Raw genomic sequence first — 144,179 nt, 5'->3', positions numbered from 1 at the left:
TATCTTAAAACATTTTAACACCACTGTTATATTTTTAAGAGCTTTTAAACTCAAGCTATAGGAGTTAAAAATGGCACCTCGTGTATGTTCATGACATCAGTGAGCACGAACAGCCAATGAGCTGCTCCGCTCACCAATCAGTCATCATGCTCTAGCAGTAATGCTTCTGCTGCCCAAAACCTGTTTGCTGTAGAAAAAGGTGAAAATATAGGAGAGTTTTTTTTTTTTTGTTTTTTTAGTGAAATACATCCTTCTACTTTCTAAAATTAAAGAAACGTTCTGGGTAAGTGATTAGAAACTATTTTAACTTTTTGTTTTTAGCCGTTGAGCTCCATTCACTCCCGTTCATTGAAGACTCACTTGTGGGCGCCCTCTGCTGTTTAGCAGTCCTGTTTTTGATATAACGGGGGAATAGGAAGTGGCCAGGCTCCTCATAAACCGGCTCTGACCAAAACCACACTGTGTGTGTGTGTGTGTATGTTTTAATCTTTGATCATGATCTTTTTTGAGTTTGTACAGTTACACAGTTTACCCCTGCAGACTTAAAGGACCCGTATCTTATGCTATTCTAAGTTTTATTTTTGTCCCTGAGTTCCATGTTTGTATGTTTTTGTACTGAAAACAGTGAAAATTCATTTTAACTTGATTTCATTTCAGCCTCTTTTTATTTCTTAGAAATAAAGAGACTGTTTTGTGTGTGATATATATTATATATATATATATATATATATATATATTATATATATATATATGTAAATGACCCCTGTTATGACTGGCTGCTTTGTATTTTGAAGGGCCGAATCACTACTTGTATTCATTCACCTGAAGTTACATATAAATGTTGAATTACATTTGTATAATTATGTAATTAAGTATATATAGCACCATAAGCATAATAACTTAATTCGAAAGGGTTAAGTAACAAGTAAAAAGAGAGACACAGCGTAAAAGAAAGGTAAATAAAGAGATTTAAGGAAGATGGGGGGGGGTAATAAGCTGTTTGACGTCTAATGCTCTGTGTTGTATGGTGCCTTACAGAGAACCTTACTGACTTGGTTTTCTTTACAGTGGTGGTGAAAGGAACCAGGTCACAATGTGTACAACACAAATATACTGTAGCTGTTTTATTTCCCATCCAAAACCACCAGTGAACCTACACGTGGACTTTATATACAGTACTGTGCAAAAATACTGTGCATTATTTAAAACCATATAATATCTTGGCAGTATGTGCGGTTTTGCTCACATTAGAATGAATGCAAATAAACAAAAACACAGTAGAAAGTAACAGGAATGTTTTGTTTTCAGAGAAATAGCTGATTTCTCATCAGCTAGTTTGTAGAACAGAGTTTTTGACTTTATAACCTCAGTGTGAGTGGGAGGGGCTAAACTGCTGTAGACCGAATAGGTGGATGTTTGAAAATGACAAGAACAATGAATTTAGAAACAGCAATTATTGCAGTTTCCATATATGGACTGAGGAGTGAAACTTCTAAATGCTATGGATAAACATTAATAGTCATTTGTGTGTGTGCGTGTGCGTGTGCGTGTGCGTGTGCGTGTGCGTGTGCGTGTGCGTGTGTGTGTGTGAACAGGTAAAGGTGTGATCGGTCAGTAGCATCATGGCAAGTCTGGAGGAGAAAACAGAGAAGCAGTGGTTTCACTCTGAGGAGTGCGACACCTGTCTGAATGAAGAACAACTCGACTCCATCAGAAACAACAGCGGTGAGAAAAACACACACGCAGGAATTTCTTCACTGACGACAAAACTGTTAAGAAAATGTCATAAATCAGGATTGAAGTGAAGGAGGGAGAAAAGTGTGTGCTAGAGAGTGAGAGAGCTTTCAGGTACTTTATGGAAATCTGTAAAAACGAAGACATTTCTAATGTCAACAATGATGAACAGAGTTAGGGATTACTGTATAATTACTGTATCACACATGTCACAAACAATTTTCTCGAAAGAACCATCCAGGGAAAGATTCTTATATAACATCATTAATGAAGTCGTAATAAAATTAAGTTGTAATAAAGTTAGTAGCCGGAATGAAGGAGTAGCAATATCCAAGAAGCTTCATACTCCAAAAGTGCTGATAAAATCTTACAGATTACTTGGCAGGAATGACTGAATACAAACTGAGTGTCTTCTGAGTGTTTATATGAAATATTGAAAATGAAAAATATTGGTAAATCCAAAAACACAAGATTTCTTTCGGCACTATTTTATCTTTCTTTGACTTTGTCTTATTTTACATGTATCTTTCCACCTTGATTTGTTTTTTCAAAGTAGCTTTTAGGCCAAAATCTTTGTCATAAATCAATGTGTCAGGCATCAGACAGTGTATTTGCTACCATTCGTTTAATAGCTTTCTGTGAAGGAGCGTTTCAAGGCATTAAACTTGTCAGACATCTGGTTCCCATCACCAGCACTGTTTTTCTGAAACTAGTTTGCTGGAACATGAGACCGTTCATCTATTAAAAAAAAAACAACAACAAAAAGAACCAAACAAATGAATATAGTACATTAATTGAATTGGAATTAATTGAAATGGATAATTATAGGATATTAATTATCTGTAATAACATCTAAAAATAAGTTATTATAGGTTTTTAATATTTAAGCCCACATGGTTTGTTATTATTAACCAACAACTATTACTGTGACAAGTCAAACTTTTGAACACTTTCAGAAATAAAGGTAGCAAACTGTCACTGGGGCAGGACCCCTCTTGTCACTGGGGTGGTACTTCAAGGGTTCATCTCAGTACCTTTAGTCAGGGACCGTAATTGTACCATAATCCATTGAAATTACATTTTCCAAGTTGTATTGACTCCACACACCCCGTCTCGTCTCCAGGCTTTTTATTTTATTCCACGTTTTAAAACATTAGGTTATAAAAGATACAGATACATACTTTTCACCTGGAAAAACCTATTTAAGGCGCACAGTTGGACCTTAAATCCACTGTTGTACCTTTGAGCGAACATTTACAGTGTTTGTACCTTGATGAACAATAAATGTACCTGCACAGAACCTTTATTTCTAACAGGGAAGAGTAGAATTCTCTGTAGCTCCACCTTGCTGGTGTATAATTAGAGACTGCAGCCCGTATGTTTAGTGTGTGTTTTCCATCCTCTGACCCCTCATCAGTGGTTGGTCTTTGAGCACAGAGCGTTGTGAAAGTTCTGTGGTCTGACAAAACAAAAATGAACTCTTTGGGTACCATCACCAAAGTTAGGTTTGGAGAAACAAAGGAGCAGCGTTTAATTAAAAATAACACCTGGCCGACAGTTAAGCATGAGGGTGGGTCTGTTAGGCTTTGAGGTTGGGTGGCAGCCAAAGACATTTTGCAGGGACAGAGGAAGGAAAGGCTTCTTTTAAATAGGAACAAAACCTTGAAGCTGATGTGCCACAGTGAGGAAACTGGAAAAAAGAGGTTGTATATCACAAAACATGAAACATGAAAACATGAAATTCAGCAAAAAAATAATAACTGTGCATTAAAAGGTGCAGAAATAGATCATATTTAAGTTTGTTCCATGTTTGTTCCATGTAAAAAAAAAAAAAAACAAAACAAAAAAAAGCATATTTTCACTTAGGAAATCAACAAAATGTGTAATTTGACCAGGGGCTCAAACTTCCTCACACAACTATACCAGTATGTAATAAATCAAGCTAAATGAGTTAGTACTAAATAACTGTCGTAGCCTTGACAACTGCTTCAACAAACAAGAAACAGTTTTGCATCTATCCACATATCTATTGAGTTTGATTCACTTGTATTAATGTAGAGCTTTTTGCAAATTAACACTCTTTTCAGGAGAGGGGAACCATCAATGCTTTCATCACACTTTTTAAACTCTGCCTTTATTGCAGTAATACTCTTGTTTTCAATCAAAATGTAATAAGAAATAAATGGTTGATTTCTTGAAACACCCATGTTACTAAAGGTCACTAAATGTAGGCAATGTTTTTCTTTTCTGGACTTGGAAAAATCTGTCAGTTTAAGTTCTGGAAAGCCAAACATGACATTACATGTGAGTATTATGAAAGATCTCTGCTATAAATAGGCTGTTAGTTTTCTTGTTATTGAAGCTTGTAAGTTTTGGAATTTCATTTTCTATAATAAAATATGGAACAGCAGCAGATTCTAGTGGCTAAAATGCTGTAAAATGTAACTTTAAATGAAATGAATGTGTGCTGTGTGTTAAAAAGAAGGAGTCGAGCGGTGGGTAAGATAACAGAAGTGATTTATTAACAAAAGGCTCTGATGTATGCCGTGATAGAAAACACTGGACAGAACAACCCAACAAGAAAAAAACAGGAAAAAATATGATTAGTGTAATAAGACCAAGAATTTAAAATTAAAATTTTCTTCTTTATTTAGCTGTATTTTATTTGCTTTATTTTATTTTGCAAAGCAGTCCTAATGATTTCTGCAGATTTCTTTTGCAAGAAGAAAGACAAATCAAGAGAAGACCAGATTATACAAAAGGATTAATACACATTTAAAAACACATACAGAAAAGTGAACTGAAAACTAGAAAACTAGAACAGAGAAAAATATTAATTTATAAGTAACTATAGACAGACAGAAAGAAAGAAAGAAAGAAAGAAAGAACTTTATTAGTCCTGAAGGGAAATTGCAGGTAACAATATAGCAGTACAATGTGTGTGTGTGTGTGTGTGTGTGTATATATATATATATATATATATATGTATATATATATATATATATATATATATATATATATATATATACACAAACAAAACAGAAACATGATGTTGATGTATGAAAAATGTACCTGCACAGCCCCTTTATTTCTAGCAGTGCAGTGGACTTGCTCTTCATCTACTTCCGGCAATTTCTCTCCCGGTGGCCACGAATCCCACACCTGAAGCATTCGTTTGGACCAGCCTCAGCGCCCCCTCCTGGCCTCCTGCACCGTGCTTTAGTGTGGCCACTCTTGCCACAGTTGACACACTCGTTCCTTCTCTGAGCGTCAAGCTTATAGCTCTCTAAAGCAGCAGCCCGGTTCATCATGTCCTCATAACTTGTGGGATACTGAAACTTATTGAACTCTTGATATTCTTTGGTTGCATCATTTAAGGCATTGAAGAGGAATAGCTGGTCATTGACGTCCGGGTCCTTGTTGTCCACATCATGTCCGTATGAGCAATATAGCCTGAACTTATCCTTGATGTAGTCCTCAAAGGATTCATCCTCTTTCTGGAGTCTGCAGCTGTACAAACTGTAGAGTTTTATCCCTGACCCCAGAGCTTCTGACATGCTCTTACGTAACTTGCACAACAGTCTCTCCACTTGCGCAGAGTTGTAGAAGTCGATTTCCTGGAAGTCGTTTTCATTGATGTCCTTCACTACTACCTTCCAAATTTCTGAAGGGCATTTTGCCTTGATCAAGCTAAAGACTTGTTGAGGAGGCACTCCAACGGCAATCCACTCTTTTATCTTCTTCCAGAACTCATGGTTGGAGTTGTGCATCTCTAAGTCAGGGAGGGCCTCAAGGAGCTTAATGGGATGAAGTAGTTGTGTCTGGTCTGGACTGACGAGCACCACTGGTTGTCCAGAGCGTGCCACATCTCTAGAGTTATGGGGAGAGGTTTGATTCCGTACAACTATATCTTGTGATGTTCCTGGATACTTGAGTTGCCTCAACGACTCAACCTCTTCATTGACAGACCTGAGCTGCAGCCTCAATGACTGGATCTCTTCATCATCAGACTTGACTCTTTGCCTCAACAAGTTGGTCTCCTCATTTTTCAAACGTTGGCTAGCTTGAGCTTCGGCTATCGCATCTCTCAGCTGCTTGTTTTCCTCTTCCTGTTTTCGGAGTTTTATTTTCAGCGAGTCAATCTCTTCTTCTTGAGATTTCATCTTAGTCTCAAGCCCTAACAGTTTCCTTTCGCACCTGTCCAGCCTCTTTATTGCTGGGTCGTACTCTGAAGCCATGATGGCCATGGCCTGTTTGGCTTTCTTTTCACCCTCTTTGAGGTTATTCCACCATTCGCTGCGTTCAGCGGGGCTCCCGTTGCTGGGGAACGTCCCCTTCTTTGTTTTATTCAAACGCTTTTCTGCAACTTTGGCTCCTTGTGTCCTCAAATTGACACAAAGGACCTTGTCGTCTGCTACATTTTGTGGCCTGTAGGGTGTGATCTGACCGGGCATTTTGGTGCACTTCATCAACCTGAAGATCAAAAACAAGAAGTTTCAAAGAGGAAGTGGTTGCTTTAAAGACAGATGTTGCAAAATGATAATAAAGCTAACACTTGACCCTCTTTAGCCAGCTTCTGTAGTGAGGATTTTTCTTAGATCAAAACATTAGAGTTTCAAATGTTTCACAATTTTTAAGCAAAAAAGTCAGTAAAAGAAAATATGAATAAGTAGCTACTGTTTTGCACAAATTCCTGAAGATGCTGTGGCTCACTTGTGCCATACAGCTGTATGCATGGTGTATATAATGGAGGCATTTGAGCCTGTATTAGCTCACAGTAGAGAGCTAATTAATCTTCTTTGAGCTGCACATGGCTGTAGCCCTAACAGCTAAGGGATGGTCAGTGGCCGTTAAATACCACTGGAGCAAATGCTACTGAAAGGACGTAGTGCCAAACACAGCAGGTCTACACTTCATCAAAAAATCTATTTCTGTCGTCTCGTTGCACATTTCTCTTTTATAGATGAACCAACTTTTCAACCTCGTCTTAGCTTTCTAGACTTTAGTCTTCCGAGTAGGAGACTGCAAACGGTCCTTTTAAAGCTTTTGAACACTTTCACATTGTAAAAACACTCATCACTTTTTTCATCAGCGCTAAATTGAACTGTATTGCTATAACATATGCAATGTAATATAATGTGCTATAACACATACATTTTCATAAACGCAAGGAACAACACCGTAATTGTCCAGATACATGGTATAAACAATTTGCTTTTTCAGCGTAGAAACCACAGCACAACCTCCCAGAGACAAAAACAACGAACATCCGAAACTTCAGACTCTGAGTACTCACTAGCTTACGCACAAGCTGTCTGCAGGTGTTGTTTCCTTCCAAGTAATAAAACTGCACAATTAAGATGGTCTCCAACAGGCTGAATCGCTTTCAGAGAGAGAGAGAGGAAGAGAAAGCAAGAGAGAGCTTTTCCTTTTGTTTTGAGGGTGGAGTCAGGCATAGCTCGCCCTTATACGTATATAAATAGCCAATCACTGATAGGACAAGGATGCTTGGTGGGACGTCTCAGGGGAACATATGCAGGTTATGTGACACACGCATACAGATTTGCTGACTGCTCTTGGCCCACAAGTTTCCTGTAAGTGCTGCAGTTGGTTACTGCAACCATTGTGTTTAAAGGGGACTTTTCCCTTACAAGCCAAGACATGTTTTCTTCATTAGTTTTGCACTGGAGCTGAAAGGCTAATGTGGCCAACAAGTAAAAGAAGCTTATAAACCACTGAGAGAGGTTTCGATGGGAATAGGGGTTTGTCATGTAGTGTCATCTGCACCAGATTGCATTGCTTTGTAGTAATACCCATGTTCTCATATGGGCTACAAGTCAAACATGAGTGAAGATGTTGAAGGCAACACTAAATCTTATTCAGTTTAATTCTTGTGTGGGGGAGAAGATTCTGTGGGAGTTTTGTTGATGATTCAGAAATAAAGGAGCTGAGGAGATTGCATTCTGTGTAACGGGACTTTATTGGCGGATGCGAAGCAGAGGTCTGCTACCCGAGGCGAGCCCGATGGGGGCCCAACAAAATTTCGGGTTTTGGGCTGATTTTTCGTTGGGCTTCATTGGTTTTCTTTTCTAATGACTGATTTTTAAGAAGTTGTAGATTTGTATGTTTGATGGAATATGGCTACATACATGATCTCTCTCTCTCTCTCTCTCTCTGTCTCTGGTAAGGTCCAGAGAAGAGCTCCAGAGTTTTTAATTTGCTGTTTCATTTGTTTAAACAAATATAAACATAAACACCACAATGAAATAAAGGAAATACACTTTTAATATTGATAAAATCTGCTTGCAGTAGCATGAAATTCAGCTGACTAAAGAAAAATATGAACAGTTTGCATAAAATAAACATACTAAACATATTATTTTGTAATACAGCATGTGTCGTGAAATCCAACGTCCTCGATAAAAGAGAACATTTGGTCATTCAGCGCCGTGAGTTCCATTATTTTTAGTTGTACTTTGTACTTTGGCTGTTGTTTGTGAAATTTTTCCCGTCATTATTAAAACTGAAGCTGCAGATGCCATCAGCAGAGTAGCAGGGACTTTCCTTTCTGCTTCTGTTTTGCTGTATTCTACATATTTAGCGTGATGTCAGTGTGATCAAACCTGTAGTGGAGACGTTCTTGAGGGTCATAATCCTCTCTTTATGCTCAAAATGAACAGTGATGACAAATCGCTTGTCTAAATGTCCTTCTGAGAAACCACAAAATAGGTTTAGGCTGACTGTTTGTCTGCTGCTCAGATTGTTTGAACGTGGCTGCACAGGAGAACGAAAGACACAAACAGCGTTTTTAGTTGCTTTTTCTCATTTTTTATTATAATTCAAATGATTTGTAGTTCAGATTATGTGTGAAGTGTTACATTTGGGCACTTTGTTGTAGCCTTATTTAAAGGACCCATGTCCTACATTGTATTTTTTTTTCTTAACACCCCTAAAGTTTGTTTATAACATTTGTGTTGTTTTATATACCAAAAATTGTCATCATTTATTTTTACCTCACCATTTTCCAGCCTCTCTTTGTCCCTTAGAATTAAACAGGCGGTGCCTTTTAATGAGCTTGTATTATGAGCATAAACGTATTATGATTGACTATAGAATATACTATTTATGTCTGAAATGACAATTTCTGTAACCATATGCCTGATTCACTCAGGGCTGAAATACGCCTTAGAATGCCAACATGAGTGGGTGGGGCTACATATTTGTCAGCTGAATATGTGGATAGGTGTAAATGGTCTGGTTCTTTTGAAATCACAGAAGCAGTGAATTCAAAATGGGCTGTTTCTGCAGCATTGATTTTGTATATGAGCTATACTGGCTGAACGGTATTATTTCAAATAACTGAGTGATTTTTGTATTTTTCATTTTTTTCGTCCTTTTTTCTTATGTCCACTTTTGACCATTTTTGGCGAAATGGTTCTATAGACTAAATTTTGGTGCATCTCTTCTTAAGCATTTTTGAAGTAGCGGGACGTTAGCAAAGCGGAGCTAACAGGTGATCAAAGGGGAGTGGATGCTGTTCTCTGTGAGGTACTATCAGCCATTCCACAAAAACGTACTGATAATAAATACTGTTGGTGCATTATAGATTTGTAAAAATCTTCTGTCCATCAACTCAAGCGAGAAAGCAGAGCTCTGTAAAACATGTCTGTGATAATGAAAGTGTGTTTGGATCAGGTTTGGGTTTTAAATTTAGCAGCATACTACCGTCCGGGCCTGGTCGGGTCTTAAAATCTCGTGCAGGTTGGGTTTGGGCTTCAGTTTCATATCTGTGCAGGCATCTAATATGAAAGTGTATAGGACAAATTAGCGTTACGTCACAACAGCAAAGAACTTATTTCTGAAAAGCGTACATTTTAATATTCAGCTTATTATTCGTCTGTCCTTCCTTGGATACCCATTGATCTGCTGTGATTAGCTTTACTACTTAAGGTGTAATCATTTATAACCGAGTGTGATGTTTTTAAACTTATCTGTAGAACAGCACGTTATCTTTGACTTATGTCCAAATCTGTACAGTTTATGCACTTGAAAGGCTTAAAGAAACTTTTGAAATAGATTGGGCAAAAGCTTTCAAATGATGTGAAAAGAGAAGCTTAAAAACGGTTAACCAGAGTCATTGGTCAGTCAAGCCAGCCAGCCAGCTAGCCTGTGAGAGGTTGGATTCATTGTGAGGTCAGCAGCAGCAGGCCATTATCTATTTGTTTATGGCAACTTTGAGAGACAGCTGAATGCTGCAACCAGTCGTGTTTCAGTCTCTTTGATTTTGCATTCATTTATTGCCTTGTTTCTTTTATTTTAACCAATTCAAACGTTTAGTTAATCTTCTTTTTGCATGATCACTTTTCTTCAGCATTATGAAGCTTGTTTTTGTCTGATGAATTCTTCGACTAAATCTGGCAGAGACTTCGCTGACTGTGCTGCGACTTCATTTTTCCCCAAATATAACAAAAACCTTACACTTCTGGGTGGATAACTCAGTTAGCGCTGCCTTGATACAACAGGATTATGTACTAAATCTAAACATACTTAGCCTAGAAAAACTAGGAAAAATAGGAAAACTAGAAAAAAAATAATCTTCCCAGGTCAATGATTTTGCGACTTTGTGTCATTAATATGTCACATGATCATATGATATGATTTCATTGCAGGGTTTAGTAAAAAAAGTATTTACTGTTTAAATATTTGAGGTGTTTTCCTGCTGCACATTCAAAAACAAGAACTGAACCAAACATGAACTAAATGAGCTTACGATTTTCATTCATTTACAGCTGTAACCATTTACAATAACTATGATTCACAATTTAATGGTATTTTTGGTCATTTTATTTCACTAGAAGTGTCTAGTTTGGCTAATTATCTGCCTAGCTTGCTAGTTAGCTTACCTTATGGCTAACATGAAAAACTTGTGTTTTGCGCACACAAATGTCTACATTTACACAAAATCGTGTAGAGTCAAACAAAGCGTCAGTGTTTCTGTGTCGAGTATGGAATATTAGCACAAACGCTTTTGTGGCCTTTAGCGTAAATGCTAATAGTGCTAGCTGCTTATAGCTATTGTCAACTTATGTAAGTAATATGTTATGTTGAGTAATAATTCTAAAAATAGAAATAAAAACCGCGACATACCGTACATTCTGGTGCTCTTATTGTTTGTGTAATGGTGCTTGGTATCTTTATCGGGAAGAGAAAAGGATTCAATAAATTGTCATTAGCTTCAGCTGTTACTAGCGTTACTGATCCCTCAGTAGGTTTAATACCACTTATAGCATCTCTACTTACTTTTGAACACTAGAAAATGGGAAAAATGTAAGTAAAATCCACCACATTCTTGGGTACATTTGACATGACAGCTTCAAACATAACAAAATTTTACCCTTATTGCCAATGTTTTTCAGTTATGCTTGAATATATTGTAAATTATGCTGTAATTAACTGGGTGCAAGTTATCCACCCAGAAGTATAGCCAATATTTATGTTTACAAACATTGTGGTTTGATATATATAATGCTAAAATGCTGTTTTAGGCCTACAGGTTTGAGCCAGTGATATGCCAGTAATGTACCAAGTTTTGAGTGTGAAAACACCATTAAAGAGGCTCGCCTGCAAATTCCTTAACTATAGGTCCTCATGCTAATGTTTAGTGGTTGCTCTAGATGGGAGATGGCAGCAGGATGCACTCTGATTCCTACAATCATAAATTACAAGAGAATGAGGCCTTGCTTTTTCACAAGCATGCATATGCTGGCTAATAGAGCATTATCTGATCAAGCACACTGGAGCTTTTCTTCAGTGCATGTAAAAGCAGAGAGTAAAAATGTGGATTGGACTGAAATGACGTTTGATGGTTTATTTGGAAAATAAAGGAAACCTCTGACCTAAATAGTTTTAAAATGTTTCTAGATGTTTATACAGAGATTCACTGCCTGTCAAACATTTACGGAAACCTGGCCTTCTTTTTGAAATGTTTTGATTTTCGCAGCTCTACGCTAATACTTTGTGTACATTAAACTTCAACACTCATCTAGATAGTTTGAGTGTCGTTCTTGTAATGAAGAGCAGGTTTTGCCTAAATAATGATTTGATAAACCATGACTTAGATGTAGACCTTTAATTCCAGCCCCAGGCCATAAATGTCAAAACTTGGTCAAAACATGAAGAAAAACCCACCTCGACTATAATGCTAATTTCTGCTAGCATCCCTATGGGACTGTAGTAGTATGTTAGCACTAAGATAACAGCTATTTGCATAAACATTTTTGACAATTCTAGATTGAGCACAGACATTTGAAGATCTGTATAGATGATTTGTTTTTTGCTTGAAGCTTGTGACAAACATATTAACATATTTTACCTTGTTTCAGTTTCACAGTGACTCTTCCAGTAGTGAACTCTGGTATCAAGCTGCTGCCGCTGTTTTCCATTTTTATCAATCCATTGATTAGGCTATCAGTTGTATTCAGTCAGAGAAGTGTCTAGGACTTCCAGAAGGCCTAAAGTGACATTTTTTTTCATCACATAATTGGTTGTGCCTATTAGAAATCAAAACGTGATTGGTCGATTATTACATCACTTCCTAATTACGCTGATGGTTAATCTAACTTCAGGCTTCAGGCCTTCTCTTCAGCTCTTGAAGTCCTAACCAGTAGGAGCTCACTTAGCTGTATCTACCTAGATACCTCATAGAAAAACAGTACCTGACTGACCAATTTTCCATTTGGTGTTTGAAGAATTGAACCTTTTTTTCCATAAAAAGCTTAACAGTAAAACAATAGTAGCGCTGTAATACTTGCCGAGTTTAAATACAAGCATGATTTTATGATTGTATGAATAAAAAATAAATTAGGATTACACATGCACATTCTTTAGGTTCCAGAAATCAATCAGGCTTCTTAGAAGGGTGTAAAGGTTCCCTCTGGATTTAACACTTTTGAACGCTGCTGTAGATGATTGTAAAATGACTGAGAAAGATGTTCAGTATTGAAAGTGAAGTTTTGAGTAGATCAGTATCCAGAATGCCTCGTATCCCAAAAGAGGTGATCAAATCTCAAGGCAGACATCTTTAAATAAAAACTAACCTGAATGAACTGGAGGCTATATATATCGCTGTACTTTATATTTTGATGAGAATATTGTGGTTTTGATTTTGATGACCAAAGTTTCACCTTTGAGAGATGTGCGTGTGTGAAACCCATTTAAGTGGATTTTAGTATAACCAGTTGTTTCACTTCTATAACCATGATTTATATATGCTTACAGGAGGTATATAGGAATTTATTTTAGTGTTCTTAGCTGTCGAAGGAGTTTGTTACTCTAAACATTTGGGTGGACTCTCACCATTCTTCTGAGTGCAAGAGTTAGATAACGGGTCCTTACAGTTTCCCAGGCTCTATGCTTCTGTTGTCTGTCCTGAGGCTTAGCTAGCTGACAGGGGCTACTGTGATTCATTGTTTAGTGGCCTTGAGGATTTAGACACTAAAGTGTCTAGAAGAGACTGGGTGGGTGAAGACTTTTCTGACCATATAAGCTTCCTTCCTTTTCATTTATTATGCATATATGTTGACACTCATGTTTATGTATATCACCATTAGTTGTAACCAATGGATTGTATCTTCTTTGTTCTCTCTTAACCAATGACACAAAAACCACACCCATCCTAGGGGATACATAATCTTTGTAACTTTGGTCTGTCTTTGGAGATCTCTGGGTATTTCCAGGAGCTTTTCCCCAGCCTAGTTTTTATAAACCTATTACATTCGAGCATTAATTGTGACTCTGAGACTGTTTTCCGATTTATTTAGTTATTTTCCACGGCAATATCTACTGCTGCCTGAAGCTGACTGAGAATAAACTACACTGTCATGAGAAGAAGATTGGATTTGTTACAGCTGTTGCCTTACAGAGAGATGCTGTAGCTCTGAGCAGGAAGAACAAAGAGATGATAAGAGAACATTATCACCCTGGACTGGCCCAAACTCCCCAAATTATAAATCCAGTCAAGGGTACATACCAGTGATGGGGAGGCACAGAATTCTGATCTGAGAGAAACACTCTAAAACACAAAGAGGCTCTTCTCATATAAAGAACAAGCATTTAGAAAGTTTTGACCACTTTCTAAAAATCCCTTCCTGTGATGATAAACCAAAATACAATGATCACTTTAAAAATAAATTTCAATGTAAATAATAAATGGATTAATAGTAGAATGACTATAAAAATAAATACGAACAGAATTCTACTGTGCCAAATTGACTAGATTAAATTTCACCATCTTCTGTTTTAACAACTTCAGAAGGCACTTTTGTAATGGGCAGTTGTAGTTACAACATAATTAAAACTGTGCTATGTATTGAAAGAGTAGCGTTGCTGAGTCAGGAGTGACAAAAGACACTAAAATGTGGGGTCCATGTGCTGCTGTTAGTCACCCTGACAAGCCTGAAATAATTATTTAAAAGGCAGAGGTGTTGGGTCAAGTTTTTCAGACCATGTCATGTCAATTAATGAATGATTATAAGTTATAATAAATATATATTATATATCCATATATCTATCTGTCTATCTATCTGTCTATCTATCTATCTATCTATCTATATATATGCACAAATAAATAAGTATGAGGAAAACTAATATAGAAATGATTACTGATCTACAAAAAAGTATTTGGACATTTGTTCTGGTCATGTCCACAATAGTCCCACAGTGGGCAAATCGGCTCAGGGGATCAAATCAACGACCTTCTGGTCATGAGGCTGGTTCCCTAACCTTCAGCCCACAACTACCCTACAGCCCACAGCTGGACCATTATGTCCCTCACAGTTTTAGGACTATGGAGTTTAGATGTGAACAACCATAGTTGACGTTTAATAATATATGATTATCATATTATTATAGTTATGATTACCAGAACCATGAAGATGAGACTCAAAACACCAACCATAATATTCTGCAAAATTAATTTTTCTGTCTCTTGTAAACCAGAAAGTAACTAGTCAAGGAACGCACATGCACACAGCTCAGGGTCACTGGTAGGTCATCCTTCACTAGAGGAAGTGAAATTTTCTGTTGTACACACACACACCACACACACACACACACAGAGGAAACTGTGTGGTCAATGTGACAACAGACCAAAACAAGATTGTGACCACAGAAAAGAAAGAGAAAACATGCAAGATTCAGTTTTACTTTTAGTATTAAACTGTTTTGCACTAAATGTGTGGCTGAACAGCAAAACCAGTTGAATTTTTAACCAAGATGTGTTTGCTGCCTGGAAATGAGCTCCTTTAGTTTTGCCCTGGAGCTACAAGACTACTGTAGCTAAACACTTATAGAAGCTATCGTACACTAGTCCTCACTGTACAAGCTATATGCCTAAATGTTAACATGCTCGCCTGAAACGTCGTTGAGTTGTTCAGTATTCTTAAATAGACTTGATTATGTGGTTTCACATACTGTTAATTATAAAAATGGACCAACATATGAACAAAACTCGAGTTTCAGGATGGCTACTAGTACTGTATTTAGCTATGTGATGTACTTTTATCTATTTTTAAAGATAGCAGTGTGTCATATAGTGTCAGAAACCACAGAAGCAAGACTATTTGAGATTGCTGAACAACTGGACACATGTTCAGGAGAGTGTGTAATAATTTAGTTTTGCTGTTTGCGCAAAACTAATTCCTGGCTGTAATCTAACATTGCTTAGCTATGTTAGCCTTGTAGCTTCAGTGTCAAACTAAAGCCAGACAGAGTCTTGTCAGACAGAAAACATGTCTTTGCTGGTTGAGTACATTTGTTGTAAGGGAAAAATAGTGTATGTGATTTCTGGCTGAATTCTATGCTGAAAAAAACAGCACAGACCAGCATGGTCTGCTAATCTAACCTGGTTTATGCTGGTTTATGCTGATGGTTAGGCTGATTGACCATCATACCACCATCCAAAACACAACACTTTCTGGTGTTGCTGGTGACCAGCATGTTAACTTCCGTTACTGCTGGCCATCATACCACCATCCAAAACACAGCACATGCTGGTTTTACTGGTGAACAGCAATGCTGGCCTGTGCTGTTTTTTCTAGCAGGGCCATCGCTTTAAATGCTAATTATCGGATGCTGAGTTCTGTTGTTGTTTATGTGTGTGTGTGTATGTGTTTCTGTTTCAGATTTGCGAAAGTTTTTCGTGGTGCATCATCTAGCTGACCTCAAGGAGGAAGGAATATCTCCATTTCTCCATAACACACCCATCACCTGCAAAGTGGAAAACACTGAGAGATACACAACTCGTTCCAAGGTGTGTGCAACTTATTAAAAAAGCAACTGGTAAATAGTCTGTAGGTCCTTCCAGCTCCAACTAATCCTGACTCGGAAGGTCAGAGCTTTTCAAGAGCTTTAACTTCTTGTGATGTCACTTAGTCATGGTGACCCCCATAGAACTTCATTAAACGTGTGTTTTAAGCTTTTTCGAGCTTTTAAAAAGGTTTTGTGTATCATGTGCTGTGTGTGCAGGTGCGTGTGTGCACTCTGTATACGGTGCGTCTGACCCATGGTGAGTTCACCTGGACAGTGAAGAGGAAATATAAGCATTTTCAGGAGCTGCAGAGGGATTTGTACAAACACAAGATGATGCTGCAGTTTCTTCCCCTTGGGAGGTGAGTGCACATTGATACATATGTACACATGCACAAATTATGCAGTGTTACCTTCTTTCCACTCTGGTGCTAAATTCATTATTTGTCAGCAGATGTTTAAAAAAAAAAAACAAGCAAAAATTCTGCTTGCATAAGTATTTAAACTCTTCAGATTAGTGCTTGGTAGAGCCACCTTTTATTGCTGTAGGCCACTGAACTTGTTAAGGTGTTTTGGTAGTAGTAACGTAAGAGTATTATGAGTAGCTGGTGTTATTATATAATTGTGGTTGAAGATTAATGCAATGTAATTTCCATGTGAAGGAGTGATGGCTCACTATGACCATGAATGTAGCAACGTTCATATTTTGGCTCCTTGACAACCTTGTAATTCAGAGGATCCAGCGACACTCTGTGTAAGAAATATGTACACAGGACAAAATGTAGCAGGTTTGGAACATTTTTGGGTAGCATGATGGCAGCAATTTTCAAAAGTCCCACTCATTTTTGCCGTAGAGAAATGCATCTTGGACCCAGAGTTTCTAATATGGGCATAACTCATGGCTTCAGAGGTAACTCTCTTGGATTAAGTAGCTACTAGCTTTGCACTCTGTTTGGGAGTGAATTTTGTCTGTTCTTCTAAGCAGATTTGTTGAGTTGATCAGGTTGTTTGAATGACTGTAATTTTTAAACAGTGCCACAGATTCTTGATTAGATTGCCTGGAATCACTGTCCTGCTGAAAGATCAAGTTACTCCCAGACTTTAATTGTTAACAGACTGAAGCAGGTTGTCTTGTAGTATCTCCCTACACCATCTTCAATTTAAACAAGATTCCCAGTCCCTGCTGAGGAGAAGAATCCCCATGACATGATGCTGCCACCACCATACTTCACTGTTGGGATAGTGTCTGTTAAGGAATGAGCAGTGTTAGGTTTACACTACAAACAGCATTTTGAATTTTGTCCAGAGAGCTTTTTTTTTGTCTCATCTGACTACAAAAATCTCACATTTTATCAAAGTCACTCTTTCTGAGAAGCTCAGGTGGTATGATGCAACTTCTTTTCTCACAGGTGATCCAACACTGGGGTATCCAAACACTAGGATATTATTTTGTAGCCTTTTCCAATTGTGTGCACACCAGTTGTGTCCTCATTAGGGCAGTAACTTTAATCAGCTTGGTGCTTTCATACTACAGAGGTTTTTGTTAAGTAATTTTTGTCAGAATATTTTCTTACATACAAATAATATCACTTTAAATTCATTCATTTTGAAGGCCAGGCTTTTAAAATAATATGACACAGCACAAAATATCAGAGTGTTATTTGTAAACCAGATTAATCTGATGGCTTTTAAGGGGTTAGATACTTTTGGAACGCACTGTATCTCGCAGCAGTCCAATTGAAAAAAAAAACAATGAGAAATGGAAAAAGTTTTATGAGACACTCCAGCTTTAAGATTCAAAACACTGCTGTGTGTGGGTGTGTTTGTGTCAGGTTTGCCATTCAGAGGCAGCAGTTGGAGAGCATGAGTGAGGAGATGCCCACTCTACACGGCACAGAGAGGATGAGGAGGACGTCCAGCAAACCGGTACACAGTAATATTTACGTGCACTATCATTTAAACATTTGGAATTAGAAGTCAGAATTTTTTATTTTTTTATATTTTATTTTATTTTATTTTATACTTGTACAATGTACATTTAAATATTATATGTATGCTTAATATTGCAGATTTAAATATTACAAACCAAACACTAAACAATATTTTTCAGTGTTCTGGGAACAGCAAGACATTATTAAATGAGATTTTAAAATAGAAACATTTTTAAAATAGATCTATTATGCATGTTCACTCAAATTTACACAGCTTTTTTAATTATCTCAATCTTTTACAGCTTTTTCTGTTATTTTACAATCTACTACATGTGTCAGGCTCCAGTCCTGCAAGGCCAAAACACTGCAGACTTGAACACGCTACCTCATTAAACACACCTGATTCAGCTCATCAACAAATTAGCAAGGTCTTCATGAACTGAATTCAGAGCATTAGATGAGGGTAAACCCTAATCTCTGCAGGATTTTGGCGCAGAAGCTCCCCAGTTTGACAAGCCTGTTTTGTACAGTTCTTTTTTGTTTTTTTATTTATTTATTTATTTATTTGTTTTTTTTTACAGCTTTCTAGTAATTATTTGAAACCTGTTATTTTAGAATAGTTATATATTAATCTGTAACAAAATTAGCTTTATTGAAAAACACTGATTACAAACTTTTTAATGGTACAGTTTTACTGTAATTCTGTGGTCTTATGTTGACTCATATTGTATTATACAATATTTCTATGTTGCAGAAATATCTGGAGGAGTATCTGAACAGCCTGCTGGAGAACACGTTCTGCAGGAACTACAGTGGCATGGTGAACACACTTATAGTTCAGACAGACACAGTTCCTTCCTCGAGTTATGTTTTCCAGTAAAATTGATATATTTACGATTATAATTCAGTGTCTTTTTAATTTTAATTTTTCAATCTATCACTTTTAATTTTCCTGTGAATCAGATATAACAAATAGAATTGTCATACATAACATAAAAGAAACCTGATACAACTACTTCTACTGTTAGTACAAATACTACTACTGCTACTACTACTAGTAATAATAATAATAAGAATAATAATAATAATAACGTTTTTTGGGCTTCTTTTTATGTGGCAGTTTTTTGCTTTACAGGAAGATAATAATAGTGCCTTGATAATTAAGCACTGTACATGCACACATAATACAAAATATTATCATAAAATGTTTATCTCCTTGTTCTCTCAGCTGGAATTCCTTGCAGTCAGTCCTCTCTCCTTTATCAAAGACCTCGGACCCAAAGGCCTGTAAGTACAGCAGTTCGAGTGTGTCTCTGTGAGCGTGTTTGCAGGTGTCTGTTCATGTTAGATCAGTAGATTTTCACTTGGTTCAGCTTTAGGTTTACCAGAGGAAGCTTCACTTACAGCTGTATCTCTGTTGTTTCCCAACAAAGCAATCGATGAAATTAAGAGACATCCTACTTACTAAATAAGGCCAAAAGTTCTGATTGGTGTAATTCCATGAGTATTATTTCATAGTTTTGATGTCTTCACTATTGTTCTATCTGGGTGGTAAGCATTTAAGGGTTCAGGGACATTAGAAAAAACACAAATAAATAAATAAACGATACACTGTGATTTGATATGTGTGAGTGTGTTAGTTTATAGAATTGGCTCCAGCAGTGGCTGAAGTGCAGCCTGTGTTCTTCTCACTAATATATAAAAAACTTTTTATGTACCAAAAAAAGTTTTCAGTGTTTATCTGTATTTATTCTAGTGTTATATTGTGTTTTTACTGGCAAAATCAAACTGCCTGCCATGATAAATAACTTTAAACAGTTTTTTACATTGATTGCTTTGAGAAGCATTGGTTTACATATGTTTCTGAATAAAGATCTTTGCTAATGAGTGTGTTTCTGCTCACCTGAATCAAATAAGCGTGCATAATTAGATTCACCCATAGGCTGCATTTAAAAATAATAACAATAATAATAATAAATAAATAATAAAAAGTTTTTAATAAATAAATACAGTGGGCAGTGTTTCAAGCAGTGTTGCAGCACTACTAGGCTTGTCTCTACATGTGTTTGGTTTGGATAAATTAAATAGTTGATGCCTGCTTTTCGTTCTGGTCACTTGTGTCTGTTGCTTTGTTCTTTTTGTGTCTCAGTGAAGGTTTTATTTCGAAGAGGTCAGGAGGACACCGCATTCAGGGCCTCAACTGCTTCGGCCATCATCAATTCTGCTTCCGCTGGTCACACCGCTGGCTGGTGGTCAAAGACTCCTTCCTGCTCTACATGTCCAGGTCTGACACAAGCACACTCATGCAGGACAGTTCCAAAGTATCAATTCATCTGTTCAGTACTCACATAAAAATATTAATGCAGAGAGTTTTCCTTTATTAAAAACATTATTATTCATTTTCTATAAAATGAAATTAATGTATACTTATATATATATATATATATTAGGGCTGTCATATGTGTTGACAGGATAGATTAGGAATGCCGCTTATAATTTTTTTGCCATAATTAGAGCGTTTTCCTGATTTGACCCTTGTGTCTGTTTGTGTTCAACAAATCAACAAGTCATAAACTCTTGCACCCACACACCCTTCACCTCCTTTCCTGTTCTTCAGCTCCACCAACCTCAAGCCTCCCCGTCCTAACTTCGTCTTCCTGTCTGAGGCGAGGATGCAATTCATCTTGTTTTAACAACTTCTCCATGCTTAGAGAGGTTATAGGGAAAAGGTCAAGAACAGTTTGTTCTTGCGCACATAAGTCCCCTTCCTCTTTTTCTCCTTGGAAACCTTCTCCTGCTGACAAATTTAGACTCAGACTAGACATGTTTTCATCAAATTTCAAATGTCAGACAGTTATGCAAAATGATTCTAATGTTAGACATAGAAATGTTCACTCTTTGGTTGGAACATGCAGCCACTGCTGCTCTCACTGGATGAACAGTGATGAAAGTTGCGAAGTGTTCACAGCTGTAACAAAATCTGTCTTTAAATGGAAAAAAAATGTTTAGGATAAAACAAATAATATCAAATTAGTCAAACAAGATTAATCACAATTAATTATTTGAATCATTTGGCAGCCCTAATATACTTTAATATGTTAATATCTTGCAGCAAAGGTCACAAATGTTCATGTTTTATGAAGAAGATTTAAATCTTTGAGTACTGGTGTTGGTGTTGGGATTGGATCTAATCATTTGTTTATTGGTTATGTGATCAGAGATCCTGGGCTGGTGTCGTTTGTGCTGCTCTTTGATCCTGAGCTGAAGGTTCTGGTGGGCCGCTGCTACACCGACACCAAACATGGAGTGTGCATCGAAAACTTCAGCAGGTACACAAAAAACAATGTAACATTGAAAATTCACATTGAATAGAAACTATTTGTACAAATATACAAATATAACAATATACAAACATTTGAACTTAAAGGGTCCATATCCTACATTTTTTTCTTTGATTTTACTTATAACATGCGTTTGGGGGTTATGTACCTAAACAGTCCTAATTCATTTCTATGTGACTGTTTCCACCTCTGTTTATCCCTTAAACAGGCTGCTTTGGTTGCTGTACCTTTAAGACAGATATACTACTTATACTACTTTGTATTCTACTTTGATATTCCAAAGTATTCTTGGTTTGAGTGTCAAAATTAAATCATGGGTAGTGGACTGTTGTGTCTCACATATGGCACCGATTTTACTGTAACATCCTGGGTTATTCAGAATAAGGATACGTTTTTGATAAATTAAGGAGAGTGTTTTAATGTGAAGAAGCGTTTATAAACTGTAATGTATATTCGTGTACAGGAAGTTGATCATTAAGTGCAACAGCTACAGGCAAGCTCAGTGGTGGAGTCATGAGATTCGTCGTCTGTCTGAACGCTGCGATTTCCTCCAGATGCATCGCTTCGAGGGCTTCGCCCCGCCCAGACCTCACACCTTCACTAAATGGTGAGTGTCCATGTCCACAGTGCACAAAACAAATTGACATCCTGTTAGTTAGAACATGAAAAGTAGTTCCACATTTAAATAGTACAATTCAGTGGTTGAATCAGTAACGGATTGACAAAAAGCACTTCTGAAGTTAAAACGTCTTCACTGATTGACTGATTGATTGACTGGCAGGTATGTGAACGGCAGTGGCTATTTTTCGGACCTGGCAGATGCACTGGAGAAGGCGAAGGAAGAGATCTTCATCACTGACTGGTGGTCAGTATCATTACACACGCTTCGTTTAGCTACTCAGTCCCCTTGAGTTTTTTTCAGAACTGTGTAAACAGTAGTGTGATGGATTCATATCAGACAGAAGTGAAACGTCAAGGCAGAAATATCAGATTTGAGAAAAATGTCACAGTAAGGCTTGTAATTTGATGTAGCCAACATCACGGTGCAGTGTTTCTTCCAGTACCAGGCTGTCCTGAACCTAGTGCTCCTACATCATAGTTAATGCATCTTCTATGGCGAGTTATCCTTCATTCCTCATCTTCAAAGCTTGGTTTCATCTCTCTTGTCCAGCTTTTAATAAGTTCACATTGCTGAGCGGTGAGGTCAGTCTCCTCATTGCGAATAAATGGATGCATGAGTTCAGTCCTGATAGCTCCTGTCTCTCTGTCTCAGGCTGAGCCCTGAAGTCTTCCTCAAACGTCCCGCCAGAGGAACGTACTGGCGTCTGGACCAGATCCTCAAACGCAAAGCAGTAAGGAGAACCTTGCACTACATTTCCCATAACTCCTTGCCTTCCCCACTTTCTTCATCCTCCCCCTCTTCTGTGGGGCACAATTGTTGAACTGTTTTATTAGCAGTAATTTCACTATTAAAAAGACAAGTTGGCCAAAATCTTTTCTCTCACCTCAAACATGATCAACTGAACATGACATGCTTGGTGTCTTTGCTTCTTTAGGTTTGCACTGGATCTACAGTGCTGCTGTTATTGACTACTAATGGAAGTTTAAGTAATTAGCATCATACATACTGCAGCTTAATCATCACAGAGTTGACTCCAACTGTGTTCAATTGTTCACTAATCTGAAATAGACTTATGTGGTTTTTTTAACACTGGATGCTAACTGTCATCTAAAATGGACAGAAATTTGTCACATAGCTAAAAACAGTGATAGTAGCCATTTTGAAGCTTGTGTTTTGTCCACACTTGTGCTTAGTTACACTGGCCTCATAGCTCCAGGTCAAAAGTAAAGAAGCAAACTTTGGAGCGTTTTCACACTTGGGCGTTTTCACGCTTGGACATTTTCACGCTTGAGCCATTTTCACATCTGGGCCGTTTTTGTATTGTTTGTTTGTGTTTCTTTTGTGGTCCACTTAATTTGTGCAGAAGAAAACAGCCCCAGTCTGGTTAAAGAACCGGGAGGCTTACCACACATACACAGCCTTAATCTTCCAGTGCTTATGAAATACTAAGCTTGCACGATATGGGCATGAAATGTTTTCTTTGATAAAACTGTTGGCGATCACAAAGACAATATAAGAAGTGCTGAAGTTTAAAATAGTGTGACATTGACGGAATTTGGCTCAAGTACAGACTTTTTTTAATAAACAGACATCTAACTAACCTCTGCTTTAAGCAAATAGCAAACAATGCAAAATTACGAAAGCGACATTCAATGTTGTAGAACATAAAAATAAAATACTACCTATATGTAATAGCTACTTATATCAGTGGTGGGAGGACATTTTTTTGCTCTGTAAGGCTGGAAAACAATCAGCATTACATTTGTTTTTGTTTTTATTGGGAAATAAATAGAAATGGTGTCCTAAATTTTTTTAAAAAAGTGCCATGTTTGTATGTTAACAAATTTTAAATTAGAAAATCAACAAAAACATTACATCATTCTTGCCCTGCACGTGTAAAGTTATTTGATCTGTTGTATTATCACAGGCCTTAACGTTGTATTTATCACAATAATGATTAAGATACAATTCATTGTGCGTTCCCAGTAAATGGTTGCCCCTGGTTTTGTGCCATCTTGTGAAGAGGCAGCAGCGCTGACGCATTATAGCATTAACAGACATGACACAACGTGCAGTGACACCCCCTACCTGTGAATTCACTGTAATGCATGGCTTCTAGTGATACATCTAGTGATATGATTCCATGGGTGGTAGCTTGGTGCAATTGCAATATTTCTATGGCTTTGAACATGGCACAGCCAATCAAATGTGCTGTTAAATTGCAATACATATCACACAACCTATAAATTGTCACTGGGTCTGAGTTCTAAAGGTGTTGAGTTGAGAACAACAAGTGGTCTGAGATCTCATTAATGCTAAAGAGGATCAGAAAGAGAACTGAGACCCCTTTAAAGTTTGCTTACATCGTAGCACTTTCAGAACTGAGTTTGAGTCATTTAAAAAGAACTAAATGGGAAAACACCCTCAGACACCAAACATTTTTGTGTCTCTCTTTTCTCTCTCTCTCTCTCTCAGGAGCAGGGTGTAAAGGTGTGCGTACTCTTGTATAAGGAGGTGGAGTTGGCTCTGGGCATTAACAGTGACTACAGTAAGAGAGCCCTGATGAATCTGCACCCAAACATCAAGGTCTGTACACTACATCTCACTACACTACACTACATTATAAGATTTTACCTTGTTCTTCTGCTCAGATCCACAGCATTGTAGCGTCGTGCCTATTCTATCATCATTACTGTGGCCTTTAATGGCCATATTTGTAGGGCTGCCTAGGTTACAGCTGGTACATCACTGACTAACGATGAACAATCCTAGTGTTTTATGGATTTTTTTTAAGTGAAAATAAGTTAACACATCCTCTACACACTTAAACATGACACTTTTCTGCAAATATTGGTGCACAATTTCGATTTATTTGCTGAGTTTAATATATTGGGAAAAATGAGCTATAACTTTCGTACAGGTCACATTTTGTTTTATTTTTTTTCCAATATGTTAAACAATAATTGTGCATTAAAATGTGCAGAAGTGTGTTAACTTTTCACCTATGAAATCAACAAACATGTACTTTGACCAGGGATGCCCAAACTTTTGCATATGACTGTATTTGATAAAACCTCTCAACATCATAATACCTTGTGCCTCTATTGCTTTTTTTTGCTATTCTTTTATATCATGCCACACAATGCTCTCTCTTTATATCACCCTCTATCTACTGTTGGAAGGAAGCCTGTATGTTGAGCGTTAGCCCTGCAGGATTTCCATGGAAGTGATGCTGTTGTAACAAGTATTGAACGAGGCTTGTATCTGTGTCCCAGCAAGTGCTTGTACATTCCTATTACAGTCACTATTGATCTACATTTAACATAATTAGAAATCCATTAGTGCACTGCAGTGGTATATGAGTTGGACTAGCTCTGCTTCCATGTTTGCCTTTAGGATGTTTATCCCGCTTAAGGTTTGTTTAGATAAGAAAGCATTACCGATCTTTGACTAACATTCCCTGTGTGTTTGTTTTTTGTGTTGCTTAGGTGATGCGTCACCCTGATCACGTGGCCTCTGTGGTGTTCTTGTGGGCTCATCATGAGAAGATGGTAGTCATCGACCAAACCGTGGCATTTGTAGGCGGGCTGGACCTTGCCTTTGGGAGATGGGATGACAGTAGCTACAAGCTGATTGATGTGGCTCCTTCCAAAACAGCTAATCACAGTCCAAGACCAGTGCCAGAGGTCAGGATGTAATAAATGTTTTATATGTAGTATTGTTGCATATGCATGTATTGCTGTTTATGCTATTATTTCCATTCTAGATCTCTTTCTGTATGTTCTTTGTTATCGCTCACACACATTCTTACAGATCTCTCATCTTTTCTCTCTCAGACGGAAGGGGAAGATGGGTCTGCCATTCCTCTTTCTGATGGGGATCCTGGGGAAGCTCATGATGAGGTGGATTTGAGCTGTAGTTCTCTCTTATGGCTGGGCAAGGATTACAGCAACTTTATCAAGAAAGACTGGACACAGCTGGACCAGCCTTTCCAAGGTACTCAGGTCCAGTTCAGATCTCTCACCACCACCACAGAGGAATCTAGGACTGAGCTAATACTCTGTGGTGGTAACTTGATTTCCAGTTAAGCTACTCTAGTGGATACTCTACAGTCGTCCCAGTGCGCTTTGTGCAATCATGCCAGTGGTCACTGTGCAGTTGCACCATTGGTCATTGTACAATGATGCCAGTTGACACTGTAGTCGTGCCGTTGGTTAATATGTGGTGATACCAGTCAACACTGTGCGGTCACTCCATTGAATGCTCTGAACTTGTACTAGTATACATTGTCAAGTTGTGCCAGTGAACACTTAGTAGTTGCACTAGTGTAACTGTGCAGTGTAGGGATGAAACAATACACAGTATGTTATCGAACTGTTTGGTACATCTCCTACGGTTCAATACACACCTGTGAACCACAATATTCTGATATACCTGTCATTTTCCTGTAATTTCCAAAACTTTTTATTCCGCTGCAGACTAGAATATCTCTTGAGCCTATCCAAATTTGCAGATGTGCTCGTGACTCTGGCAGCCAGTCTTTTAGGTAAACAGCTACTGAGAAGTTACCTCGGCTAACATTACTAGCCCATTAACAGCTATTTTGTGAAGAGGTAGTAAGTAAGAGGATGCCCAGTATGTAAGTGATGCTTTTTTCTTTAAATTCGTATGGGTATGAAATATCACAGAGTGGAATTGAAAACAAACTACACAGATACCATATTTAGCTCTCTTTAATTATTTAAAATAGGGAAGACAAAGCACCTACAGATTGTCAAAGCTAAGAAGCACTTTTAATTTTTATGTATTAAAGTACAGACAGAAACCAGGCCTAGTCATTCGTGTTGCTATTTTTCTGAGTGGAAAGTTGTATTTGTCTATAGGCAAAATTAAGAGTTCATTGTTTAAAGAGTGATGTGTTTTTATTTTTTCTTAACTATAAAGATTCTGATACAGTATCATTACTGTGGCCCAAAAACCGTGATACATACCAAACCGTGGGCTCACTGTACCATTGCATTCCTATGGACAAGCTGTACTTGTACCAGTTTCACTAGTCTACACTGCGCAGATGCACCACTGAACAGCCTCTAGTAATGCCAGTGGATACCAATGGACAATACGTAGCTGCATCAATGCACATGTTTGGTGTTCACTTAACACTGACCAAAAGAGATGAATGTAATGCGCCAGTGAGAATATTGAAAATCCAATGAAAGAACTTTTGAAATCATGATAGCAAACTATCTGTCCAAAGATAAACACGTGTTTTCTTCCTCAGATAATGTGGACCGGACCCAGGTGCCGCGTATCCCATGGCGTGACCTTGGAGCAGTTGTTCATGGGAAAGCTGCCAGGGACCTGGCACGGCATTTCATCCAGCGCTGGAACTTTACCAAGGTCAGAGGTCAAGAAGAATGTAAACTTCATTTTACAAACTCGCTGGGCGCTGCTGTTGACTGATCTGTGTGGTGCTGTTTTTCAGATTTTCAAGATAAAGTACAAAGATAAGTTTTACCCATGTCTGCTGCCCAAGAGCCACTTCACTGCCAGTGACCTTCCCTTTACTGTGCCTGGAGCAGCAAAAGCATCTGTACAGGTACGCTTAGCACACATGCTGACGTACACAAATACACAAATATTTCACATATTGCGTAAGTAACTAGACATAGACACAGCTTTTTTTTGCTTTGGCTTTGTGCTCCAGCACCTTGGATTTGAAATCAAACTAGGTTATAGTGCAAAATTATTTAAGGGTATTTACATCTATAGTGTGTGAACTATTTACAAAATTATAACTTGTTTTATAATAACAAATATGCATTTGTGTATGTGCAGGAAAATGTGTAGCTTACAAAATAGAACAAGCAAAAATGAAAGAAAAACAAAAAGGCAAAAAAACTACTGAATAATAAAATACATATTGATACTAAAGATACATAAAGGTGGAAGATAATCTTCGTAATGAGATACAGTTTGCATGAACTTTCATGAAATATGTTGCTGGCTTTACACATACATATATATACTGAACAATATATATATTGTTATATGAACAAAAGTATTGGGACACCCCTCCTAATTACTGAGTTCAGGTGTTACCCATTGCTAACAGGTGGATAAAATTAAGCACATAGTCTTGCAGTCTCGATAGACAAACACTGGCAGTAGAATGGGTCGCACTGATGAGCTCAGGGACTGTAAACACGGCACTGTCATAGGATGCCACCTCTGACACAAGCCTGGATGAGTCTGGGTTTGACGAATGCCAGGAGACCATGACCAGCCTGACTGCATTGTGCCAACTATAAAGTTTGGTGGAGAAGGGATAATGTTATGGGGTTGTTTTTCAGGGGTTGGTCTAGGCCCCTTAGTCCCAGTGAAGGGAAATCGTAATGCTTCAGCAGACCAAGAGATTTTGGACAATTCTATACTTCTAATTTTGTGGGAACAGTTTGGAGAAGGAGGTCCTTTTCTATTCCAGCATGACTGAGCCCCAGTTCATAAAGCAAGGTCCATAAAGGCATGACTGGGTGAGTTTGATGTGGAAGAGCTTGACTGGCCCACACAGAGCACTGACCTCAACCCCATAGAACACCTTTAGGATGAACTAGAACGGACATTGTGAGTCAGACCCTCTCGTCCAACATTGGTGTCCGACCTCACAAGTGCTCTTCTGGATGAATGGGCAAAAATCCCACAGACACACTTCAAAATCTTGTAGAATTTTATAGCTGCAAAGGGGGGACGAACTCCATATTGATGCCTATGGATTTAGAATGGGATGTCATACAAGCTCCTGTAGGTGTCCCAATATTTTTGTCCATATAGCGTAGATATATAGTGAATATAGCTGCTTTTTGAGTGCATTAGACATCAAAATAATATGTAACATTTACAAATGAATACACACCATCTTGGAATAAAGATATACACATACACTGTGCTCCACAAATATTGGCACCCCGGTAAACATGAGCAAAATAGGCTGTAAAAACATCCTGACTTGAACGTTTAATATTTCATGATAAGAATTTGTTTTTTTTCTTTTTCTTTCTATCATTATACTCCATATTACGGTTATATTTTTGTTAATATTTTGATGGAAAGATCAAAAGTATGAGCAATAAAGAATAATTTTACAGCCTGTTCTGCTAATGTTTACCAGGGGTGCCAATAATTGTGAAGGACAGTTTATACAATGCAGTTTAGAAGCACGCAGGTTTTCTATCTGACTCCTGGAGGCAGTGCAAGTATTTGTTGAGTGACGAAGGCCTGATTACATTTAATGATGGATTGATTAGATAAACTAGATGTTGGATGTAAATTTGTTTATTTATAATTATTGTAATGTTAGCAATTTCTTTCAAAGAAATAAACATTGTCACTATTAATAGCTTTACACAATTTTCTCGTGTGTGTGTGTGTGTGTCTGTGTGTGTCTGTGTGTCTGTGTGTGTCTGTGTGTGTCTGTGTCTGTGTGTGTCTGTCTGTGTGTGTGTGTGTGTGTGTGTGTGTGTGTGTGTGTGTGTGTGTGTGTGTATAGAGAATTAAAGTGTTTCTGATTCTAACATGCAGTACACCTCCCCTCCCCAGAGAGTGCGGTGTCTCATGTTGCATACAGACAATGGCACATTATGCTACCTCCTGTCCTCCCACTCTTTCTGCTTTTCTCTCATGTCTTTCTTTTCTCTTTCTCTCTCTTTTAAAAGGTTCTGCGCTCAGTGGATCGCTGGTCAGCGGGAACGTGCGAGTGCTCCATCCTCAAAGCCTACATACACACCATTGAGAACAGCCAGCATTACATCTACATAGAGGTACAACACACACCCACAACAGTCAAATACACAAAAGAAATCAAAAGCATTTTCAGCTGATTAGCGTGATTAGCATGATAATAACACTTGGGGAGATACACACTGACAGGCCTTCCTGTGTGTGTCCTCACTCAGCCATACGCAAACAGTTTGCTACTGTTAGAGTGTTGTATGCTGCTCTCTGTTTCTGGGTCATCATGTGACTGCATTCAGCTGCCAACATAATGATCATGTGCCGCCCGCCCATTCTGACCATGCTCCAGGGTCCTAAGCGAATAGTTCTGTCAGAAATACTGATGTTGCCAAAGGCCCAGTTATGCTGGTTTTTGCCTGTGAATTTACTTTCATTTCAGAGGAATTTGCTGCAATGAGTGATTTTGTGTCACAGACCTCCACTAACGTCAAATTCTGCCTGAAAAATGTTTGTCACAGCTCAATAATGCCTTCTGGGTTTGTCAGATGCCAGAGGGCCCACCTGATCGAGTCCAAAATGAATGTAAAGCTTGTGGGCAACACTGTAACACTGTAAATATTACACTGATGTTATATTTTTGAGCACTTTGAGCCCCAGTTATAGGGGTTTCTAACAGTGCCATATGTTCATTCATGACATCACCGAGCATGATCCGCTTCACTCAACCAAGGAGCTGATTGACTCAGTAGAACACTGAGCAGTGAGTATTGAGTGTTGCGCAAAACTTGTTTGCTGTATACAAACAGAAAGATACTGGTAGGTTTTCTTTGATTTTTTTAAAATGGAAAACATCATTCTACTTTCCAAAATTAAAGGGGAATTCGAACATTTTTTTCAAAATTTCTAAATAATTCAATCACTGAGATGTAAACAAAGTCATTCAGAGTGGTTTGAAGTAAAATGCTTTATTGTAGAGAAACTTACAGACTCAGATTTCTTTACAGTGGTGCTGATAGGAACCAGGGGTCACAACGTCTACAGCATGAATATAGCCATTTTATTTACTATCCAAAACCACCAGTGAACTGACACGTCTTCTGAGGTTTTTATATGGTCTGTTGATGATAAATGATAAGATATTGGTACCTGAATAGTGAATAGTGGTACCTAGTGGCATCTGAACAAATACATTTTGTTTGGGAGCTATTTTGCCATATAACACCCTCTCTTCATGCACCCCTGCATAAATAGATTAAAAAGTACATTGCAGGCAAAAACTTTATCTCAAAACTATCATGAAACAGAGTTTCAGGTACCAAGCAGCAAATTTTTGACCATTTTGTGTAATAACTTTCTGTGAGGGAGCTTTTAGAAGTAGATGTCTGGTTCCTGTCACCGCTACTGTGAACAATTCTGACTCTAAGTTTGTCTAGAATTGAGCTTTTCATATCAAACCACTCTGAATGGCTTTGGTTACATCTTACAGATTGAATTATGCAAACATTTTGAAAAATTAGTGAAATTCCCCTTTAAAGGAATGTCCTTCAGAAACAGCTGTTGCTATCTACACACAGTTAGTTGGGACATGGTATTGTTATCTTTATAGTGGTTTTATATTTTTTTAGTTTTATGTCGTGACTGTCATATGCAAAAGTCAAATGGTATATTTTCTTGATTTTTTTGAAATTTGAAAATAAGTTAACACATCCTTTACAGAGCACATGCTTAAATATGACATTTTTCTGCTACTTTTAGTGCACAATTTCTATGTATTTGCTGAGTTTTGGAAAAAGATAACACATAAATAAAAATAAATAATAATGTGGCATAACCTTTTCACTGTTAGCTTTTCATTTTCCCCAGTATGTTAAATTTAGCAAATAAACTGCAATTATTCATTAAAATGTGCACAAGTGTGTTCCCTGTAGAGAATGTGCTTGACCTATTTCAACTTATAATATATAATATAAAATATATAATATAATAAATTATATATATATATATATATATATATATATATATATATATATATATAAACGTAGTTTGACCAGGGGCCGTATTTTCATATTTGAGCGACCAAACCTTTACATATGAAGGTATGCCCAAAAATATACAGTACTGTGCACAACTTTCTGCATAGAAAGAGTGTCTCTCTGTGATGTTTTTTAATATTAGAATAAATATAAATAAACATAAATACAGTAACACATGACGTCTTATTTTCAAAATATTTTTGAATATATTGGTTACAAGAATATTTTTAGAAGAACACAGATTTGGTTCCTAACTTCTCACTGCAGTCCAGGCACTGTATGGATTGATTAAATCCACCATAGTTAATTTAGTGAAGAACCGATTAGGTAAACGAGGTATTTGATGGTAAATACTGGACTTCCTGGAGGAGAGATTCTCTGATTACCCTTTTTAAACCCTTACAGGTCTCTAACAGTGTGTTATATATTTCTATTTTCCTCAGAATCAGTTCTTCATCAGTTGCGCCGATGAGAAGAATGTTCACAACACCATCGGAGATGCCATCGTTAAGAGGATCCTGCGTGCCCACAGGTGTGTGTTGTGTGTTTGTGTGTGTGTGTGTGTGTGTGTGTGTGTGTGTGTTTGTGTGTGAGGACATACTGGTTTCACTCTGTTTTTCTTCTCTCATCCTTTTTTTTTCTGTGCACTGGGGAAGCAAACTAAGCACTCTGTGTTCCTGTGTGTAGTGAGAAGAAGAAGTACCGCGTGTTTGTTGTGGTCCCTCTCTTACCTGGCTTTGAAGGAGACATTGCTGAAGGAGGAGGCAGAGCCATACAGGCGATACTGCACTTTACCTACAGGTACATCTAACCTCATGGTCCTTTTAATATAGATGTGAGAAAAACTGTGCACTTTAGAGTGCAAGTTATAGTGTATTGCATTTCACAGGATTCACAGAGGCTGATTTTACAGTTTCTTGTCTTCATTTTTTTTATACATGATGTTTTGAGAACCTTTCATCACACTTTACATGTTTTTTCTTTTTTAAATTGAAAATAGTGTTACATATATTGCTGGTATCCTGGCCTATAGTGCACAGCTGTATGCAAAAGGTTTAACACCTCTGGTCAAATATCATTTTTTGTTGATTTTCAAAGTGAAAATAAACACATTTACCACACATTTATAAACACATTTATAACACTCACAAACATGCCATTTTCTGCACATTTTAGTGCACTATTTCTATCTATTTGCTGAGGTTAACATATTGAAAAAAAACATAAAATATGCTTTTTTTTTTACCAATATGTGAAATTCAGCAAATAAATAGAATTGTTGCACCAAAAAGTGCAGAAAATGTCATGTTTAACTTTTTCACTTAGGAAATGAACAAAACGTTACTTGACCAGGGCACCCAAACTTTTGCATCTGACTGTATCTATAACTTAATTAAAAGGGAGACTAAGCCTGACAGGCTACACTTTCGTTTTTTACATGGTATATAATATTCAGACCTTTTTTGCCATAAAGAATAAATAAAGCATTCTTCATTTAAAATAAACCATTTACAAAATGTATTCATTTCTACAGGAATGCATTGTGGTGATGAGAAATGAAACTGTTTTTCTTCTTCAGGACGATGAATCGTGGCGAGTTATCCGTTCTGTCAAGACTGAAGGAACAGAGTAAGTGTCATATTTGTCAGTCAGCCAGGCAGCCAATCAGCATGGCTCTTTCAGTGATCGTCATAGCGACTGTGCCCTCTCTCTCCCCTTCCAGTGCAGGATGAATGGACACAGTATATCTCCCTGTGTGGCGTGCGCACACACTCGGAGCTCGGCCAGACGCCCATTACTGAACTCATTTACGTCCACAGCAAAGCCCTGATCGCTGATGACCGCTGCTACATCATCGGTGAGAACACACATCAGATCAAGCTTTTTAATCATGTTCTGACCAGTGAATCAATTCAGAGAAAGTAATTCAGATACTGATGAAACAGACTCAACCGTATATACTACAAAAACATGTATTTTTGATTATACCTGTTATTAATGCCCTTTTCTCTCTGGAAAATGAAATAAGGTGCAGCCCTGCCACCTGCAGACTTACTGAAAAGCTTCTCTTTAACGCCATCTTCTGGTGGAAAGTAGAAATACAGCTCAGAATGTTCATCTGAAAGTCTGTATCTGTGTTTCACTTTGAGCACTGTGCACTACACCTTAAAATCCAGGCAGCCCCTGAGTATCACAGTCAGAGTTTGGGTTTGTGTTGTGCTCGGGTGAGATTCATATTTCATGCTTATGTTAACGGAGTTTAACCTGCTTCAGTCTTTCTGCCTGTGTTATTTGTCTTTTACCTTAAGGCCCCAGGACACCTAAATCTGTCTTTTCTTCCTAATTAGGTTAATCTTGCTCTTGTGGTCAACACACATGTACAAAGAGTGCCCTGTGAATAATTTTCCAGTTTAGCTCTGCTTCAGTGACGTAACAGACTGAAAGTGTTGGACTGAGGGCTTTCAATAACGTGGTTATTAGAATATTAGGAAGATGCCCATAAAATCCCAGATCAAATTACATGTTTAATTGCTTTTGAAAATAAGTACTCATCACCGTACTGTTACTGTACAATCACTATTCATTTATTGAACATACTGGGAAGAAATAAAATGTAAAGTCCTAATAAACAAAATCAGAAATGGCTCCTAGTAAAGCATGTCCAGATGTATTTCCAAGTATGATCACACTAATTACACTAAAAGTAGAGAGTAAACTGCAGAGGTACGTAATTTGAGCTGCAGCCCCTTCACTGGACGTTCCAGAACAAAGGTTATTCTTCTTGATTCCTGATTGGTCTCTGTCTCTCCTGCCATAATTTCTTTTCAGGTTCGGCTAACATTAATGACCGCAGCATGCTGGGCTCTCGGGACAGCGAGCTGGCCGTGCTGGTGGAGGACGAAGAGAGGGTCCCGTCACGCATGAACGGAGAAGAGTACGAAGCAGGACCACTCGCACTTGCCCTGCGCAAAGAATGCTTCAGGTGGGTGTGCTTTTCTGATAGGACAAGCCTAATTTACAGGGCCAACTGAATCATCTTGACCTCTTTACGAAAGCTCTGTGTTTCATATATTAAACCTGAAAGAGCAAAAAACATTCGTTTTTGGTTGGTGAGGTTAAGCTTAGGGTTAAGTTTAAAATTCTTTACATATAGGTACTTACATAATACATATATATGCTTACACAATATAAAATACTTATTACATATAAATACTTATTCAAAACATATGGAGCAAAATGTAAAGAGGCCACAAAATGTAAAGAGGCCACACCCTGACAAGGTATTAAAAAAATAGTGCATGAAAGTGCCTGTGTGTGTGAGGGAGCTTGTGTGTAAGAAAGTGTGTGTGTGTGTGTGTGTGTCTTTGTGGCACAGTTACTGTAGTTTTGAACATTTCGCAAGTTTTTTATTTTAGTTTTTGATTTCAGTTTAGTTTTAATTTTAGTTTTTAGCATTTATTAATAGTTTTAGTTTTGTTTTCATTTTCTGAAAAGTACCACTTCCTTTTTTTATTTAGTTTGTTTTAGTTTTAGTTTTTAGCATTATGATGAATGCAGTGATAATAGGTATTTGAAAATAGTAGAATAAACTCTCATTCGCTGAAAACATAAAACTGCAGGGTTTTTCTCAATAATTCTGCTTTGTTTTAGTTAGTTTTATAGTGGACAGTCTTTGAAGACTTTTTTTTTTCACTGCTAGTTTTCATGTTAGTGATATGTTCAGTTAATTATGGCACACCTGGCTGTGATGTTTGTGTATGTGTGTCTGTGTCTGCCTTCCTTTTTTGAGACCATCTGTAAGGCAGCATTATTCTCTTGTATTGGCTTGACACATGGAGTAGAGAAAGCTTATAGGGATACATACATAAACATAAACACATGCAGATCCACACGGAGGGATGTTGTGAATCTCCTGGATTTGAGGGATAAGATCCAAACAGCTCCTGGGTGAGTGAGTTAGTATGTGTTTAGCTTAAAAGAGGCTGTAGAACTGCAGCTTTAAGCCAGCACAAAGCTAACAATGCACTAAATGCACAGGAGATTGTGCAGGCTGACCCAGTGAGTGGGCAGTGAGTGGGTGTAGGATTATCACAGTGAGAGAGCAAGAGAACAACACTGTACCTGCTTATTATCCACATTCTTACACTTATGATTTTAGTTCGGTACGCTGCACTAATACAACACAAGCTCCGTTTCCTTTGTTTTACAAAGGCGGATATATGATTTTATATTATCACTGTCAGAATTAAATCTCGTATCTCTAAAATGATGACTGTACAGGGGAGTATAAGCTTACGGGTCCAAAAATTATTCACATGCCTTTATTTCTTCTGTAATACTTGGTTAAGTGTCCCATTGTCTTAAAAGCATCGGTCCTGTTGGGTAAGTAACCAGTCCCTGTCCACTCTAGTTCACTCTACCACAAGCTGGGTGCACATGGTCAGAGTTTGTATGTGCCTGTTTCAGCATATCACTTGATGTTAAAAAGTGACAAATACAGTCAAATACAGACACCCTACAGTTGTTAACTGGAATGTGGGAGTGTCAATGTTGTGTCCTGCTCGGACATGAAGCACACTCAGTGGAAGGGCTAAAATGGACAGTATCTCAAGACACTGGTGTAATACTTCCCTGACAGGATTGACACTGTCATTAAGACAACTCAGCTTAACCAGGTATTAGAGAAGAACTGAAGCATGTGACTAATTATTTGTCATGGGAGCTTTTAAACTAACTGGCCACTTTATTATATATATTTTTTTGTCCATTTTATCAGCTCCATTGACCACATAGATGCATTTTGTGATTAGAGTCTCTGCATAATTTGTCAGCCTTCCTTTGTCCTGTTCTTCAATAGTCAGGACCCTCACTGGACCACCACAGAGGAGGTATTAGTTGGCTGGTGGATCATTCTCTGCACTGCAGTGATACTGATGTGGTGGTGACGTGTGAGTCTGTGTTTGTATTGGTGTGAGTGGATCAGTTGTGATCCACTAGTCCTGCTGGAGTTTTTAAACACAGTGTCCACTTAATGTTCAGTGTATAAGAGATGCCTACTTTAATGGTCTGTCTTGTAGATGTACATCTGTTTGTGTTAGTCATTTTCTAGTCCTTCTTCAGAGGTCAGTTTTTGGCCACAGGGTGCAAGACAGGGTGCTTGGCTGGACATTTTTGGTTGGCGGACTGTTCTCAGTGCAGCAATGACACTAACTGTTTAGAAACTCCCACAGCACTGCTGTGTACCAGTGTAATGCACACTGCGATGTCACTAGCAGTGTCACTGCAGTGCTCAGAATGACCCAGTTGCATTTGCCAGTAAACTTGTCTTGTGCAAAATTACATTCATTTCAGTAGAAACTAAATCAGTTGACTGTATTATTATCTTAACTTTTGTGGTTTTACTGCGATGTTAGCTGCAGCTGCATAATTTGGCCCACTGTCACCAACAACACCAGTAAACTTTTTTGCTACAGATCAGTGTGTAGCACTATGGTGTAGTAAGTATATAATAAACTAATACAATTTTGTTTTCTTTTATGTTGTTATTGTTTATGGTTACTGAGTTAGCCACCTTGTTAACTGTTGTGTTAGCTTCCTGGCTAACTAGAGTGCACTGCAGCATTTTTCTGGTATGAATCAGTGTGCAGCAGTGTAACATGCCTAAGGAAGCAGCTTTACATATAGTGCTTAACAATAATAGAAACGTATAATAAAACAAACTCAAAACAGTAGAGAACCATATCGATATGACCTGCTCAGGAATCAGGTGTCTCCGTAAAGGCCTGCTGTTTGTGTGTGCCGGTTCTGTACCTCATTCCTCATTTTTCCTCCTTCTAACTTCCCCTCCTGTGTGTGCAGTAGTGTGTGTTTGGCACGCTATGTTCCTTCCTGCCAGCGAGCAGCACATCTCTGGGTTGCTATGGGAAACGGTAAGAGGCTGGCAGTGGAGTGCATGTCTACAGCACCTTCCTCTGCATGAGGAGAAATCAGCTGGGTTTGGGAGGTCACCTTGTGTTTGTGTATGTGCATACAGTTCTGTGCAAATGTCTGAGACCCCCAGCTCTTTATTTAATTTCCAGTCAAAAAGGCTATTAAGTATAAGTTATTCATTTTTTATGATATATTTTTGAGGAAATTTGATAGATAATCCACAAGGAAAGGGAAAATCTGAGGAAAATAGGTGAAAAAACAGGAGTTTCCACAACTGGAGCTCAGAAAAGGATTTGAAAGGTAGACAGAATGGGCCTCATTCACCAGTATCTTGGAGTTTGTTCTTAAGTTTGTTCTTGAGAAAGGTCCTAAGAAAATGTCTACGTCAGATTCATGACGTGTTCTTAAACTGCAGATTTGTTTGCACCTTTGTGTTCTTAGGTGTGTGGTGAATGTCAGGGGTTTTAAGAAGAAATTTCTTCTTAAGAATGATTGGTGAATGAGGCCCAGTGATTTATTTGTGTGCAAAAACCACAAGTGTTTACAAGTAAACACACATTTTTGTGTGATTTTGTGACCATATATTTTTTAACATGTGAAGAGTACAAAAACCACCTATGTTTTTTTTCACATGTGAAATTTATTTGACGTTTTTTTTAAGTGATGACACAGTTTTGTCCATATTTATAGGCAGCGGTACGACAGAAAGTGTCAGAAACCACATAAGCAAGTCTATTTGAGGTTACTTAACAACTTTATTTGGTTTGACGTGAGTGTAAGATGATTTAGGCAAGAAGTTTATACACTTTCTGTACTTGTTAGCTACATAGTCCTATTCGGGCCGCGAAATTATTTTAATTTTCTATTCTTATTATCCCGTTTCACCCTGAGATGCACTACAGTCCCCAGCATTCACTGCAACATAGTGTGTGTTCTGACCCCCTTCCCCCAACAACAATCTGTGGGCCAGCGGTTACACAAAAAGAAAAGATGCCTGGTGTCTAGTTCAGGAAAATAGGCGGTTTAAAAAAAAAAAAGAAACCTAAAACAATTCATTTTTATTTAGAATTATTTTTGAATAAGTGTTCAATGCCTGATGATCATTTGGGTCAAGGCAAAATTAAGTAAAAATGAAATAAAAACACAGCTGGCCCACGGATTTGCTGAGATTTTTTAATATGGCCCTTTTAGTGGTTGAGTTTGACACCCCTGAACTAAAGAATCAAAATGTCAGACACCAAACATGTTTTGGCTGATCGACTGTGGTTGGTTTAAGTGTAAATTAGATTTTTCGCCAAACTATTCATTATTTTTCTCTTTCTCAGGGTCCTGTTGGGGGCGGAATCTGACCCACCTATTGATATTGATGATCCAGTCAGCGATCAATTCTTCAATGATGTCTGGAATAAAATCGCCCAATCAAATGCTTCCATCTATGAAACGGTAAGAGAACTGTGTTTAGCCACAGTTACAAAATATACACGAAAATATGATACATGCTGACACAACTTCAAAAATATACACACCAGATGTGGGCAGAATGTCTTCATGTGACAAAAATAACTTCCTTTTCTCCCCACAAAACGGGCACATAGAGACATTAGCATGCTATTTTCCATTTTGAAAAAGGAGAACCAAGAGTTTCACCACCTAATTCAGGAGCTTTCGGTGGTTTCGTATATAGCTCAGATGTGGTGACCCAGTTTAAGTCATTTTTGGAGTTGCTAGCATCGCACATGACGAAACAGAAGGCAAACTAATAATAATGTACAAAAGTATGTCTTGCTGGGATACAGCTGATCGGTCATCTTGTTTGTCGCCATGCCAACACCAGAGACAACCGTGATTGGTTGAGTGAGTGATGTCTAAGATATCATCGGTTATACACGTGTTTTGAATTCCTTTATTCATGTCTGTTTACATCACAGAAATAAGTTGTTCTTAGTAGGTATGTTTTGCTAGTGTGAGCAGACCATTCTCTCCACTACTCTGCCTTATAAGACTCTGTATTTGCGGACAAATACACTGTAATATCTGTTTTTGTGAAGTTCACTGAAATAGTTTATAGACAGTAATTACCTTGGTAATTGCTTATGAGTGGGAGTTGGGTGGCTGAATTAGGAAATGGCTATTCCGGTCTGTGAAGGCGGCCAGTTTGATTGAACCATTTGAGGAAACTCAGCAGGCTGTGTAGCAAGCCAGTGGACCACGCTTTACTGCTTTCATTCTTTTATTCGTTGCAACACAGCCTTTCATATGCCTTCATCACTTCAGAAAAGGTTGAGGGGCAACATGTACACTTTTAGTAAAAGGGTTCTAAATAGTACCAAAAAAGTTCTAGGATTTGTAACAATAGCAGAGCAGAGCCCCTTATTAAAAGGTCCTTAAAAGTACGATATACAACAGACATCAGAAAAACAAAGATTTTAACCATTGAGACAACTATTTACCATTCAAATGGATCTCTATATATAACCATTTCCTTTACTAAAGTAACTTTGAAGTGTTTTGGGAGTACAGGATAAAAATGATTACTAATTTGTACCAAATTGTAATTGAGGGTCATTGGCTGGGTTCTGGCTTCGAAGTTCTAGCTTGTGTAACAATCCAAGAAATGATTGCTGTTAATAGCAAAGGACTCATTCATAGATTTGTGTATAGTTCACCTTTAAAGGAATGTCTTGTCCAAAAATCGAATTGACAGTGCCCCCCCCCCTTACCCCAAATGTTTATCAGCCAAGACGTGTTTGAAGTTTGCTTATTTAGTTTTGCAATGGAGCTACAAAGCTAATATAGCTAACATGCAGTAGCTACAATAGGCCTCCACTATAGCCAAAACACCAGTTAGCATTGTGTAAACTGCATGCCTACATCATCACAAACTGTGCCAGGTTGTTAGGTAATGTCAAATAATCATTACTTATATAGTGCATTTGAAAGCTCAAGATTTCCTTATGTGGTTTCTGGGCTATAACATGCATTGAGTCATTACTCTGTGGGAGCGGCAGACGCCATGGGACAACCACAAAGAGGAAAAGTGTCATTCTGCAGATTCACCGCACTGGTGCTCTTATGTGACAGATTTGCAGCTAGAAAGATCAAAGTATATCGCAAAATACAAAACAGTCGCAGAAACTATGTAGAGGTTTGTTTTGTCCCTTGTTTAGAGAACAGTATGTCATACAGTCTTAGAAACCACATAAGCAAGTCTATTGTTGATCACTGGACTCCACACTGTTTGAGGGAAATGTGTAATGATTTAGTCATGCAGTTTGTAATGTTAGCCTCCATTTACTCGTTAGGTACATTAGGCTCGTAGCTCCAGTGCAAAACTTAAGCAAACTTCTGACACCAAATATATCTTGGCTGATCAACTACATTCATAAAAAGACTGTATTTACGATGTGTGACAGTAGAAGAAACGCAGAGAAAAAACATTTAACTAGTCATTGTCATTTATGTTGGATGTGTGACCACTGGCTTTACTAAAGAACCCTTGAAGAACCACTTCTAAAGGTATAGAGCACTGTTTCTCAATCCTAGTCCTGGAGGCCCACCGCCCTGCTCTTTCTTGTGTTTTCCCTGCTCCCTTCACACCTGGTCCATCTAATGAGCTCATTAACAGCCCATTATTGAGTTATAGTGGCTGTGTTAAGGCAGGGAAAGCAGTAAAATGTGCAGGACAGTAGCTCTTCAGGACCAGCATTGAAAAACACTGGTATAGGATATGTATTACAAAAATTATTTAAAAATTTTCCACGTAGTGTTTGACGGCTGCTTTTAAAGTGGCTTTTTAGTAGTTTTAGCCACGACGATCCAAGAAATGTTTTGATTGCTGTCAAATAGCAAAGGACTCATGCAGAGACTCATGCAGAGTGTGCTTTTAAAAGCAGAATGGTTTTAAAAAAAATGTAATTCACACAGTTTTCCCCTTTACTGCAAATGTAGTCAATCAGACTTGTTTGGTGTCTGAAGTTTGCTTTTTTTAGTTTTTTAGAGCTGTGTGGCTAATCTAGCTCTGAAGAACACCAAGTGACTACATTAACGAAAAGAGGAACTTTTCTTGTGCAATCGATTTTCCGCTGAACTATCACTTTAACCACATTTGGACCATCCTGTTCTCCTTTCTGCAGGTTTTCCGGTGTCTTCCGTTGGACTCGATCCGTAACATGCGCGAGCTGCAGGAACACGTGAGCACACGGAACCTTGCCCAGACAGACCCAGAGCAAGCCAGCCGCGAGCTTCAGGCTATCAGGGGCATCCTCGTTCACTTCCCCCTGCACTTCCTGTGTGAGGAAAACCTGCTCCCACCACCCGGCACAAAAGAGAGAATGGTCCCTCTGGAGGTGTGGACGTAGTATGGGCTGGACAGTGGAGTTGGTGTGATAAGCAGACACGGACCAAAAGAAAATAATCTGAACCTGTAAACACTCATTATCTACCCTATACTGACTGAACTGGAAGTCGTGGGTTTAGCATGATAACGGACCAAACCACCTGCACTAATGTGATAGAGAATATGGGTTGGTGGTTGGAGAGAGATTTGTCTAACCACATTGAAGTGTGCTATAGCTTCTATTGTCTCATTTTCTTTCTCTGTGGGAGCGACGGGGGTAGGGGTGTAAATCTCTGTCCTCACAATTTGATTTGATTATGATTCTTTAGGAAATGATTCACTGCAGTCATGAAATGTCACCTTAATTCAGTTTGATTGAAATTTTTTAGGAAATGATTAAATGATTCAGTGCATCTTCAGCCTTCACCACCAATTGGATTGGATTCTGACTCTGTAGAGAAAGATTCAGTGAATCATTTAGCGCATCACAAGATCATATTTCAACATGATTCACTACAAGTCAGTTTTGATTCTTTAGGAAACGGTTTGGGATATCATCAAATCTCAAATTTTGCTGTGATTCGATTAGATTTGTTTCTTATTCTTTAGGGAATGGCTCACTGTGGATTCACCGTGATTTGATTCAGTTATGTCTCTTTAGGAAATGATTATAGGCATCTTCAGTTTTCACAATTCGAATCCGTTACGCCTCTTTAGGAAACAATTCAGTGCATCACAAGATCATATTGCACACTTATTTGACACAAGCTGAATTTTGATTCTTTCAGATTTGACCATGATTTGATTTGATTTCATGGTATGATTCAGAATCTTTTGCAAATATACACAGTGTGCACAAATGTGACTGGATTCTTACATTTGAAAAAGCATGAGAATGTTATTTCGAGCCAAAAAATGAGTGCACACGTTACTGAATATTCGTATAATCGATGCTAACATTCCAAAATTGATATATACAATTTATGAAACTTCAGATAGATGGGGTGCAGTTTTACCCCCTAGACAGAATCCGTGTGGCAATCTCACAGAGGAAAGTGTGAGTTATCCTGCAGATAATCAGCATCACCACCACAGTGGTGCTTTCACAGGATGGATTTGCAGCAATAAGGATCATTCAAAATGGCTCAGTGGAAGCTAGCATGCTAATCTGCACTAGTCTGAGTTTGCTGTTTTGTAAAATGGTGGATGGTGTGAAGTGGTGTGTGTGTGTTGTGTGTGTGTGTGTGTGTGTTTGAGAGGAGTGAGGTGAGCACAGTGGAGTGTCTCGGATGAAATGAACAGAACAGAACGTACGTTTATTATTGCAAAGGCGCGTAGGTGGATAGCATCGCTTTCTCTGCCTTCTTCCCTATATCTCTTTTACTTCTCTCCCTCTCTCCCTCTCTCCCTCTCTCTCTCTCTCTCTCTCTAGTGCCGCACCTCTCTGTGCAGTGCCAGCAAATCTGTCAGAACATTTGTGGTTGTTATGGTGACGGGTATAAAGAGCTGACGGGGTCGCGGCTGCCGTGAGAGTGAGTGAGGAAGAGAGTGAAAGAGAGAGAGAGAGAGAGAGAGAGAGGAAACTGGGGAGAGGAAGTCTAGATAAACAGCGGCTCAGGAGGGGGAAAAAAGAAATTGGAAGAGTGTAATAAAAGGCTATCGACGAGGAGAGAGATGAGCTGGAGGAAGAGAGTGGCAAAGTTTTGGGTGGGGCATGCATTTTGAGAAACATGACATGAAAAAAAAACAAGGGCTGGGGGCCGAGGAAGTGAGGCTTTTAGGATGTTTATTCCGAGGGGGTTTGAGGTGTGCATTAACCATTGCCCCCCCCCAGACGTTTCCATGGCAACCAAGTATTTATGGTTATGTAATACTGTTGTCAGTGGCCCAGAAGGTTCCACTTTCTTTTTTTAGCGAGGGGGGTTGCAGGGGTGCTGATAGGAAAACATGGAGTGCGTTTATATGCACACTAATAATACCATCATTATCTGATTTTGGCATCTACACGATTATTGAGGTGGTCGTGCAGACAGCATGCAGCAATTTTTATATTGGATTAAAGCCTTTATTGGATTTCTAGTCTGGTGAATGTAATCGGATTGTTCAGTGCTAGAAGTGCACGATTATGAATATGTATATCTGTCTGTATGGTTAGAGTCAAACTGGCCAGTGGATGATTGTTTTGGGTGATTTTATTAACCTTTTTTGATGCCGGGGGCTACGTCATCACTTTTTTATCCAATGTTGCAACATAAATGATATATTTTTAATATTCTTGGCTCTCTAGTGAGCCAAACTGGCATTTTAAATTTGTAAAGAAAATATTAGTTGCCTACTTCAATAACATGAAATGTAAAAAAAAGTAAAATAATGGTGATGTGACATTTTGGCATTGCTATAGCATCGGCATTCAAATACAGCACCAGTGCGCTTACCTACCTTATGTTATTTACGTCGCCGAGTTGCAGCACAGATCGGCCCAAATCTAGATAATTAATTGCTCGATTACTGAAATATTGTTTGAGGCAAAAATCGATTCCAACCCTGGCTGATTCTGATCATGCGTTCCTATTTTAGTGCACATATACCGCTAATGTTTATATGGCTAGACAAACATAACCGGACAGAGAACAGCTGCCTCTGAAGCAGTTAATGCAGACTTAATTCATTATCACAACCACCATTTTAACATGAAGGATATGACTCAATTTTAAAAAGAAAACTGTTTGAAAACTCACAGTTTGAATTTTACATCATGTGCTTCTTCTGTGTTTTTACACAGAGAGAAGGTGCAGACATCTGCTGGCTGCATTTAAAATGTTTTAAATCGCCATTCATTTCACCATGTGAAAACTTTAGATGACTGTATAAAGATCACTTAAAGCTGGACATTTTGTGAAACAGTCATTTTGACACCATACAATCAGAGTAGCTACAAATGCAGCATAATGTAAGGACATGCTGCTGATTCATAGTACTGTAAAGATCACAATACTAGAAAACTCCCAAATCTCAGTGCTGGCTTTGTGTAATGTGTGATAGTGACGTCATTTGTAGTCCCTTTTGGAGAAATCCCTTATAAAACTGTACATTTGTCTTTTATTGTCAGTTCCTTATTCCCAGAGTGTCAAACTTAACTGACAATATGGCTAACATGGCACGTTACATTGTACAGTCTGTAATGTGCAGCTCCTCTAATTCAGTGTTAACCTACATTTTGAATGCAAACAGCAGGAAGCGATCTGATGACTCTCTTTCCCTACTGGCAGGTTGTGTATTTCATCAGAAATCTGATTATTAACTGACTCGTTCAGACCCAGAGTTTACCCGTTATCTGATTTATTCAGTGCTGGAACAAGTTTTGCCAAAACCTAATTTATTATTGTGCACATGCAGACATACTGACTGACGGAAATAAAAGCAACAGAGCCAGTGTCTCGGTTAACAACAGCAACCCCTGTGTTTAAGGACTTCAAACTGTTATATAATGCTGCACTGTTGTTTTGGGCCTTTAAGGGTGAAAGCCACTTTGCAGCAGTTTTGTTCTCCTTTTTCTGTTTTTTTTTCTTCTTTTTTCACCTGCTACACCTGTCCTTAGCTAGCAGCCAACCAGCACTCACATATCTGTATCAAACCCTGCTGCATTCCAGCTACATTACACAATCAGTTTGTTTTATCCCTTTTTTAATAACCACTTATTATGCACAGCCATGAAGTTTATCTGTAGTTTTTGTACAATGTATTGTTTACCAGTTTGAGTAGAAATAGTTTTTCTTCCAGTTTGAATAGAAATACTTGTATAATACTTGTATAATGTAAAATATATATTAAAATCAGATATAAAAATGATCTGATTATAGTTATATCTGATTTTTAACTGTATATTTATCTGAATCATTTCCTAAACACTCTCTCTCTTCTTACATTGTATGTAAATGTCATGATGAACGGCCCAAAATGACTATATATATATATATATGTGTGTGTGTGTGTGTGTGTGTGTGTGTGTGTGTGTGTGTGTGTGTGTGTGTTTCTGTAACTACAGCTCTCCAATTTTTTTAAAACATGGATCTCACCGAAACATAATTAACAGCATCACAGTCTATAATGCAAATAATGAGCTATACAATGTTATTTTTTCTATTTAGCTGAAATGAGTTTGGCTTGAATTGATTACAATGACTCAGCAACAGTATTTAAGTTTTGATTTAACATTTCTACAAAGCAGTTTCAGTGAAAAAGATTTAATAATGGTGCAGTTGAGTACTTTTAAAAACCTCTTTATGCATTTGAAAACAATGCTTGAATTAAAGTGGCATTTTGTTTCAACATATGTGCTTCATAAATGGCATTGGTTCAATACATGTAGCAACAAGTATGTATGTGGAAATGTGCAGTTTCTATACATTACGCTAACAATGTGATCATATTCAAAAATCCACTGCCAGGACCTAACAGTGCCTGTAGTTGCAGAAACGCCCATAGAAATATATGAAGTACCACTTTTTCGTTATTTTTTGTATATTGTACTCCTTTTTTCTGAGTTTTCTGAGTTTTTCCCCTCTATTTGTGTAAAACACTACAGTGACGATTACTATATTAATGAGTCATCCACATTTACAGCCTCTAATTTACCTCCACATCAGTGTCGAAAATAAAGGCTGAGGAACTTAAAGCACGTGTTTGTGTCTGTAATAAAAGTGCTGGTTGAAAACGATCCCTTCACCCACCTGTGTCTGTTACAGCCAGATACTATGGCATAGCAGGTAGTTTGGCCCTGTTATGGTACCGTAGCACTTTCCCTGCTCAAGCAGAGGGAGAGAGAAGGAGGGAGAGGAATAAAAGGAAAGGGTAAAAAAAAAGAGAAAGACGGAGAGAAAGAGTGTTGTGTGCTCTTGCAGAGGAGAGACGTCATAGCGCTGGAAAAACAGGACCGTACCAAAACAAGACGGAGAGAGAGAGAAGTTGTTCCTGTGAAAGGCGCCACAGCAGCGCATTACCTTCCTTCGCCACCTTACAGAGATTTAAAGTTGGGCGAAGAGGGGGCTACTGTGGGAATACTTAAATCAGCTTAAATGATCAGTTCTGTACAAGACCAGCCAGTTTTTGTGAAAAAAGGAAGGGTTCGAGTTGGAAACGCGGTTTGACGTTTTCAACTCGGCTGGACGGAACGAACGAAAGTTTCTGTGAGGCGACGTGAACGTTTTCTTCATTTTTGTTGCATTTGTGGCCACAGCAGACTGAACCTCCAGACTTAAATCGACTCCGGAGAGCCACAGGACAATGTTGTGGCCGAAACCGTGTGTTTAGGTGTGTGTATGTGTGTGTGTTTTGCGTGGGCAGCACAGACACGAAACGGTTATGGCAGAGAGGTTCGGCTGATGATGCAGCGCCGTTTTGTTTATTAGCTCGGTTCGTCAGCTTTGCTAACGCTAGCTTAGCCTGCGCGTCAACTTCGGCGCTCAGAAAAATAGGACATTACTGAGGATTTTTTTGACAACGAGACGACTGCGGTGGCACAAACTGACATTTTTTCTCGTCTGTCTTTTTTTCCGTGAAGTGCAGCAGCGCAGTGCTTGCCAAAATGAGCGGTGAAGAGGAGCGCAGTATAGGAGAAATGATCGGATCTCCAGCAAGGAGTGACCGTTGGAGCTAATGTAATGTAATGTAATGCAATGCAATGTAATGTAATGTAGTGCAGTGCAGCCGGAGGATTAACAACGTTGGCTAACATTAGCTACTTATCGCCTAACGCGCAGACCAGGAGCTGTCGGCCTTCAGACCTCGAAACAAATCCCGAACTAACGTTATTAACTGTTGTTCGACATTATAAACCTGTTCAAGTCGTTAGGCAGAAATATCTCGCCTCATCTGTCTGAGCCCTGTTGTCATTCAGTAACGTCAAGCTGCCGAGCCGAGCCAGATGGGTCGTCTCAAGTTTTTCTGAGCGGTCTCCTGTTGTGTTTTTGTTTTCTGACGCTGAATTAAAGGACGGAGATCTGTTTGGGGGAATATACGTTGTGTTTTTTTCGCCACGGACTTCACAAACTTGGCTTGAACCATGTCTGAAAACGCACCCACACGGAGTTTGGACGAAATCGACCTGGCCGCGCTGAGGGTAAGTGTTGTAACAGCCAGGTAACTTTACCTGCGCAACACACCTGTACAAAACACCGGAGTGACTTTATCTCAACGCCCACACGGCCAGAAAAGCAGTCACAGAACTTGTGTGTAACGTTACTGACGAAGCGGGAGTTCTTCTTATTCGAGTTCTCGGGTCCACCTTAAATGGTCTAGCCGTGACATGGAACTGCTGCACTGTTTAAGGTGGAGCGCAGAATTCGAATAGGAAGCCCACAACAAACACCTGGGTGACTTCATCTCTCAAACCGAGCTACATAACCAGACAGGCAGCAATATAACACTACTGTATATTGCAGAAGCGCGACATTTTGGTGTCGTACTATAAACAGGTTTCAGCTTGCTTGTGTACCCCCATAGTAAAACCTGTTGGTTGGCCACAGAGCTTGTTTATAAGTTATTTGAGTTTTAGTCAGTAGGCCTCTGTATTCGTGAATTGGGCCTAAGCCTGGGCCTGTAGGGATCTATCTTTGTGATTATCAGGGCTGCAGCCTATGCTTTCTCTCAGATTAAAGTGCCCCCTATACTACATTTGTCTTGTTTTCTTGTTTGTATACCAGAAAAGTCATTGTTTGTGTCCAAACCATGGCTTTTCATGGTTTGCGTCCACATGACCATTTTCCCAGACCATTTTCCACTGCTTAACTGTAAATGAGTTGAGCTAAACTGCTGTAGGCTGAATAGGTGAATATATCCTTCTTACATTGTATGTAAATGTCATGATGAATGGCCCAAAATGACACTCTCTCTCTCTCTCTCTCTCTCTCTCTCTATATATATATATATATGTATATATATATATGTATATGTATGTATATATGTATATGTATATGTATATATGTATGTATATATGTAGTATATATATGTATATATGTATATGTGTATATGATATATATATATATATATGTATATGTGTATATATATATATATATATATATATATGTATATATGTATATATATATGTATATATGTGTATATATATATATGTGTGTATATATGATATATATATGTGTGTATATATATATATATGTGTGTGTATATATATATATATATATATGTATGTATATATATATATGTATGTGATATATGTGTGTGTGTGTACATAAATGTTGGTTTTCATGATATCACAAAAGTGGTGAAATAAAAATGGACTGTCTTTGCTGCTGATTTTCCATATATGGACTGTATAACTGGGGAGTGAAGGTTACATTTTAAAACATTATTTACATAGTGCATGAATTTTTGTAAAGGAAAAAAAGTGAAGGACAATCAGTTTTCAATATTATAAGCCCTTTAATGTCTCTACGTTTTGGCTTTCGATAAGGATGAGGGCCACTGTCTATCCATACATCCATCCATCCATCCATCCGTCTCTGTCCACGTCCTTCTTTCTGTTTCGCTCCCCAGTCCCTTCATTTCTTCTTTAATTTAGAGCTGGACAGTCATACAACAGTGCAGAGTTTACATATATCGTTTGCTCTGTTCTTATCGATGTTTTGAAAGAACCATTCCAAATACAAAAACACTAAACCAGTTCTGGAGATGTGTTTTCTGTGTGGTTAACATTTATAGTGCTTTATAAGGTTCCCTTTGGGGTCATTTCAGGAAAAGAAAAAGGAGCAAAACAGTCAAATCAAAACTGTTTCAGATTTTTAAGGCACCCTTTTAACATACTACATTTTGAGTGGTATGCAAACACTAGTACTCTAATCTGTACAGTCCAAATATGGAAACTTGCTCACAAAAACCAACTTAGCCTACAGCAGTTTGGCTCCACCCATTCAGGTTGAGATTATAAGGAGTGTTTCAGCCTGGCCTGCTTTTTGGGATGAGGCACTATACAAGGCAACCAATCAAAACACAGGTTATGTACATATATCAGTCTTAAAGGCTCAGTAACAAAAACAGCCTGTTTTAATTTGAAGGGATGAAGAGATGTAGGAAAATGATCTTGTATGAAATGAATTGACTTGACAAAGTGAATTGCTTCAGGGGAATAAAATAAAGTGCAAGAAGAATGCAGGTTATGTCCGCTTCAAGGCAAACATAAATATCACTTTTGTACAGTTACATATTTGAAATGTATATCAGTGCTGCTCAGCACTGCCTCAGCTCCCTCCTCCGTATAACACGACACTCAGAGCTCTGGTCTGAATGAGGGATAGGCCTGCAGACAAGGGAGTGGTGACACTGAATAAACGCATTTAGTGTAATCATATCATGGTGGACTCTGTTATATGTGGGGAATTCCCTGCAAAATGGGATACTATTCAGTGGATTCTGAGGCAGAGAGGACACTGCAGGGAAGGCCTGGTCTATATGTGTGATATACCTGTACATGTTTATGTACAAATATAGTGTAATCTAATGCAGAAGTAATGTAGTTGGGCTTAAGATTAGTTGTACAGTTCTTACAATAAAGAATCCCCAATACAAACTGTATTTTGAATTTGGCTCTAATAGAAACTTGTATTTCTGTTTTATCCCCTTTTGGCCCTTATGTTAGCATATCACTATTGTTGGAAGAAAAACTCTTGTCTCCTAAATCACAACTTCACAGGTAAAGGGAAAAAAACTACTTTACTTTTAATGTAAGTCAATGGAACCAGGCTTTTATCCAAGTCATTTTAGGCCATTTATTTGGTCGATTCTTCATGAAATGTACACACAATGTAAAGGGTTAAAGGCATTTTCAAATTATGTCAAAAACTGAAAAATGACAACAATGGAGATACAAGGTTTTGTTCTGACAGCAGCCATATGTCTCATAACTGTGTAACTTGCATATTAAGTTTATAGTATTTCCTGGAAATATTAACGATTAACCAGTTAACCAATAACTGAGAAATACATAAACGTTTGACCGAAGTTTACCACTAAAAAGCTCATTTAATTTCTGTTAAACAGTTGATTTTTTTTTATACAACCAGAGGACTATTTTGAATGTTAGGCATGAGAGCTAAAGATTGCAACTTGTTCTGGTAGCCCTGCTTAGTGAAGCACAGCTTTTCTAGAGTCGACTCTCGACTTCTTGACTTTACTTAGTTTTAACTTGTAGTGCCAGAGCCATTGATAAAGGGATAAAGCAGAGATTAAAACATCCTAAAATGTAGTTTACAGCAGTGTCACAGCTGTGATATTTAGCCACATGACACAATGCTGGGGTTAGCATTGGCTTTAGTTAAATTTAGGGCATCATATGTTTTCAAAGAAGGGGGATGCGATAGTTATTATCGCCCACTGCTAATTCCTCAGTAGTATGAAGCTGAAGCCAGTTATTAGCCAGCTTTTGTTCACATTTTCCTGTTCCACCTTAAATAGAGCAGCAGTTACATTCTGGCGCGTCAGGCTTCAGTACTGCTGAACTATTTAAGGTGGAACAGGAAATTTAGCTAGCTAGCTACCGAGTCATTAGCATACTATTAGTGATTATGAAAGAAAAGGACCATTATAAATTGAAATGACATTAAACTAAGATAATACAATGAATATCTTAATTTTTAATGGAGAAAATTCTCACATTTGTGGGTTTCTTTGGTTGCTTGCGCATTCATTTTGCCAGTTTTTCCTTTTTCTTATAACACTCCTCTGAAAAACCTCCGTTTGGAGGGTCATGTAGCCCTAACACTTGGCTCTACCTCTCTATCCTAACTAAAATTGGGACACCCTACCCGTAGGAGTCAACGCGCAAAACAGAGGGCTAAGGGCGGAGGGAAAGGGGCGAGCGGTGAAATGGGATTGGGCCACATCGTTACTGTCATGTCTGTTATGTTAGGCTGTGTTTTTTATTCAGTAAAGCCTAAAGCCTTGTTGATCTAAAACACAATGCTGTGTTTGATGTTTTTCATGGGTCGTGTCTGGTTTGCTGTTAACGATTAATCACAGTCTAATAAGCGCATCGCTAGTATTTACTGAAAAAAAAACCAAAAAAAACATGGTAGTTCCTGAGTAATAAGTCAAACATTCAGTGGGTTAATCTGCAGCAGTGAAAAGGCCACAACCTCTGATCTGTCCAACTGCATAAACATTAATTAGATGCTGTGAAAGTGAAAGTGCGACTGACTGGTAGATCCCTGGCATCATAGTTAACCATTTATGGCCATTCCAGACATTCATTCAGTAGTGATTACTACTCAAAGCAAAGTGCTTCCTCCTGTTAATATACTCAAAGGTTAACTCATTCCTTTCATCCTTAGAGGTTGAGAGAGTTTACTTTTGTTGTGCGGTTTAGTGCAATAACATAACCACATATTTAATCAAGTAGTAAGTTATGGAATAAAAGCAATAACTTTTCATTAATGTCAAACCTTAATAAAATGTCTCCTCTTCCACTTACAGGGTTCAGAAGCTGTGCTTTCCACAGAATTTCTTCACTTGTTTTGAGGAGATATGAGTGAGAATTACAACATGCTTTTGTTATCAGAAGTGGAAACTGCAGTTTCTAGGAGTTAATAAAACAGTTGCCTCAATGCAGAGTAAGAGAGATGATAAAGAGTCAGCTCCCCTGTGTGCTCACGTTCGTCTGGATATGAAAGTCACCCTCTGAACCCAGATCAGCTGTCAGAAATGTGATCCGGCGTGCAAATCCCAGCTAAGCTAGCGAGCTAATCGTCAGTGTGTGCTGACTGTGGGCTTCCCTGTAACACAGCTGAGCCAGTGGGTTGGGTTTAGAGGAAGCAGAAGGACCTGTTTGAGTGAGACATATCTGATCTGGAACGAAAGAGCATGAATGAAACTCACACCTTTTCTTTCTCTTTTGTCCCTTTAACCCCTTAGGTTTAACATCTGCAGGTGTGTGGTTCAGTTGTTAAGACTTAATACTCAGTGACTAACACTGCAACTATCTAATATTTTCATTTTCAAATATTCTTTCAAAAATTACCTTGAATATTCAAATCTTCTCTAACAATAAGATGTTTCATTTTAATAACTGAATAAAAAAATAATTAATTTGTTCAATAAAATGTACTTGAAATATTAAAAGGTAAAGAAAAAACACCACTGATAAATAATTATAGCATGATGCATTTAAATACTGATCTTACCCAATCTGGCAACCTTGATCTGGGTCTAAACATTAGTGAGTGGTGGGGAAGAGCAGAAACAGTGTTTTTTTTTTAAACTATCTTCTTAAAAATGAAAACAACATTTTGGAGATCTCAGCAAATGGAGCAGAGATAAATGCTATTAAGCTGCTTAAAACTGCTGTGTGGCAGAGCATTCGCTAAACTCAGCTGTGCCGTCTTTAAGAGCTGGAGCAGTCTGAATAATTGTCCGACAGGTCTGGTCAGTCAGCCGCCGGCACACTCTCATTTTTCCTCAGTAATAAACACAACTGAGAACCTGATTTCTAGCTAGCGAGTGAGCGATACTGTTGCCTGAAATTGTGAGAGTGGATTCATTTTGGCTTCTACTGAGAAGCTAATATTTGGCTTCATTTGCGTTTGTTTGAGTTCATAAAAATGGTAAATGTGATGGTTATTTAATAGTTATTTAAATGGCTTTTGGTTTTGAAAAATGTATTGCTGAATTCATCCCAAATTATTGATCATTTGTTGCAGCCATACTAAAATGTTAGTTGTGTAGTTATGCTTAGGATTTCCCACTACCAGAATTTTGACTTTGAAACCCATACTAAGACTGTTTTTCCACTGCAGTGCCAGCACAAGAAAACTGGAACTGTGTTTCTTCCATTGGTCATTGGTCCAGTACTGAAGATTCCAGTGTTATGGTTTTTGGTACCTGTTCAAGATCTATACCAGCAGGACCTAATTACACTTAAACCTTATATAAGTGCTATACACTTAAAACTGCTTAAAGCTGAAGCTAATGAAATTTTAGCGAATTCTTTACTCTTCCAGGTGAAGATAAAGTCAGCAAGCAGTATTACATCACTAATAAGTGCACCAGAATATTAATCATATATTAAACTGATATGTTAAAGTGTTGATTGTTATTTTTAGAAACATGACTTTGCAAAGAGTTCATCTGGTGCCATAAGCGTATGTAGGAAGCCGGTGTTAGCATTTACGATGTTCTCTGCAGAAGAAGTGGTCTTGCTTATTTTTTCACGCTCTGCAGAGAAAACGTATAACCTTTGTTTGATTCTACATATGATTTTGTGCAGTTGTAGACATTTTTGTAAGTATGTGAGCCCAGAATGCACTTTAGCATTTTATGTCAGCATCACTAACGTTAAGGTAAAATTAATAGTATGCAAGTTTGCTACACATAAAATGACCAAAAGGACAATTAAAGCATTAAATGTGTTTATTAGGACTGTCTTGCAAGCCGATGGAATATGAACTAGAACCAGAACCGTATGTTCCTAAGTGTATCACTATTCACATCACTAAAATAATACTGTAGCAATAAAATAAAAGCCCTTGTCTTTTTTTTGTTTTTGTTTTTTAGACTTAGCACAGAAAAATACTCACATAATAACCTCTGACATTCAGAATCAGTGCAGCTGTCTATAAATGATAAACAACCCAAATAAGAATCTAAATAATTCTAACATGTTTTGGAGGCCTGATTACAAATGAGATGAGGAAAATATTTTACATTGTGTTTAACATTCATCTATCTCACTGTGTTTCAAACAAATTAATAATTACAAATCAATAAAAACAAAATATTTTTTTTCTATCTTGGATTGGTTATTACTAGAAGTTACTTGAATATTTGTGATTAAAACCATTCATGTGTTTGGCTTAGATATGCTATGAGCTTTAGGAGTTAAGCAGAATACAACATAAATGAAAGTTTAGTTCTTTCAAATACAGAGTTGAAAGTCATTCATTTTTTACAGATCCGTTTCTTTAAAGAGACGCTTAAAAGCCTTAAGTGAAATGTTTTTTCTAGAGTTTTGGGCCAAAATAAGGAAACTGAGTTCTCTCGTTTGGAAATCTTCAGTTAACTGAAGTCTGACATGCCGTTGTGAATCCCTGATTGTGCCTTTGAGGAATTTTGGAGTTCTCTTCGATTATAATGAAGAAAGGAAGTTGCGGCTCTAGTGGGAGAGAGCTAAGGGAATACAAGGAACATGGCATTCTGTTTGTTTCATTCTTTCTTTCTCTCTCTCTCCTTCTCCCCCCTTTTCTGTGTCTCTCTGGTGAGTTGGTACAGTGTGTTACACGCCACAGCTCTGCAGGCCGAGCTGTGTAATTCATCACAGAGAGAGAAAGAGAGAGAGAGAGAAGGATGATTCACTTTGGGCTCTTTGTTTGATAGATCGTTCTACATAGGACTCGCTCTCTGATATACACACAAACGTTATGAGATACATAAACACACACACAGGCATGTATACTGTCTGAAGTAGAGCTGGACGATATGGCAAAATTATAATATCACGATACACAATGTGTCACAGTATGTATTTCATCTGACATGAGGTTGAAACAAACAAAGCAGTGCCACATTTAAAGTGTGAATCCGGTGTTTTGTTTTCAGCATTTCACATTTTATACTGCACGAAATCCAGTTATACAAGACTAACTTTGCTTTCTATGTAATCAGACATGACTTTGGGAGGTCTTTTTAAGTACTGAAGATCCAGGATATGCCCAGAAAAGCATAATGTGACATAATGTGACAATTTATCACAATAACAGAAACTGTTGTCATATTGCCCAGCCCTAGTCTGAAGCATCTCAGCCTTAACTGGGTCCTACTGGGATCTGAGAGCTTCAGTAAAAGTGGACATCTTGCGTATACCTCTGGCACAAACAAAAAAACCGTGAGTAATCAACTTTGTGTCACCAGGGATCGGCTATGATTTAAGACTGCAATTAACGATGATTTCCTTGCTTGATTAATCGGGTCATTATGGCTTTGATTAAAAGAAAAAGTGCGGCCAGTAGCCTGTCTAAATATTTCACCTCATACACAATGTTTCAACAAATCAGAAATGCACCGATTGTTGCTTCTTTTGCACGATGCTCTTTCAAACATAAAACACCTACCTTATCTTCTGAGTCATGCTCTTATCAGGATCAGCAGTGCCACAAGATGCCTTCTGCATTGCCCTCAAAAATGCTATTTGGCTCTGTGTGAAACTAAAAAGGGATGACGCATAAGCAAATCTTACATGCATTGTTAAGCTCAGGTACTATTCTGGAGGTAGTTTGATTCTACAAGACCTTCACATTGCTGTTCAGATTTGAGATGTCTCATCTATGATAAAGCAAAGATGAATTCATTAGTTTGTGTGGTCAGTAACATCATGCAATCAAACTCGATGTTTTATAGACCTCAGTGGGGCCTCGAGCCGCTGCCCTTTTGCCCTCAGACTGTGCCCTTTTGGTAGCCGTATATAAAGATTGTGTTTTATATGGCCATTCTTCGAGATCTGTTTCAGCCGTGCCCCGGAAATAGAACTCGTGGGTCGGCTTGGGTTCTACGAGCTTTACCGTTCTTGGATGCCCCCTCTAGTGCAGTACCAGCTGATATGGCAAAATCTGGTAGATGTAGCTTCTGTCTCCCTGTCACACACAACCACAGTGCTGGAAATCCCATTAATAAAACATGAATAACCTCTTTAAGAAAGCCGCACATTTTATAATGTGGTCATTCTGAACAACAACGAAATATAATGTTGGGTTGAGTTTTAATAACTCAGTAAACCAAGTTTGTGTATATATATATATATAAACAGATTTACACTAGATTTTGTGGAGCTCTTGGTGTTAGATTTAAGCACAACATAATGATTAAAATGTGGTGAGTAATTCCATGGATTTGTGACTGGTGTTCAAATCCCTGCATAGCTAGTAACTTAAGTAAGAAAGTAAGTTATTGCTTTTGTCTTCCTTTGGAAAAAACTACATTTACAATGCATTTGCTCTCATCTCAAACGTGAGTAGACTGTCTTTACAACAGTTGTTGGAATATACTGTAAATTAAATTAAGTATAAATCACATTGCCCTTTTTCCTCAAAGCTCTTGCCCCCCCTCTAAAATAGGGGGCAATAGCTGATTGAATGTCATTATCTGTCTTAATTCCATTTTTCCAATTGTTTATTTTTTTTCTCTTCTTGCTTCTTGAAATAGTTTCTTTGCAATCATTTAATTAAGAGAATGTACTCATAGCTTTCATAGCCTTTTTCAATTGTGGCCCTACAGTTTTGCCTTTTGTCTTTTCTAAATCTCAGATAAACTAAATATTGACCCTGTTTACATGTGGCATTAACATCTGATCACCATGATCCGGTTGTAGTAATTGAATCATCATCTGCTCAGGACACTTGACAGCAAAGTTCCCTTTTTCAGATGTAGCTTCTGCATCCAGATCGTATTTTATCAAACAAAACTATCCGTTTTTGAATGAGGCTGGTATGGCTCTGGTAGAGTAGACGCAGACTGTGCTGGGTTTACTTTATAAAACGTTTTTCATTTGTGGTGCAAAGCGCTCCAGGCACATGGAGTTATGGAGTAAGAAAAGGCAGTGAGTTGTGTAGCAGTCGTTTGCTTAGCAGCCACAATTGAAACACAGTCGATAGAAAAACGAGGAAGACGAGTTTAAAAATCACAGCTAGCTCTGTTAGGAGAGTTAGGTACCCTTAATGCTTCAAGCCTAATGCAAATATGTGGCTTTATCTGGTGTTTAATCCACTCTTCGTTCTTAAGAATGAGAGTTCGCAGTGCTGCTGTTGCATTTATTTGATATGTAACAAAGCTGGAAATTCAAAAATAGATTTTTATTTAGTTGTGTTTAGTAAACTCATGAACAGAAATATGTGCCGTGCTTTATCGTTACTCTGTTTAAACAAACCAGTAATAAATGCGCACTGGTATGAATTGCGCTCTGAATGTACATGTGCCCTCACAAAACAATCACAGTGCAGACAGCAATAAAGATTCACTCTGGCTGGTGTGGACATGCAGGCCGAGTCCAAAGGTACCTTGACCAAATTCTCAGAATAGATTGGTGTTAATTGGAGATGAGAACTTATTATCTTTTGTGTTTGTATGGTTATGTTTGAAAACACATGCAGAAGGCTAAAATAACAAGATAATAAGATAATCGTTTTTCACTTAGAAGAAATGATACTGAAAGACATGGTGTCACACCATGAACGTTACAAAGCTGGCCGCATTGCCTTTATAGGCGTGACGTTGAGACAGTTAAAACAACACAGAAAAGCTCAGCTTGTTGCGGATGCTCATAACAACCAAAAGCTTGCAGAAGTGTTTAAATGGCCTTTTTATTTTAATGAAGATCTGAGCGCAGAGATTAATAAATGATCATCGTCGTTTATGCTGTGATGCTGTGATTATCTAAGCTCTCTTTCACTAAGAAGCAAAACCTTCTTTTCTTTATGACGCATTATGGAAACACTGTCTTGTGCTTATCAGTCTGGTTGAGTGCAGGAAAAAGGCTTTGTGTTTTGTGCGCACCGTGAGCACTGGGATACCTGCGGCAGTGTGAGGTTTTGAAGGACATATACAGATTTCACTTAAAGAAACAGTTCATCATTTTTTTTTCTTACTGAAAAGAATTTCAGTTTTTTGAAGCAGTGTGATTTTGGTGAAATGCATGCTTAATAAGATAAATATTATCTCCAGTAGGCTTCCACAAGGTGAAGTGCTTAATCCAGATTTGGGTGTAAACTGATCTTGTTGTTCAGCTGCTTTTATGCTTGCAGTTTTACATCACAGCCCTGGGTTATTTTGTCAGTTTTGAGGTTTTTCAGCAGTTTTAATGCTGTGTTTTTGCATAAAATCATTTACCTGTTCAGATAAGCGTGTATATTTCTGGAAGGACTACTTAAGGTTGCAGGTGTTCCTGAAGGGTAGGAAAGCACAAAGTGATACTGTACAGAAATTAGACATAGAACTGAAACACTTTCTGAGTATCTACGTTATGCCAGGTTGAATGCTGGATTGAGTATCGGAGGAAAAAAAGAATGAATCCCATTTTGTCACTTAAATAGCTCGAAATAGCACTAACTTGCTTTTAGAGCGACAAAATGTAATGTTATAAAATCAGTGACCACATAATAACGTCACGTGATCACAGCAAGGGTGGGGTAGCAGAGTGAATACGGCAGAGGGTTCAGTGTTGCTATCAGTGTCTGAAAAGGAAAAGTGGCATTATGCCACCTCTTAAGATGTTTACTGAAACGTTTCTGAGCCACAGAAACAAGCTCGGAGCAGTAAAACAGTCCCAGGAGAGGCTGCATGGTTTCTGTTCTTCATCAGCCTTATATAAAATGGTAACAGTAACACAACTGTTAGAGAATAGTGTTTCTAAAACCTTTTTTTTTTTTCTTTCTTTTTCCTCTGCTCCCTCCTCACTCATCCTCAGTGCTGTTCTGCACTTTCCAGGTGGCCCCTAAAATATTACACTGATATCTGCAGCTAACAAAAGCAGCTCACTATTACACATTTTGCTTACCTGTCTGTAGAGTTGGGCGATATGGCAAAATGTAGCATCATGATACTTGAGGACGTTTTCTACGATGCACGATGTGTCACAGTATTTATTTTTTCTGACATCTGATAAGCTTGAACAGATAAAGTAGTGCCACAGTTTAAAAGTACTCTCGAAAACAATTTCTTGTATTCATCATTTCATGCTGTACGAAATCTAATTAAACAGGGCTAATTATGCAGTTGGACACTGATTTCTAAGATGATATCTATGGTGTGCTCAGAAAAGCATATTTTGACATAATGTCACATAATTTATCATGATAATTAGAGATGGGACCGATCCGATCCTATATCGGCATCGGGTCCGCTATTGATGTCGCTCCACTTATCGGATATCGGACGGATAGGGATGATCCACCTACCGATCCATTTTCCGGTCCACAGGTCGCACTGGACCATGATCTCACCGTAACGTAACCATTACGTTATGGTGAGATCATGGTAAGATGTGGAACGGATTCCGTTCCACATCTTACCATGAACCCATTGCAACTTCAGTCTGTAACTGAGTGAGCAAATAACATTAGCTGTTAATTTCACTAAAATGTCATTTGTTTGGAGAGATTTTAGTCTGGAAACGCTGAAAAGCAAAACAGCTACTCGTAATGTGTGTAAAGCCAGCATGCCGAGGAGTGGAAGTGCGGCAACGTTGTACAATGCAACCAATCAAGCACTTAGAGCCCAGCTATAATCTCCCATCCGGAGAATACTTCTCCGAAATTCAGAGACGGCTGTACCCGAACTCTACAATAGAGTGTCATCACGGTTAGCAGCGCAGTTAGCTAGATGTTAAAGCCATGAGCCTCACAACTGATATTTGGACCACAGGTTGTGAGCCCAGTGTCCCTCCTAAGCCTCACTGTACGCTGGGTCATGCGTCAGGTGAAAAAGTGCAGGGGGTCACACACCAGCAGTTCAGGCGCAGCCTTCATCACAGATTTACTTAGATACAGATATGCTTAGTGATTGTAGGATTAAACACCTTAAACACAATACCAACAATAATAGTGTTAATATTAAAGTAAAAAAAAGAGTTCTTGTATCGGAATCTGTATCGGTATCAGCAGTTGTGTATCGGAATCGGATCAGGACTGAAAAAATGTGGATCGGCCCATCGCTAATGATTACGATGAATATTGTCATGTTGTTCAGCTGTACCTCTCTACCGTTTCCCCCATCAATAGGATGGGTTTTATGAGCTGATGTGTCCTTCCTTAGTAACATTATATCTGTTTTGTCCAATAGAGCGCAACAAAAGATTGAAAAAGTAAGGAAAGGGTCTTAAGGAAAGAGAGGACAGCTGTGTTTAGATGAGCCTGCCAGGTAGAGCATTGTTCTTTTGCACACGCGGGTCAGTTCAGGAGCGTGGTCTGTTCAGAGTGGTGTCAGACATACGCCACATTTAACAGATAAAATAAACAAACAAACAAAAACCGGATTTGGGCAGTAAATTGGATTTGGGGCACTTTTTCCTGCAGTCTGAATGTAGCCTTAGACAAACATTTAAAATCCGCTATTTGTTGTCCTGCGTGATCAGAGCCTGGGGAGGTTAGTAGTCCTTAAATTTGATACTTCTGAGACATGCTAATCAATAAATACTAATGCCACTATGTACTAACAAAGTAGATAAATATGTGAAGGGATCACAGCAGTTGTACATGCATTTTTGTTTTTGCTTCTCCTTTTGGAGATCATTAATGGTGTACTACTCACATAAAGCTATTTTTTTTATATACAAGCTTTATTTATTTATCAGACATTATGGAGTGCTAATTTAAAAATGTGTTTGTGGAGCAGAAAAGTATTTCATATGCATTATATCCTTTTTAGCCTCTCTTAAATGAATAAGCCTATTCCACTCAAAAAGATTCAAACATTACGAGCAATTAATGAAAGCGGTATGAGATATTAATGAAAGCAGTACGAGACCTGCTATTATTCTTGTGCACTGATGCTAAATTGCTCCTGCAGGGTCTGCTCCAGTATTGACACAGGGACAAACGCAGGCTGCCCAATAATCCCACTAATAATCTCGTTTTCGGTGCTTCTGTTCTTATTTCGACTGTTACATTACTTTGATTGTCAGAATTAGCTTAAAGTTTATTTAAAGTGCATTTTAGACCACAAATAGCACAGAATTGCTGCTGCACTGCTTGCAGTATGGTCCTGTATTAGTCGGTTAAGCCTTTTATAGTTTTATAGCCACTTGCAGCAAGAGAGCTTTAGTGTTTTCTAGCTAGAAACATTGCGAAATACATTGATATTTTAATCTATTCATGCATTCATTTATTTATTTATATTATTTAGTCAAAGCAGCAAATGGCATATATTTTATTTCATATAGGCTGGCTCAGTGATAGTCTTAGCCTAAGACCCTCTGCCCAGACATACATGGAGAGTCTCATATCTGTAGAAAGCTGAACTGGCCACTGTGTCGGAATATTGCTAGTTGCATTCCGATTGGCTTTGTCAGTAAAATATCTTCAGAACGGGACGCTGTATGTCGGCTCTAAAGTGTCCAACATAGCGCAAAAGCCTTGGTTCTCAGTGACTGAGTACGGATGCAGATCCCTGGCAGTAAAAGTTACGATAGAGTTTGTAATTTGCTTCGCTCTTTCTGAGTTGGGTAGAAGCTTCGGCATCGCTTGCTCGATGGTCCTCTGGTTGGCAGCAACTACAACGGGGTGGAAAACGCGTGGAAACGTGTATTATGGTTTTTAATGTTTGTCGTTTCCACAATATTTTTTTTGCGTGACACAACCTTCCTGTAGTGCGGCTCCTGTCCAGATCCTTTTTCCCTCCAACTTCATAGAAGCCAAAGTGCTTCCATACGCTAGCTCAGGGCTCGGCAACATACGGCTCTTTTACAGCCCTGTTCACAGCAGCTCCACAGCAGAATTCGATTTTTAGGTAAAAATAAAATAATCCTACTGTGCTGTAAAATAAAGCTCTACCGATAATTCTAACGCAGTTTTAACAATAAATGGTCTTAAACGCTGCTGATCCACCACCTTTAACCCTGAAGGTTGGCGTGTAAACTGCAGGTCACATAGCAATTCAGACAATCCTGCCTAGCTAGTAGCTAACGAAAAAACAGAGATTTGAGACAACATTTGGAGACAAGTGGACTTATTTGCATTTATAAGCTCTCCAGCTGGTTTCCTGGTACCTGGTATAAATTAAAACTTAGAAAATCGATTTTTGACATTTGCGAATCGATTCAGAATCATCCATGTCCGCATCGCGATGCATCTAAGAATTAATCACCCCTAACGTGCAGCATGTTTTATGAGTCCGATGGGAAACAAAACTTTTGCAACAGTGACCTGCTCTGTGCGCTGAATCTATAGTTGTTGGATTGAAATAAAATGATTGTGAAGTTCATGGCAATGTGTCTTTTAAAGTAATTAAAGCAGTTTATTTGATGCATTTAGTAGCTTTTAAGTGAGATATATTCTTGTTTATTTGCTGACTCACATCCGTTTGATGCGCAGGTTTGTTTTGGTTATAGTCTTATTTAAACAGTGGTTTCCAGTTGGTTAGTTTGCATGTCAAACGGCTCTATTCTGTCAAAATGGATGTTTTTTGGCCATTTTGAGGGAAGAAGCACATCAGACTTTCTGCCGATATGTGAGATTACTAACGTGTTCATATATTGCGTTGTTAATATGTTGCAATTTACAACAAATTACATCGGAATCACAATGTGTGATTTTCTCTACCGTGTGCCGCTTTAGCAGACCAGCATGAATGACAGAGCTCGACTTTTTTTTCCCCTCTCTTCCCTCCTCTCCATCTCTTCAGCCATCATTGAAGGTCTCGAGCCTTCTGATGTCACGTTTCCCCACACTCATCTAGTTCTCCACACCTCCAGCCTTTCTCTTTCTCCCTCTCTCTCTCCTCCTCTGCCCACTCACAGAGTAGGAGGTGGGCAACCCTGTCATCATTTTCAACTAATCTCTCTCTTTATCTCTCTCTGTCTTTCCCTCTCCTTCTCCCTTTATCTTTTTTTCAGTTTTTCTCTGCTATTATTTTCTTCCACGTTCATTTCTTCTCTGGTCTCTCGTTTCCTTTTATCACTTCTCCCTTTTCTCACCTCTGAAGGTTTTATAGACGTGCTTACGTTCCTTTATTTCTGATTCTTTTTTACAGTGTAATTTGTTGTTTTCCCACTTCAGTGAATCATAATCATGTCTAGGTCGTCTTCAGTGTTGCAGATGACACCTTTTTGACCACGACGTTCATAACGTCCTGGCAGTGTCGAGTTCTTGCATCAGTTCATTTTGTTTTTGCTTGTGTGTTGGTTTGTTTCCCCCCCTGAATTTGCATGTAACCATACATCCTCTAACCAGTCTCTTCATGTTGTTTACTGTCAGAGGGAAGATACTGTGATCTCCTTTAGAAGGAGAGGGGAAAAGGGAATATGAAAGAGAGCAAGATGAGAGATCTAGACGCGTATGTGAGCTGTGAAGAGCGGCAGACCTGTCCTCCCACAGAGCCCTGCCGAGGCCATATTGAACAAGTGCGTGTGGCTGTTTTTAACCCACTTCGCTGCCTTTCGCTTTTGCAGTACTTGGCAGCGTTTCACAGCCATGACGTAGCGCACACACGTGAACCCTGAGCAGAACGAGCGTAGCGTGTGTCCTGACACACCGACACACAGTAGGTTTCCACAGCAGGCTGGTACTGTAAGAGCTGCTCTACTTCGGAGCATTAGGACTGTTATCGGATACAGTAAAATACTGCAGAGCCTTGGATGCATTTCGAGGCTGTTTACACCTTACATCAGCTTGCGTTTTCTGCAGTCGGATCACCCAAACCACACTGGGAGGTGGTCAGAGACGGATCTTGACCGCATTCAATACAATAGTAAATGGAATGTGTTTTCTGTATCCACATACACTTATGTAAGCGGAAATGCATCTGCCGACTAGCAGATGAGAGGATAAACAAGGAAACACAAGATGGAGGATATGCAAGGCTTGATTTATCACAAAACCTATTGATTTCTTGCACTCTCAGTCAATGAAAGTGTCCAAGCCAAGCTTGTATAATCACATGCAAAATCATGATCAGACTGGGGACGCATTTTAGTAAAACGTTTAAATAGAATCCGCCAAAGAAACGCAGATGCAATGCGGACATAAAACATTTTAAAACAAGGTGTAAACAGCTTCTACATGAAGTCAGCTATAAAAAGAAGGAGAACTGATTTTTTTTTATTATTATTTATTTATTTTTTTTTGTACCCCACCAATTTTTGGCTAATTTCTGTGGATTTCTGTTTGTAAGTTGTTGCTATTCTGAGCCAAACTTGCTCGGACACACATACTCTCCTATTATTGCTAGACAGAAAACAAACAGGGTGATAGATTTGCTTGATTTTACAGGATTTTTCACAGTAAAGAAAAAGCTGGTAAAACACGTTTGGGTGAGGGTTGTAAATGTGAGGCATGATCACCGCCGTAGTTTTTAGAGTTTATGTTGTACAGGCACTTGATTGCGCTCCTGCCTTAAAGTCAATTGAAGAAGAAGCTCCGTTTAACACGTGAATGTCTGTTTGCCATTTTTCTTCTTTTATTTGCTTTATTTTCTTTTTTCCTCACTCTTCATGGACTCTTATGGGGAATCTTCTACTTCTGTAGTCTCGTTGGAAAAAAAAAGATGTTTATACTCCAGTTAGTTTGAAACTATCAGAAGCAACCAGCACAGGTTTGGCCTGATTGACAATCGGGGTAAATGTGTAGTGTCACCCACAGCTCAACTCTGTGTAACCAAACGTGGTACACAATTTTTCCCTCAACTTGAATGTAGTCAGTGAGCCAAGACATGTTTAGTGTCTGAAGTTTGTTTGTTTAGTTCTGCACTGGAGCTACTTGTCTAGTAATGGAAGCTTTAACCCCACCATTTAGCATCATGCAAGCTACTGTCTACTGTTATCTATGAAAATGGACAGAGAGAGAGAAAAATGAATGTTTTTAGCTATGCAACATACCTCTGTCCACTTTTGTAGACAGCAGTATGTCATACTGTGCCTATTTGAGATTACTGAACAGCTCAGCAGGGTGTATGATGATTTAGTCATGTAGTTTACACAGTGCTAACTGGTGATGTATAATGTCATATATTAGCCAGAGCAAAAGTAAAGAAGAACTTTGGACGCCAAACGTATCTTGGCTAGTGAGCCACATTTGAGGTAAGGGCAAGAAGAAGACTTGTACTTTTTTCCTGCCGAATCACTGCTTTAACAGATTTTGATGTGGTTTTCCTGAGCCAGAGCTGTCAATTACAGCTTGAATTTGGAGTGTATTTTTAGCTCCTGGGTTTTGGGTTAGGAAGAAGCTGTACTGTACTGTGCATTCACATTCAGTTTTTGCTCTGCGAAGGGGGAGTATGTGTAAATGTGTGTGCGGTTATACTATGTATGTGTGATTTCGCAGTGTGTACTAATGCTTCTCTCTCTGTCTCTGTTCCAGGACCCAGCGGGAATCTTTGAGCTGGTGGAGGTTGTGGGCAACGGTACCTATGGACAGGTGTACAAGGTGAGGAGGGGAGAGAGGGAAGGACTGGGAGAGAGAAGGAAAGGTGAAGAGATAGACAGGTGGAGGGGAAAAAGAGAGGGGCCAGAGTTATGTTTGAACTTTTCCCCCCAACTTGTCCAGCTGGGCAAGTGATATTAAAGTTTACTGTTTACTGTCCCAAAAAGAGTTTATATGGTCCCAAACATATTTTTTCCTCCAAATATCACAAAGCACACATGCACAGGGACAATCCATTTATTCTTATTCTTATCCTTATCATATGTCTTCACTCTTCACTCTTCAGTACAAAAAACAGACTCATATAAAGCAGAAGTTATCTGAACTTCACACAAACCCTTCTGTGGTAATTTGGACGATTAGTGAATAAATAATGTAACTGGCTAAATTTAACTCGAAACACACCTAGATTGGACCGTTGTTCCATGGTGAGATGATGTTTCCATATGAAAAAGATTAAAGGTAATATCAGGAACATCACAAAATTATCCCCGAAAATATGAAAAAGTCGGCTTATTAGACCAGACAAGTGATTTACGACGTTGCTCTCCCACTTAAGCTTTTAACTTGCCCCAAGCAATTGGGTGGTTGTTCATGCTGAAACATGGTGGTTTACTGTGTTTGCTAAAATGTAGCAAGCTTTTTGCTTTATTGCTGTTTTTTAACATATGAATTAATGAGTCAGTTAGAGACTGAGAGGGATGAGGGAAGGAAGGAGGGCTGGAGGCAGGTTGTCAGTTTAATGCTAATGTTATTATTGTGATAAATTATGCCACAACATACAGTCTGTCTTTTGTAGTACTTTTAGAGATCGCAAAAACATTTACATTTAAATGTTTATCCAGAGCAACTTACAAAAGTATGTTGTGTCCACTCAGAGAATGTATCCTAGCCAGCACAAATAGGTAAGAGTCCAAACTATCCATGAGCTAAGACACTTCCAGAAACAAGTCAGTGCTTATACCTAGAAGGAAAGATACAAAAAATAAAGACATAGCATAAGTGCAACACCATCAGTAAGTGCTAGATTAGTGTTCATTTAAGTGCTTCACAAAGACAGATTATAGAGAGCCAATGCATAAACTGCACAGTAACAGGGAGCTTATTGGATGTCAATCCATTGTATCATTGTCTGATTTTATTTATTGAGTTTTTTTTCCTGCAGTTCCTTCTTTATTCTATTTCATATATTGGAATGCCAACAGTATGTATACACTGTTAAAGTTGCTAATTACTACCTTGTCCATGCATTTCATTTATGTAAATTATGCTGAAAAATAAGTCTATTTTGAATTCCTCATTTTTGGGATGGACACATTTACCTGTATGCACCTTTTCAGCCTACGACTGTTGAGCCCCGCCCATTCACGCTAACATAATTAGGACTGTTTTAGCCTGAACTGAAAGAGAATGAGTCAGAATACTGGGTAGCCAATCCAGATAAAAGTCCATTTGCAAATATCAGTCTTAAAGGCACGGTAACATAAACAGCCTGATCAATACTAAGGGATAAAAGAGGTTGGAAAAGGGTCATGTGGACTTCAGGGAGAGACAAAGGTTTATGTTGAATCAAATCTCAAGTTAAAAACATCTTTGTAGCCTTTGAATTTTGCTGTATGACTGTTTTGCTGGCTTGTTGTGTCCATACCAACTTGTTTGCAAACCTCAGGTAAATCAAATTTTGTGATGTGTGTTATGTAATGTGTAAATATAAATATAATGAGAGAACATTTTTGCTTCACCCTTAGATTGAAAGAAGGAGGGGCACTGAGAAATATGTTCAGTATATTGAGTAAATTACTGTGATCTGTGCTAGCAGAGTGCCGCTAAACTGTGGATTAGTTCAGATTACTGTTGTTGTGTAGACCGGCCACTTCACACCCCTTCACAACAGAGAGGAAGGGATGAGGAGGTGAACTGGAAGTATAGGATGGAGAGATGAGGAGAGTTTTGGTGAGAGCAAGGTGGGGGATGGAGAAAGAGTGTGAAGTGTGAGGAGAGATGTTTTTTTTCTGATCATACTGAAAACTAAACTAAAATACCTTCTTTGAATCGCTGCACTGCTGCTGACAGTTGAAACTAATGGGTTTGCTAATGGATATAGTTATTTAACACCTATAGAAATGGCTTCTTCCGAGGTTTAAATGCCCGTGTACCACACTTCAATTTTTGACTCTCATACCTACAGTGTCACACATTAGAATCACAAGTTTTGTTTGATATTTTTATTAGTTTTAGTTGTTTAGTATTTCTGTCAGTTCTTGGTATAATTTTTTTATTTTATTTAATTTTATTGTTTTTCCTTTTTTTATGTTTTTAGTTGTTGCTTAATAACTTTAATTGATCATTTTAGTTTTAGTTGATTGAATTCCATTGTGCACATAGTTATAACCATTTTCTTGTTTTAAAACCCTGTATATTCTGTGACCTTTTGCTTTGCTGCATTGCAAATTGGGGTCATCTACAATGGTCCAAGTCTAAATTAAGGTTGATTAATAAAGGATGATTAGTAAGTCTTCAAAGAATAGTTTGGTTAAAAATGTTAAAATGCAATTGATTGCTAACGGTGAGTTAAACCAAACTGCCATCACTTAGTATCATGAGAATGACATCATTGTAACTGGTACTTACTAGCTTGTGTGTTTACCGTTAGCCATGTAAGCATTTGGTCAGGCTCTTACTTCACGATTAATACCTGAATAAGCTTTCAGTTTAAGAGGTTGAATAATAATATTGGCATGTATGGGGTCAGTGCTGTATTATGAGGTGTACTGGATGGTGCAAGTGTAGAGTGATAGGGCGAGTTAGAGGTCAGTGCTCCGTGTGTAAAGAGTGTCAGTTAGTGGTCATTGTGCTGTAGTATAAAAAGATGAGGGGGTCAGTTTGAGGTTACTGCTGTAGTGTAAAGTGTATTGAACTGTAAGAGTGTAGAGTAAAAGTGTCACTGAGAGGTCACTGTTTGCATGCTCAGATATCTCAGATATGGACCTTTCTCCAGCTATTAATAGACCCCACATCTTCCAGCTGCTGCTCCTAAACGGTCTCTTCTCCTCTTTCATCTCTTTCTCTCTCGCTATCTCTCCCTCTCAGGGGCGCCATGTGAAGACAGGGCAGCTGGCTGCTATAAAGGTGATGGACGTCACAGAGGAAGAGGAGGAGGAGATAAAGGCTGAGATCAACATGCTGAAGAAGTACAGCCACCACCGCAACATCGCCACATACTACGGAGCCTTTGTTAAGAAGAGCCCACCAGGCCATGACGACCAGCTCTGGGTCTGTATGCTTTATACAGCAGGAAAGCTTGATTTTATTTATTTTTTTTAAGGTTTGATGCACCATGTACACAAAACGAAGCATTCACTTCTCAGTCCATACAGTCCATATTTGCAAACCAAGCTGCAAAAACAGGGACTCTTGGGCCAAAATGAAAAATGTAACCATCACTACATTTAAGATACTTACTCGTATCCTACAGCAGTGCCTCAGTGGTCTTTAGAGTGAAATTTTCGTGTAAAGATTAGGAACTTGGTGGGAGGAGCTACTTGGGGTGGATTTATTGGTGTGGACTGTTTGAAATGTTCTTTTGTTTCGTTGGCTTGTGAATGCAGAAGGAAACCAGAGAGCTGATGTTACTACTAGGGAAAACTAATATATTATTGCAGCCAACTGTAGTAGGGATACAATGCTGCTCTACAGAATACTGTATAAGGTTCTGTTTTTAGGGAGAATTTACATTATCACTGATAATGTAATCAAGATACTTGCATGCTGCTTTATACAGCATAAGGTTACCTACTCCAGTACTCTTGATGTTGCTTTACTGAAATCCTGCATGTTTCTGCTCAAGGCAGCAAACAGTGGAAACGTTTCTTAAACAAACTTTTTTAAACATAAATTTATCAAGGAATGAAGCCCCAGTGCTCTTAAAATGCTTCAACTGCAAAACGCTGTTTTTTTAGAGTTTTTGTCGATGTTACTGCCTAATGTTAGCTACTGTACTTATAAACACAACCTGAGGTGAGTTCTGCCTGACTGTTTAGAATTCAACATGACTGTGATGTCACAACCATGAACGCATTTATATATATATATAACAACCATTCAGCCTACAGCTCTTTAGCTGCCCAGTCACATTGAAGTGATAAGGAGTGTGGTTTATGGAAGATATCTGAAAACAGTGGCCAAAGGTTTTTATTTATAGTAAAAAGTAGAACCCAATGTTTTGGGCCAGTGATCTGGACACAGGTTAAAGCAGGTTACGCTAGTCCTGCTTTGATTAGCTGAATCGGGTGTGGTCTCTGCAGAACTCTGCCTGGCTTAATGCTCAGTCTTGGGCAAAATAACATCAGTTAGGCACCGGGCTCCGGGCACTTCATGACTAATTTAGCTTTCAGTTTAAACTCTGAGCTTGACTGACGGTGCATAATTAATCTCAGGACAAAATAACTCAAAATAATCATGTTGACAAACAGAATCAAAGTCAGTTTTATTAATCAGTGTGAATCATGCTGCAGTTTGTCTTTGGGTCATGTTTGTGTATGTACTGTTGTTTCATTATCTGGAATATGAAGGTGTCAGTGCATGTGAAAGATTCCGTGTTTGTGTTTGTAGCTGGTGATGGAGTTCTGCGGTGCCGGCTCAGTAACAGACCTGGTGAAAAACACCAAAGGAAACTCGCTGAAGGAAGACTGGATCGCATATATCTGCAGAGAGATCCTGCGGGTGAGACAAACACAGAAATGTTTTTATATTGATACATAGGGCAGCACGATATGAGCCGAATACTCTATTGCGATTCTTTTGATCTTGTTGTGATTCTGATATGCATTTTAATATGTTACAGACTCTTAACATTTAATGTCTGTAAAATAAAGTCATAACATCATGAAAGTGCCAGCCTTTCATGTCATGCCCACCATAAATAAAGCCATGTTCAATCCAGAAGCTGATTTTAGTTCACTTTATAATTTTCCTATTTTCATTACATTTCTATGGTTAGCTTAATGCTAATTTCTGTTAGCCCATCAGTGCCCATTTTTTATGTAATATTAGCATCAAGCTAACGATTTTGTCTGTTTACCTTTTTGTAGTTTGTGTGTTGGAGTTTTACAGTCTGTGTAATCTGGTACAGTAAGGTTGTAGTATTTACAGACTATATTCAAGTGCTACAGTACAATAATTAGCCAGTGATTAGCCAGTGATGTCACATAGCACCCAAACGTTTAACCCTTTCTGACCCAAATTATGTTCCAGGGCACAAAAATATGATTTGCTTCATTCTGATTTTAAAGGTAGCCATAAATACGTAGATTGTGTTAATAACTGTTTAATTGCTGTTTACTGTTTCTGATGCCTGTTACAGTGCACACTGCTTCTAAAGAGCAGCAGCATTCCAGTATTAATATTAATGATAATTTTAATAAATTAGTAATAAAATAATAATATATTTGTACATGTAATTAGTAGTGGGTTTTTTTTGAGCTTCTGCAAGAAATCCTAACACTACCTGCACTCGCACTGCTCTGCTCATATTAGTGATGTCATATTTACTACACATGCACAATAGACATAGACATAGATACATGCACAATAATATCAAAATCATTTTTGTATTCGACATCGGACGAATAAGATTTGACAAATATTTTATTCATTTTACCATATTTTGTAAGCTTAAAGAAATAAATGTGAAATTTCTGGTAATTCTAGTTCCAGTATCTGCTTTTCATCAGTGTTAGGTAGCAGTATCAGCAGATATGTATATAAAACACTGAATATTGGCATTTAGAACACCATTTCTATATCGGTCCATTCCTAATGGTTACAGTAATGGTTAAAATAATACTGGCCTGCATTATTTTGATCAGAAGTTTGAAGTTTTGATCCATCAAAACACCAAAAAGAACATCTGAGACGGAGACTGGAGGCTTACAGCATGCAGAGAAAGACATTGTGAATGGTTAGAGAGCTCGTTGGCATATTCCAGCATTTTGTGATATCGGTATTGCTAAGACCAGTATCATCATGATAATTTGCAAATCATATGTTGTGCAGCCATAAAAGAAACAAAGTTTTGAGCACATGCTAAACTGAATCTGATTTTAACTAGTATCTGACTCACTACACTACACTCTCTCTCTTGCGCTCTCTCTCTCTCTCTCTCTCTCAGGGCCTGTCCCATCTCCACGCTCATAAGGTCATCCACAGAGACATCAAAGGCCAGAATGTTCTTCTGACTGAGAACGCTGAGGTCAAACTCGGTAAGGTGTGTGTGTGTGTGTGTGTGTCTGGTTTTCCGTGTCTTGTTAATCTGTTACAGATCAGCGGAGTGTGTGTGTGTGCGTGCACTGTTTCTCAGCCCGTAGCATCAGTTTGATTGGCGTGACCTTGTTATTAGCGTGTGCTCTGGTTCAACTGATTCAACATTTAATCTAACAATTAGAGCAAAGTACAGCAGCCTCCTGCAGGCGTTCCCCGGTCTGATATAGACACACTGACACTCAACCCTGATATATACTTTCACTCTTTCTTGATCTCTCACTGTTGCTCTGTCTTTGACTTTTTTTTTGTTACATTCTCTCTCTCTCTCTCTCTCTCTCTCTCTCTCTCTCTCTCTCTCTCTCCCTCTCTCTCTCTCTCTCTCTCTCTCTCTCTGCTTTGCCCTCTCTCTCTAAAATATACTTCTATCTCTCTTTTTGTCTTCTCTTTCTCCCTCACACTCTCTCTCTGTGTTACTCTTCCTCTTTGCATCTTTATTTCTTTCTCTCCTTTTTGCCGTTTTTTGCATTCTTTTTCTCCATCCTTTTCTCTTATTTTCTTTTTCTCTCATTTTCTCTTTCTTTCTTTCTTTCTTTCTTGCATTTATGCCTTCTTGCTTTCTTTCTCTGCCTCTTTCTGTCTAAAATATGTTTTCTTTCCTTCTCTCTTTCTTTCTTTCTTTTTTCTCTCTCTCTCTCTCTCTCTCTCTCTCTCTCTCTCTCTCTCTCTCTCTCTCTAGTTGATTTTGGAGTGAGTGCTCAGTTGGACCGGACTGTGGGGAGGAGGAACACCTTCATTGGAACTCCGTACTGGATGGCTCCTGAGGTCATCGCCTGTGATGAAAACCCAGACTCCACCTATGACTACAGGGTAAGTAGTGTCTGTGTGAACAACACACACAGAGACTGAACAACAATCCAGTTTTTGCCCTGGGGACAATTTTTTTAATGTTGAGTATTGTCTGATATTGGTCTGTTTTCAAAGGCAATGCAGGCACAAAAGTTAGATAACAGGCTACCAGTTCATACTACAGTAAAGTTACATTTGTGGTATGCACATACTGTGACATTCTGCCCTGATGTGTTTTGTGTGTTTGCATTTTTCTTTAAATTACCATATATTATTGTGGTTAATATTGGTTTGTGGTGCATCTAATACATATCTGAGGTAGATAGGATTTACAGCCAGTCCATTAATATCAGAATCATACCTGTATCACCAGATAATTGCTCAAAAAAGTAATCGTCTCGTGGCAGATGTCAACTGATATTTCAAACTGATATTTCATGATTTATTTATTGTACTCCTGAAAAGCAGAACACTGAGTTGATGCTGGGCTAAATGCTGTTTTATTGTCCAGAATGCTGAAGTTTTATAAATGTTTATGCATCAAAGTCTATACGTGCATGAAAAATATCGGATGTCACCATCTCTAATTAAAATATGGCTGCGATCCACTGGATCAGATCAGGACGGCCCTGATTTTCATTTTTGCTTTGGTATTTGTGCACATGTGTTAATGTATAATTGTCAGTGCATGTTATTCCTGTAGGTTTTAATGAGCTGACGTGTTTTTTCTCTCCCTCCACAGAGTGACATCTGGTCTCTGGGAATCACAGCTATAGAGATGGCAGAAGGAGCACCCCGTAAGATACACACACATACACTCGCATACTTCAACGTTGCATAATTTGGAACAGTAGGCCATCAGTTAATATAGTTCTCTATGCCCACCATTAGGCTTTAGTGCAGCTTTGTAAATGGAGCTTCAAGCCAGGGATCTAATTTCTAGTTCCAGTGTTATTTTGTAGTGCTGTCATGTTTTAATGGCAGTGCAGGGAGAGGAGCTCTGGTATACTGACTTAATAGAACCCAGATTTACCTTAGAACAGCGTTTTTCAGTCCCAGTGCAGTGCACATTTCTGTGCTTTCCCCGCTCAAGCCCACCTGATTCAACTCAGCTATTCATTAACAAGTCATTTATGAGCTTAGCCAGGTGTGCTGCAGCAGAGACAATACGAATATGTTTGTTGAGTACATGGTGTCCAAGCAAAATCTCTCTTAAAACAGTTGTTTTTGTCCGGTATTAGGACCTTCAGGCCCAGACAATTGCTATGCAGCATTGAATTTGTTTTTGCCAGTAGACTGGAGTGCTGCTCTGGGCTGAAGTCGTGTCAGTTTAGAAGTCTCTTTAAAACACTTGACCTTGCATTTTTCTTTCAATGTGATTTCTAGTTGTAAAGTAGTAGGTGATAGGACTGCATGATGTATTGTTTGTAACATAGTTATTGCAGAAAGCATAAGCCCTCTGCTTAGTAATATTTCTTTTATATTTTTGTGTTTTGTGAGTGTTTGTTTTTGTGTTTTGTGAGTGTTTGTTTTTTCCCCAGTCGTGTCAAACTCAGCAAATAAATAGAAATTGTGCACTAAAAATTGCAGAAAAAAATGTTTGGATTTGATTTTTAATTATTGTTGTGCTATAAACCCAACTGGCCACTGTTTATTCAAAGTACACAAAAACTCCAGCGGTAAAATATAGGCACTTGTAGTAGACCTTGAAATATTATATGAATACTTGAAAAATTCAAAATTTAAATGTCCCCTGGGGCTCAGTGTTTCAAAACTACCTATTTGCTTGCTGCAAGTTCATTAAAATGTGAGGTCAATTTCTGAGCAGCTGAGCTGATGTTAAGTGTTTGTTTGGTTGAACTGCAGCTGAAATGCAGTTAGTGTGTTTGGTGACATGAATGGTGTGGGACTGTGTAGAGTTGTGTAGAACTGAGGTGTAACAACTGTCCCATAGACTGTTGATGGGGTAGAAGAGTCAGAGCGCACATTACGTTGCAGTGCATGCTGGGTACCGTAGTGCAGTGCATTGTGAAACAGGCTAATAGAAAATTTAAAACACTTTTGTGGGCCAGAAAGGATTGTGTTGCGGTCCTGATCTGTTTATGTTTGACACATGGGCTGTAGAGGGTGTTTTAACTTATTTTCACTTAGAAAATCAATAAAACATTTGTTGATTTGTTCTTTTGCATATAACTGTATATGGACTACAACAGTAAACAAAGAAGCACTATGTAGAATTTCAGTAATAACATATTTAAAGCATGTACTTTTGATTCTCTGTAGTGTTGAAGCAATTATCTCAGTACCATAAAAGTATAGAGTTTTGATACCTAGTCTTGCTTGTAATCTGATTTAACTCTTCTGGTCTAAATAATGCAGCTCTGTTTTTAACCGTGTTAATATATTACAAGGCGTATTCCTATCACAGTATGTAGAACTGTAATCATTGTACTAGTATTTTGTCTAGATCGTGCAGCCTTTATAGTTGGCCAACTTTCAGTGTATGCGCTGCATGTAGAGTAACCGTAGGGTGTTGAAATAGAGCTGTGTTTTGGATCTGCGGTAGGAGAGTGTGCGGAGGCGGGTGTGCTGGTCAGTGTGCCACTGTCGGCGCTTATGCAACTCCACCATTAGTCACTTTCTCTCCCCGTCTCACCCTCTCTGATGCTCGCAGCGTTCGTTATGTGGCCGTCCTCGGTAACCCTCTCGGAGCGCTGATTTAGGGCAGTGTTCTTTACTGGCCCTTTCAGACTAGATTATTAAGCTTGCTGTGCTCTTTTATTTTCACCTACCCCCCCCCAGACGCTTTACATTGCACTCTACATATGCACATCATAAGAGAGTGTTAGTCTGCAGATGTGGGTACAAACCAGGGTTATTACAGTTTGGACATTTTTCGTTTTTATTTTTGTTTAGTTTATATTTTTATATATTATATATTTTCAATTTCAGATTAGTTTAAGCTAGTTTTAAGAGGTTTTATTTGGCTTCAGTTTTAAGTGTGGTGTTTAGAATTGCTCCGAATTGTTGTTTGTTTATTAGTTTTATTACATTTTGTGTTCTGGGTGGTTGAAGTTTCTCGCCCACTTCCAGACAGTCATTTATACATTAAAAACACAGTATTTTCTTTGTAATCCTATCTAGTTTTTTTTTTTGGTCATCATAACTTGAAAAACAAAGAAACTTTGTCAGAAGTTTGAGTGACGCCTTACAATGAGAGAATATTAGTATTAAAACTGATTTTATCCCTGTCTCATGTATATTCAAGACATGTTCTTTACTTTTGCACAAAAGCTATGAGGCTACTGTAGCTAACTAGTAATACAAGCAAATGGTTAAAATTGTTGCAAAGCTAACATTAGCAACCATTGTGAAGGCTGAATTTTAGTAGACAACAGCCTGTCATACAGTGTCAGAAACCACATAAAGTAAGTCTATTTAAGATTGCTGCGCATCTCTACATTTTCGAGGCAAGTGTGTAATGACTAAGGTATGCAGTTTACACATTGCTAAGAGGTTGTGTGTTATCTTCCATTATATGTTAGCTACATTAGCCTCGTAGCTCTGGTGTAAATGTAAAGAAAAGCTGTTCATTTAACATGGGAGTGTATTCTAGTGATGTTATGAGCCTAAATATCTCTCTCTCTCTCTCTCTCTCTCTCTCTCTCTCTCTCTCTCTCTCTCTCTCTCTCTCTCTCACACACAGCACTGTGTGACATGCACCCTATGAGAGCTCTGTTTCTCATACCTCGGAACCCTCCTCCCAAGCTCAAGTCCAAGAAATGGTGAGGACTGCCTATTCTCACCTTTTATTTTAGGAACAGCCTGTTTTAGCCTCTGAGGCTTCCGTCTCTTTATATGCATTTGGCCATATATACGTCTCTTTTTCTCTTTCCTCTTTTCTTCTTTTTTCTCTCTCTTCTGTCCTCTTGTCTCAGTTTTTCTTTTCTTCTCTACTTGTCTTTTTCTCTTTCTTCTCTTCTTTCCTATTCTCTTCTTGTGCCTTTTTCTCTTCTATTCTCTTCTTGCGTCTTTTTCTCTTCTCATGTGTTCTTTTCTTCTTGTGTCTTTCTCTTCTCTTCTCTTCTCTTCTCTTCTCTTCTCTTCTCTTCTCTGTTTATAGATTATCTTTCCACTCACATCAGCCCAGTGCTGCTTCTGTTATTTTGGTGTTGGCTTACATAAGACAAGCTCCCTGCCAATGTTCTCTCTCTCTCTATGTCTTCCTTTTCCCGTTCTGTCCTTTCTTGGCAATGTCTGTCACACTGTATTTAGTTTTAAACATTGGTCTTGTTTGGTGTTCGATAAGATCAGTATTTTAGGGAAAAGTGAAAGTCTACCACTGGCCATTCAGAGTCGTTTTGGACGGAGAACTAGGCTCCTGTTGATTCCAGCCTGGTCCTGGAATGACTGTTTATCTTTTTCAGAAATGGAGATGGAATGTTTATTTAACTGGATTTTACATGACGATCATGATTTGAATTTGCATACAGCTGCTCTTCGATGCAGCTCGGCCTCATGAAGTCTTTTACACTGGTGTCCAACTTTCTGAATAAACTTTGTCATCTTGTTGGGCCCACATTGTAATGAATTAATTCGTCTGTTGGGACTTCCTGTTCTGTCCTTTCACTTGTCAAACGTGAGAACATTCAGTACAGGACACAAGTTTGCAACACTAACTTAAAAAAAAAGAATGTTTTCATTACTAGTAGTAATGTTGTATGAATACCATCTGATTCCCCTATTTGATGCTCCTAAATGCTTGATAAACTGAATCAGGTGTTTTAAAGTAGGAGTTTGCCAATAATTAAAAACTGCTCAGTTTAACACACTGCTATCAACAAAAAGTGCAGGATTTTTCCCCAAAAATACACTGAAGTGTAGAGTATAGACCTTTGAAGTTGTGGATCATTGTATAGTCGGTATCTTGGGAACTCTGAGTCTTTTTCTTTATGGGTAAACTGAATGGCATTTTTGAAAGATGTGCCCTGTAGTAAACAAAAATATTCCGAAGCCATTAAGTTTTGTCCTGTTTACATTTTTCCCCCGAATCTCACTGGATCATCTGAATTACAAGGTCATTTAAAGACTCAAAATATGACAAATGCTACATTCGTGCTACAATACACTCCACATTGAAATTATGTTACGATGGTGTAGCTCAGCACTATTGTATAACAACTCCAGCTACTCAAACTATAGGGTACTGTTGCCAAAGCAGCTTAACTACAGTATTTAATAAAGGTTGTTTGTCCTGGTATTTTACTGAGGTTATCTAATGATGTCAGTTGAATGCACAGTGTTACCCTGTATATATTGATATTAGTACTTGAACTCATTAACGACCATGTAATTCAGAGGATCCAGTGACATTTGGAGGAAAATGTCCTTGTGTATCTAGTTTAAAACCTTTTTGTTTAGGGTGGGGCATGGTAGTGGCTGTTTTTGAAAACTGATGTTTTTTCCCCATAGAGGAAACCAGTTTAGATCGGGAGTTCCTAATATGGTCATGAAGCCAACTACAGAATAATGATATGATTTCAGAAGTCAACAGCACAGCTGTATTGCAGTACTTTGGAGAATCTTCTTTGGTTAAACTACATGTCAGTATATTAGATTACGTTGGTTTGCGGGCACATTGGCTTAATTGTAAAATATTTTTGAAAGACTTCCTCTCTTTCTCTCAGGTCTAAAAAGTTCATAGACTTCATTGAGGGCTGCCTGGTGAAGACCTACCCAAGTCGTCCGTCCACAGAGCAGCTGCTGAAGCACTCGTTCATCCGGGACCAACCCACAGAGCGACAGGTCCGCATCCAGCTCAAGGACCACATCGACCGCACACGCAAGAAACGAGGAGAGAAGGGTGAGGGGCCTGCTGTGTTTGGCCATGTGATATTCACTGTCTCTATCAAATTGAGGAATGTATAAGAAAGCTTAGAAACTCTTTCCTGTTTAGTCGCTCTTTTTTTTTTAACTTAGTGGATAAACTTAAGATTGGTTAAAAATAAATAAATAAATAAATAAGGTTACACAGTTCTCCCTCACTTACCTAAAATATAGTCAGTTAGTCAAAACATATATTTTTACTCTAAACAGTCTCAGAAGAGTGTGGATTGATTTTGGAAAGCAGTTAAGCTTTAAGCATTAAGCTAATGATTGATTGGTGGGTATAAGTATATATAAATAAGGATGACTTCTTAGCTCCATTAGCCTCATGGCTCCAGTGCAAAACTAAAAAAGGGAACTTCAGATACCAAACATGTATTCACCTTTTTTTCTCTCTCTCTTTTCACCAAACTGTTCCTTTAAGTTAATTGCATATGTCACTGCATTACCCTGCCTGACTCTCTGCTAGTTTCAGTTTAATTCCAGTTTGTTTACCTCTTGAGATCAGGGAGAGGTTCCCCTGTCCTGCAGCCAATCAGATACTATTCAGAGCTTGCTTTATCAACGTGGCTCATATCAGATGTGCAGTAGTGTAATTAGAGCCTCCAGCACAACTTAAGCTTCTCACTGAATGAGATACTGCTTGAAGACACACACACACACACACACACACACACACACACACACACACACACACACACACACCTATACAGACATGTATATTTGCAATATATAATTACTTATAATTTTCAGTGTGCTTATAGGAAAGCATTAGTGATGCACATAAATGATTTCATTAGTATTTTTGTTAGCTTTGAAAAACTACAAAGTATTAAAACACTTTTATTATTGAAACGTAAGTGCTTTCAGTAAAACCTTGCATGAGAGTTACAGAAGAACCTTCTTAGTGCTTCTTCTTCAGTGTGCTGCAGGCTCTTTTTGAATGCAGAAGGACATAGAGGACACATTTTTTGGCTTTTTTTCTGGCCAAAAGTGTCTCTTTTTGCCATCTTCACTGGGTGAAAATTAGATGCATCCCTTTTGCTAACCCTTTTACTTTTATTGTGTAACTGTAAGGAGTGGCCTCTACTGTCTGGAAAAAAAAAGTTCAGTTCTTACCAGCTTGTCAAGGAGTGCCCAACAATAGGTTGTTCAACTTTTAGTGTACATATACAAGACCTTAATGTCAATTCCGTTTGTGTTTGGGTCAAATTTTTTGGCAATATATAGGTTATACAGAAGTTATATTTTTACTTATAATTCGATATCAGTAACTATCAATAATGTTTGTATGCATTTCCTAATTTTAAGTCTGAATAGAAGTTGAAAAACAAAGAAAGCAAAAGGCTTTTTTTCTAGTTTACTATACAAAATCTTTCGCAATGTATATTTATGTATTGTGGTTATTTCTCATTAAGATAGCAAAATGAAAGTGTGAGTAAAAAATAAATGAAACTTTGTAAAAGAATATAGTAGTTACTGAATGATAAGCCTGCAGTTTAAGAAGTTAAAGTATTCACTGTACAGCACGTTGGGGTTTTTCAGCCGTTTGAGTCAGATGATCGGTTTCTTTGTGTAACATTGATCTATACTGACTCATATTCTTTCTCTCTCTCAGAGGAAACAGAGTATGAGTATAGTGGCAGTGATGAAGAAGATGAGAACAGAGGGGACGAGAGAGAGTCCAGGTAATACTACACTTCTACAGGGATGTAAACAAGCGTAGATGTGCACTAATAAAAACACGAATATACACAGACAGAAAGGGCAAAACACAGTTTCTTAAACAGATAGTAGTACAGATATTCATTCCTTCCAAGCATTTTGGCTGATTTTCATGTTCTTCATGTATCTCTGCATAACTGTACATGACTCTACATAACCCTACCACAGAGATTTTTGTACCTCTGTTACTGAACCCAGCTCTGCCCCTACAATATCTATAATGTATACATCACATTTCTCTGTGTAGATTAGGGCTGGACACCTATATAACCATCATCATGATATTTGGACTTTGCAATACCGGTGTCACAGAAGACTGCAACATGCATATAAACCCTTTAACCAATCACAGTGTATTTGCTGTGTCCTTTGACCATCCTAACCATTCACAGTTTTAGATGAGTGCTTATATGGCTGTTTTGATGAATCAAAGTGTTCATATAATCCAACAAAAGTCAGTTGTTTTGATCAAAATAATGTCAGTCTTTAACTGTGTCACATGATTGAAACACCAATGTAACCAGTGCATTGTTTGTTTATTGCAAACTAATGTAGTTCAAAGTAATTCTGTTCTGAGTCTCTCTGTCTCTCTCGTTGTCTTTAGTTCTATCTTGAACGTCCCAGGTGAGTCCACTCTGAGGCGGGACTTCCTGAGGCTGCAGCAGGAGAATAAGGAGCGTTCGGAGGCTCTGAAGAGGCAGCAGGCACAGCTGGCCGCACAGCGACGGGACCCTGAGGAGCACAAACGTCAGTTACTGCATGACAGACAGAAACGCATCGAGGAGCAGAAGGAGCAGAGACGCAGACTAGAAGAGGTAACGCACTAGCCTTGAGCTGATGTACCATGGCATCCAGATAAGCTTTTACATTAGACGATTTGAAGATCAGAAAACATCAGTGCTGTCAGTCAATAAAAACAGACATTAACATATCAGTCTTAAAAGCATTGTAATAAAACAACTAGTTCCACTTTATAGTAAGACTACCCTTAAAAAGGTTTATTGATGGTTATTAGTTAGCTCATAAGCTCTTAATCAGTAATAAGCAGCAACAAAGAGACCTGTTCCTTGCCACAAGCTAACATTTATCTCTACTGTTAAACCTCAGATATTGTATTTATACATTTACTTATATTATTTTGCCTTTTCCCTCAATCAGCAAGCTTCATCAGATATTCACATCCAGCAGATATAACAGCTTACTGTTGCTCTTTTTATTAACATGTTGAAAGTGTTTATAACTGCTTATTAATGGTTTAAGGTGTTTATGACTTTAAACCATTGGTTTAAGGTGTTTGTTATTGTGTTATACCAGAGTGATTTGAAACAACCTGTTTAATTGTAAGGGTAAGCTGAGGATGGAAAATGGTTATATAAAAACAAAATAATTTAGTACTCAGTTATCCTGGGTGGACCTCAAGTTAAAAAAAATAAAAATAATAAAACACATGACGTGTAGGATATGACCCCTTAAAAGCAGCCCAGTCGAATAGCCTGGAAACAATAATAGGTTACAATCACAGCAGCCTGTAGGCTAACTTGACACAGTAAGCTTTAGCCTTTTTGTCATTTTGACAAGAGGCTGTTAAAGTATAGTTTTTCATAGCAAGAACTACCCATCCATAACAAAAACAAGGCTAGTCTACAAGTTTCAGGTCATTTCACACGATCTCAAGCCTATAACACACCCCCAAAACACACACACACACACACACAAACACACACACGCGTCCACACAAATTCCAGAGCATGCTGTTTTGCCTCCAAACTTTGGTAAAGCACACAAATCCCTCTGCCGATGATAAGGATGTGGGAAAGCATGTGAAATTGTACTTTCACCTGAGTCTGGAATGCCAGCAGTGGCTCTGTTATTGTGGAATCAGAGTCAGCATGAGAAAAACAATGCTTACACCATCATCCCCATATAGTTGTATGCAAAAGTTTGGAAGCACCTGGTCAGATTATTTTTTTGGTGCTGTTTTTTTTCTCAAAAAAATCAACAACTGAGAACACACAATTTCAATACACAAGAGCTGTTTATTTGCTGAATTTAACATATTGGATAAAATAAAGCCTAAAATGTAGCCTGTGCAAAAGTTATGGTACATTTTATATTGTAGTTTTTTTCATTATATTAAACTCAGCAAATAAATGTAAATTGTGCACTGACATATACAGAGAAATTCCATAGTTATGTTCCCACTGGAAAATTAGCATAACTTATTCTGACTGGGGGGTTCAGAATTTTGCGTGCAGTTGTATTTGTTAGCCTGTTTTTGCACCAGCTTAAACTGATGGTTTAAAACTTTTGATTATAAACTTATATACTATACATTTTTTTATACATTATGTTTTGCATGTTTCTTATGGGAATGTACCGATCCAGTCACCCCCAATCTGAGAGCTTTAAGACAGAATCTGCAGGTTCCTGATAAGCTTTTTGCATTGTTATAGGTAATACAGCCAAACAGTACACACTTCAGCTACATTAAAGATCGTAAAACCAATCCATTTTATCTTCAGAGCTGCCAGTTAGTTTAAATGCTACAGTAAAATCACTTCATTTTTAGTGTGAATCTAATACCACACTCTAAATCCAGACTTTGTTCTGGTGAACAGCCATAAATGACTTGTGCTATTGTGTCTTGAATACGCTACTTTTGTGTTTCAAGTTGCTCTAATGCAGAGGTGGTGAACTGAAGGCTGGAGTCCTGTAGAGTTTTTGATTTATTTCCCCTGCTCTGACACATCAAACCTGGCAATTAGCTGCTGAGTCGAGTCAGGTGTGTTTGAGCAAAAAAACACCAAACTGTTCAGGAATCTGGCGCCCCACCCCTGGTCTGATATGCCCAGCGTAGCCCAGTGGACAGCAATTCCTAGCAACCCTGACTGAATATATCTTACTCAAATCATCAATCCGTGTAGCTAGTTTGATCAGATATGTCAGCTGAATTCTGCAGAAAGGTAAATCTCCAGGAGTAAAGTTGATGACCACTGGAGTAGAATATGGTTAACCCTGCTCTGCTGTGTACACTCTATAAATATAGAAAGTGACCTGTGGGTAACTGTGTCTTCTAAGTGGCTGATTGATTTCCCAAATTTTCCTCTTTCAGTTTAAACTGGGCACTCATAATCTTGGGTCAGATTTATGTAAGCAGTACCCACACCAATCAAAAGGCTGATGTGGGTTGACTCGCCCACACAGCTTTTACAAAACTGCGGCCACTTATGGTTTCTTTGTGTTAGTCAGAAAAACCTACTGAGGAAAAAAGAGCTAACAGCTAAGGAAAGCTAACCTAACAGGTGTAACTGAGCTGTCAAGCTAGCTCATCAGTCTATCATCTGTCTTTTCGTCAGTTCTTCTGTCCATTTATTCGAGCGCTAGTTCGTCTGTCCGTCTCTTCATTTGTTTATTTGTTCATTGACCGATTCACATCTCCGTTGGTTTATTTGTTTGTTCGTTCAGTCAGCCGTGGCAGCATTCCTGGATGCACCTTCAGCAGTAAAGTGAATAAGAACCTTCTTTAAGAAGAGAAAGTTTCTTAGTACAATTTTTTTATTTTTTTTTGTCCAAACTTTCCTACATGTTTAATGTAGCACTGTGTTTTATTATCATACAAACATGTTTAACACTTTACTCTGGGTTTCCTTAAGACTTTACCCACGAATCAGATTGTGATTAGGCTTAATATAGACCATACCAGTCCATTAAATTATGTGCTGGATCGACTTTCATGTTTTACACACACACACAGAGATGTCTGTGCTTTTTTGTTCCAATAAGAAAGGCGCAAAACATTGTATAACAACTTAGGCAGTTTATAAACCCTATAAATGAGTGTTTTCTCACACCTCCATGTGTCTCAGAATGTGTACATGCCATAGGTTGCTAATGTCTGGATCACATGAGGGTTTAGAATGTCATGTGAACGTGTTTAATGTGGGAGAGATCTGTTTAATGAAGGAATCGAAAAAGGAAAGATAAACACAACATTCCTATGTAAATATGAAGAGTGAGTCAGAAACAGGTGTGTCCAAGCAGCCAGGCTTTTTAGGTACTTTCTGCTGGGTTACTGCGTTCACTGGTGCCCTGTGTGAATAGAGAATGCCTTGTAGTCTGGAACGAGCCAGTCTTTATTAATAGTACGCTCAGAGGAGAATGGCATTTGAAGAATTTCACGATTGAGAAGGTCCTTGAAGTGTGTGAGCGTATGAACTTGGAGAGAGTATGTGTAGCCTTTATGCTGCTTGGGAAATACACTGCCTGCCCAAAGTTTTGGGACACCTAGCTTTTCAAAATGTTTTCTTAATGCAAGTGAGGATGTTTGCTTTGCCACTTTGCCATACTGTAACATATTAAAGAGAAAGCTGTTTAGTTCTTACCCCTTTTTCTTTGCAAAAACTGAAGGAACAACAGACAAAAGCCCTAATTTGGTAATAATAATACCCTGGTTGTGATGTCAACATTTATCAGTGTTCGATCGTTTCAGGTGTTGAAACCATCTTTGAGTTTCAATTTGTCCTCTTAACGGTAGTTTGGAAAAGAAAACAGTCAAGTAATTATTTAGGTAAATTTGCTTTTCAAACCAAGAGAGATGCCTTGATAACCCTGAAGCTGAGTGTTGAAGTATAATTAGGTCTGAAGGGTTAGTGAATAGCTTTTTTTATGTTAACAAAAACAGTGCACTGTCTTAATGGGAAAGAAACAGTAAAAATCAATCATTACTCTCCATTTTAAAAGCCAAAGGGTTGTCCTTAAACTTTTAATGGGCAGGGTATGAGGCAAGATTGTGTTCTGTGTTGTAATGGGCAATAAAATGTGTATGTGGTGTTTTGATTGGTTCTCTTGTAAACTACATATGTAAAAAATAGGCTCTGGCCACACAGTCTCAATTTATAACCACAATGATAGAAACATGTTTGTGTTTTATATACATGTATATATTGTATCTATCACTACCAAGCAAGCTTCCATGGCAAAAAACAGTCAGGTTATTAAAGACTTTACTCTAAGAAGAACTGTGCTGAAGGGACTGCGGTGGTTCACTTTGCCAATCTGGTCCACCCTAGTCTGACGTCATCTGATCCAAGTGATGTCATTTGGTACTTAGGTGTTTAGCTATTGCAGTGATAGCTTCTCAGTATAATGGCAACTTATTTAACACCCTACTACTATTTAAGACCTTATTTTATAGAGTCATGTTAGCAAACTTTAGCCAACAGCATCTTTGATGCCAGACAAACCAACTTGTGGGGGAACCATTAGGGTCACCACAACAACAAGTTAGTGGTGGTTACAGTTAACAAATTCCACCAACATCGTGATGGATTTAGTCCAGTGTCCAACCAGCAGATTTGTTAATAGGGGAAGAAATAATCTCTAAGGAAGGTGGCCACTCAGGCGACAGACTCTGCAGTTTTAGTGGCCAAAATGTAAAATGTGGCCAGGGGCACTGGGCAATAGGTAAGATCAAGATCTTAATGCAGGAACCAGAGGATGCTCAGAAAAATGATGTAATTTATGACAATAATGATAAATATCATATTCCCCATCCCTAGAATAAAAACCTCCAGTAAATTAAATGTAAAAGAAATTGGCTTTACAGGCTCCGTTGAAAATGGTTTTGATTTCATGGAGACATTTCAGATGTTCTAAAATGAAGAGCCAATTTGAGCTGATTGTATTCAAGGGTTTCAGGGCTTTTTAAATCTTGGAGTTGATTGGAGCTGAATTTATTTGAGCTATTTCTGATATTTGCTGTGTGGTGGAAGAACAAAGCAGATGAGAAGTGTTTTTGTCACAGAGAGAGAGAGACAGAGAGAGAGAGAGAGCTCATAGCAGAGGGCTGTCCAGTAATTGACCACAACAAAAGGAGAAGCTGTGAGTCTGTAATTTAATAAGCGTCATTAGCCGTTATATTTATCTCCGCCTTTGTACGGTTGTACAGGAGTGAATGGGTACGGGGGTCATTGTCGCAAGCAGCATCTGCCTCAGAAGAACAGGTGGACTCCTCTTCCACCCTACCTGTTATCTGTTTTGAGTGAATCTTTTTGTACATTTAATATAATATCCTCCAAATAGAGGATGCCATATTTTCTAAAAGTATTTAAATGTGAATCCTATTCCTCTAAATGCAGTAGGTATGCCAATTTAGGAAGATATTTACCGAAGGTGCTTCCTTGTTTTTCCAAAACTAAAGAAGATCTTTATTTTTTAACTTTTGTTTAAGTACTCCTTCAAACCAATCGCAGCACTCGCTGTGCATCTTTAGTTTTAGCTTGCGATACATCTAAGGCATGAAAATAACCATATAGTTTACCGATGGATTTGTGACTTAAGCTGTTCTCTTCAGTCTCCGGCAAATGGCTAACAAAGCTAAGACGTGGCTGATACACTCATGCAGGCTTTAGAGTGTATGATGCAATTTGGTGTCAATCTGTTATATAACAGTATTCAAAATCACTGATGAGCTCAATTTTGTATTGCAACAGATGAGCTGTATTATTCTAGTACCCAGCCCTGCACCACAGTGAGAATGTCTAAAACTGTCAGATAAGTGAGTCTTGAGTAGTTATAAAGATGGAAACAATAGATACTGTGATTTACTTTGAGATGCTGATATGTACCTGTGTGTGTGTACCTAATAAAATGAGTTACAATCCATTTGTATAATAGAAACCATTTTTTTATTAATCATAATGTAGTAATAGTGTTTATCACACACACACAGACACACATATATATAACAAAATGTAGCCTGTGTTTCAGATGCTACAGTGATGTGGTTGTGTAGTATGATTATTTTTATTTGCTACTTGTTGATATTGATAATATTGCAGTGTATAAGATGTCTTCTACTGTACTAGGTAAGCTAGTATTGTATATTTAGGGATGCAGTTATTTACTGTATCAGTATAAAGCAAAAGCTTTTATTTGGAATGTTTACACAGCATTCGTTATTGCGGATATTTTTGATGTGATGTTGGTTATTTACCTGTAAATTAGGCATTTTTCAGGCTGTGTAAATATGTTGAAATTTCTACGCATGTCTACCAGACATGAGTTTGAGCTTGCATGTACTCATTTTACACTCAGATTTGACCGTACACAGCTTGGATGAATAAGGGACGCAATAGGTGTATGAAATTAAGCAACACAGGCAAACACTGGCAGTACAATGGGTCGTACTGAAGAGCTTGAACCTTTAAACTTGGCCGACTGTCAACTGTAAGTGTTGTTATTGTGAAATTGGAGTGTCTATGAGCAACAACAGCTCAACCATGAAGCAGTAAATCTCCTGTCCTCTGTCGCATCACTCACTACAGTTCAAAAATGCCTCTGCAAGCAAAATCAGCACAATAACTGTGCACCAGGAACTTAATAAAAAAAGGTTTCCATGGCCAAGCAGCGGCACATAGGCCTAAACACTATGCGCAATTCCCCGTGTTGGCTGGAGTGGTGTAAAGCACTCTGCTTTGGATGATGTCAGGAAAACATCTATCTATCTATTTATCTATCTATATATAGATGTGTGTATGTATGTATGTATGTATGTATGTATGCGTGTGTGTGTGTGTGTGTGTGTGTGTGTGTGTGTGTGTGTGTGTGTAATACAATGTGTAGTATAAATATCTAAATATATAGGTGCACTTTGTTGGTATACAATTACTGACCTGACTACATATGTTACTATACACAATTCAGAAAATGAATCAGCTTTTTGTACCACATATAATTCGCCTGTTTATAATCACAGTGATTAGGAAGTAACAGGTAGAAACTGCACTGAGATATTGATGGGTTTATTCAGACACATCTGGGAGAGATCCACTACTGCAGAGATGTGACTCATCAGTCCCCCCTCACCTGCCCCCATCTCTCTCTCTCTCTCCCTCTCTCTTTCTTTCTCTTTTTCTCGTTCCATAACTTCCCCCCCCTCTCAAAATCACTGGATGATTTTTAGCAACAGGAAGCCACTTATTATTTCGGCTAGATATGTTAAAGTGACTCACGCTCTCCCCCCCCTCTCCCCTCCCTTTCTCTGTCTCTCTCTTTCTCCCTCGCTCTCACGCTCAGCAACAGAGGAAGGAGAGAGAGATGGTGCGGCAGCAGCAGGAGAAGGCTCCTCACCGACGACTCGACGACATGAGGCGAGAGGAGGACCGGAGGATGGCAGAGAGAGAGCAGGTCAGCCAATCGCCGCTCATGGAGCAGTGTGACTCAGCCAATCACAGCGCAGTGTGGGTGATCCATACACCCACTACGGCCCTGGCATGCCTGTGAAGTGGTTGCCATGGCAGCAGGCTCTCGACGCAGTTCTGAATGTGTGTGCGCGTGTGGGTGTGCGGCCCCACATTCAGTAGAATTCAAAGTGACAGAAACACAAAAGACCAATCAGCATGAATTATCAAGCCTAGCTTTTCTTTACAGCAAAAGACACACGCCTGCTAGGACACACACGCATTACACGCTTACACACACAGACCTTACACGCTTATAAACAGTTTTGCACTCGCACACACTCTCACTCAATGCAGTACACCTGTTTTTGCACATTCCTGCTATATTTACACACACTCATACACAAGACCTTTACACAGACACACAGACACGCCACTTTTGGCTACTTTGTTTCTCCTTTCTTGCTTCTCCTGTTCATGGCATTATCACAATATTATATTTTTAAAAATGTTACTTGTTTAAAGCTAAACAAACTATTTTCTCAGTGTCTTTTTCAAATAGCAGTTGCTCTATAGGTGGTTATATCTCTACAATATGTGCAGTAAAATAATTATGTCGCTGTCAGAACATTTGTTTCAATTCAAAACTCCATTTGTAATTTGTATTTATTTTTTAACACAGAATTTGAAAATGCCAGCTGTTCTTTACACTGTGGGAACATTTCATGATGTGTGGAGGACTAGAAATGGTCCAGAAAAAAAATCTTGTTTCATTAACCTCCATTCAAAGTTAAGAACTTTTTTCCCCAACTTTTAAAGATATGATTTTGGAGATACAAAGTTTTATATGTATAGTTGTCATACAGGCCTATTTGCATTAGGACTGGAGGTGCCGCAGAGACACTTAAAATAAAGCAGGGGATAGATCAGTCATTTTTTGACCTTTTTAATTGTTTAATCTCATAAACGCATGTCATATCAACCACGCATATTATCATATAACAATGCTTAATGTGGATGTCAGTACAGTATAAGTAGCATTTGATTAATTTCCTCTATTAGTAATGCTAATTTCTGTTAGCAGTCCAGTTACTTTTGTCCATGTTAAGTTAACATCGATCTAATCTAACTAGTATTACTCATTTGCAGTCTGCACACAAATATCTGATGCCTGTAGCAGACATTCAGATAATATATTGTAAATTTGTATGCTCCAGGTTTTCAGAAATTGTTTCAGTAAACATTTTAACATAAAGCCTAACTCTAAATATCACTGCTTTAGCCTCTTTGCAGTCTGCAGAGCTGGTAGTTAAACTAAACTGATTTCAGGGTATGAGAACTATGGAGTCCTTTAATCCATATACACACAATTTGTGAGTGCAAACATGCTGATGAGATCTTGCATATTTCCCTCCTTCAAGCTATGTAGATTGAGGGAAACGTTTCAGAACACCTCCTTCCTTCACACTTACGTGCCTCTGTAAAAACATCACCACAGCACACCGTTACAGTCTGTAGAGTTCTTATATCTTTCCTTTCTTTCCCCTTTTGAGTCCATTCTCATCTCTTTTGCTTCTTTCTTATCCCTTGCTTTTTATCTATGTCTCTCTCTCTCTCACTGTGTCTCTCTCTCTCTCTGTCTCTCTGTCTATATGTCTGTCTGTCTGTAGGAGTTTATAAGGCATAAGTTGGAGGAAGAGCAGAGGCAGTTAGAAATCCTCCAGCAGCAACTTCTTCAGGAGCAGGCCTTGCTCATGGTAACACTTCTCCACTCATCCTCTTTGTCTCCCTCTTTTTTCTTTTTCCCTTCTGACCTTGCATCTATTTCTCCTCCTATATGTGGTCCTGCACCCGAATTTGATGCGTCTCATATCAAGGTGAACTGAGTTGTGCTTTAATGCTGATAAGTTTTACACCACAAATCTGGAGAATAGGATGCCCACCTATAGAACACAGGACAAAGTTGGTAAATGAGAAATCTACCAATTATTTTATGTTTAATTTGGTAATCAGAGCTTTTTGTATGAATCAGACAATCTGAGTTTTATTTTTGATTAGTCAGGCAGTCAGAAGTTTAGTTTTTTGATGAATATAATAATCAGTTTGATTTGTATGATTAATCGAATTATTGGTTTTATCTTGATGATTAATCAAGAAATCAGTTTTAGTTTTAGAATTAATCTATAATCAGAGTTTTAATTTATGATGAATCAACTAATTGAGTCGCTTTTATGATTAATCACATAGAGTTTTATGATTTATTAAGTTTTTTTTTCTTCAGAATGGTCGAGCAATGAAAACAGAACTAAGTACGCGTCGATAATTAAGAAAGCCATGCACAGCTTTCCAAAGATTACAGATGGTTTATTGGAGAAGAAACATTTTAAATATTTTTTTGTTTTTTTCATGAAATAACTGCCTAAAATGATCCGATGTTTAGAGACCCTAAGTGCTGTACGTTTGGCAATCAAGCCCAGAATAACCTGAAAGCTACTAGTTACTGCTGAGATGTTTTGGTCTTGTGTCTCACCAAAACACATTAGCCTATAAAGATGTGATGAAGGAATTCAACGAAAGTGAACGATTGCCTAATGTAAGACAAAATAGCACAGGAAAGATGTAATGTTTGAAAATTGCAACATTTCTTTGTCTTAACATCTTTTTTGATCACTGCATTATTCCACACAGTTGTGATATCTTTACCGTTGTTCTAAAATGGGGAAAATGGTAAAAATTAAGAAAAAACATGCTTGAATAGGTCCAGATCTATGTCTAGTGGGTAGCTGCCACCTGTTTTAGAGCTTCCTACACTATTAGAAATAAAGATTCTGTGCAGGTACATTTTTCATTCATCAAGGTACAAACAGTGTAAATGTCCCCTTAAAGGTACAGCAGTGGTTTTAAGATCCAAGTGTGTACCTTAAATAAGTTTTTCCAGGTGAAAAGTACATATTTGTACCTTATTATAACCATATTATAACTAATTATAACCCTCGAAACAGAACAATAAAATAAAAAGCCTGGAGACAAGATGGGGTGTGTGGAGACAATACAACTTAGAAGATATCATTTCAATGGATTATGGCACAATTATGTTCCCTGACTAAAGGTACTGAGATGTACCATTTAGGGTACCACCCCAGTATTATTTCTGAGGGTGTTGGAAAGGAATGCAGAATGCCTCATTGCTTTGGGAAAGTAAGCAGCCCCTTTATTTGGAAATGAGACTCATCAGAAGTTTGACAGTGTGCACCGCCCCATCTGTGTGCAGTGGTTTATGCAGTGGTTATGTGTACTTGTTTGTTTATCCTTTTTGGTGTGTGCGTTTGTCTTTTGGTGTGTATGCATGTAGCTGGATATATGCTGTTTAATACAAATTTGTCTTATTACATTTTTTCTGTTGAACACAGATTTACCTCCTTCATATGTGTATATATATAATTAATATATATGTAACTCCTTAAACTATAAAAGGTCGTTTATACCTTGCATTAACATATTTTTCATATCTGGATTGTGTCTGGATTTACTTTGGCCCATTTACACTTTTCACTGAAACGTGTCTCCAGCGTGATTGGATCTCGTTTTATTTTCCCGCATAAGAAGCACATCAACACGTGCATCGTTTCTGTTGTACTTGCTTTTACCTTTTTCCCATGTAATGATATGAATCAGCAAACTCTGCTTGGCCGCTTTCATTCGCCCAAAGTGCGAGAAGGCTCTTGGTTTTGTGAGAACTCCAGCTTCACGTGTCCTAAATCTTTCCTTATTTATCCTCTTACTTGGTTATCAGCACTCGGCACATAATTGTGTGCGTATGTAGAAAATGCACTCAATTTAAACTTGTTTTGGAAGTGGTCCAGATCTGTCTCTAAATTTGGTTTGAGTCATCCGATCGTAATCCAATCACAATGCGTCACAATGCTACGCATTTCACGCAGTCAACTGAAATCCAAAAGTGATCTGATCACTGAAAACACATGTTGATGCAAAAGAGCCTCTGTGGGTCTATGTGTATGTCCACACTTCTGGTCCTCATTGTCATAACTACACATAACAAAGACGTCAACTTCATAAGCGTACACATGCGATATTGAAGATTCACTGTTTAAGGTTATGCTTCAGACTTACTAGGTTATGCTTCAGCATATTTCCTGCATGTCTCCATTTTAGCTACTTGATAATTTATTATAGTTTCTGAATAATAAGCCTGCAGTATAAGGGGTTTCTGTTATTTTATTTCTCTCCTTTTTTGTGTTATGCTTGTTAGGAGTACAAGCGGAAGCAGCTGGAGGAGCAGAGACAGTCGGAGAGATTGCAGAGGCAGCTTCAGCAGGAGCACGCTTATCTTGTCTCTCTGCAGCAGCAGCAACAGCAGCAGCAACAGGACAAGAAGCCCCTCTATCACTACAGCAAAAACCTGGACAACAACAAGCCTGCCTGGGCCAGAGAGGTCCATACACACAGACAAATCAGCACATATGCAGATTACCACATATCAGCTGTGTCCAGTTTTGGTCATGGGGGGGGTAAATTTAAGCACACAAAACGTGTTAACTAATTGCTGAGTGAACTGTGCTGGACTAAAGCCATCCAGGTCTAGAACTGGACACCCTTGCCTTAGAGTCAGGCTGAATCGGAAATCATAACACATATTCTTCCATACCTCCACATATTTCTCTCATATTTCTTAAGCTCTTTTAGGCCCTCGTAGAATGTCTAATGATTTCTGAGATCTAAGAAATGCACGTCTGTCATTTTTGCCTTTTAAATGATATGTGATACATCATGTTTAATATGACCGGATACGTAAAATAACAAGAAAAAATGTCTAGTTTAATTTTAGATTGACTTTAATTGCAGATTCTCACATTCAAAATCACACATTACTGATTTGGTCACCTTTTCTGACCACTCATCCGCCTCTGTTCCTGCTGATTTTTTTCTGTATCTTACTTTTTCATTTCTTTTTCTTCCATATCTGTCTTTCTTTCTCTGTCTCTCTCTCCCAGGTGGAGGAGCGCAGTAAACTGAACAGGCAGGGTTCTCCTAAAATCTGCACCACCGTCTCTGATACCAACATCCAGTCACGCTCTGATTCTGTCAGCCAATCAGGAGGAGTGCAGGCCGCACAGACTCCGCCCATGCAGAGACCTGTCGAGCCCCAGGGCGGCCAGGGCAAGGTGTGTGTTAACGTGCGCTTGCATGTGGATGTATGCCTGTGCATGTGTGACTGCACTAGAGCTGATGTGTGTACACAGCAGAAATTCTTAATTTATCCAGATTGTTGGACTAAACAGTTGGTTTACTGAGTGGTTGTACGTTCTTATGGCTTTGTTATTTGTAAGACTAGTTTAATATTGGCCAAACATGGCTCATAAGCTTTTAAACTCCTTCTTCTGAGTTTTTAAATAATAAAAATGAAAATATATATATAAATATATATATATATATATATATATATATATATATACACACACAATATGGTCTGAATTGTCAGTATATTATTATACATTAAATTTATTTATTTATTTCCTTTTTCTGTTAACTCACCATTTCAAAGATAAAAAGTTGTTATACAGCAGCGATACTATATATAGTCATAGGCGAAAGTTTGGTACCCCTGGTCAAATTACATGTTCTGTTGTTTTGTTTTGTTTTTTTAAAGAATGTAAGATAGCACATCCTTTACATAGAATACACTTCTGCACATTTTAATGCATTATTGCTGTTTATTTGCTGAATTTAACATATTGAGGGATGAAATGAAACATAAAAATGTCTGTGCAAAAGTTTGGCACGTTTTATATTTTATGTTTAATTTTTGTTCTAATATGACTCAACAAATCTATGGAAATTATGCCCAGAAAATATTCTTAAAATGCCATTTGCCACATATTTAAGTGTGTTTTCTGTAGAGGATGCAAAATGAGCAGCTATAAAATGTTTATATAAGGGCTGAAGTGGCTTTGCAGGAAGAGTGAATGTAGGTGGCCATCACTTCTCTTGTCAGATTTGCTGCATTCACTGCATTCTGCTCTCTGTTTCCCTTCAGTGACTGTATCCTTCTCTCTTTCCTCTCTGTTTTTTCCCCTCCATCACCTGGGCCTCCCTCATCCCTGTCTCCTGCTTGCTGTGGGGAAATCCTCCTCCTCCTTCGCTCCCTGCTCTGGGTCTTCTGGAACCTTCTTGTTCTTTCCTGACCTCCTTCTCCAAATAAACCCTCAATCCATAAAAAAATGAAATGACAACAAACAACCCTCACTGGCCTTCCACTTTAACCCCGGGTTCCTTTTGCTTGCTTTCCGGAACATGCTCTACTCTCAAAACACCAAAATCATGCTCTCTTCCCTCCACCCTTATGGCCTGCTCCCTTTCCCCCTGGCTCTCCGATTCCTATGCTGCCTATGCGTAGTTCCAGATGGCCCACCTAGTGCCCTTGAAGCCATATGCTGCTCCAGTGCCGCGCTCTCAGTCCCTCTGTGATCAGCCCACTAAGACCATGTCCGCCTTCCCCACCCAGGACCCCTCCCCCACCCCCACACCCCGCCCACTACACTCCCGGGAGCTCGTCCGGCAGAACTCCGACCCCACCTCTGAGAGCCCTGCTCCCCAGCAGCGCCCACTCAGGGATGATCACGGCCCCTGGATTCGCCTCCCTGAAATCGAGCAGCCTCCAAAAGTGAGAAGTTATATATGTACATATTAACTTTATCTTACATTTATCTATAGATAAATAGATAAGAAATCTGTCGATTACTGATAGAATGGCCTTGTAAATGTGTATATTGCACATCATGTATATAATACATTACAATGTACACTACATTTATAATACATACTGTATGTTATAAATCTGACGCTTACTGAAAATATGCGCTTTGTAATGCTTTATAATGCATGATGTATTTTGTCACTTCACTAAACCACGTATCTCCAAAATGCTAACTAAAGAAAAAAACTTTAAATGGTAGTTAATGGAACAGGATATTTTCCAAGTGATTCTGGATATTTTTTTTGGTGACTGTCATTTCCAAATTCTGTAAAATAAATAAATAAACGACAATGGAGATATAAGGTTTTGTTCTGACAGCGATGATTTGCAATACATACTGTATTTGTGATGCACACTGTAAATGTAATACAAATTCAGAAATGCCTGCTGTTATTATAAATGTTACACTACTCTGTTTTTTAGATTCCACAGCGAACAGCCTCTATAGCTACTGCTCTTAACACTAACCTGTCCTCTGGCATCAGACACCCAGTACGAGCCAGGTAACACATTCACACACACATGCAATGTGCATTCACTTATACACACTCAAACCTTGCAGAGGCGTGTAACTATTCAGTGTCAACTCAGTATCAGAATAAACTGGTATTGCAGAGGTCTTCAAATCTGGACCTTCCAGTTCCAACTCTGGATTTTGTAATCGCTCCTTTGCCAATTTATATTAGTTCTATCAATAGTTCAGTTAACCTGCAGTGATTGTAAGAATCAGGACTGGATTCAGGGTCTAGATTTGAAGGCCGGTGGTCTATAGGCTTGAAATGACTGCCCAGGCAATGTAGTTCAGGAGCATTAACACTGTATTGGCAAAAACGTGCAAGTTGTAGCAGTCCTGCTGCCACACAGAGGTAGTATGTGTGAAAGTACAGTTGGCAAAAATTATCCTTGGACTTTGTGGCCTCTGGTTAAAAAGGGGATTTGTCTGATTTTAATTGGTCGTTAGGCTGAGGTTTTTGACTGTTTTTGTCTCGCATGCCAGTAATCCTGATCTGAGCCGCAACGACCGCTGGGAAAGAGGAGACAGCATGAGCCTGATGTCCAACCTGCCTCAGACCGGTTCCTTGGAGAGACACCGCATCCTCAGTGAGTGTCTTTGAGCTACAAGGCTAACAAGCAATAGAAGCTTATAGCTGCCAGGTCAACACTGTGCAAACTGCATGTCTAATCATCTCTCCTCAAACCACACTGAGATGTTTAGTAATCTTATGCTTTCTTGCACAGTTTGACGTACTGTTCGTATAAAAATAGACAAAAATACATCACATAGTTAAAAACCGTATCAGCCACCCTTGAAGCTGTACAATATTGTATAATTGTGTGCAGCATGGATTGAGTATTGGAGTTCATAATTTGGTTTAGTGTCTTGTTAAATGGCATTTGTAAGTATTGTGTTTTGGTTTGAGGTTCATCAAAAATGGACTCCTCTCCAATCCTCTCTCACGATGGGCGCCACAAACCAGGAGAATCCCGCACCTCCTCCAGACCAAGCAGACCAGCGGTAACACATACACACGTACAGGCTTTCCTGAAGCTTCCCTACCACATAATCTTTACTATCAGTACTTACAAAATCAGCTAAACCAGTTTTCTCTCTTCTCCTAATACTAACCCATAATCACTGTCCTCTGTCAATCTCTCTTTGTGCTTGCTTTTCTCCTCGATCCTCAGAGCTATAAGAGAGCAATAGGAGAGGTCAGTATCTGCATGTGTGTGTGTTTGTGTATGTTTGTTTGCGTAGTCGCATTTTGCTGATGATCTATGATGAGTGAAGTGACCCAGATAAATGCAGAGCTTTTTCCAAAATCACTGCAGGCAGTAATTAGCTGAGCAATTAGTGCCTAATGACTGGGGTCGACACAGGCAGAATTTGTTTTTCTGATGAGTATTAATGACAACTATTGATTCTCTGCATTGAGTGAGAGGAGCTCATTGTCTGTAGCTGAAATCTAATGATCTGGGGTCAGCTATTCTTTGGATAAAAGTCTGAAATGATTTTTAATCTTAGATTCTTAGAGTGACAGTGTTAATTCAGTATGAGGTTACACTTCCCTTTTCAGATGAACGTTGATGTGTGCAAGTTTGCAGCTGACCCTAAATCAGCACTAACTTTGCACAAATGGTCACTAATCAGTGTTAGAAACTTGCCTGAATTCCCAGACAACTATGTAACTCTGCAGGCACAGTTAGAAAAAAGCAAAATATTTAAGCAGTGATTTTGCCAAATTGTAAATTTACAGTTTTCTTCTTACCCCAGATGTTGTTAATCCACCAAGATATGTTTATGTTTAGATAAGTTTGCTTCTTGAGTTTTGCATTGGAGCTACAAGACTGATGTCGGTAATAAGTAGTAGGTAGTAGTAACTTATACCTCCTCAGTTAGCATTGTGCTGTCCAATTATTCAGGAATCTCATACATTTGCTTGCGTGGTTTCTGACACTCTATGACACTTACCAATAAAACAACAATTATCGACAGGCACAGGCTCAAAAAGTAGGTCTGATTTGATGTTTAGGTCTCAAAATCAACAAAATGATGCAGATATGATGACAGTAGTAGATAATTCATTTAAAAAATTAATTACAATTACAATTAATTAAGTTTTAATTATTACATTAGTAAGTAAATCAATTAAATGGTTACATTATTAAGTAAATAATTCTTAAGTACTAATTGGATAATTCAGAAGGTATGTCATTCACCGAGTTTTGACTGAGTGCTCTTTGAAAACTCTTTCAACATCCACCCAATCACCAGATTCATCCACTTGGGGGTGGGGGGGTTCCGAAGCACAACCCACATTACATCGTTGCATGCAATTACACATTTCCACCAGAGAGGTCTCCAAATCCCCAAAACGTACATTGTGTAACTTTTAACAGCTCTACATGGTTTGAGGGAAATATGATGATTTAGATACACATTTTGTATGTTAACTGAATTACATGACTTTCCATTACTCATATTCTATTTGCTACTTTAGCTGCTTAGCTCCAGTGCAGAACTAAAGATGACAAATCTTGGTTAATCAACTGCGTTTGGGGTAAGGGGGAAATTGTGTAAATTGGATTTTTGGCATAACCATCACTTTAAACTGCATGACTAAGTGCACTGCAGGTCTTTACAGAAGTATATGTCTCTGGTATGTTCAGGTATTCATGTTGTTCTCTCATTCCGTGTGTATGTGTGTCAGGACCATGGGCTGTACTCGAAGGAACGTGCGGAGGAGCAGCCTCGCCCTCCAGTGAAGGCCAATGACTATTCATCATCATCAGAGAGCAGCGAGAGCAGTGAGGAGAGCGAGAGCGGAGAAGGGGCGGAGGAGGAGAGTCCTTCTGACCGGTACAGAGAGAGAGAGGGAGGAGGGGAAGGGAGTGAAGAGTGAAAATTTATTGCACAACTGGAACACATTTCAAAACAAATCCAAATGAGAAACGTTTCATTTCTGATCCCTGATTCTATGAAAATGATCCAGAACAAAATAATATTAATAACTGGTCAACCACATTTAAAGGAACATAGAGATTACTCGGTTTTGCAGTTTACTCAGTTTTGTTCTGGTTTTGATTGTGCTCTATGAAAAAAAAACACACTTTCTAAAAGACAACGTTGGAAGGAGTGGTGAAGAGAGGGAAAGGGAGAGGGAGGGAAGTGTGGATGAGGACGAGAGAGAGAAGTGGGGAGCAAATAGACAGAGTGATAAATTAGTGTAATTTAGTGTTAGTATAATTATTGCATTAACTGTAAGATTATTGTATTTAGTATGTATGTATTTGTTAATCTTCGATCAGCGATTGATCCATAAAGGTTTTAAACTGAAGCCTATAAAACCAGACACTTCTCCCATACCTAACAACTCATACAGACTGCCAATCATTTCAAAACCTGCATGTTCAGTCCTGAACCTAGCTGTTGCTAACCTTTGAGAAAGGAAGGGAGAGAAAGAGAGAGAGTGGGAAAGAGGAATGAAAACTGCATGGGTTTGTCTGATTTTGTCTGCTAGGCAGGAAAGGGCATGACCAACAGTAAAACAAGCATTGTCTTTATCTGTGTTCTTTCACACTGTGTTTTCACTTTTAGCCCACGTGATCCAGATTCTGACTCAGTGAACACTATGGTAGTCCATGAGGAAGAGGATGGTGAAGGAGGAGATGAAGAGCGTGCTGGTGGTTATGGTGACCAGACAATGCTTGTACAGAGGGTGAGATCTGTCTTTCTACAGCTGCAACAATTAGTCAACAAAATCAACCTATAATATTCAAATGATATGTCATCATTCTGACAGATTGCAGTATATTACAGGAAGCAGTGGGGGCGATACAGCCTCAAATTCCAGGCTTTATAATACCACTGCAAAATCGGCCCTCCTTAAAAAGGGATGTCGGTCATTTTTTCAAGCAACTCAAAGCCACAAAGTGAGCTGCCGAGCAGTGAGCCTGTCACTGAGAGATCATGATAGTGCTAGCCAACGTTAGCTGATTGAAGAGAATTAGCAGTTAGCATTCCAAGTGCATGTCTGGAGAAGACATTGCTGTCTGATGACATTGCATTGGTAGCAGTTTGGAAAAGATGAGGGGGTGCTCACTCTGGCATCAATGGCATATATTAGTAATGGTTTCCTGAGACAGGAAGTAATAGAGGTGGACAATATGGCAAAAATATAACATCACAATACTTCGGTATGTTTTCTCGATACACAATACGCATAATTTTCTGAGGTTTGATCAGTTGAAACAGATAAAAAAGGAACCACTGGTGCCACATTTAAAAAATGCAGTGAGTACAGTGACATGGGTAGCGGGTGGAATGTCCAGTGAGAACCTTTTAAAAAAATCCAAGTGTGTCCTGGTTGGAATTCAGCAAGCATAAGCAAAAGTAGTGATTCTGTTCTATCAAGCGTCCGGCGTATATCTGAAAGGACAACTTCAAATTGATTCTCTTCAATATTTATTTTGTATATAAGAAACTTCAAGCTTCCAAGCCAACGCTGCTCACTCCGGGGGCTTGTTTGAGTGATGGACTGTGGTCATATGGGTTTTCAGAGTAAAATCTAATTAGAGACATCGGACCAAGTCAGATCGACTTACTGCATTTCCTAAGTTAATTTGTCCTCTCACCAGACACTCTTGCCGAACGTAAGGTGTCTTGTACTGAGACTAGCAGCGATAAGACTTTTATTGTTATTGTACCATAAAAGAAGACTTTGCTTGTCGCGCAGACAGACTGTGACACAAGCAGAGTGAACGGAAATGAAGAAGGGTTAATTAGTCTGCAAACTGAATAATAGTCTTACAGATTTTAAAATATTGAATCTTTTAAAATGCTAACAGCATCCGTGACAAAGCAGAGTACGAACGAATCCTTTTGACATTTGTGAAAAATTGCTGGGACACAACCGATCAGTCATCTTAGTTGACCCAGTGCCAACACCAGAGACAACTGAGATTGGTCAAGTGAGTTTATGTCGCCTGCAAAATCTGCATAAATCGAACACAGCGTCAAACAAAATAATGTGTTGTTTTTGCTGCTTGAAACATTGCATTTGGTGCACATCATCAGTTACACATGTTCAAACTAGTTCATTGACGTCCAGATAAATTGCACCAGTGAATTACGCTCAGTGTGTAAAGGTCTTAAGTGTGAACTTAAGTGTGAACTGCATGTGCCTTGAGTACTGTACAGTACAGGAAAACAGTTTTAATGGCCGTGTGTGTGTGTGTGCTTGTGTGTGTTTAGACTCCAGAGAAGCGTAGTCATAATGGATACACTAACCTGCCTGACGTAGTTCAGCCATCACACTCCCCCACCGACTCTGCCTCTCACTCTTCTCCTGGGAAAGACTCCACCTTTGACGTGAGTGACTTTTTTGCCTTTGTAGTTTAGATTAGAGCTTCGTAATATTGAAGAAAATATTGTAAAACATGTAAAAGCAAATACAAGTTATTCTTATTGTGGTATTTATACAGTCAGTAAATGATCACAATACAGTGAATAAGTAAATAAGTGGTGCAATTCTTTTTTTTTTTTATTAACATTTACCTTGATTGGTTAATTCAGATGTGATTGCATTGATTTCAGTATCAGTCCAGGGGATTGGTTAAGGCCTCTGGGAAATCCTCCTTCACCACTTTTGTGAATCTTGGAATGTACCAACCATCAGGAGGGACAGGGGAGACCATCTCAGTGGGAGGTTAGTTCTAATTAGGACTAATTATGCTCTCTTTGTAATGAAACATGCAGTTGGTCAGAGTACTTTTAAGTACTGACATTCACAAAAAGCTCAGAAGAGCATATATCATACGTATAAAAGCGTCTGTCATAATTATGTGATTTGTTTCAGTAACAATAAATATAATCATATTGCCCAACCCTAATTATAGGGTTCATATGATTTAGGGGTTGGATTTAAATGATTTAAATGTTCCTGTCTGTGTAAGTCTTAAATTCTTCTCTGTCTGCAGGTCTGGGTTCTCGCTTTGATCAGCTGAAGTTGGAGGTGAGAAAAGGCTCCATGGTTAACGTGAATCCCACAAACACCCGCCCCGTCAGCGACACCCCAGAGATCCGCAAGTACAAGAAGAGGTTCAACTCAGAGATCCTCTGTGCTGCCCTCTGGGGTATGATATTTTTTGTGTATCTGTTGTAACACTATGATAACACTACATGTGTGTTTATTTTCAGATCTAAATTTGTTAGGAGAAGCAAAGAGTGGTCTAAAATGCTCTCAGGTGTGGATGTGATTTCATTCTGAGAAGACTGTTGATGTGTTTGCAGGTGTAAACTTGCTGGTAGGAACAGAGAATGGTCTGAAGCTGTTGGACCGCAGTGGGCAGGGCAAAGTCTATCCGCTCATCAACTCCCGCAGGTTTCAGCAGATGGACGTGCTGGAGGGACTTAACCTGCTCATCACCATATCAGGTTAGTAGTAGAAATGAGTGCATGTAATCGACTGACCCAGTACTCGTTACGGAAGCATCTATTTGATTCGTAAAATGCTGCTCATAATCGCAAATTGATTTGCAGTGTTTGAGACAAAAGAGAAAAAAAAATTAGAGTGGCTGAAAGTGTGCCTTGTGTTCATGTTTCTTTCCATTTCTGTTTATCAGAGCGTTTAACATTATAAAAATACAATATTTTAAACAAAAGCTGTGTTGTATAGTGTCTTGCTGTGTTGCTCTACCCACATGCTAACATGTTAGTCATGGTAAAACAATATGATATGTTACAATGATAGTGTTTTACTGTATGACATCCTGTGATATATTTTGATACAATATTATACTTTGTATTGTTACGTTCTAAATAACTTATACCAGGAAGGAAAGCAAAGAAAAATTGTTATGTAAATAAATTGTCTTATTACATTGATAGTGTGAATAAATTTGATGCACAAATTAGACTCACTTTTTTGTGTTATAGTTAGTCATGCTTTAGTTAGTACACATGAACATGCATCACACGCAGGTTCATTATAGTTTATTCACGACACTGAGCTTTGTATTGACAGTGTTCTCTTCACTTTTTATCAGGGAAGAAGAATAAGGTGCGAGTGTATTACCTGGCCTGGCTGAGGAATAAAATCCTCCATAATGACCCAGAAGTGGAGAAGAAGCAGGGCTGGACCACTGTAGGGGAGATGGAGGGCTGTGTGCACTACAAAGTGGGTAAGTGGACACTACAGAATCAACAAGGAATGCTGTACATTGTGGGTAAACAAGCAAATCAGTCTAGAAGGCGCTGCAAAGTGGATAAGTGTGCACCATGAAACTGATGAATGGTCCCCAAATTGGGAAAATATATGCTACCACACTGACTATAGTGCCTTACTCAGTAGGTAAGTATATGCTACCAAACTGGCTACAGTGCCATAAATATGGGTTAAATAATCACTGCTAAATGGACTAGAATGCTATTCAAAGTGAGCAAAGAAAAATAAGACCATCTCCAGGTTTAAAACGTGATTAAATCTGCATATTTTCCTGTCTTCTGTAATGTATGACTAATCCTGTGTTTGTATGTGTTTACAGTGAAGTACGAGCGGATTAAATTCCTAGTGATCGCTTTGAAGAATGCGGTGGAGGTTTATGCCTGGGCTCCTAAACCCTACCACAAATTTATGGCCTTCAAGGTGGGAACATGTAGATCATCATGAATGATTCAATGATTCATGATTCAAAATCTTTGGGTTTTTGTCTCCACAGTTGATCATTTTTATGAGCAAGTGTTCTTAGCTGTTTTGCAGACGATGTTTTGTTGTGCAGATTTGATTGGGCAGTTAATTCTCTCTCTCTCTCTCTCTCTGTAGTCGTTCAGTGACCTGCCTCACAGGCCTCAGCTGGTTGACCTGACGGTGGAGGAAGGTCAAAGGTTAAAGGTCATCTATGGGTCAAGTGCTGGGTTCCATGCCATCGATGTTGATTCTGGGAACAACTATGACATCTACATTCCCGTCCATGTGAGTCACTAAGGCTGTGTACTGTATTCTGCATACTGTGAACTGAATACTGTATACAGTGTACTGTATACTGCATAATGCAGCAGTATATACTGTATTCTGCACGCTACTCTTTATAGTAGCATACAGTACAGTATCCAGTACACGACAAAAGCCGTGTACCGTACTACAGGACAGGGGCGTGTATAAACTGTCAACATCAGGGACTGAGCCAATCAGAACCATCTCAAGACCGGCTCTAATTTCCTCAGCCCTCCAATCACTGCTTAGCAACGATTGCTAGCCACTTTTTTAGAGTTTACGTTCATATTTTTAAAAGACAGCACATACAGTGACAGAGTGCAGGACATTGTTTTCTACCAAAAATAAACTTTAAAAATGTCAGCTGTGGATTCGTCTGTGTGGTGAACCTGTGTGGTTACCAAACACACCTGTTTTCCTCTATTTGCAAGTCATTTCGTTGTCATGACATCGTGGTAAAATGAGTTAGTCTGACAGAATAGTCAGCAGTGTGACTCCACATTAGAGTAGCCGAAAGAGTCAAACACAGACTTGCTTGTGAGAGACAGAGTGATACTGTTTTACTTTCACTTAAATTAAACTCTTCCAGCTTCTTCAAACACAGCACTGTTAGACATTAGATCGTATTATTGCATTCCAGTGTTAATTCTGGCGGCTGCTTGTGGCTGAGACAGGTACTGCAGGTGCACGGGGTGAACGAGACTGGAGTCTGGCAACTTGTATAATATATATATATATATATATATATATATATATATATCTCAAACACTGTTGAAGCTGGACAAGAGGAGTCTGAGTAATCTACATTTTTGGAATTTGATTTGCCAGCTCGGATGGCATAAAGTATCTGTGGAATATCTAAATTACCACAGATTGGAACAGGACTGCTGTTACTGAAGGACCTCCAATAGGGCTTTAGTAAACTCAAAGCAACATGTTTCATGTATTTTATGTCAAATATTCTGTGTTAAAATGTCTGTGTGTGTGTGTGTCTGTGTGTGTAGATCCAGTCTCAGGTGACCCCGCATGCCATCGTCTTCCTGCCCAGTTCTGATGGGATGGAGATGCTGTTGTGTTATGAGGACGAAGGAGTGTACGTCAACACCTACGGCCGCATCATCAAAGACGTGGTGCTGCAGTGGGGAGAGATGCCTACCTCTGTCGGTAAGACACACACACACACACACGCGCTTACGTCCCCATTGGTATGGCAAGGAAGCTCACATAGTTAACACATTTCTGGCCTCTGCCTGGTCCCACATCTGCCACACACAAACACATCAATAAACATGCACACGGCCTCATTTGGGTGTAAGAAGTTTGTTAATGTTACTGTACTGGGGTCTCTAGACAAAGTAATTAAAGTGTAACATTTCTTAAAATGATACCTCCCTGCTTTCGATGAAATTAAAAAATACATTTTTTATGCCAAGACCTCGTGTTAAATCTATCACAAAACACTGTCTCAGGCATCAGCCGATGTATTCATCATAAATATTTCATGTAATAGCTTTCTATTGGGTTGCTTTCACATGCATTAAACGCATATATTCTGAGTTTGTACAGCAGTAATATTATTCTGTGTGTATATTATATATTGTAAAATGTGAACATGCCTTAATATGTTCTGTCTCTCCGTGCCCATCTACCCCTGTTTGTGCGTGTGTGTGTGTGTGTAGCTCATATCTGCTCTAATCAGATCATGGGCTGGGGTGAGAAGGCTATAGAAATCCGCTCAGTAGAGACGGGCCACCTGGACGGGGTCTTCATGCACAAAAGAGCTCAGAGGCTCAAGTTCCTCTGCGAGAGAAATGACAAGGTCTGTTACACACATACTTACAGGTCTCCATAGAAACACCTCAACAAACTTAAATATGGCATTTTTTTCAGCAGATTTCAGCACAATCTTGACATGTGAACATACAACATATTAACATTTACATTTCTCTGTAGTCAAAAACCATTCACCACTGATGAATGGCTAATGGATGAGTAACTTAGATTATACAACAGATGGGCTGTAGTTTCTAACTGTATCACCTAATAAATCATCTTCCACAAATGTATTCTCTCTCTCTCTCTCTCTCTCTCTCTCCTCTCTCTCTCTCTCTCTCTCTCTCTCCTCTCTTTTAGGTGTTCTTTGCTTCTGTGCGATCTGGAGGGAGCAGCCAGGTTTACTTCATGACTCTGAACAGAAACTGCATCATGAACTGGTGATAGAGCAGCGTTGTCATCACTGCTCTGCTCAGCTCTCTCTCTCACATGCGCACACACACTCTCTCACACACACACACACACACACACACACACACACACACACACACAGACAAAGAGATACAGTGTCCTCATGCTTTTGCTCACACACAACACTTCCTCACAGACACACTCCTGAAAACAGAGATATGAACGCACGCACACACACCACACACATGCACAGCGGAGCACCCGTGTGGCAGACTGTCACACTGAATGAAGGTTCTTCTCTTAACTCGGAGCCTGTTGTACAGAGTTTGTGTGGGTGTGGGAGTGAGTATGCGTGTACGCGCCTTTGCTTTACTGGCCATAATGGAGCTTACTTTTAGCTTCAAACCAAGTACTCGCTTCAACTAGATCACCAGATTTAAACTAGTCTGCTTTCTGCTCACTCAAGAGCCTTATTTCAACATTCCAACCTTATAACGAGAGAAGAGAGCGATTGTGGAGAAGCAGCCTCCCTGCAGCAGCAGTGAGTGTGCGTGTGAGAGGCTGCACAAAACAGCAGGAACAGCTTGGAACTCTTTGTGGTGATGGATGCACCTCTAGTGGTCGGGAGCAGTACTGCAGCATCTGTAATTTTCCATTCTCCACCGTACTGTATAGTGCAGTAGCCTAGTCGTTTGTTTATCAGTTGCATTTAAGGGTTCAAAATATCAGTGATTTTACCGTTTTTCATTTCAACAAGCAAAAGAGTAGAGAGCAGATCTCACAAATAGATATCATGTTTTGAGCTGGTTTGCCACTTTTATTCATTTTGCTCTTAGCTGTACGGCCAAGAATTGGACAGAATTCGACAAGAAGTCAACTGACCGTTCAAGTGGTCAAAGCGCTCTTAGTAGTCACTGCTTTTACGAACTGAATTTAGCGTTGCGCTTTTTTCGACTGTAGGGCACAGAAGTGTAACCACTACTACATGGCAGTCTCTCTCTGACTTAGCTTTTGAGAATGCCTTTTTTTTTTCTTCTCTCTCTTTGTCGGAACAGTATATCTTGGGCAGTTTGATATTCTCTGTATGTATAGGTATTTGGTATTATTCTTACTTTAATAATCTACTGTATCTCTTGCTGTTCTATTGCAATATGTGCTGTATTTGTGCTGTTCTCGTTTTGAAGTTTTCACAAAGGGGGAGCTCCTCTTTAACCCAGTCGGATTACGAGGTCAAGGAGACGAGTTGAAGTTCATTAAACTTAATTTAATTTTTTTTTTCTTTGATAGTTTTTGGCAGCATGAATGTGTAGTCCAGTTGTGAATGCGTGCCACTGTATATAGCATCCATGCCTTGTTAAAAATGAAATTTTTGAAGTAAGCTTCGACACACTACACTGATTTTTCTTGAGCAGTTAGCATATATCGTCACACAACTACGTTATTCAAAATCAACACTGATCTTTCACTTACTTCTCAAAGGATCTCACAACTGCGCCATGCATTTATGCTGCCAAAATGGCTCCCTGGTGTGAGATGTGAGATATAGCCTTACGGGAAGTGTTGTTTTTAGATTTGGATTAGTCTTTCTAGATTGCATCAGGCGTGCAGTGCGAAATTTAGTTTCCTTGGTAAATATTTGGACCCATCCTTTTTTTTGGGATAGAACTTTTCATTAGTTGGTAACAGGTTTTCTTTTTTTTTCTTACAGTGATTTTGGCTGGACTCGTGTATGTGTGTGTGTATGAGTGTGAGACTGTACTGTAAAGTACACAGTGTAGTCCAAAGCAATAGCAGAAAGGTCGGCGAGCTTAAGTGGGCTCTACTCTTTGAGCCGCTGACTTCGGCCGTGCGTGCGTGATGTTACCTGCAATACTAGCAAATCCAGAAAAGCATCGGAACTTTCCCCTTCATTTGCTCGCACAGTCTACTGTGGATCCAAAATCTGTGTTTACAAAACCGTACGATATTTACTGTTCATAATAAGATCTGCTGCTTAGAAAGGCTGCTCAGTTATTGAATTATTATATGTGGTTGGATTTAGGGGTGGGCAATATGGCAGCAATGTAATATCAAGATAATAGCACGATATATGATACATATCATCATATTTTCACAATATACGATTAGGCCTGTTACAGTCCTGAAATCTTAGCTGACGAATAATTGCTAAATGAAAAATTGCAGTCAACAGATTAATTGTACTGTATGCCAACTATTAAAGTACAAGCCTACGCCTAAGGTGGCTAGATTGAATGATACTTGATGACAGACACAGCTGGAGCTTGAATAAACAAACATTACTCACTGCTGCCCTCTAAAGGTGTTATAGCAGCAGTTAAATGTTAGAAATGTAGTTTTTCGTAAGAAACAATGTGTCTCAGTAAAATGTTTTCTGCTTTGATGGATAAAAATGCAGCCAATCCACAGAAGAGATGTAAACATTTGATTGTGAAAGCTAACAAGCTGCAGTCAGCTTGAATAATTGGTCACTATGGACTATGTATTAATTGTAACAGGCCTATATACCACATACCAGTAACGTTTCAAATACTGTGCGGCACAACATCCAAGCAGATGAGCTAGAAAAGCCTGTTGTGATTTCATGTATCGTGATAGCATCATATCGTCATATCGCCCAACCCTAGTTTTATTTTTTTGATAGAGTGTAACTGAAAGAGCATATTAGCTATTACTACCAGAAAGATGCCTATATTAAAAAAAGCTCTCAATGCGATAGTTGAATGAAGAGGATTTATGCGATTGTAACACACCGAAGCACTTTGACTTTTGTCAGAACCTGTTTCTGATGGCTTTTGAGGCAGAGACCCCATCAGCTAAACTACTTTTTTTCTATAAGGTATGCACAACGGCAGTAGCATTAGGCATTATTAAAATGAATATTATATAAGGAGAAAATCACATATTAAAGAAAATAGTTTAAAAAAGACCCTGAAGTGTGTTAAAGGTTCTTAAAGTTCTATATTGGAGCGAGGCTTTCTTTAATAAATCTTTTAATTTATACTTCCTTTGTACTTCTAAATTCTAGTTAAACCAAGTCACGCATGCACACACAAACCCCTGCATATTCGTTTTATGCTTGTGTTTTGTTCTTGTCACAGTGTCACGTTAGCAAAAACCAATCTGTTGAGATATTTAAATGTAGTTACTTTTTATCGTAGCCAGTGATCCTTGTTCTCTCATTCTTTCTCATACGTATCTAGTTGCTAGTTTTCACTTTCTTGTTTATTCGTACACACTTGAGTTATCATACACTCATGTACTCTACAGGATTTATAGCCATTTTGTTGCTTAATAAGCCAAACTACCATGTTTACCATTATAGCAGTGCCTTGGAGTGGGGTTTTGTGTGTGTGCATGTGTGTGTATTTGAGCAAAGGATGCTGTAACATTTCCATACAGGTTTCTAATCCATCCTCCCCATTTGTAACGATTCAGGGAAGAAGGAAAATTGCTAGTTCCTGATTTGACGAAGTAAACCCAGTGCAATCAAGAAAGTCAAGAAAGTGCACTTAAACTGACGTTAGCCAGAACAGTTAGTTCAGGCCCAAAGCCATGCGTTAGGCAAGGTCTTTCCCCCCTAGATGGAATTAGGGCCTCGTATTCGAGCCTCATTTGCCCCCAAACTCTAGGCTTCAATGCTGAGCCCATTGCTTGAAAGCTGCAGCGAGTTGCGCTGGTTTCTACAGACAGTGGTCGGGGTTGCCGTGGCAACGAGCCGGTTCCATGCATTGTGATGTAACAATGTCCCAGCGTTCCTTACAAAACTGGATGGTGGAATCCAAATGGTTCTCCAGTGCACAGTACCAGTCAAAAGTTTGGACACCCACAAGAAGGGTTTCCTCACATTTTCCACGTTTTTGAATAACAGTAACATCAAACTATAGAATTACCTACCAAAGACATGTTAAACCAGTCCAAACTATCTCTTACTTTACATTCTTCAGAGTACGCCTTGAAGGTTTGCACACGCTTGGAGTTCTCTCAAGCAGCTTCATGAAGAACAACCTGGGATGGGCTTGACCTTGTTGGCAAAATAGGCATAAACAAATGTCAAGCATTTAAGCGCGAGCTTTTAGATCAAAATGTCTTTATGATTCTGAACAAGATACATCCAATCAGGTGTGTTAACACTTTTGACTGGTACTGTATATCTTCATATAGTGCGTTATAATAAAGAGGTTCTTATATATAGAGAGATAAATGGTTTAAATTACAGAGACTGAATTTATATAGCCGTTTTAGGGTGCCTATTTGCGATGGAATCAAAAAGTAATATATCATTCGATGATTATTTTATTACATAGGACTATATCCACATGTATATTGTGATAATTTAATGAATGTAACCTTCCATTGGAACAGATTTATATGTGTAACACTTTTACCGGCCTAATGATATTCTAAGCACAATGTATATTTCCGCTTTAGCTTTGAGAGCTGTACATTCGGCTATATGTGCTTTATGACTTTAGTTAGGGAATTGGACTGATGTGCCTCTTTCTCTCTCTCTCTCTCTCTCTCTCTCCCTCTCTCTGTGTGTCGTTGTTCGCTGTGAGCTTTAGAAAAGAGGGAGCGTGGGTGTGTGTATGTGTGAATAGGAGAGTTATTTTTGATCTGAGTGTGTGCTGCTCATGATGCCCTGAGAGGGAGAGATGGAGAGAGGAGGAGGATCAGTCTAAGCAAAAAGAGGACCAGTATGCGTCAAGTTAGTCACAGAGAGCAGCAGCATGCTCAGATATCACATCCACATCAGCTTTTTAGGGTTCCAAGCACCAAAGATTATTATGAGGGGTGCTATAGTATGAAAACGTCACTAAACCAGCTCTTGCACGTCCTCTTCAGACATGACGGCGATATGTGGTATATTGCTCCAAGTTAACACTTTCATCAGAAAGGGTAGATGACTTTCCCAAACCAACCTTATACACGTCTCACAGGCTGTTTTCAATATATTTACCAGAATTGTCTCATAAACTATTAAGCTCTGCTGTAAAGGTATATAATGGTATACATTGACACAGGAACCATTACTGTTTGTACTTCCAAAGCAGCGAAAGCTCATAAACACCTAATATTAATCAGTAGAGACATTTTGTGGGTGTATGTACCAAAAAGAGTCGTCTTTCATTTTCACATGACTATTTGCCAACTTCTTTTTAGGCCTTAGAATGAAACTGGTCATTTTCATTACTATGTTGTTAAGACAGATATATGTAAATGACCTTTGTTCTGACTTTTGGCTGTCTCATTTAAAAAGAAGTCCAGGCTAAACTCCTTATAACTCCTTATAGCTTCAACATAAATAGACGAGGCTAAACTGGCTGTATAGGTGTATATTTGTAAATATGTTGATTTTCATGATGTCACAGAAACAGTTAAAACAAGCTACATAATTTCCATATATGGACTAGCTACTGAATGTGATGTTTAGAAACTTTAACAGTGTTTGCATAATACATCAAACTCTTCTGTTATGTGGACCATTTTATGTCCTGTATGTGCCACAAATGTGCTGGAACGCCCCCTTGTGACCTTTCGTGCTTGGAACCCTTCCATTGCCGCTTGCGGCTAGGTTAATTCTTATTTTTAATTTCGTCATTCTCTCACAACTGACCACATTCCTCCCAATATGAGAATCCTCATTACAGCTGTTAGCAAGCAGCAGCGGCCCAGTGTCTTCAGTATGGCTGTCCTTTCTTTACCTGTACTTTTATAGTGACATCATATGGAGGGCTAGCTGTGGCCTTGACAGGCATGCTGAATGTAAGCCAGGCTTCCTGTTGCACTCTTAGCTAAGCTTGCTCAGGCTGCATATTCAAACAGGAGCTTGATTAGTCAAGTAAATCATGCTAAATTTGAGATTCAAAAGTTTTGGACTAGTGTTTATAACAACACCCTTAAAAATTAAAAGTTCCTTAAAACGTTCTTCCATGTAAACATGAAAACCTTCAATCGGTGTGGAGACTTTTACAGTGTGTGGAGGTTCTTTAAACTTCTCATTTTCTTTAAAAAAGCATCCCCTGAAAGGATCTTTAGGAAAAGAAAAGTGATTCTTTTATGGAATCACTCCAAAAAGTCTTTTTAGAGTAAACAAATTTACTCTAGAATTAGAATTTGTCTGCTTCATTTCCCAGATTTCTTCGCATTCTTACTGCTCCACCATTTAAGGTGGAACAGAAACGTGTGAATAAGAAGCTTCCAAATGGGAAACCAACTTCAGCCTTGTAAATTTAGGAAATTCCAGAATTCTTAGTCTTATTTCATGATTTCTTTTTGGTTCTAGAACACAAGTCTAGTCCTAGGATTAGGACTAGACTTTGCTCAGAAAAGCCCCGATAGCTGTACTCCATTCAGTTAAACACCTCCTACGCAGTTGGAAATAAAACAAGGTTTTAAAACTTGTTCCACAAACATAAACAAGAAAATAAGTTCTGTTCATCGGTTTCCCTGGATGATTTTCATCAGGTATATTTAGCAGTGACTGTGGGTCATGGAGTCATACTATCTTTGATCTGAGAGTAAAAATGTGAACCTAGGATCAGTTTTTGCCTTCCTCATCCAAATGAATATAATCATATAGGTTTGATTATAGAACTGATCCTGGATCAGCGTAATTCACCCTTGAGATCTCTGGTACATATGGTCTGTGTCCAGTTTCAGGTAGAGTGTGTTGTGATTGTGTGTGTAAGGGGCATGATTCCCTCATTTATGGCCTTAAATTGCTGATTTGAGGCACATTTATCTACTCTACACACTATTAGCATTAAGCTAACCAGTGGCATTTCTCTGCGATTCTCTAGTGACAGCAAGTAAACCCCTGGCTGACTTGTAAAATATTTACTACAGCGAATGGAAAACAAGAAGTTCATGATTTTTTGTTTGTTTATTTGTATTATTGGTTTTTGGTTGATTTTGATTGCTGTAACCAGGAGAGGTCAATGGTCAATAGGAAAACTCAACAAAGTTGATATCCTCTGTGATGGGTTGATAAATGTTTTTTGCTTTCTTTCATTCTTACTTTTTCCTTTTTCCTCCCTCTCAAAGTTCTTGTTTAAAGGAGAAAAGTAGATGTTTCAGAAATGTATTTTTTAGTGTTTACGTTCATGAGAGGGTCGAGTTTGAGATGATTTTAACGAACTGATGGTTTTCAGTCTTACAGAGTGTGCTGGATGAACTCATACGCCTGTAATGTCTTAAATACGGGATTGTTTGAAAATTAAAAATAACTTGATCTCAGTTAAAAATTGTGTGATTTTTTTTTTGTTTGTTTGTTTGTTTCGTTTTGCACACTTTATGAAGATTCTTTTCAACAGTATTATTTTTCCCAGCTTTTATTCATTGTCCTTACAGTGTTATCTGAGGCACATGGGGAAACATGAATAAAATAAGCATTTAAAAAATATAAACAAAACAAGAAATTAAACTGAAAACTATTAGAATTACTTATATACCGTATATGCCGGTGCACGTCTAAAAAAAACAAACTGGAAATGTAGTCCTCCAAGACATTTTGCCCTTCCAGTGTCTCAGTTTTTTCAGCATCATCCTTTTCCTCAGTGCTTTCTTCTTCATTTAATACAATATCACACTACCCACAGAGCCACTTCAGACACATCTATACTGAAAACCTGCTTGCTAGAATAGTGGGAAACATAAAACATAAAAAAACAGGAAAAAGTCCCAAAGTCTTCACTCTGTCTTCTCAGAGTGCAAGAATTGGTGTCCATCTTGAAAAGATTGTACATGTATAATGGAGTGATTGGCTGTAAGTGTTTGTGTTCAGAGAAACATACTGTTTAAGTACAAGTCCAAATTTGATGTGTTCGACACCAACAAACACTTTTTCCTCTCCTCCAGATGTGTGTTTGTCACTTGGTAAGTAGGAGTCTGTGTGTAATCTACACTGTGTTGAAGTCCTCTGTAGATGTATTCTCTGTGTGTGTGTGTGTGTGTGTGTGTGTGTGTGTGTGTGATAGAACATTCGTGTTTAGCACTAGTGGGCCAAACCTGCATACACTGATACTGGCGACATGTACAGATTCGTGTGGCATTATGTATATAAAGCAATGTCATTGTAAACTCATACCTAGTTGGCATTATATATAGTATGTACAATACGCTTCCGTGTTTGTGCATGTGTTTGTGTGTGTGTGGTTCTGTGTTTGTCTTATGTACAGTAAAGTAGGCATACACTGTGTGCTGAAGGGTGTGGTGTAAGTACTTGTTAAATAGGTGTATGTGTGTATGTGTTTGTGTGAGGTCAGTTCCAGATCTTGAGGAAGCTGTCCCAGGAGCCAGTACACACTGCCATCCCGTCATCAGTCACGCCGAGACAGCTCACACGATTGTCGTGGCCGGCCAAAACTCCTAAGAGGAAGAGAATGAGCATTTAAAGGTTATATGGTGCTTACTGTGCTGTGGGGTCCAAAAGAGAGGCTGCTAGTCAGAAATGTTAACTCAAATCATGACTGACTGACTTGTGACTCGACACGCTCTTAAATGAGTCACGACTCAACTCGGACACGCTCTTAAATGAATTACGACTTAACTCGGACATGCTCTTAAATGTCTCGCAAGTCGACTCGTGACTCGACATGGACACACCCTTAAATGACTTGTGATGCAACACAGTCTCAAGACTCAGGACTTTTAACTTGATAAAGAAACAGAAAGAACACTGATTAAACTAGGACAACCAAGCTTAATGTGGTAATTAGTAAAACCTATATAGTGTTTGAAAGGAAAGTGGAAAAACTGTTTGAAATGCCCTGCTAACTTAATTTTGGTGGCAAGTATGATAACCTGGGCAATAGCTAATATAGCTAAAGTTGCCAGCTAATATAGATGATCACATTCCTTTATAGCTGAATAAATCCTTTATAACTTGTCTAGCTTGCTAGCATACATGTTATACAAACTACAGAATAATCAACAGTTTCAAGTAGTTTTGCCTTTTTCCTTAAACACTTCATTTACTGTATGTAGGGCTTCAGTTCTGTCCCTTAGACTGAATGTTTCTCTGTGCTGAAAGGCTTGTTAAGGTGTGTTGAACCTGACAGGTCTTTCGTAGGGGTTTGCTTTAGTACAGTGCAATGCCTGCAGCTAATAATGAAACCAAACTAAAACTCACTACTAAAAACTTGACTCATACTGGCACCCCAGAGACTCAAGACTCAACTGGACTTGGATGAGTCAACTTGTGAACACCTATGCCACTAGAGAAAATGCATCTATTTGTCTATTTAATACAAAATCTTCTATTACAAAGTTTATGCTTGATATAACAATCTGAGTGAAAAGAAGAACCTTTTAAATTTAAACATGTCCCCCTTTTGCTTTAATGACCGTGCACTCAAGTTTGCATGGATGCAAGTTTGTGCAAAAGCCCTTGAACAGTAGTATAAACCCACCTGAGTCGTCTGAACACGAGAGTCAACAGGAGAAATAAGACCTTTTTGTGCAAAAGCCTTAACATGGTCAATGTCACAAATCTGCTTAAATTTAAACAGCGACCTAGAAATGGTACAGAATCTTAAATATTTCTTCTACATTTGTCATCACTTACTTGTTTTTAACTGTTTTCAAAAGTGTAAAATGTTCTACTGTTTATTACAGTACAGGTTTAAATGTAAAATATACCAGATTTTCATTATGTTCTCAGACGTTTGGACTCCAGTGGAAATCAAATTAAGTGTGGTTCATAACTTCTAAACTCACAAGGGTTGTAAACCATCACATTACTGTAAGCAAACACTTCATTATATATTTTTCCCGCCCCTGACTGCATGCTGAAATCATCCCACTCAGCCTCAGTTGAGTTTAAAAGTCATTTAAATAAAGGTTAAATATTTTCATAAAAATGATAAATTTTATATCTTATTAATTTTGTCTGAATTGTAACTGCCTCCTGCACCTCAGGTATATTGTTGTTAGTTTTCTCCAGGTTAAAGTTGCCCAAAAAAAAAAAAAAAGACCCCTTACGTAAAGCACAGACGCTTTAAAAGCTACTCAAGAGCAGATGTAGCCTTTACTTTCCACAGCTGCTTTGTGCATAGTGTTCATAACCAGTCACACTTAAGCCCCCAGTAAAGCGCTACTAAATCCAGAAACGACTGCTTCCACTTTAACCTACCTGCACGGTCTCCCTTCATGGCATCCCAGATGTTGCAGTTGAAGTCGTCATAGCCGGCAAGCAGCAGGCGGCCCGAACGGGAGAAAGCCACTGAGGTGATTCCGCAGATGATGTTGTCATGGGAATAAAGGCCAAGCTCCTGGTCCGCCCGCAGGTCGAACAACCGGCATGTAGCATCGTCTGAACCGGTGGCAAACGCACTGCCACTGGGGAAGAACTGAGAGAGAGAGAGAGACCATATAAGCTTCAATTTGAATGCTATAAAAACAGCGAGAGAACATAAAAACACCTGGGATTTCCACTGTTATCCTAAATATCATAAAATGTCAGAAGATTTAGAGATGAGAGCTTTGAAAGTGCCATCATAAAGGAACAGCCTGCTTTCAGCTAATGAAGTTGAAAAAATAAATAAAACTAGAAGCATTTAACAGGAAACGAAAACAAAATATTATTTACAGAACGTAATCAGAAAACAGGAAGCTTTTTCAACGTACACTGGGTTTAACAGGTTAATAACATTACTCTGTTTCGATTAAACTTTTACTGAAGCAGTGCAACAGTGTCTGATCTGGGGTTACTGTTATTTAAATAACTTTACACACTGTATCAGGAGAACAATAAACACTCTTATTTTGTTCTAACTGGCTACCAAGTGGGGAGTGGTTGTGTACAGAAACAAACCAAAATGAAAAATATTTTGCTTTAAATCCCTGATTCTATTAACAGTGTAACAATTCAACACAGTAAAATGAAAACATTAACATTTAAAACAGTGTATGGACATTTCAAACTGTACTGCTGATACGCACCTCTGTCTCATTAACCATGTTTTGTGGAAACCTCTGAGAGTGATTAAAACATGGCATCTATTTTTGTAGTGTTTATACCTCTGCACTGTTTTGCTGTCTATTGTTTTGAAATAAATTTTCTATATTTCTGCCAAAGTCTGTTTAGTCTAGAGGTCTTTAAAATCTGGACCCTGAATTCAGTTTTCAGTTCTGGATTATGTAATTGCTGGTAGTTAACTGAACTTCTCCTAGTGTTACACCTACTAGTGATTACAAAATCCCGGGCCATAGCAAGACCTCTGGTGTAACACATAATTAGAGATGTCTACATTTTCATTGTGTAAAATATTGAAAATACAATCAAATCCTGACCTCAGAATCAAAAATTGTATTCACCCTGAAAATATGTGTCTTGTTCCCCGAGATTCTATGAAAATGAACCAGAACAAAATCACCAGTTAAAAGCCTTCTATAATAACTTTTCTCTCAGTTTTGGTCCTGTTTTCAAACATATTCTGTGGGTTTTTGTCTTTAGTTGTTGTACCGTTTCAGGTCCTGGCCAACAACTACAGCTTCCAGTGATATTCAGCAAACGTCAATGTTCATCTAGTTCAGATGTGTCTATATACGGTATCTGTGCGTTCGTGCATATGAGACTGTGCACTCACACAGACGGCGTTGATGTCAGACTCGTGGCCAGTAAAGGTCTGTCTGCACATGCTGTCTCGGATGTCCCAGAGTTTGATGGAGGCGTCACAGGCTCCCGACACAAACGTACGGGAATCCGGGGACAGAGACAGACTCATAACGTCTCCGCTGTGGCCCGAAAACAGAGTGGTCTGCTGGCCCGTCTCAATGTCCCACAGAGCACTGAACAAAAACATAAACTCCAGTATTATTTATAGTGTTACAGCACAAACAAACAATGCAATAAGTGTCTTTATTTGAACTCTGAAGCAGAGTAGCTTAAAATTTTAACTGAACTAATAATCTTGTGTAGAAATAATAGTGGAAATAGACAAATGGCTTCATTTGTATACGTTGGTGATCATTTAGGAGATCATACATGCTCTGATTCTTACTTGATTCATTTATTAGAAACAAATAAAAAGCCACAGCCACTCTATTCTAAGAGTGTTGATGGAGATTCAATGAGAAATAGACTGGGTGATACAATGATAATGATTAATTGAACTTTCTTTAATACTGATAATGCATGTTTGTTTTCCGTTCTGTGGCCTTGAAAAGATCTTAAGTTAAATGATAGGGATAACTTTAAAGCTGTCAATTTAAATGTAAACTTTGCAACTTTCAAAAATGTCCTTAAAAGATACAGTTAGACTCTAAAAGTGAATTTACACTTACAGATTTGATCACTTCTCACAGCTAATTGAAGGTAAAGGGGAAAATGTAAGACTAGAATTCACTTCAGATGTTTAATGCGAGTAACCAATGTTCCTCAATCCAGTACTTACAGCTTGAACTTTGGCACCCTGTATACTAAAAGCAGCAATTGTTTAACGTGCACATTTCAGTCACTATAAGGAGGAAGAAGGAACTGTTCACTACAGCACAAACCAGCAGGACTGTTTTAGCTACTTTCAGCTATTAAATCAGGTGAAAAACATCACGCATTTCAGAAAAATACTGTTTTCTTCTGGGATCAAAACATAATTCAGACTTTGTGCATTAGGAAACGTTCGCAAATATTATCAACACAAAATGATAAGGGAAAAAATAATAAGATATTCAGCCATATTTCCCAGTCCTGCTAGTAAATAACTGTATGTGATAATGTAGATTAGGGCAGTTGGAGTCATGTGATGAGAACAGAAGGTCAAACGCACCAGGTGGTGTCTCCTGAACTAGTGATGATCTGATTGTCATCAATGAAGCGGCAGCAGGAAAGGTAACCTATGGAACACAAACAGGAAACAAATACAACCACATCCTTGTTCACCAACTGTTCTTAAGAAAACAATTCCGCTTGCACAGTTTTCACAGAGATTCTGATATTCACCTGTTTTTATTTGGAATTTGTTCTTAGGTAAGAACAGAATCTACACACACTCAAGAACACAGAGGTGTGAACAATTCTTTGGTCTAAGAACACGTCATGAATCTGACGTAGACTTTTTCTTAGGACCTTTCTCGAGAACTAATTTAGGTACTGGTGAATTAGACCCAGTGAAACCATCTGCCTGTGTGTGTGTTTACCTGTGTGTCCAGGTAGTTCTCGGCTGACTCGGACGTTGCCCTCACGGGTCTTCAGGCTGTAGATGGAGCAGATGTTGTCGAGGCCGCCACAGGCTACGAAGTTTCCAGATGGGGCGTAAGCACACGTCATCACCCACGACGACCGCAACGGGATGGCGTGGATCTGCCCAATCAGACAATTCAGTTCTGAGTAATTTCCATTATATATGTAAAGCAGTGTTTTCCAGTCCTGGTCCTGAAGAAACCTTTCTCCACACATTTGGTTCAGATAATCATATAATGGATCAGAAGTCTGAAGGCCTGAGCAGTTTTGGTTGGCTCATAATGTTATGCGATACTGACCGCGGGATCATCGGGATTTAAATGAGATGAAACCACAGACAGTTGTGCAACTGGGTGAGCCCAATATGAGGCAGCCTCTTTTTAACTACATCACGGTAAAACACCATCACAGTTAAAACTGACAAAAGCATGTCAAATGCCTCCAAAACTAACCTTTAGCATTAGAATAACATGTTATAACACAAGTACTTACTTATGAAGACAACAAATGAAAAATAAAAAAAGAAGAAGTATTTAACAGAAAATAAAAACAGAAAGAATTCTGGGTAGCTATATTGTATATAACAATATTAAAATTAGGAATTTCTGCTGTTTGAGAAACATGACTATTGAAAACAGCCATATTTGATAGTTGTCATCATTGAGTAAAGCACTGTTTAACGAAAACTAGTATTAAATTCAAATCTAAATAATAAATACAAAAATGTATTAGATTGCTAATATTATCAGTTATCTGTATTTTTAGCCCAAAGTTTTTATAATGGTCGAGCCCCATTAGGAACCACTGGTGTAGCACGCTGTGACAAATCACAGCACATCTCTATATATTCCACGGTAATAAAAATGGCTCTGTGAAAAGGTGTAACTGATAATATTTATACCTTTATTTTATATTTGTTAGGTTAACAACATGCAATTCAGGGCAGTTATGGCAGTACACTATTTTACAAAGGCTATGACCTCTGTGTAGGTTCCATTAATAAGATATTTTTAAGGTTTTGATTGTAATAACATAAAAAGTACAAAATTGAGTTTCAATATTATAATGAAGATGTAGGATAATTTAAATCCTCCCAACTATCATAAGAGAAACGCCTAAATTGCTTCCAGCATCTGATAAAATGTCTCATCTATGTTGGGTAAAATTGAGTGATTTGCCTGTGTTGGGTAACAGTACCTTGTTAGTGGTGTAGCTATCCCAGATGATGAGTTTACCATCTTGTGAAGCGCTAACCAGGAGCCTGAGAGGAGAAGAGAAATGGAGAGGGAGAAAAATGACTTTTTTTTTTTTTAATTCACAGACTGCGGCGCTCCCTCTTCACCTAATAATTACCAATAGCACCCTCTTGTGGATGAAAACGAAGTAGCAGCTCTGACTAAAATCAGGTGTGCAAAGCAGCTGCTCTATCAGGAATACTGCATTCAGAAGTATTTTAAAAATACACTGGGTACACAAATGTGACATTGAGGGATTTTCTTGTTTAAAAACAGCCAGAGAATTGAATTTGGCCTAAGAAATGTGTGCACTTAATTTAATACTATTACAATCTATTATAAACATTGCAAAATCAATGCACTTTCATATTGATGCGTTTTACACCCCCTGCTATCTATAGTATGGTGTAAGACGATCCCTCAGAAGTAGAAAGCTTGGCCATAAAGTGGTCTAACAGCAGGCCTGTAGGTTAGAAGGACGCGCGAGTACCTGGAGTCCGAACCCCAGTGCATGGCATAGATTTTAGCCAGATGACCTCGCAGAGTGCGCCTCGTCCTCATTTGAATCCTACCCACTGGGTCCAGCCCTGCCGTTATCTACACACAAACACATATTACATAGATGAGAAATTATTATAATACATATTTTCTTTATCCACTCTCAAATTCTGTGAGGTTTTTATAGGTATATGTAAGATTTACCTGAGTAAGGGTGGAGTCCCCACATGCTTTCCTTGCGTCCTGCAAAAAAAACAAGGAAGAGTAAGAAATTAATCACAAGCCAACACACATACACACTCTGTATGCTCTGGATTTAACTGGGTGCCAGCTTTAATTTAACAGTGAATGGACATATGAAGCACACCTTGTGGATTATTATGCACCAATGACTGAACTACACAACTGAATGAAGATTTTCTTCTGGTTTATGAGATACTATGAGATTTTGTGAAATATTTTAAGAGTTGTGAGATACTGTGAGAAATATTCTAGCCATATTAGATACAGGGATACTGTAAGATTTAGGAGATATTGAAAGAGATATTGTAAGAGTTATTAGATATTGTGAGAGATATTGTAAGAGTTCTGTAAGACAGAGGATACAGTGAGCAATATACAACATGAGAGATTGTAGGAGTTAAGAATAATGAGATATTGTGAGACATACTGTAAGACTTATGAGATTATAAGGTATGATAATATTGTGAGATACTGTGAGAGATATTGTAAGACTTGTCAAATACTGTGAGAAGATATCGTGAGAGATATTTTAAGACTTGATACTGTAAAAATTATGATTTATTACGAAGATGCTCAATGATTCAGTAACATGATCTTCAGTATTTTTGTCATGTAAGACGTTTTTAGCTCTTAACAGCTGAATAATAATAGGCTAAGCGGAAACTTCATAGTTCCAGCTGCTTTGACATCGCTAGCAAGCCAAGGCTCTACTTGTCTCAGTTGTGCTTACAGAGTAGCTTGACTTATATGATATAGCGTCAAACAGCTCAAGGCAACATGTTCTATTTCCGCCATAATGTCATATATATGATGAGTATGACAAGGAAAATGTTGCCAGCAAATCCCTCTAGAGTACCATCAGACATGCTCCAGTAACTAGTGGTGTAGGCCAGTGGTTCCTAACCCGGTCCTCAGGGTCCACATATTTGCTCCAACCCGACTTGCAACACATAGGGATGAAGGTAAAATGTGGAACGTCTGGGGGGCCCTGAGGATCAGGTTGGGAACCACTGCTGTAGGCCATAATGTTCACTTAGCTAGACACCAAGCAGCTGGTGAACTTCCTGTTTAGCCTGTAGATCAAATGTTTATTCCTAAAAATCTTGATTTTGCAAGCATACACTTAATCCATCCTAACAGTGCAACCGTTCACACCCACAAAATAAATATGACTCACTTAAAAAAAATGAATCACACTCAAAATATCAGTAGTTATGACAAAAAACATGCTGTGTGCTACAAATTCTCCAATTCTCAAAGTTGAATGAGCTTTATGTTCTGTAAAGCTTGTCCAATCATGCAAGAATGCGTTTGTGGGCAGAGCATGGATAGGTCAACTCAGTTAGAATGCTCAGTAACTATGAGGAGCCCTGAAGATGCTCATTAACCGTATGGAAGGTGCTCTTACTCGTATCTGGTTCTTCAGCTGCTCAGCCTCCTGCCGAAGCTGCTCCAGCTCACTCATCTTGGAAAGAACTTTGACTTTCAACCTCAGCCACCTGTTAGGTCAGACAACATGGCACAATAATTTCACTGAATATTAAATGGACAAGTAAAATAAGACAGTCTAATTTCACATCTGTACGTATTTATTTACAGACATTAGTATAATACCCTCATAATCTGTGCAATACTGTTAGCTGCTTGAATCATAGTCTGGGTGTGTGTGGAGTGACCACTTTAATCTGCTGTAATCTGGATAAAAGTGTAATCCAGTGTCTCCAGTGATCCAGAGCTAATTACAGGGCCCGAACAAGATTAGGATTACCGAAAAATGCTATACAGTAGATACAATAATTATTGTGTGTAACCTTACAGAAATTGTCAAGCATTTTCAGTGTGAACTGTATGTTTCTGAAAAAGTACACACTCAAAGAGACGGTTCTTCAAGGGTTCTTTAGTACAGAGAGTGGTTCTATACAGAACCATGAACACTCAAAAAAACATCTGCTTAAAGGGTTCTTTGCATGGTGAAATGGTTCTTCAGATTGATGGGGAATGTGTTGTATATGATCTTTATAGCACCAAAAAGGGTTCTTCTATTGTTATCATGTCAAGCTTGTAGCAATAGAACCTTCTGTGGTGCTATACAGAACCCTTTTCAAGAAGGTTCTGTATATTTCCTTCAATCTGAAGAACGATTTCATGTTGTAAAGAACCCTTTTAGCATGCAAATGTTTTCTGAGTGTTCATGGCTCTTGTCTTTACTAAAGAACCCTTGAAGAACCATCTTTTTTAAGAGTATACAAGGCAGCAAAAATGGTTCAAGGAACTGTAACCTATTGTTACAGCTGCAACACAATATTCTCACAGTTGTTTTAGTATTTCCATCTTATGGTAGAATCATTTATTAGAACATATCTAATCCTATCCAACATAAATGATGGTTACTGAAGCTAGTCTGGCCACAAAGCTAGCTACCATGCTAATAGGTAATCTGTAAGATTTTTGCCAAACATTTTTAGTGAATGTTAATGTACACAGGTACTCGAGTACACAGTTAACTGTATGAGATGCTCGTATTTGAATACTGTAATCACTATTCTGGTACTGGTTTTATTTCAGTAGCAGAAACATGGAGAAAATATACAGACTAACGATTCAATGAAACGGCACTTATGTTGTGACAAGAGAGTAAAAATGTTACGGTTTCCCTCATATTTGTAAGCATGTATAAACAAAAGTGCATGAGAACGTTTTAAGGATGTGACTAAGAAGGCAAATGTACTGCGGCTAGGATTCTCTAATTGATGTTAGCTGTATCAGAGACATTATAAAGGTGGTGGAGACAGTTCACTGCTTGAAAAATGAATGGGAAAGCTTTAAACGCTCAACATGGCGTCTGTTTACGGAAAATGCCCCGCCCTTCAATAATGGGATGGAGGGGAAAGCCCTCGGCCGTTGTGGAGATATGCAAAAAAAAACAATGTTATATATGTGTAATTTGAGCCATAGACTACGACGTTTGTGCCATTTGTCAGTTGTTATCAGTGATTTCAAATCTGTTTTTGAAACGTCAATGTGGCTTTCAGTTTCGAGTTTATACATCTCACCTCGTTCAAAGAGATAGGAGTTTGGTCTCGTATGACTGGAAATTACTGGCCCAAGTGCAAAACCAGAATGGCTGCTACGTGCACTCACTCTCCTAAAGGTCTATGACTAGTGGAAATATATTTCTTTGAAAATCGAACGTTTTGGCACATCGTCCACTGAGGAGTAAATGTAGTAAATTGTGTAAGGTGATTAGTCCTCATCAGCATCCAGCGCTGCACCACTTAGCTCACATCTGAAGAGGCAGCATCTGTTTCGTCCGACACATTATTTTTTTGAATAATAAAACATATTTTCGAATGTATTCTTCTGCTTGCTGCTAAATTTTTGAGCTACTGATTCTTAGCTTCTTCAGACCAGTGCAATCACCTCACGTAGTAAGCCTCCAGCTTATTCTACGTTCAAGTACAGTTTCAAAACTGGAAACTGTTCTATGTCCTGTGGAAGTCTAAAGATGGTCATTTTTGTCCTGTACACTTAAAAATTAAGGAGCCAAAAATGGTACAGTCGGGTTGCAGACTTTGATTCCAACCCTAATCGACCCAATCTGCCATAGAAGAACCATCTATGGTTCCCTAAACACCTTTTAGACCTTCCCTCTGTATATGACATGTGAAGAACCTTTTTTAAAGTCTAAACCTTCTCCACATCATGTAAAGGTTCTATAAAAGAACCCTTAATTGGTACAGAACATCAATTATCAATCCTGCTTCTGGAGACCCCCCTGCCTGCAAAATGGGCCTGAATGATTTGTGGGACAAATCTAATGGTAATTTTTCTAATCAATAATTCAATCATGATTCAAATACGATTCTTTTCTTTAAATTAAGCTTCCGGCCCTTTTTTGCCTGGAAGACCACCACATCCATTTTGTCAGGCTCGAGGCTTAAATGCTGAATCTAGTGTGCCAGGATGGCAGCTAGGTTAAAGTTCTCCTATTCAAGCCAGCTAAGACAACTGTGTATAATGTTAGATGCAACCAAAACTGCAGCTCTTGCGATCGTGAAAATTGCACTCTTTCCAATTTCAATTTCAATATAAAAACGATTAATCGTTCAGGTCTACCGCAGACTTTAACTCCAACCCTAACAGACCCAATCTGATCCTTCTAATCGCTGCCTTCAGAGGTGCTAGGAGTAGTTGAATGGGATGTGTTAGATCTGAGTTGGAGGTGAAACCTGAATGAAAGTAGATCTCCAGGAACAAGGCGGGTCATCGGACAGATGTTTAGACAGATGTTTAAACATCCAGCAAAGTGTGATTGATAAATTTAAAACACAAATCTTAAACAAACACGCATTGAAAACCGCTGATCAGATCTATCTGAGCACTGTGAGGGCGTGGCTAAAGAACAGCTTGATTTACGGGCTCTCTGTCCAACAGCCCTAGACTGCTCCGCCACTCATACAGAACTAAAATCATTATCCAGCTTTAATGTGACCATAACTGGACGAAAAAAGTCACGGAGGAACAAATAAATGGACGAAGCAACTCATGAATGAAGTAACGAACAAACAGTGTCTGTGTATACATAAACAAATGAACGGGCGACAGGTAGCTACAGACAGGTGGTCTTGCTTGGTAGCTTTTGGCTATGGTGGGTTAGCTTTAGCTTGCTCAAGTTTCTCAGACTCTGAAACTGTGTGGGCGAGGCAGAAGATATCAGCCTTGTCTTTGGTAAAGGGAATGCTTACGGAAGCATTACCCAAGATTAGGACCACGCAGTTTAGAGGGAAGAAATATGGTGAAATATATGAGTCATTTATTGGTCATTGGAACATTATTCAACGGTCATACTTAGTACGTCTTTATTGTTTGAATGCAAGAACAAGATTAATCTAATTAGAAATAAAACACAGATTTAGGTTCCCTGGGTCATTAAAAGGTTCTTAAATCTCATATTCCAACATGGTTCTTTAGAGAACCAAAAGTGGTTCTTTATGGCATCACTCAATAAACAGTGTGGCACATTTTTTTTAACATTTATTTAACTTTGCATGTGTACTTTTCACAATAATTATGAAAGAAAATCATAGTAATAGCTTTTTTTTAAAAAAAAAATGAAAACTGACAGGATTTTTTGGGGAACATGCTGGATTATATCGATTTTTGTTTGCTTATTTGCATCAGACTGTCGCACGTAAACACATTCAAATCAAATGAGCCGTTTTTTGCATGTTTGTGGGTACATTCAAATACAGCACAAACCAACAACCAAACGACTGTCCTGCATTCAGTGAGTGACCTAGATTTGCATATTTCCCGTTAACAGTTATTCAGTCTCATGTTGACAGAGATTCTGAGAAGCCATACATCCCTCACAACAGCGCTTTGCATGTGGAGCAGAGCAGGCGGAACATATGAGTATCCTGATGGTACACTGACTAACAGGTTAGGGACCTGCTGGGGACTTTCAGCAAACAGACAAAATGTCACACAATGGTGGGCCATAGAGACCGCTGCTTTTTAGCTACATCACTGGTGGCCATTTTCCAAGATGGCCATCTTTTCAATCTCACCCACACTCACACAAACACCAACAGAATCCAGTTCAGTCGATATGACGTCATACTGTAACAAACAGACCTCTCATGTGAGGAAACTCACTAATGTCTGAGAGTTATAATGGTTTTAGGCTCTTTAAACTGATGTGAAGCTCCGCCCCCAGGCTACAATATTTTGTGCATTTCTGCTGTTTAATTTCACCATTTCGAACTGATAAAATCAAATCTGACAGTGTGGACTCTGGGAGTCTGCTTTTTCCCCATATAAAGTTATATCTGCTGATAATAGCAGTTACCCAAATTGTTATTCTCCTTAAAATCAGTATCAGTGAGAAAACGTTCATATTCGTATGTGGTGATCCAGAGTTTAGCTCGCTTAATGTTTGTTCTACCTGCAGAACCTTTAAGGATGTGCTGCAGGACCACTATTAGCTGTGAAATACAAAGCTTCATTTACAAGATAAAATATATACTTATAAAATATATTCCTTCTCATAGGTTCTGAAGACCTGATCTGGTCTGAAACCTAGAAATTTACATGAACTCTGGTGTCCAAATTCTGGTCCACAACACAAAACATCACAACATGATACTGAAACAATATCAACATGCCATAAAAAGATATTAAAATACGGGCAACGTCTAAGCTCAGTCTTTTATTGTTTCATTTTAATTAAATTTTTGAATTAAATTTTGCAATTTCCATGAAAAACGGGAAATGAGAAAGAAACTGGGAAGCATATCAGTGATGCAGTGTTAAATTTGGATACACTGTTTTGAACACTGTATTGAAATTGTTGCACCACTTACTAAAATATGTACTATTTTTACCCAAGACCATGAAGTAAAACATTTTTTTTTTTGTGTGTAAAACTAAAGAAAACCAAAACAGTCAACTAGATTTCATCTTAATGTTGGGTAGGGATATACAACATTATTAGAATCATACTGATACTGGCAGCTATTTACTTAAACGCCTTGGACCAGATATTTAGATTTAACCGAAATTTCAAACCAATATTTTGTGACATAATGTTTAGGCCATATTGGGTTACTGAGCAAAAATATCTGCATTTTTATTCATTTTATTGCATTTGTAACCCTAAATGAATGTTATCTCTCCCCATAATGCTAATCCATGTGTATTTAGTCCCAATTTCTACATTTTATAAAATTTCACATACTGTCATTGGCAGATATACATTAAAAAATATCAGATATTGCCATCAGCCCACAGTGCCCATAATGGTGCATCCCTAATGTTGAGTGGACTAAAATAATTCAGTAGCGCAACGGAAAAGCGTGGACAAGTGGCTGTAATTCACAGTATCTCTGACTTTAATAATTCCGACAAAATACTAGGATCCACACTGGATTTCCTGAAAAAAAAATATGTAGTATGAACTAGAGGTGACAAAAATATAATACTGCGATTTTCATGATACACGATATGTCACCATATTTATTTTTTCAGACATCTGATCAGTTGGAACAGAGAAAAAAGAACCAGTAGAGCAAAATTTGAAAAAATAATATTAAAAACTGTGAATACAATTATTTTTTAATTTAATATTTGGCATACTGTGTTGCATTTAATCCAGTTAAACAGGACTATTTTTGCTCTCTTTATGATAGTTATAATAGTTGGTCAGTGTTCTGCAAGTACTGACAATATGTACGATATTTTCAGAAACATAATTTATCACGATGATGATATATACTGTCATATAACCCAGCCCTAGTATGAACCACAACCAAAGTCAGCTATTCTATTCGGGACATTTATTAGCTCATATAGAACATGTGTCGCAGGTTGGACCACCTAAAAAGTGAATGAGTTTAGATTGGGCTAATATAGTAGATGAAACAAGATGTTCATTTCAACCTGGTTCATGAGATGAACAGAAGTTCTCATCATGGTGTGAAATTGTATGGAGGTCCAGTCAGTAAGGCCTTAGCCCAAGACTGAAATTTGGTTATTCGGTTATTTGGTTTTGGTTTCCTGGACAGAAATTGAGCCTAGTTCGCTGTAAATTCCTGGACTAAGCATAATCCCTGTTCAAGAACTAGAGCTTGGTGTTACCTTCATTATTCAAATGACTAAAAAAGACATTTCAATGGCCTTTGCAATACGTAGAACGTATTTGTACACATAGAACATGGAGAACATAGAAATCTGCCCAAACTGGTCTCAAATCATGCTTGTTTTCAAAGCGCAACATCCAAGATTGTGTCATGATGCTTGGTGCTGTGGTCCCGAGCCTAAGGCCCACCTCGTTGATAAGTAGGATGAGCCGTTTGGATCAGAGTTCAGGCTTCCCTTTTTTCTGGACTACATCAGGCCTTAAAAAATGCTCAGAAAACAGTTTTGAAAGCAAATGTCCAGTGTTACATTCCAAGTAGACCCCACAGTGCCACTGTGGTCACATCCTTCTGCTGCACAGTGAAAAGGCCAGCCAGGCTGGCCGCACCCCTCCAGGCACATTCTCAATTCTGTGGGCATCTCATGGCCAAACGAGCTGGAAATGTGGCCCACATCTCTATAAATACCCAACATCTGCATCACGGTCAACATTCAGACCAACGCTTATTTAAATCATGCAGGATCTGCAGCCTCAGCATCCTTTAACAACTTGATGGGTGGATGATGCATATATATCAGTACATATTCTCAAAATATGACGCCTCCATCACGGCCAGATCATGGTATAGTGAGTATAACTGAGTCACCAACATTGAGATTTTGGCCCTCCACTCATCCTTATGAAGCCTCTATAACACGCCATAAGGTTAAGGCTCCTCAAGCCAGCTTTAGGCTTCAGAAATCAGCTCAGCTAGACTTTAAGAGACGTTTTAAGACCATTTCTATTAAGATAAGAGCAAATAAGACCACCTGTATGACGACTAGTGCAAAATCTTACATAATTCAGCCTCCATTGATGACAGTCTTCATGACTGATGGCAGAAAAGGATTTACTGGTGAGAAGAGCAGAGAAGGAAGTATGTATTTTTAGAGAAGTACCTACTGGCAATCCAGCTCCAGCTTTTGGAAGAGGTTAATCTGGCCATTTGTTACATGGACATATGGATGGGCCATATTTGTGACGAAGCTGGAGTTAGCTTCTTATTCGAATTTTCCGTTCCACCTTAAACGGTGCAGCAGTTGCATTCTGGCGCCTCGGCTGAGCGCAACTGCTGCACCATTTAAGGTGGAACGGAAAATTCGAATAGGAAGCCAGCTTCATCCTCGTCCTTTTCGAGGCAGAATAACGTTTACCTGTTTGCATAGAGGTAGACAAACGTTACAAACACGAAGCTGTCGCCTACCTGTTTGTTCACCACCTCTGGCCTCAGGAAGACTAGCTCAGAGAAAGCTTTTGGGGGGCTTGAGGAAGCGATGCAGTCTTTCTTTCCCCACAGTGCTCAGATGTGAACAGACATAATGGCAGCTTCGGATCAGGCCTGAGCGATGCTGCTGTGGCAAAACGCATCAAAAAGGGTTCGGAATGAAGGCCAAGGGCTGCATTTCATCAACCGAGCGGCTATTTTCTGTTCACTGTTCAATTCCTGTGGCGTTGTTGTATCTCGACTTGGCTATTTTGGCTGCACACTGTCCCTATTTTGACAACGACTCACGAAGCAAAATGAATTCCAGCCGCGATACACGTTAAAGCTCTCCACTCAACCGCTCTCTGTCTTTTTTCCTCTGTTATTTTGTGGCTCCTCGTTCGTTTCCTTCCTCCCCTGCTCGTCCTCCTCCCTCTCTTTTCTTTCCTCTTCGGTATGACTGTCGCCTCCTCGTCCGAAAAACAGAAACAAAAAGGGAATTAATGGTTAAATCAGTTTCGAGGCACGAAACACGGCAGCCCGTTTGGAGGAAAAGGAAATAATAACGTTATACAAAGTAACGTCAGCCGAAATGACTTGGCTATCTGGCCGGCGGAGCATATAATAAGCCGCCCATCAGTAACGTTACCCAACAGCACGAATGGCGCTTTGCAGGCTAAACGAAGCGATTTCAAACAGCTAAAATGTACGGAGATTTTAAGGACGTGCTTCCTCTCAGGTTTTCAGTCCAAGTCCCGTGTGAAATCGCTCGGTAAGGAGAGGAAAAAAACGTAACATCTCATATGCAAGACTCGACCACACCCATTTTATGGAGACTGTACCATTGCAGAACTCCCCCCTTTACAGAAAAGGGAAGAGTGTGGTAATTTTACGAGGCTGAAATTGGCTTCCCTATTCGCCAGCTTCTTTTTTTTTCGAATTATCCGTTCCACCTTAAATAGTGCAGCGTTTACATCCTGTACGTTGTAGTTCTGGCAAAACAGTGAACCTAATTATATGTGAATACTTGAGTGTCTAGTATGTATCTGTAGAATGTAGTATGCATTGTGATGTGTTATGTAGTTTGCCTCAGTAGTGTGAAGTACGCATCTGTAGAATGTAGTATGCATTGTGACGTTTTATGTGTTTTGCCTATGTAGTGTGTAGTACGCATCTGTAGAATGTAATATGCATTGTGGTGCATTATGTGGTTTGTCTCTGTAGTGTGTAGTATGCATCAGTAGAATGTAGTATGCATCTGTAGAATGTAGTACGCATGTGATGAATTATGTGGTTTGCCTCTGTAGTGTGTTGAACGCATCTGTAGAATGCAGTTCTGGCAAAACAGTAAACCTGCAATGTAGTATGAATGATTATATAGCACATAGTTTTCATCTGCAGTATGTAGTATGCATTTATAATTAGTATATAGTATGCTTGTGTAGAATATAGTATATATTATTATGGAGTAGAATGTAGTATTCAGTATGATATAGGACATAGTATTCATCTGTAGTATGTAGTATGCATTTGTATTTATTATATAGTATGCTTTTATAGTATGTAGTATGCATTGATATGGAGTAGAATGTAGCATTAATGATTACATAGCACATAGTTTTCATCTGCAGTATATAGTATGCATTTATAATTAGTATATAGTATGCTTGTGTAGTATACAGCATGCATTATTATATAGTACAATGTGGTATGCAGTATTGCATAGCATGTAGTATTCATCTACAGAATGTAGTATGCAATTAAATTAGCATGTAGTATGCTTGTGAAGTATGTAGTATGCATTATTATAGAGTAGAATGTAGGGTGAAGTATTATGTAACATAGTGTTCATCTGAAGCGTATAGTATACAGTCATAATTAGTATGTAGAATGCATTACTCTATAGTAGGTAGTATGGTATGTAGTGTACTATACTGTATCCTATACACGCTTGTGTAGTATGTATAGAATCCTGTTCAGACCTCAGGTTTAAGGTGGAGCTTTTGATCGTTTTTGAAGGGATCAACAAAAGTTTGAAAGAAGTTTAAACTGTGTAACCACAAAAGATAAAGTTTCGATGACGAAAAGACGATTTCTTAAGCAGACACCACAGTCTATGCTATGATGTGTCAATCACAGCGCAGGGGGCGTGGTTTGTCAGAAAAAAGGTTTGGAATAAAACAACACCTCATCGCTGTCAACATCAGTGCACCACCTTTCGGTGGAACCGGTTTAAGGCCAGTTTAAAGAGATCTGTTGCACCAAAATGTATTCGTTTAGCCTATTTGATCACTGCATCAGATCTGAACATGAGAAACCACGAGAAAGCAGGCATCATACTCATAAAACCCCTGAATAACTTCACATGGAGGTAATTAAAATTCTTCTCCACTGTGCCTTTCCTCTCAGGAGACACCCGAGGGACGCTTACTCCTAATTACACCAGGTACAATTACTGTGTGTGTCTGGGGAGAAGGGCAGCCCTGCTATATATATATATATATATATATATGGCATCTGGCTTCATCCAAAACTGCATACTACCATACTACATAGTACGCCACCCTCAATAGTGCATTAATTAGCATAGTAGGTGTAGTATGTTTAGCATAGTACAGTATGTGGACAGTCTTTTGGAATTATCAAGATAAAAAACAACAAGTCTGCCTTAAAAAGTAAAAGGTGGGAGGACTGGTTAACATTAAGCGAATAATATTCAAATGCAGTGTTCATTTCTAGGGCCTCACTTCATAGGTGAAACCCTTTTTTATCCCCTGACCGGTTCAGTGATGCTGGAGCTTTAAAACGCAGTGCACTGAGCCAAACCAGGGCTACTGATCACCATGCATCATCCCACCCTTCACCGGCCCATGAAATGGTACACTCCACCTGCCCTGCTCTTCTTAAGGCCCCATTAGGGACTGTAGTAGCTGAGGATGGGGTTGCCTAGCAACACCGTTTGCAGAGGCCCAAGCAAGTGATGGTTGAAGGGATGGACACGAAGAGCCGTACACCAATCCTACGCACACAGAAAACATAAGGCAAGAAAACACACCACACACGTTCACCAGTACATACAGAAAAATACAAAAACAGGCTCCGTAGGTGAATGTTTACAGTGTACTCGACTGTATAATCCTACACTATTCAGTTCAGTGTGCTTCACTGGTCTGATCATATGTAGTTACAGCGTTGGCAAAACTACATCCCTGTTATTTCAGACATTTAGAGACATATATGTCTGAAATAACAGGGATGTAGTTTTGCCAACTGAATAGAAATGTCATACTGTTTATACTCATTACTATTTGATACAATTTTATCTTACTATTGCTGGTTTGAATTGACTTAAAATAGCATTAAAATGCATTAAAATAGATGATATTTAATGTGTAATATCCAATACAAAGCTCATAAGCTGCAACATCTGCCATCTTTAATGAGCACATTTAGCAACAGATATTTGGCAAAACAGTCAAATTACTATGGTATTCATCTGCAGTATGTAGTATGCACGCGCATATAATTAGTATGTGTCACGATTGTGTAGTATGTAGTATGCATTACTGTACATTACCATTATGTAATATGCAGTATTATGTAGAACATGGTATTAATCTGCAGTATATATTAGGGATTTAAAATTAGTATTTAGTATGCTTGTGTAGTATAAAGTATGCATTACTATGTAGACTATATTATAAAATGTAGTATGCAGTATTATGTAGCACATAGTATTTAACTACATCTATGGAATGTAGTAAGCATTAATATGTAGTATGTATCTATAGAATGCATAATGAAGTAGCATGTAGTATGCATCCGTAGTATGCATTATTAAGTACTATGTGTTTATATGTAGTATGTAGTATGCATTTGTAGCATGTAGTGTTATGTGCATTGCCTAGCACATAGTATACATATTTAAGATAGATTTGTATAGAGGTGGGTAGTAACTAGTTACATTAACTCAATTCTAAGTAAAAATTTTTATGAATTTTGTAGTTTTATAAGCATCAGATGCTAATTCATTTACTTCTACTCAAGTATTGATGACAGTAGAGAAAACAAATAATGGAGAACACACACACACACACACACACACACACACACATTGTCTAAGCTGCTTATCCTCCTGGGTCATGTGGGTGCTGGAGCCTATCCCAGCGCTTATTGGGCAGAAGGCAGGAAGCACCCTGGATAGGCCGCAAGTCAATCACAGGGATTCTGAAATGCCGTAATTAAAACAGTTAGAACTGTACTTTAAAGGGGAACTCCACCCATTTTTCCAGACTTTTTATTTACTATCCAAAATGATGTGAACCTACACATATTCTAAGTTTATATATATTATGTTGATGTTTGTAAAACATATGTTTTCTTTGAGAACTATTTTGCCCAACAACACCATGCGTGTATTTGTTCACCTTGAATGTATTTTTAAAAATATATTTTAGGTCAAAATGTCTCAAAACTAATTATAACAGTTTAATGTAATAACTTGATGTGAGGTAACTTTTAGAGGCACCAAACACTTCAGACGTCTGGTTCCTGTCAACAGCACTGTGAGTCATTCTAACTTAGTAAGTTCTCCAGAACAGAGCATTTCACAATAAACTATGATGAATGACTTAGTTTGCGTTTTAACAAATGAGTTATACACAAATGTTGGAACATTAGTGGAATTTCCCTTTAACCAGACAGCAGCAGGACTCCTTAAGGCCCTGTCATACCACTCAATGAGCACTAGAGGGCACTATTACTCTTTCATAAACCAGTCTGGAATACTACGACATTTACAAGATTCTGAAATCTGACTGAATAAAAATGATGCCACTTTCTCTTTAATTATTCTGTGTCAGCAGAGCTAAAACTAAAGACATGGGCCAAAGCCATGAGTCTTGACTTGGCTTGACTTGACTTGAAAAACCTTAATCACAGCATAGTTCTGTTGTGTTAGGACTGCGAGAGGCAACAGACAGGTGGGAGAAACTGTAGAAACCCACTCAAAACTAGTCTGCCCTGATTTAGACACGAAAGAAGAAGATGGGGAACGTATAGAAACCAACTCTGCTCGCCCTAAACACAGCAGGCTCAAACATTTATCAGCATTTGGAGAAAGATGTTCAAATTGTGACACTGAAAAATTGCTCTATGCCCAAAATATAAACCCAGAATTTAACAGCCTCATTAATGTTCCACAGTAGCCAAACATATAAACTTGGATATATTAGTCAATTAACCTTTTCTGTATTATCTTCACCTCTCTTAATCTAATTTAGCAGGTACAGTGTTATATACAGCCTTCCTTAAATTGATTTTCAAATTACAGACATCCACTAATGTTTACTCTCACATGTTTATTAATCAAACAATGGCTTTGGGTGCAAAGTTCAAAAAAAGCGGAATGACCGTGTATCAGCAGCCAGTCTTCCAAAGGCAGCCGCACTGGACACTCACAGGTAAAAGAGGAATCTTATACACAGATACAGAGAAAGCAAACCAGGCCAATCATGGCTGCATAACATGAAGTTATTGAGTTACATGAGGGTTGCTTACATAAGGCACACAAGGAATATTTAATTTTAAAATGTATTGGATGGGTTGCAGGATCATTTTACAAGACATTCCTGTAAAACATCTGTCAGCTGCCTTCAAACACAAGTGTGAAGGGAGGAAGTGGTCAATGGATGTCAAAATGAATGAATGAATGTATGAATTCCAGTGTTGCAAACTGAATAGATGTATTATGAAAAGTGAGCCACTGCATTACATATCGAAATATGAGATGATCAGATAGGATCTTATGGCAAAGGGTTAATACAAAGCCTGGCATATGAATTATACTGTATAGTGCATGTTCATGTGCTCTGCCACTAACAAGGAATCTTGCACAGCAATAGGTCATACTTGGGGAAACTCCAGTCACACATTTTAGTATGTATAGTTTTAATGTCATTATAAGGTGAAAATGCTATACATTATTATTTATATTATTATTCTTATTACTACTACTACTACTACTATTATTATTATTATTATTATTATTATTATTATTATATACACAGCTTACCCAGAAGCAAAAACTACATTTCCCATATTTCTATCACATCATTGATATACACTCTTCTGGTTCGTTTACCCATATGGTTGTTTGCTAATTTAATACTGCGATATAAAAAATCGTCTTCTAATTATTTTTCCTTTTCTATTTATTATTATAATTACATCCTCAAGTCACTCAGAAGCAAGAACTACATTTCCCATAATTTTCACACGTCAATGCTATGAGACACACAGCGAGTGAAACCCCTCCGCTTTCCGGTTCGTCTCTAATTTATTGCTGTTATACCAAATATTATTTCTAATTCTTCTTCTTCTTCATAATCTTCTTATTCTTGTTATTTTTCTTGTTCTTCTTATTATTCTTCTACTTATTATTATTATTATTATTATTATTATGTTAACGTTCTCATGGGGAACTACATTTCCCATAATTCCCTCGCACCATTGCTATGCGACGCTGCAGAACGTACACAGAGCGAGGCTGCTGATTTTTTGGCTAATATATTTATTTACTAATTTAATGTAAACCCTTAAAGCCTCGGATGTGGGTCATACTGAAACTCGGACCTTCTGTAACGATGACTACGGAGCGCTAGACGTGAAATTGGACAAAAAACGAAAACAAGCGTGAGGAAACGAAAAGACTAAGCTAAGCTAACACATAAACACTGGGGAGAGCGGAGGCTGTGAAAGCGCCGTTAAAGCCGTGAACGTCTCCCGCCCGCTGGTCATGACTTCGGAAGACCACAGCATGTCTTTCCTGCAGTACGAGCTGGCCTCCACCATCGAGCAGGCGGTGCGCTGTGCTGTTGAGACGGTGCTCCGGGAAACGGCGCGGGTGGTGAGCGCCAGGCTGACGGCGGCGCGGGACGCAGCGGCTGAGTCTCGCCGAGAGAACCGGAGCCTGCGGGAGAGACTGGAGGCGAGCGAGGGCGAGCTAAAGGCCGTGCGCTACTACGTGTCCGCCGCCGAGAAGAACATTAAGCAGTGCCTTCTGCTCGACCAGAGACGGGCTGGAGCCGAGGACTCGTCTACGGCCACCTTCACCTCTTGTGAGGGCGGCCTCCTCCAGCTCCAGCGCGGCAGGTCTCTGAGGACCGCGGCGGCACGGAGTCACGGAGCTAAAGTCGTACCGAGTGTGGGGCTCTGTCTGCCCACAGTGCAGGGCGACTGGCCGCGGAGGAGAGTGAGGACAGCGGCGGGGAAGGAGGCCACAAGTTCACGACGACCAGTGGAGACGGAATCAGTGATGGAGAGAACAGGAGAAGTGGAGGAGTTTTACATCACGGAGGAAGGTGTAGCTGATAAAGGTGGGTGTACATGTTCCTTTTGGAGGGTGTTGCTGCTCACTGTTCAACACTATCCTGGGATGTTTTTACATCTTTACAGTTTATGACACACAGCTGTCGTCTGTCTCGTATGTGCGGTACTCCACTCTGTTGCTCCTCTGCTGATGCCCTTTATGGTGAAAGTTGCCTGTAGAGCATGTTACTAGCCACGTTTACATGCAGCCTGATAATCCGTTAATAATCCGACTAATAGCTCAATCGGAATAGAATACGTCCATGTAAACACCTCAATCGGAATAGTCTAATCCGATTGAGGCCATTCGGAATACAATTTCTATCCGATTAAACGAGGTGGGTAAACTTCTAAATAATCCGTTAAATAGAAGAATAATAGCCATGTAAACGCCTGAATCCGATTACATTCCAATCGGAACGTGTAAGTATGTTCTGCGCATGTGCGTCGCGTCACGGCGAAAGTTTACACCGCTCAACATGGCGGAGCAGAAACTGGTCTGGACTTCACGTGATGTTCGCTGTCATGGTAACGTTTACTCTAAGCGCTACTCCACGCATGCGCGTCATTTTGCATCGGATTACTTGTAGTGAGCATGTAAACGAAGATTTTCCATCAGATTGTTGAATAGAGTGCATATAAACACCTCAGTCTAAATCTGTAATCGGATTGTATTCAATCGGATTGGCAAAAATCGTTGCATGTAAACATAGCCACTGACGTACAAGACCTTCTGTTGTCACCAGTGCTGTTGTTATTTATGGAGGGTGTGGCTGATAAAACTGGGTTTGTCCAGTGTGGCCAGTCAAGATGAATGTAGCTTGTCTCAGAGTAAAGTCTGCAGACGAGGTAGGAGAGACCTTCCTGTTATTGGTCTACGAAGGCTCCTCTTTAGTGCTCTCCAGGGATGCATCGATACTGGTATCGGGTATCGGTCGTATATCATGCTCAAGCACTCGTAATTATAAAAATGAACTTATGCCAACATCTGGTACCACCTGATACCACGTGACGTAGGCTTAGTGTACGCTGCCACGCTAATGAAAAAAACAAGTCAAGCTGGTTTTAGTTTAAGTGCACAATGTGGTGCAAGTTAGCAGTGCTCAGTTTCTCAACATTTTTGCTCGGTACTCAGGGTGCTTTCACACCTACCTTGTTTGATCCAGTTCTTCTGACTTTTCAGTTGGGTCCGAACCAAATTAGCAGGTGTTGAGGGTGCCTCAGACCACAGTCCAGCCCAAAGGACCAAATTTGGTCTGACCAAAAGAGGTGGTCTTGGTCCAGATCAAACTGAACCATGGTGTGGTACAGTGTGAAAACACCTTTTTGGATGGTTTAGACTTTTGGACCAGTTACAGGAAGTTGAGGCAGGCTGTCATCACCCGTTAAATGATAGAAGAAGAAAAAGAACTGGTAGAGAGGCAAAAATGGGCAAAGGAGGAGATGAAGTATTTAATTTGACAGCTTGCTGACGTCAGACAACTGCTCCTCTACAAACCAATCAATGTTAAATATAGAGAGGTGCAGTTATTGTTATTTTGAATGAGAAAGCTTTATTGGCAATTGTTAATAGACAGATCTGTCTGTAGGGGCTTGCATTTCACATAGCATGTTAGGTGGACTGACCATTTTCATACAGTGTGAGTATATAAATCATAGGCTTTGTTTGTACATGATGGTCTATTAAAATATACAGTGTGAGTCCCCAAAGAACAAGATTTCTAAAATTGCAGCGTCTGGCTTTAGAGGACATTCAACTACAGCTCAACCAGCCAACAAGCCAAAAAGACTCCAACATGACGTAAAACCCAAAACGTGAGCTCCTCAGATACATTAACCTCGGATGTGATTGTGATGGTTATGGCATAGTATCAGTTTCGCTATCAGCAAGTACTAAATAACACACTCATGCTCAGTCTGAAAAAAATGGTATCAGTGCATCCCTCATGCTCACTCATGTACGTTCAAAACATGGTGAGCAGGCCGTACTGACATGTACCAAGATGTACACACATTTAAACTTTTAAACATTTAAAACATTTAATTAAATTTTACATTTCATTATTAGCTTGGCATCACAGCATCGTGTCATTCCTGGCTGTTTTTACTTTGTTCATGCTGTTCAAACTGAAGGATTGTGAGTGACTGAAGACCTGGGAGGATACTCCAGTTGAGTCCTTTGATTTCTCATACACAAGCATTTCTAGGCCATAATTAAAAGATCTCATGAAACGGAACAGCCTTCGGAGACATAACAGCTGAGAAACACATCATTCTTTGGCTACTGATGTCCTAAAACAGAGCTCACCAGTTTGATCCACAAAGGGCTGGTGTGGATGCATCTCATATGAGATGTGCTCCTGCTTGGTTGGAATGAAAATCTGCAGCTATACTGGCTCTTGTGTGGCCCCTGTCCTAGACACAATGTTTGGGCAAGATGTTCGTTTTAAAGGCACTGGGGCCTCTGATCCGGTGCTTCTGACTTTGAACTGCATGAACTGCATAAAATAGATGTGGTTGCCTTTCTTCATGGCTTATGTACTACAAGCCTTACCTTGTCTAGAAATACTAAGTCAAGGACACAAGTAACAAGAAAACCTGCATGTCTGATCTTACTGATCCACTGATCTTGTCTTTTTTTTCTCTGTTCTTTGTAGATTATAAGGCCTCTGCCAGTGCAGTGCAGGATTTTGGGAGAGTTCAGGAGGAGCAGCAAGTGGCAAGCTCATCCTCAAAAGGCCTTGATGACCCATCTGATGATGGCAAGTTCGAGTTTGAGATTGGCGGTCCTGTGGGTAATATTACAGAACTGGGTATCATTCAAGTGATGGATGGGAGCGAGGTCAAACGGAGCACTGTCAAAATCGAAGATGAACCTGAGTCACCGTCTGTAGAGCTTCCATCATCAGACCCAGCGGCAGGTTCCTCATTGTTATCGATGGCCACCACACACACTCAGCCCCAAATAAGTGAAGGTGAAGCCCTGCTTGGCTTGATGCCACCCATAGAGGGTGACATCACCCTCACAAGTCCAGCAGAGGTCCAGAGGGACAGCGCTGACAAAGTGCACCGCTGTAACGTTTGTGGCCGTGGCTTCCGGCGCTTCTACTGCCTGAAGACGCACCAGCGCATCCATACAGGCGAGCGACCGTACCCATGCCGCTACTGCGAGAAACGCTTTCGTCACCTGGACAGTCTGCATAAGCACCAGCGCATCCACACGGGCGAGAGGCCATACCGCTGTGCGCTCTGTGGCTGCTGCTTCCGCGAGCTGGGCCAGCTCAAGAAGCACCGTCTTAAACACTCACCAACTGGCGGGGGAGCTAATATGGCCTCCACGGCCCCCCACCCCACCCTCTCTCTCCTACCAGCTGGAGCCTCTTATGTCTGGCCACATCTTAACTCCCAGTCCATGGACTCTGTCTGAGCATCAGAGCCTGATGGAGAGAAAAGAACAAGTTTGTTACAAGAAGAGTGCCTGACAGCCAAGTTTGAAAAGACATACTACTGCAACAGTATAGAAGCATTAATAGTATAAGGGAACATGTACATGAATATTTAATGTTACATTGTGAACATCAGTTGACAGTCTGCAGAAATGCCATACATAATTACAGTACTGTGCAAATGTCAGAGACCACTTTTCATTTGTTTAATTTCCAGTTAAAATGGCCATTAGAAATAAGATTCAAGACTTAAGAAATAAGACCTGCAATAGGAAGAGGAACATGAGTAGTTGCTGCTTTCTGCTCAACAATGTTGATGCCAAAATGCTGGTTAATGCCTTCATTTTCTCCTGCATTGATTATTGCTACTCCCTTTTTGAAGGTCTCCTTGTTAATTTGCTCAACCAGCTTCAGTTTATTCAAAACTCAACAGGCAGAGTCCTCCCTTTACCAAACACACTGCACACATCACTCCCACCCTCCATCAGCTTCACTGGTTACCAGTATCCTCCTGTATCAAGTATAAACTTCTCCTTCATGGTGTCACCCCTACATACCTTAGTGAGCTCCTTCATCCATACTGTCCCTCTTGCTTTCTCAGATGTTCTGGGACTGGACTTCTTGCAGTCCCATTCACGAGACTCTCGACTGTGGGCGACAGGTCTTTCAGTGCTACTGCTCCCAAACTTTGGAATTCTCCACCACAATCTCTTCGTGACTGCAGTATCCTCTCGTCATTTAAAGTTCAACTTAAAACCTTCCTGGTTTCTGCACACTATGCTTCTTCTTCAAAATGCTAGGTTTTTTCTTTCCCTCTCTTTGTGAAGTGTCGTGAGAGGTGCTATATAAATTGATATTATTATTATTAATAGTAATAATAATAATATAGGTAGAAAATGCAGCCAATTTGTAAGACTGAACTTTGGAAAAAATATCCTTGCAGATTTCTTTGAAAAACTGAAAACAAGCCTGCTGAAAGAATGAAAGATGAAATAAAGATAAAGCATAGATAATTACTTGGTAAATTAATGCTAAGTGCTTTTTCTTGACACTGAAAAATGAAAAACTTAGGGGCTATTTTGACTGGAAATTAAATAAATCAAGGGTGGTCTCTGACTTTTGTACAGTACTGTACATATACATAAATACAAGTAAAATAGGTCTGCTGTGTAGAGGGAAAGTGAGCGATCTGTATGGATGAGGACAGGTGTTTTTTCAATTGTGCACCAAACAGTTCAAAATGGAGCATCACCATTATGAAAAACATAAAGTATTTAATCTAAACATTTCTGAATTAATCTCTTCATAAAATGTACTGATTGTTCAATACAGCAGAATGTCAGTTTAACTGCTCTGTGTCAAGTGTTAAGAGATGCTTTTTCCCCACATAAGCTGCACTGTGAGCTGCTGAACTTTTGTCGCTGGTCTGATTTTGTTTGCCACAGAAAATGTGTAACTGATATGAAAATATTAAAGTGCTGTTGACAACTACTGAGTTTTGTCTGGAGGATGAATTTACATCTCAGAGCAGTTTTCTGCCTCGTAGTTTAAAGAGGAACTGAGAGGGTGTATTTTTAACCCACAATTTTTCCTCAACCGCAGAGTTTCGGCTTCTGAAATGCAAAATGTAAACTTTAAGCCTCAGCACTCACCCACATAATACTGTATTACATAATTCAGTATCATGCGGGTGGTTCAGTATATACTTTGATGCTAAATTGTCCATCCACTGTATTGAAAACTCCTACCTTGCACTTCCACTCGCTGGTCACTCCACCTACCTTAGATGACCACTATATAGGTGTACAGTCACAAACTGTAGCGCATCTGTTGTGGTACACTTTGTCTCAAGCTCTCTACCTCATTCATCATCAGTCAGTTTCTGACCACAGGACCACTGGTAATGTTTGGTAATGTTTGAGATGCTGGCACTAGTGCATCAGGCAGTGTTGCTGTGAGAGTGGACCGACATCCAGAAGATAATTACAAGGATTATTTTATATTCCATTGAAACCCAAGGCATTAATTGAGATGGTGGCAGCCCCAAACCCTAACCCCTAAATTTCAACTTGTGGAACAACTTTTTGATTTATTTTAGATTTATTTAAGATTTAGATATATTGTGCATTTAAATGTTTAATAAAATAACTTTATCAAAGAAATGCTGTCCCAGGTTTTCAAATCACTAATGAAACACTATGTAGGCGGAGCCTTATTTTAGCCACACCCCTGCATTTTAGAGCAGGAAGTGAGACTGCATCCCTGTCCCTCGTGGCCACATGGTGAGCAGTTATGCTGCATTTGAGTCGTGTTGGAAACCGAGAAATACCAATTTTCCCACTTGTAAATGGCGCTCAAACTGCTGACAAAGCCGTATTTACAACTGAACTTCCACACCTCCGTGCTTTCTTTTTCTGTGTGGTGGCCGTATCTACGAACGAAAGCTCGAACAGAGTGATGTCGTATTTACTAGTTAACCATCTGGTGTATACAACCTTCCAGTGAGCACCCGAACGCAGCATCAGACCCCATTGCAAATGTGTCCCACAATCTGAAAATCAGTGTGGAACATTGAGAATTGTCACTACCGAAACACATTTTTTGCAATTAAGTAAACTTTTGTTGTATTTCATTTAAAAATATTCTGATTAAATGTGTGTACAACTGTTCAAAGCTGTGTTTGCTAGTGATCTACGTGCTAGCGTTTCTGAGTTCTGCTCAGAATGAGCTAAAATTATTACCGAAATAGTAACTACGAAAGATTTGGTAAAGTTTCGGTAGTGTTATGATTGTTTTTATAAAAAAATGGAATGTTTAATCATTTGTTTTAATAAAATACACATAATTAAGATACAGACTCACTCAAAACTAAAGG

At 38.7% G+C, this 144,179-nt stretch overlaps 5 protein-coding genes across 12 annotated transcripts in view; 3 read left to right on the top strand and 2 right to left on the bottom strand.

Moving 5' to 3' along the window:
* The window catches only part of pld2 (phospholipase D2), a 62,276-nt gene extending 18,573 nt beyond the window's left edge, over positions 1 to 43,703 (top strand). The window contains exons 2-25 of the mRNA XM_036564396.1: positions 1,596 to 1,725; positions 15,915 to 16,042; positions 16,258 to 16,400; positions 17,871 to 17,964; positions 18,724 to 18,789; positions 19,198 to 19,256; positions 20,119 to 20,253; positions 21,188 to 21,298; positions 21,774 to 21,917; positions 22,092 to 22,175; positions 22,584 to 22,662; positions 24,408 to 24,518; positions 25,421 to 25,618; positions 25,769 to 25,928; positions 27,214 to 27,332; positions 27,418 to 27,531; positions 29,645 to 29,749; positions 32,140 to 32,228; positions 32,384 to 32,497; positions 33,276 to 33,325; positions 33,420 to 33,554; positions 34,526 to 34,679; positions 38,953 to 39,070; positions 41,761 to 43,703. Of these exons, the coding sequence (XP_036420289.1) occupies positions 1,623 to 1,725; positions 15,915 to 16,042; positions 16,258 to 16,400; positions 17,871 to 17,964; positions 18,724 to 18,789; positions 19,198 to 19,256; positions 20,119 to 20,253; positions 21,188 to 21,298; positions 21,774 to 21,917; positions 22,092 to 22,175; positions 22,584 to 22,662; positions 24,408 to 24,518; positions 25,421 to 25,618; positions 25,769 to 25,928; positions 27,214 to 27,332; positions 27,418 to 27,531; positions 29,645 to 29,749; positions 32,140 to 32,228; positions 32,384 to 32,497; positions 33,276 to 33,325; positions 33,420 to 33,554; positions 34,526 to 34,679; positions 38,953 to 39,070; positions 41,761 to 41,985 (2,838 nt within the window). The 5' untranslated portion in view covers positions 1,596 to 1,622 and the 3' untranslated portion in view covers positions 41,986 to 43,703. The remainder of the gene's footprint in view (positions 1 to 1,595; positions 1,726 to 15,914; positions 16,043 to 16,257; positions 16,401 to 17,870; positions 17,965 to 18,723; positions 18,790 to 19,197; positions 19,257 to 20,118; positions 20,254 to 21,187; positions 21,299 to 21,773; positions 21,918 to 22,091; positions 22,176 to 22,583; positions 22,663 to 24,407; positions 24,519 to 25,420; positions 25,619 to 25,768; positions 25,929 to 27,213; positions 27,333 to 27,417; positions 27,532 to 29,644; positions 29,750 to 32,139; positions 32,229 to 32,383; positions 32,498 to 33,275; positions 33,326 to 33,419; positions 33,555 to 34,525; positions 34,680 to 38,952; positions 39,071 to 41,760) is intronic.
* Positions 3,029 to 7,162, bottom strand: LOC118803870. 5 transcript variants are annotated; one of them, XM_036564398.1, is made up of 3 exons: positions 7,031 to 7,161; positions 4,807 to 6,207; positions 3,029 to 3,193 (listed from the first exon to the last, which is right to left on the bottom strand). In XM_036564398.1, the coding sequence occupies exon 2, from the start codon at positions 6,201 to 6,203 to the stop codon at positions 4,854 to 4,856; it is 1,350 nt and encodes a 449-aa protein (XP_036420291.1). In that variant the 5' UTR covers positions 6,204 to 6,207; positions 7,031 to 7,161; the 3' UTR covers positions 3,029 to 3,193; positions 4,807 to 4,853. The 5 variants fall into 5 exon arrangements, with proteins under 5 accessions (XP_036420291.1, XP_036420293.1, XP_036420292.1 ...); XM_036564400.1 differs by lacking the exon at positions 3,029 to 3,193 and adding an exon at positions 3,301 to 3,424; XM_036564399.1 differs by lacking the exon at positions 3,029 to 3,193 and adding an exon at positions 4,258 to 4,293.
* A 2,991-nt stretch (positions 43,704 to 46,694) lies between the features above and the next one.
* mink1 (misshapen-like kinase 1) lies at positions 46,695 to 113,688 on the top strand. 4 transcript variants are annotated; one of them, XM_036564392.1, is made up of 32 exons: positions 46,695 to 48,081; positions 66,020 to 66,085; positions 69,173 to 69,355; positions 70,694 to 70,804; positions 72,252 to 72,342; positions 73,080 to 73,210; positions 73,932 to 73,986; positions 76,896 to 76,974; positions 78,877 to 79,052; positions 80,694 to 80,763; positions 81,405 to 81,615; positions 88,877 to 88,987; positions 90,651 to 90,737; positions 93,251 to 93,433; positions 93,993 to 94,163; positions 95,396 to 95,662; positions 96,179 to 96,258; positions 96,753 to 96,856; positions 97,177 to 97,271; positions 97,442 to 97,465; positions 98,965 to 99,113; positions 99,852 to 99,972; positions 101,508 to 101,624; positions 101,850 to 101,961; positions 102,233 to 102,388; positions 102,546 to 102,689; positions 103,301 to 103,435; positions 103,799 to 103,899; positions 104,077 to 104,226; positions 105,252 to 105,411; positions 105,927 to 106,066; positions 106,381 to 113,688. In XM_036564392.1, exons 1-32 carry the CDS (start codon positions 48,025 to 48,027, stop codon positions 106,462 to 106,464), a joined length of 3,921 nt encoding a protein of 1,306 aa, XP_036420285.1. In that variant the 5' UTR covers positions 46,695 to 48,024; the 3' UTR covers positions 106,465 to 113,688. The 4 variants fall into 4 exon arrangements, with proteins under 4 accessions (XP_036420285.1, XP_036420287.1, XP_036420286.1 ...); XM_036564394.1 differs by lacking the exon at positions 90,651 to 90,737; XM_036564393.1 differs by lacking the exon at positions 97,442 to 97,465.
* On the bottom strand, positions 113,279 to 131,421 carry gnb2 (guanine nucleotide binding protein (G protein), beta polypeptide 2). The gene is made up of 10 exons (XM_036564402.1): positions 130,491 to 131,421; positions 123,017 to 123,107; positions 121,570 to 121,608; positions 121,358 to 121,464; positions 120,830 to 120,893; positions 119,590 to 119,752; positions 119,220 to 119,286; positions 118,041 to 118,242; positions 116,585 to 116,801; positions 113,279 to 114,819 (listed from the first exon to the last, which is right to left on the bottom strand). The coding sequence occupies exons 2-10, from the start codon at positions 123,071 to 123,073 to the stop codon at positions 114,713 to 114,715; spliced, it is 1,023 nt and encodes a 340-aa protein (XP_036420295.1). The 5' UTR covers positions 123,074 to 123,107; positions 130,491 to 131,421; the 3' UTR covers positions 113,279 to 114,712.
* A 4,494-nt stretch (positions 131,422 to 135,915) lies between these two features.
* LOC118803846 (zinc finger protein interacting with ribonucleoprotein K) lies at positions 135,916 to 142,796 on the top strand. The gene is made up of 2 exons (XM_036564364.1): positions 135,916 to 137,866; positions 140,516 to 142,796. Exons 1-2 carry the CDS (start codon positions 137,287 to 137,289, stop codon positions 141,283 to 141,285), a joined length of 1,350 nt encoding a protein of 449 aa, XP_036420257.1. The 5' UTR covers positions 135,916 to 137,286; the 3' UTR covers positions 141,286 to 142,796.
* The last annotated feature ends 1,383 nt before the right edge of the window (positions 142,797 to 144,179 follow it).

The sequence above is a fragment of the Colossoma macropomum genome, unplaced genomic scaffold (assembly GCF_904425465.1).
Source record: "Colossoma macropomum unplaced genomic scaffold, Colossoma_macropomum, whole genome shotgun sequence".
NCBI lineage: Eukaryota > Metazoa > Chordata > Actinopteri > Characiformes > Serrasalmidae > Colossoma > Colossoma macropomum.
Note: the sequence above shows the minus strand (reverse complement) of the source record. Positions and strands in the feature narration are given on the sequence as shown.

Coding starts and splice junctions, on each gene's coding strand:
- LOC118803870 (XM_036564401.1), bottom strand. CDS start 6,203: ATGAAGTGCACCAAAATGCCCGGTCAGATCACACCCTACAGGCCACAA.
- gnb2 (XM_036564402.1), bottom strand. CDS start 123,073: ATGAGTGAGCTGGAGCAGCTTCGGCAGGAGGCTGAGCAGCTGAAGAAC. Junction 121,609..123,016: donor AGCTGAAGAACCAGATACGA/GTAAGAGCACCT, acceptor TTTTTTTTGCAG/GACGCAAGGAAAGCATGTGG. Junction 121,465..121,569: donor GGGACTCCACCCTTACTCAG/GTAAATCTTACA, acceptor GTTTGTGTGTAG/ATAACGGCAGGGCTGGACCC.
- mink1 (XM_036564392.1), top strand. CDS start 48,025: ATGTCTGAAAACGCACCCACACGGAGTTTGGACGAAATCGACCTGGCC. Junction 101,962..102,232: donor GGAGACCATCTCAGTGGGAG/GTTAGTTCTAAT, acceptor CTCTGTCTGCAG/GTCTGGGTTCTCGCTTTGAT. Junction 103,436..103,798: donor CTGTGTGCACTACAAAGTGG/GTAAGTGGACAC, acceptor ATGTGTTTACAG/TGAAGTACGAGCGGATTAAA.
- LOC118803846 (XM_036564364.1), top strand. CDS start 137,287: ATGACTTCGGAAGACCACAGCATGTCTTTCCTGCAGTACGAGCTGGCC. Junction 137,867..140,515: donor GGAAGGTGTAGCTGATAAAG/GTGGGTGTACAT, acceptor TGTTCTTTGTAG/ATTATAAGGCCTCTGCCAGT.